General features: G+C 45.9%; 1 protein-coding gene across 2 annotated transcripts; it reads left to right on the forward strand.

Annotated features, from left to right (window-relative positions):
- The first annotated feature begins 38,828 nt into the window (after positions 1 to 38,828).
- On the forward strand, positions 38,829 to 99,847 carry LOC146857103 (transmembrane protein 200A-like). 2 transcript variants are annotated; one of them, XM_085647604.1, is made up of 2 exons: positions 38,829 to 39,292; positions 97,018 to 99,847. In XM_085647604.1, exon 2 carries the CDS (start codon positions 97,035 to 97,037, stop codon positions 98,346 to 98,348), a length of 1,314 nt encoding a protein of 437 aa, XP_085503730.1. In that variant the 5' UTR covers positions 38,829 to 39,292; positions 97,018 to 97,034; the 3' UTR covers positions 98,349 to 99,847. The 2 variants fall into 2 exon arrangements, with proteins under 2 accessions (XP_085503730.1, XP_085503731.1); XM_085647605.1 differs by having other exon boundaries at positions 38,829 to 39,077.
- Positions 99,848 to 144,179: the final 44,332 nt, after the last annotated feature.

Here is a 144,179-nt window from a genome sequence, read left to right on the forward strand (position 1 = left end):
AGATCTCTGCCGCAATCTGCCGCTTTGAGCCGGTCTCTCGTGCCCCCACTTACGGTATTGTGACCCCCAGGCCTCACTACCGGGCGGTGCAGATCCCCACAGCTGCCCGGCTCACCTGGGGTCGTTGTGCAGGGCAATTCTCCTCAATCTCCGTCCTGGAATGCGGGTCCCCAGCAGCAGGACACTCCTCCCTCTTTGAGCCGGTGGCCTGGAGCTCCGCGTCCAAGGGTGCAAGGCAGTCCGATATTGTCCAGCAGGCTCAGGGCAAGAGCCCCCACGGCACCCCCCCCCCCGTCGGGACGCAGGGGGGCACGCGGAGGCCGATAGTCCTCCCGAGCTGTGCCCCAGGGCTCCGCGCTGTGGAGGAGCAGTGCAGGATCGGCTCAGGGCCGCGCCGGCGCCATTTTATCAGCCCAGGCACAGCGGCTTCTCGGGACCTAGATGGGCGCCACAGGAGTCAAGACACCGTTTGAAGTCCTCCTTGAGTGAGGCTGGGGTGTCAGCAACGCCTGAGGATCCAAGGCAAGTGTTCTCCGAGCCTGTATACTGCCGGATTCAGTGTCAGATGGTGCTTTCCACCGGAGCGCAGCAAAAGCGCGTTTTACACGGCCATGTTGTTGGCCACGCCCCCTCGTGTCTGTAATCTTGATGGAACTGCACGGAGTTGTGCACCACACACCTCGTGCCCCACGTTTTCCTAAGGTGGGAGATCTGATAAAGTCAATGAATGCTTTATTACTGAACTTAAGTCCCCCAACTTTGGCCATGAGCGTGTCCTCCTTTTGCATGGATTGCTGGACCCCATAACTTGCTCTGGCGCCGATTGAACTGGAGTAAGCATGCACAGTGCGGGTTTCGGAGACCCGGAAGGGTCTGTAACCTTTTCCTTTATCCCAAAATATACTGTGATTCTGACAGCTGCTTTTTTGCTACTGTATGCACAACCTCCCTTTGGCAGCTCGACAGAGTTAGAAGCCTGTAGGGTCATTGAGGTCGTCCAACTAGCTTGATGCGTTGTGTCCTTATCTCTATTGTGAATCATAGCTTGTTTCCCTGTTCCCATTTTTGGCTGCATCCGTGCCATGCTTTTGAGCATCCCTGCTGCTCTCCTAAATGTGTGAATCTTATGGGATGTCATCCAATGTCGATTTGGAAGGAGCCTTAAAGTCCTCCTGCTGTATTGGCGGTCTGTTTAATTTCTGATGTGTCCGAATAAACGTTTTTGTGTAGGTCGCCCCGGCTTTGCCCTTATTTTTTACTCTTTGTAGCGATGGGCAGGGTTGCTGATGCACTCAGAGGGCTTTTGGATTTGACTTATGGGATCTAATTACTGCACCTTCCTCATGTTCACCAGTATTCTGAGGGTGGGGGTGATTCGGGGACGGCGGGGAGGGGGGCGGGGCGTTGAGGGGGGTGGCCGGGACAGCAAGAGGGGAAGCAGGGCCGAATTTCCCAGGTCTACTCCTACCCTCACCACGTTGGTAGGGGCTGTTGATGGGAAACGTTAGAGGCCTGTGGTTCCCTAGGAGTCCCCGTTTGATGCTGCCTGCACTGCACTGCTTCCTCCTGCTACGAACAGCAGCCTGTGTATGTGACTGTATTTTGTTATGCTTTAACAAAATCCATTCAAAAAATACCTCAGTGGATGCGCACACATCCACAGTCTCTCACCGACCTGAGTGTGATTTTGCCATCAGGGCTGCTGCAATTGTGGGTACCAGAGAATTCAAATTATGGTCAGGCCAGATTGTAAGTGCTGGGATTGCTTTGGGCGAGTTTTCAAAGCTTATTTGCCCCAGTGTGGGATGACGAAGTTAGGCCTGCTCAATCCTCAGGTAGTTACAGTCTTCCATTAGCCCCATATTGATAGGAGCTTGGGGCTGCCTTTCCAATAAAGTCTATGTGGATTCATGATACTCACTGGTTTTCATTGTGTTAGGAACTGTATTACAGTAGTTTCGTTGTACCGATTAAACCGGTGTAAGACCCACAGCTTCCCTCAGTTGGCCTGGTTGTCATGGGACCCTATACATCCTACTCTACAGCAAACCTTTCTCAAGGCGGGGCTTTGCTGCCGCAGTGCCCAATGAGAATCCTTTGGGGCAGTGAGCCTGAGCCACCAGCCCATCATTTTCTTTTGGGCTTATTCGTAGGAAGCCTTGCTTTCAACATACATATCCCACCGTTCTTTGTATGTATAGGAGAAGAGAGGGGTACATGAGAGTGGGATTAGTGTCCCTAGCCCTCATCCAGCGCATTTTACTACCCTATATTCTAAACTAGATGGTGGAAGGCACTGAGGGCACCAGCTGTGGAGCTACTACAGGAAGAGTGTATCCAGCAGCGCAAGGACTACTTTGTACAACTGCATTTCCCAGACATACATAAAAAACTGTTTGATACATTGAATAAATGAATCCCTATCATATGCAATGATGCATTATATAGTACAATATCAAATGTATCAAATGGAATATTCACCATCATAAAAACACACTATACAGTCGACATAAAAAAACGTAATTCTCGCAAAAGGAGACTTGGCTATAATACTATGGTTAATGTGTTCTTAATTATTCTGGTTAATCGTAACCCGCTCTTACACTGCTTCTCTCACACCCATGACCGACAGCCATACTTTACACCAGCCCATATTTTGGAAAAACTATTTCGTGGCACAAATTTGTCCAGTCGATACTACCAAAGAACATCACGTGATAAAATTACTGGGTGAGATTCATAATGCTGCATGCTCAGCTTTGCTGCTGGAGAAGGAGAAGGTGGTAAGCTTTAACAATGCTTGTTATGAATTAGGTAACATTTGCAAATGTTAAATATACAGGCCTGCTGTCATGTAAACGCATATGGGCAATGAACAGTAAGGCACACTAATCTAAAACCGAATTTCTATTTGCAGTTAGATTAGGCACACATAAGAAATGGTAGAAATAATTCACTCGAGTTCAAAGTAACTATTTAATCAGACTGCGAACATTTCAACAGAAGGGTGGAGGGGGTAAACCAGACGAAAGCTCTTACCGAAAAGAAGTGTTCTTTTCCTTCGGCTTTGGTAAGATTATTGGTGGGGCGGTCTGCCCAGCAGCAAAAGCAAACGTACTGAAGATAGACAGGGGATAGCGGAACTTCATTAGCTGTTTCTTAAAAACATCAACCATCTCAGGACTTACTTCACCATCAAAGGCAACCTTGATTAACTGTATTAAAAGGCATCAACGAAGAGAAACATGAGGAAATAATGCAAATAAAAACTAACACAAGTAAATAGGCAAGCAATATTCGTATGGCATTAGAGCGCAATTTAAGACAGCTTTGGAAGACACCATTCCCGAGAGAACATAGAGGAATTTGGAGCAATTGTTTCCGAAACGTTTTTGAGAGGATTACCAATACTAAATGTACATAGTGCGTTCCTCACAAGATGCATTTAGTCAGTCTGTAATTTTATGTAGCACACTCTAGGCCCCAATGAGCATCTTAGTAGACTAAAGGGCTGCAAAAACATATCAATAGTGCTAGCTCCGTGTTGAAATCAAATTACTAACGTCGAGTAGCTATCCTAGTCTTCCAAGGAAGCTTGATCAGCTGGTCACATGACCTCCTTGCAAAGGTGTAAATCAGGGCCTTGGAGAATGGGATTAAGATTAAACAGTTGATGATGATATAAAGATATTTGGGCAGCAGATCCTTTAGCAATGTGAGCATCTGAATTTCATACATAGTGCACAACTATTTACACCCCATAACACCATGGTGCAGTTCTGACATTCTTTTTTGAGCGAGTATAAGAAGAATTTGCGATGTGGAAAGACAGAAAGCAGATTTATCCTCAGTAAAAAGGAGGACTTCAAGGAACACACGAAAAGGTTTTAGTGGTTGCTGTTTGCTAAACCATGACCCACAACTTGCTGCCAAGAGAAATCATACCACAGGAGACAGGAAAGTTGGAATTCATGGCTTTATACATCAAACACACTGTCTGAAACACAACAGGCCTCAATAATAAGCAGGCACAGAAAAAGCAAGACTGTGGTGAAGGTCATAACAATTGACGCTTGAGGCAAGACTGGATGCTACATGTTGAACGAAACCTAGGTGAATGCCAAGATGAATGCTTAAATGCACAGAAGCCCCATATGACCCCTGACTGCCATTACTGATGCACTGTCTCTCCCTAGTTAGTTCTCGAACCCCCAACAACCAATACATTCATTGAGTGACTTCTTAACAACCAGAGGATTCCTTCAAAAATCAATTACTGAGACCGAAGCCTAGTCTCTACGATCTCCACGGTTTTCTCTTAAGTTTTTACTTCCTTTTTATGGGCAGATGACAAGCACAATCTCAAGACCTGCCAAGTGCATTGAGGACGATGATTTGAGATCATGTACTCCACGTGGGGAGGAGGAAGGTGAAGTATTTTGACTGGGGCCTGCACCTGGGTGGTGGGAGCTCATAAGCTCTTTTAGGAACTAATTTCTCTATGGGGCAAGACTGATATACACAGAGAAGCTGCTGTTCCAGGTTGTGGAAGCCTTCCAATCTAACAATCTCCTTAATATCATTGTATTGTGTTGACCTACGGAGTGTAAATTATTCTTTCACCAGGTAGCATGGGATCCTTAATAGGTGATTCAGCAGGTTTTAAATATAATGTGGGCCTTGAGAGGAAGCAAGTGTAAATACACCAGGGTGCAAAAGTGTGTCTGTGTATATACATATATTCACTCCAAAAACAAAGTGTACAGGGGCGTTATAGTTAGGTTCCTATTTTACACGCACAAAACGAAATTCAGCAGTTATAAGTTATACTTATGTTAAGGAATTATAACTCGGTGTCTAAAGTTACTTTAACTATAAGTTCTCGGATAAGTATAACTATAACTGCTGAATTTCGACGTTATTTGTGTGTAAAATGTGAACCTAACTATAACAACCCTGTAACCTTTGGTTTCTTCAGTGAACTTCTATGTTTTTTTGTGTAAAGTAATATTTCATTACCGTACGTTAATCTAACTGCTGGCGCGCACGGCCTTTGCCTGTGCGTAGTGGGGGTTGGCTGCAGGGCCTTGTCTTCGGCCAGGACCTGCGGTCAACCCCCGCATTTCGCGAGCCCCATGCAGCGCATAGCCTCTTGCTGTGCACAATGAGGATTTTGTGTGTGACTGCGTGTATTCAGAGTATCCACCGATTGGCCAGAGACCCCTTCATGTGCCCTATGCTGTCAGGATACCTCTATCTTGACCCATTATGTCAGTTTTTGTTAATCTTTTCTCCTTGGGCCCAGCTGAGAAGCGATCCGCGAACCCCCTGAGAGTAGAGCCACGAAGGAATGGCGTCCCTAGATAGCTATATATTTTTTTCTTTAAGAACTCTGAAATTACTGAACAGATTTACACCAAATTACAAAAAGAGATCTATCTGGACCAAGATCTATCTTCTGGCAAAAGTTGGTGCAATTCGGTTCAGTGGTTCGGGCTGTAGTCATGCAGAAATACTGGGAAATCCCCATAGACATTGCATAGGGACCCCCCTTCATATTGGGCCTGCTAAATAAATCACCCTGAAACTTTCCAGACAGCAGTTGAAGTTAGTGGCAAACTAGCTTTGAAAATGTGGTGAAAATTTGTCAAATAGCACCAAAGTTATTAGAAAAACAAAAATCTCTTTGTCTATGGGAAAAGTTAGTCCTAACTGTAACTAGCTTCTGGCTATTGCCAGTAGGGGAGATATATATATATATATATATATATATATTCCCAAATTCGCCAGCGCTATTTCACCTAGCAACAGGAATCCATGGCACCATAAAGAACAGATCCAGGCAAGTGTCGACTTTTTAAATATTTATTTCACCATTAGTGCGGAGATAAGGACGGTCTACGCGTTTCGCCACTACGCCTTCGACTGGACCATCGAGTCCAGCTCTCTAGATCGCCATTTTAAAGTGACAGGTGCTAATTACAGTCACATTTTTATTTTTACCTTCATGATCATTCTAGACTGCTACCCACTACATTTTCAGGTGGTATTCTTTATCCACCATTTTTACTTTTGCTCTACCACCAAATGTGAAGTACATTAGCGAGCTTTTCCAAAGTATTCTACATTATCATATGCCAAGTATATGCAACCATATCATATCGACAAAAAGTGCAGGTGCAGAGAAAGTGCATTCAGTAATGAGCCAAGAGCTATGTAAACAATACAATATGTAAATATTTATGTTAAGGAGGGGTATTGGAATAGCAGCATTGATATCTAAAGTGTTTCTAAAATTCCTGCAAAAATTGATCATATAGTTCCCTCCGTAAAATCTTCTGACCACAAAACCATTGAAGGTTCAACTACAAAAAGTATATAAAATATACACCTTAAAAGTTAATACTCCAATGATAAAATTATGTATGTAAAGTACAAAAATGGATAAAAACAATTTTAAAAACAACCAATAAGAACATTCATGAGATCAATACAGAGTTAATTTTTCAGTAGGACTACTTCTAAGATAATACATCTTACAATCTCTCTTCATTTGTGATTATGTAATCAGGAGGAGATTAAAAGGTTATAGTCACTATTATCTCATAAATATAAGGTTCACAAAGTATAATCCCTATATCTCAACTTTCTTTCACAAATCTCTATCTCTAAAAACATTTTCACTAGAGAAAGGTATTTCCAAAGATTAATTCTAAACATATATATATACATACTTATATATATATATATTCACTGAAAAAACCATAGGTTTCACACACGTTATAGTTAGGAATTAGCATTTAAAAAACCTTGCAAATTCACTGAAAAAACCATAGGTTTCACACAAGTTATAGTTAGCTGTACATTTCACTCGTAAAAAAACAATGAAATTCCACGTTATAGTTAGTGCAGGCAACTATAACTCACGCGACCGCAATCCTCTGCAGATGACATATGTGTCTTTATGAAAAAAAATTTTTTGTAATATATGTATAGCTAAAATTTAATGGAAGAAGACATGGGCAAATAAGTGTCTAAATACAGTATTAGCATCAGCAGAGGATTGCAGTCGCGTGAGTTATAGTTGCCTGCACTAACTATAACGTGGAATTTCATTGTTTTTTTACGAGTGAAATGTACAGCTAACTATAACTTGTGTGAAACCTATGGTTTTTTCAGTGAATATATATATATATGCATTTATTTATATGTATATGTATATATATATACATACATACATATATAAACATATATATACATCTGCATATCTATATAAATACAAATATAAATGCATGCATACATAGACATATATGCATACATATGCATGTTATGTACATGAAAGTTTGAAAAACACTAATAAAAGCAAAGCTAAAAAGCCACCTAATTACAAACAGGACTTTACATTTGGACGGTGCGTTACTCACTTGCGAAATTTATTTGGGCTCTTTTACCCTTAAGATATAACTTGTTTACACCAATAAAATTAATTTGCAAAGGAAGGAATACTTGTGACTTAGAAAGAAATGTTCGCCATTCTTACGCCTATTAGTTTTGAAAAAAAGCACTGCATTGGCCAAAAACGTTGTTGATTTGGGAGAGGAATCATTTTAGCCAGACATGTTTTTATACTTTCAGTTGGTACTGAAGTCTTGTAATCTAGTAATGCCCACGTTTTCGCACGCCATTAATAAGTATGCCACAGCACTGTGAAAGCCTCCATCAGGGAAGGCACCGAGGAGGCTTAACGCGAGGACAAGCAATAACATGAGTTAGTTTAACCCTTGATGTGTGGCACTTGGCAGGGCTGCAGTTTTAGACTGAGTATCATAAAAGGTTATCAGGGCTGAGCCTGTGAGGGACTCAGTCACGCGCCAGGCGCGCGCACAGAGATAAAGAGTTTGTCCCTTGTTAGCAGCGCTGTTATTTTACTGGGCGGGGGGGGGCTTCGGGGGGGGGGAGGGGGGGGGAGTCGAAGGCAAGGGAGTGGAGTCACAAGGGGGCGGAGTAATAAAAAGCGCGTGGATGATCAACTCGTACATTATTATTTTTAAAACTCAGTGGCAAAGGAATTAGCATCAAAGACGTGCGTGAGAGTAAATCTCTATCTGTTCTGGCGTACTTAATTGGTCAGGAATAGACTGCATTTTAAAACATCTTACTGCAGTTAGGGCACCTTCTGCGGAGGTCTTTCTTTACCCAGCAGTTTTCAGGGGATAATGATGGTGAGATAATCCCGGTGGTTAATGCGCTTGCTAGAGATTTCTGTGTTTTGTCTAATCACAGTTTTCACTCAAAGCAGCGTAGAGGTTCTGCTGCAAAGCACTTCTGTAGCATGCGAATCACAGATTTGCATTTTATGTAGAAAGTGGGGTGCTGCTTTGACAGAGGTCCTTTTGTAAAATTACAATTCACATATTGCAAACCTAATATAGCACAATGAGCGGGTATCAAGGAACCTTATTTTTTTTCTCAATCTGTTATTATTCTAAGGTTGCCTAAAAAGACACCACTCCTTTCTGCAGAAATAAAGTCCTATTAGTTCAGACAAACTCAACGATTGTGTTGCGTTTTAAATTCCGATTGTGTTTCTCCAGACCGTGCACTCTTCACATATAATGCCCACCAGTAAAGACAATATGTAACTCCTACACCTTGTAACCCCTATTGTCTCACGTCACATTTCCTGAACATTAATTTACACATTTGTATCATTTATTGTCTCTGTGTAATGTGTGTTTGATGTAAAATGCTCCTACATCCTACATTGGGATGAGTAGAGTATAAAAGAATGAGATTAAAAAAAGCAATACGTGCTATACAAATCGTTATTTCTTTAATCCATCATACAGACAGAGACAGCTGACATTCTTACAGTACATGTCTATAGCTTACATACACGGGTTGAACACAGTCACACACCTGCCTCTAAAGCTAAGTTTCTCTTTAATAGTTGTGAAGTGATAAGAAGCTGTGAGTGTAAGTGTGAAGCACTGCTGCGTTTGGTACTAGGGACCGATATTACAGGACTGCTGCAAAACCAGCCCCCAGTAACAAAAGAAATGCCCCCCCCCACTGCTGCAAAACCAGCCCCCAGTAACAAAAAAATGCCCCCCCCACTGCTGCAAAACCATCCCCAGTAACAAATAAATGCCCCCCCACTGCTGCAAAACTAGCCCCCAGTAACAAAAGAAATGCCCTCCCCCCCACTGCTGCAAAATCAGCCCCACCCTTCCAGCCTCCTGGAAAAATGCCTGATGCCTGCAATGGCCAGTCCGGCCGTGTCACCCAGGGGTGTTGTAAGTGCTCCACCTAAATCACACGAACCTCAAGAGGAGGCTGGAGAAGAGGGGTGCCTGCACATTGTTTCTCATTTCTCTATGTCCCTTGGGGCACATCTAATTGCTGCTGCTCCCACTGTTCTAGAACATAATGTCTTCTTTAGCCTGTGGTTTTCCAAGGAGTGTTGATGCTAGCCCACTAAGAGTGAGATGCTCGCATTTGCATTTAAAAGACTGTCTTTGCCCTCTCACTCACTGGCCTGTTTAACCTGTGATTGCATCCAAGAAAAAAGTTAGGAGCTACATTTTGATTTGCTTTTCATAAGTCTGGTACTAGGACATATGATACTATCAGCCATTCTTGTATTTTCAGCCTAAGCATTAAACTGTGTGGGTTGTAAAATTGCTTTCAACAATTTCATTATAGGCTCAAACTCCCAGCATGCAAAGTGCTGGGCCTTAAGAAGCCAGAGTTGGTCGGATGTGTTATACATTTAGGGGCAGATTCCGATTTCGGTCGGAGCCCTTCTGACTGATTCGGATCGTGTCGGTCGGATTCCTTTCCGACCGAGCCATTCTGATGGGCTTGGGCGGAAAGGAATCCGACACGGATTTCCGGATTGCGGACGACAGGCTCGGAGAGTCCGTCCGCCGTCCAGAAATCCCTCAGTACTCCCCCGGCCGCCTCTTTGCGACCGAGGGAGTACGATGGCAGATTTTCACTGCCTTTTCGTGCTGGTTTTTCCGGCACGAAAAGGCAGTCGGAAACTGTCTTTGGGGGACCCCAGTAGGGCCCCATGGGTGCGAGGCTGCCGTATGGCGGCCTGGGGGCACCTATGGTGCCCCTCTGTGGATCTCTGCACCCGGTGGCAGGCACCTTGGGGTGCCGCCCACAGGGTGCAGGGATGAACTGCGCCCCTGCTTTCCACGATGCAAGCATGCATTCCGCTCGGAATGCATGCTTGCATTGTGATGTATACGAGTGCGACCGAACCCTGTTCGGTCGCATCGTACTATCATGGCCGTAACCGACGACAGCAGGTCGGTCGGTTACGGCTCCAGACCGATGTCGGACGGACCTGAGTCCGTCCGACATCGGAATCGGCGCCTAAATGGAGCCACTTGTCAGCTACGTTTAAAAATGTTGCAAAGTTCTTGAGTCCATTACAAAAACTGCTTTATTTACTGGTAAAACCAAAAATAAACTCTGCTCACACATTTTGTCAGGATTCACTCTTTCTTTCACTTCATGCATTAAACCTAAAATTGGCAATCATTTTGCCTTTTGTATAGCAGACAGTTTTCACAGCACTATAAAGGTACAACGAGGAAAGTCGCAGTGCAGCCTTCCCTAACACAAAGAATAAGTAAAGGACAAACAGCAGTACCAGATGGAACATCACACACATTTCCCACACATACAGGACAGGTACAATACAGGTAGCTAACACACTAAAGAGGAAGAGAGAAGCTTCAAAGAAAGAAACTTTTGGCAGTGACATCACTACAGGAAAATTATACCACACTGTGAAATTACTCCAGAAAATATTTGCCCAATTGTGGCATCACAAGGAATCTGATATTTGATTGTGCCATCACTAAAATAATAGGAATCATGATGGTAACACCGCTGCAGGAAACTAACACCACATTGTTACATCGCTGCAGAAAACAGGGCCCAGATTTATCAAAGCATTGTGTTGCCCTTGTGTCACGCAGGGAGATGCCAGGGCAATGCAATCCTTGAGTCTGATTTAACAAGCCACTGAAGGCCACCTTGTGTGGCCCTGCGTTGCTTGGTAAATCTGGAGTTATCCAAGGCAGTGCAAGTTATATTATGTTAATATTTTTTATTAAGCGCACGAATACCAAGAGAAATGGCATCTTGCCACTAGTGTTTAGACAGAATTCTGAAACGAAGGACAACTGAGACCTAATAAGTTGCCGGAAGAAAAAAGACAGGTTTTTAATGGTTTTCAGGCACTTAACAGATTGGCCTGCAACCTGAGGTGGTCAGGCAATGCATTCCACCATGAACATGGGGTGTTACAGTAATCTAGCCTCGAAATTACAAAGGCTAAAATTACTGTTTTTCACAGCTCTAAGGGAAAAAACGGGAGAATTTTCTTCGGCAGTCACCTGATTTACGTGGTCGTCAAACACCAGCTTGGAGTCAAAGATAACCCCCAAGTTCCTTGCTTTTTGGACCGGCGATGGAAGTGAACCTAATTGAAGGGCACCATGAGGTATCCAAAAGGGGGTATTGCTACCAAAAAGCAACAGATCAGTCTTCTCTTTATTACGTTTTAGGCAGTTTTTCTGCATCCACTCATCAATATTCCTCACGCATGTGTTAAAGTGCTTAGCTACTTTTAAGGTTTTGAGGAAACTGTCTGGGTGTCATCAGCATAAGAAAGTACTGAAAAGCCATATGATCTAATGGTCTCAATTTGGGGGGTAACATACACCTTAAAAAGAGTAGGACAGAGCGAGGATCCTTGTGGGACCCCGCATGAGAGTGTAAAAGGATCTTAAGTGAAGCTCTATAAGGAGACAACTTGCTCGCTATTCGACAACAAGGAGTCAAGCAGTTCTAATGCTTGGTTCTTGGTGCCTATGTGTTCGAGACGGTTGATCAGTAGAGTGTGATCAACCGTGTCGAACGTGGCTGAGAGATCTAGCAAGATCAGGGCCGCCTTAAGTGATATTACTCTGCGCCAGGAAGATCGAGCAATGTCACTACGCAGGAGGGATGTCACAGTCATGAGTATAGGATTTACAGTCAGACATCAGAGCCCACATTTATCATTATTTGATGCAGCGCAACACAGCAAGAGAACTTAATGTGGTGCGTCAAACGTAGAGGGCAGGAAAGTGCCATATTTACCAAGATATGGCATATTCCTGCTCTCTCACTACGAGGGTGTACTATGTGCTTCCTACCGCCAATGAAGGCACCTGTGCGCCATGGTGCAAGTGTGCCTGCATTGCAGGCAGGATTGTTTTTGTGCAGGAAGGCGCACCCTCCTGCACAAATACAATCCTTAAAGGTTTTTTCCTCTTTCTGAGTGTGCTGCAAAAATACAGCTCACTTAGAAAGAGGGGAAAACGAGGAGATAAAGATATTTCTTCTCGTTGTGCCTCTATTGGAACGCCGCAGCATTTTAACGCTTTCCCAGGCTTGCCTGTCTTAGTAAATGTGGGAATCCGTCAAAATACACGGGTGGATGAATGGAAACACCCGCCTTCCTGGCGCAGAAGAACGCAAGGCAGTGGCTTATCACTTAAGGCGGCCCTGATGTTGGTGCACGAAGCTGATGTGTTTTATGCTGATTTATTTTGTGTTGCTATAGACTGGTAAAGATGCACCAGACTGCAGCAGTTGCTATAGACTGGTTATGATGTTTCACCTCTCCCATGGCCTCTTGCTGTTGATGGCCTGATATTAAGGTATGCTTAGCATGTCTGAGTCTCTTACATTCTCAGTCCAGGTGGGATGCTGGACCAGAGAGCCTGCCTTTGACCCATGAAGGAGCTGAGTCTTGTCTGAATTCAGGCCCTCGAGGAGCAGAGCCTCTGCAGAATGTAACATCCTGGGGATGTCACACGGGGATGTGGCAGCAGCCACACACGAAGGCAACTCCCACAGTATTTATCAGGTGTGGGTCAGTATGTGCCCCAATGCATTCTGGTAGTTGCAGTTCACAAATTTACATCTTATGTCCTTTAAGTCATTATATAGCTTGAAAAGTCTTTTGACACCAGCATGTGTGTCTTTACATCTGATCAGAAGAGCTTCCAAGGATGTGTTGTTTCAGATTTCCCATGAGGAAAGGTGTACCAGCATTGTAGCAGGCTTTGCTCAACCAACAGGGGGGACCGAGTCTAGCAGGACCCAAGGGGATGGGAGACTGGTAGTGTCTGGATTATGGATGATGTATATATTAGTAAGGGTGTCAAGCAGGTATGTAAGGCAATATCACCACGTGTGCACTGTTTTAAACAGAAAAGTATCATTCGAAACTAGCCTTATACTGACTGTCTGTAGTAATTGTGTATTGTGATGCATCAAGGAACTATTTCACATTTCAGACCGACATAGAGGAAGCATCACTTATAAAATTCGTTGTCACACATACAACGTATACAGAAAGCAATGCTTTTCGTTTTTCCACTGCAGGAGATTTTTTAATGCTTTAGCCAAGAAATTCAGACAATATACCCCCACTATCTGGGGAAGCGGTCCTCGCCCTCCGTCTTGGACCATGCCACACCAGAAACCTCCGAAGGGATCCTGCTTTGCCTTTGTAATTGATGCTGTGGGCCAAACCTGAGGATGGACTGCACAAGGCGTCCACTTCAGCATTTTCAAAGTTTGCATTTGTTGGCCAAGGATTTTTTTACATTGCTTCAATCTTTAGGTTACTGCTTCCTTTGAGTGCAGGCTAAAGCTCTGAGCTGGCCTCGCTGGACCGGGGTTAGACTGATTATAGTGCCAAAAGTACATAATATAGCACTATCTCACATGCAAACAATACCCTTTCTTTCAACTGGTTTGCACCCTCGGGTTTGATGATATCTCAAAAAGCACCCTCTATATGCGGCCCTCTACTTAAAGCTTCTGCTTGTCGCCTCGCCTGCTTTACTTAGAATGACCCTCTCCTTTCCATCCATTTTCTGCATGCCCCTCGCTCTGAGCACAACGCAGGCATGTTTACCCTCATCTCTATTATTTTACTTTTGGAATTTGCCTACAGCTCATTTAAAGACAGTCATACTCCTGCAATACACCAATACCTAATGTCCTCTGCCTTCACCCCACCAGCCATCTGCATAAACTCAAACATATCGCCCCACTAATGATCACACATACCTCCTATTAATTTAATCTACTACAAGGAAACTGGAGTAAATGCATGGAAATGTCTGCTTGAGTGCACAAGACTAATCGCAATAACCAATAACAATGGACTAACCACTAACCTTGGGTTCTGGAGTAGTATGAAGCGCTTCAGTGCCTCTCCAGAGGTGGTAAGCATTATATAACCGCATTTACAATACAATACACAGCACATACTCTGTCTGCTGGATGTTCCAAATACACTGATAAACAAGTCTGGCAAAGCCAATAGGTCTAGCTTTACTGTGCTAACAGAGGTATTCAAAAATGCCATTTGCAATCGTACACACATTGAATGCAGACCCCTTTGCTTTGCCAGCTTGTTCACTATTGGTGTGCCAACCAGACCCAGGTGCCTTCTCCTCGAGTGATACATGTTGGCTGCTATGGGTCTGCTTTTTGGCATTAATGTTGTCTACAGTGCTTAATTTGAGCCGGTGGTTGTTGGTTGGGGGGGCACCGGCACATATTTTTCTGCTCAGGCATAAGGGAAAGACGAGGAAGAGAAAGGCAGAGGAAGAGAAAGAAGGAAAAGCGTCACAGATGGAGAAAGCAGAAAGCTGCAAGAGGGAGCTGAAGGAGCAGGGAGTGGCTGTAAATGGATTAAAGAGGCCCAAGATGGTTTTAGGCTTACGCGGCCTATGTATTCTGTACTCGCACACTTAATTGCAGCAACCACGTGTTTCAGAGGAGAGTAGAGCTTTGGGCACCGGCACGTTTTTATTGACAAATTAAGCACTGTTTGTCTGCTCTGGTATATTGATTTGACCAGCGTCAGCATGGGTTTGGCTAAATGGTCTAGGTGGTCCTTGGCAAGTCATTTAATCCTTAGGACTAGCTGTGTGCCCCCAGCCTGGCTGTACAGCACAAAACCTAATGCACCTCTCAGTTTAATCAATGGGAACCGGTGCACATTAAGCACTAAAGGTAAACGCCAAGGCCTGCAGGTCTTTCAGATTTGGGCCATATCTATGACAGCGCCCAGCAAATTTGGTATGTACGAGAAGGAGAGTGACTAAAGTCGGTTTATGAATGGGATTGAGTTTAGGTTTTGGTTAGATCTGGGAGTGAGGTTAGCTTTGGGACTAGAATGTGGGCTGTTGCTGGGTTGCGGTAGTGGGTAGGGTTTGGGTTAAGGTTGGGTCACTGTTAGAAATGGGATTTCTGGTTGGCTAGGGCTTGCGCCAAAGCCAGGCAGAAACCACCACTCTAGTCAGGGCAAGGAAGGTACACGCAAAAGATAACCCCTGCTCACCCCCTTGGTAGCTTGGCACGAGCAGTCAGGCTTATCTCTGAGGCGATGTGTAAAGCGTTTGCGCGCGCACCCAGCAACAACACCCAAGGCCCACCACAAAGGAAACTCCACACAAGGTATTATATAAAAATAACCTTTGTATTATACACAACACATTAGATAAAAACACACACTTTACAATGTGCCAACAGGCACGGGCAGAATTTACAAGGGATTATATGTACAGGGGACAGGGCCACCTGGACCACTGTCTGGAATTAGCACTTTTTAGAACATAAGAATAATACTGTAGTACAAAATAGCAAATGTAGCACACAACCAGTAACTACTGGTGTCAGGTAAGCACCACCTACGCAACCCTAACCACCTTAGGACAATATTGCGCAGGGAATCAGGACCTCACTAGCACCACCTGTACTAGGGAGAAAACAACCACCTAAGTATCACAATACCTGTAGGGGTAATAGAACGTTACACATGATGCATCACATTCAGAGGTGTAGGGAAGGAAAACACATGATGCATAAAAACATTCAGCGGTGTAAGAACAAGGCACATGATGCATCAACACACATTCAGAGGTGCAGGTAGGGACAACAGCGCAAAACTCCACATGAGCCACCCCCTGTGGCAGTCCCTGGGCCAACTGGCCTGGTAGGGGCTAGGACGCCCTGCGTTCAGAAAAGCTGCGCCAGCTGCGCCAGCCAGAATGTAAATTATCCCCACCTAAACGTTGCAGATGCCCACTAAGTGCTGGGCAGCTGTGGAGAATGTTACTGGGGGCAACGTAGGAGCCACGTGGGCTCTGAACACAAGAATGCCCCCAAAAGGTTGAAGTCCCACTCAGGGGACTCTTGAGTAATGCCCCCGTTAGAGCCTCGTGGGCTCGAAATCAAATGTGCCCCGTTGGAGCCTCTGTGGCTCTGAAAACAAATATGCCCCAACCGTTGGAGCGCCACTCGCGCTCGAGAAAATAATGATGGCCCCCTCTGTTTAGAGCCTCTCTTGAACAATTGTCCCCAAACACGTGGGGGCAGCCCGCTGCCTTCCGGGGCCGCCCGATCCTTGGGGGGTCCCGGTGCCTTGTGCTTGCACAAGAGAAATGGTCCCGCAGCAGGAGCCTCTCGGGGCCCCAAATTCCGGCACAGCGCGGAGGAGAGACCGGCGGGGACACCCCCACTTACCGGTTCTCTGCAGCAGCGTCCTCCCACCTCACCGAGACCGGCAGCACTCCGGCCGGCCTGACTCGCTCTCTCTTCTCCTCTCAGGGAAGCGCGGGGTAGGCTCCCGTCCGCTTCCTTCCGTCCCAGCGCCGCTTCCTCCGTGGGTGCCTCGCTCACGTGGCGACACTCCCTCCCGCTGGACCAATCCCAGCGCGGCAGGGAGACGACGAGGCAGGGACTCCGGATTCCCTTCCTCGGGAAGGCAGCGGCGCGGGGTAGGCTCCCGCCTTCGAAAATAACAATGCAACGGGGGCTCCCCCGTTCAAGGCACGCAAAGCGGGGTGGGCACCCGCGAGGAGGGCGCCGCAACAAGGGGTGGGCACCCGTTTTTAGAAATAATTAAATAAGCGGGGTGGGCACCCGCCAACGAACACCACAATGCGGGGTAGGCACCCGCGAGGATCGCCAGCGGGGGAATCCCTACGTCGGGGTTCCCCGGTAAAGGATCGCAGCTCAGCGCTGCTGGGGCCACAGATAGCGCGCTCCTAGCGCTATGGTGAAAGAAAAGCGCTTCCAGGCGCTTTAGGGAGCATACAATAAAAAGCGCAAGTCCAGCAGAGTTCTCCCCTGCAAAGTTTGTAGGAAGATAGGCAGGGGGGCAAGGCTGGGCCAGGGGCCAGCTCACTGGGCCCTCCAGGGCAGGAAGGCAGTCCCAAGTGGCGGTTCCTCCTGGCCTCCAGCAGCAGCAGCCCCCTCCGGTCAGGATCCAAAAGCAGAACACCCTGTAAGGGGACACAGCCCCTTTTTATACAGTAAAAGTCTTTGTCTGAAGGTGCAGGGAAGGGGCGAACCAGTTACATCTGGTTCCTGAGCACTTTGTTTTGCTCAGCCCCTCTCCCTATTCACTGGCAGGGCTAGGGTCATCAGACGCACCACAGGGGCCGGAGCCAGCAGTGTGTGGGGAACGCCCTGTCCTATTCAGGACCCAGGTATACTCCTCCCCAGCCATCAGTATGCTAACTCCCCATTCACCACTGGGTGACTCCTCCTGACTCTGGGGATTTCCCTAGTCCGTCACATGACCTCCACCAGCCAATCGCCAGACAAGCCACACATTTCATACTGCACACTGAAGTGCCCACTTCTAGAAGTGGCACTTCCACACTAGGTACATGCACGCCGCACACATCATCGCGCAGCATTCACTCACACGAGTCCGCACATACCAAACTCGGGCCTGCACACCCCACGCATCAGGAACTACCAGGACGCATACATTCCCCCATGCATTCCTATGGGAGGGCAGGTCAACCTCACAACACGCACGCACTTTACCCTGGGACACAGCGGTAAAGTGCGCAGAAACCAAAAATCATTACACCAAGTCACCAATAAAAAGCAAAAAGTCTCGGGGGTGAACCTGCCAGAAGGGCCAAGTCCAACACAACCCCCTTCCAGCCAAAACGCAGGGTAGACCAATCACCACCGTGATGGTCTTCCCTGCTTGGGGCGATAAAACACGGACGCAGGCCCGCAACGGCAGGGACACTCTCCGGTTTTACGCCACTCTGAACTCGCATGGTTTCCTCTGAAAAAACTCGGCGGACCAGCTGGGCTACCCCCCTGGTACTCCTCAGCTGTCCGTGGCCAGGACCAGGCCCTAGCCCATCTAGGCGCCACTGGTCCTTGCCTAACCACAGAGTGGGGGGTAGTAACCCCTGGCACATAGTGACCATTTTCCACTCTACCCCTCATCAGGGCAGTTCTAAACTGCCACTGATCCTCCAGCATAGGGTCCGTACCCTCAGGCTGACCAAAAGTCACGGGCGAGGCTCTCCTCCCCCTACCTCTTCTCCTAGGGTTCCGCCCTCTCTTCCTCTGAGAGGCGACCCCGTAACATAACTCACCAACCAGCTCAGGACCCTTCCCTGAGAACTGGTCTCCCAACCTAGGGTTTAACCCCTCAGGTTGCACCGGGGTCAGAGGTGGGCTCTCCCACCCTCTGCACCCCCTTCCAGAGTCCTGCTCCCTACCAACTGGGGCGGTACCTCTGGAAGAAGAACCGGTCAGGACACTTGTTACAGTAGTCCTACCCTTCAGGTCAGGCTGATCCTGAACCTGGCCTCCCAACCTCTGGTCTAGAACCTTTGGCGGAATAATTGCCTGGCACTCCAGGACTTCTGGGGACTTACACACCATCCCCCCGAGAGTGACATATTCCTCATATGTTACGTGACAGTCTGCCTGGCGCAGATCTCCCGTCCCCTGTCCACCTGACAGTGCGCGAAGATCCCCCAGGACAGACGTGTGGTCACCATGGTCACCTCTAGGAGACTCAGCCCTCCCGGCTGGTCCCTGACCCACTGGCTCCTCCACCGGGGAACACAGCCCCATGCCACTCCTCTCGCTGGACTTCTGTACCCTCCCTACTGGAGCGGTACTGCCTGACACCAGAACCACTGGAGCTCTATTTACAGAGACTCCAGGTTCGCCATACACTAGGCGATCCTCCTCAAGTGGCCTAACAGGACAGCCTAGGCCCCCAACCTGGTGTTCCCTGAAGGAACCATCCAGGCCCTGAGACTGGGTTTCGGGCCTCTCGGGACTCAAAGTCACCCACTCACTCCTACTCCACTGAGATAGGCCGTGAGTCCCTACACCCCTCTCACTACTCTGGGACCTAGCTGGGCTACTCTGAGCCTCTTCCCCAATACTGGACGGGAAGATACCTGAGCCACTACTATTGGACGTACTCTCCCATGCTTCATCAGAACCTTGGGCACTTTCCCAACAGTCCGCTTCTACTACCAATGGCCATATATCAGAAAACCCACACTTCAACAGATGTTGGCGCAACTCCGGCACACAACAGCTGAGCAGGTGCTCTTTTAGAATCAGATCAAGCATTTCGGAATAATCAGGTTCGGTGTTAACCGTCACCCAATTAGTCAGTGCCTCCTCACATTCTTCTGAAAAATCATCCCAAGTCTGGTGAGACAGTTTCCTACTGCTCCTAAACTTTAACCTGTACTCCTCCTCTCTGGAACAAGGTACCATACTTGGGGAAACGGGAATGGGACGTCCTGCACTGGACTCTATCTCGCTGCCACCACTGGACTCTACCCTCCCTGGGGAATCCAGACAACTACAACTGCGCCCTGGGGACAACTTACCCTCCAGAGCTAATTTCTCCCTGGCGAAGGCCCTCTCAGCCTCCGCCATCCTCTCCTGCGCTAAGACCCTCTCGGCCTCCAGCTTGGCATGCTCTAACCTGAGTTTCTCCATGGCCAGCTGATGCCCCCTTTCTTCCCTCCTATCCACCCACTCCTATGGGGACAGGGAAAGGGATTGGGTGCTGCTCCTGACACTGGACCCAGCAAGGGACTCCCTATCTATGGGGTCTTCACTGTCTACTGGCGTCCCTGTCAGGTAAAATTCTTCCTCCTCTTCAGATTCCTCAGGGCTCCCCTCAGACCCACCACCCTCTTGGCGTGCGGCCCGGGCCCTATCTCCCTCACTGCGCTCACGTTCCCATTCATCCTTCTGCCAATGGATCAAGTTTTCCCTGAGTTTTGACTGGGAGTCTGACACACTCACTGCTATGTCTCTCTCCTCACAAAACTCAACCAACTCCCCCGTACTGTATCTAAACAGACCACAGAAATTAAAAGCAGACTCCATATTGGCAGGACGCTCAGGGACACGTGCAACACAAGGGACCTAGGTATCTGAGCTGAACAGCAGTACACAATTCACAAAGGTTTCAGCAAGCTCTCTATCCCAGAGAACTCACACTCACTTGCCTCGTGCCACACACCACTCATCCACACACAACCCTCCCCTCGGACTGGTAAGGCAGTTTCTACCACCCCTGATTCCTCAACCTGACCACAGGTGACACAGGTACCAACTCTGGGCGCAGGGCGGGGAACAAATGTACAGGACACTATTATGCTGCCACCACTGGATCCCACCCTACTGGTGAATCCAGAAACACATTTCCACAGAAATGACAAAAACAAACTTAGAACAATAATCCCTATACCATGTGATTATCTAAATGCAGAGTTTTGTGGTGCAGCCAGTCGCCGCTGCGGTACAGCGCAAACGCAAGTCCAAATCCCACCGCTGATCACCAATGTTAGAAATGGGATTTCTGGTTGGCTAGGGCTTGCGCCAAAGCCAGGCAGAAACCATCACTCTAGTCAGGGCAAGGAAGGTACACGCAAAAGATAACCCCTGCTCACCCCCTTGGTAGCTTGGCACGAGCAGTCAGGCTTATCTCTGAGGCGATGTGTAAAGCGTTTGCGCGCGCACCCAGCAACAACACCCAAGGCCCACCACAAAGGAAACTCCACACAAGGTATTATATAAAAATAACCTTTGTATTATACACAACACATTAGATAAAAACACACACTTTACAATGTGCCAACAGGCACGGGCAGAATTTACAAGGGATTATATGTACAGGGGACAGGGCCACCTGGACCACTGTCTGGAATTAGCACTTTTTAGAACATAAGAATAATACTGTAGTACAAAATAGCAAATGTAGCACACAACCAGTAACTACTGGTGTCAGGTAAGCACCACCTACGCAACCCTAACCACCTTAGGACAATATTGCGCAGGGAATCAGGACCTCACTAGCACCACCTGTACTAGGGAGAAAACAACCACCTAAGTATCACAATACCTGTAGGGGTAATAGAACGTTACACATGATGCATCACATTCAGAGGTGTAGGGAAGGAAAACACATGATGCATAAAAACATTCAGCGGTGTAAGAACAAGGCACATGATGCATCAACACACATTCAGAGGTGCAGGTAGGGACAACAGCGCAAAACTCCACATGAGCCACCCCCTGTGGCAGTCCCTGGGCCAACTGGCCTGGTAGGGGCTAGGACGCCCTGCGTTCAGAAAAGCTGCGCCAGCTGCGCCGGCCAGAATGTAAATTATCCCCACCTAAACGTTGCAGCTGCCCACTAAGTGCTGGGCAGCTGTGGAGAATGTTACTGGGGGCAACGTAGGAGCCACGTGGGCTCTGAACACAAGAATGCCCCCAAAAGGTTGAAGTCCCACTCAGGGGACTCTTGAGTAATGCCCCCGTTAGAGCCTCGTGGGCTCGAAATCAAATGTGCCCCGTTGGAGTCTCTGTGGCTCTGAAAACAAATATGCCCCAACCGTTGGAGCGCCACTCGCGCTCGAGAAAATAATGATGGCCCCCTCTGTTTAGAGCCTCTCTTGAACAATTGTCCCCAAACAAGTGGGGGCAGCCCGCTGCCTTCCGGGGCCGCCCGATCCTTGGGGGGTCCCGGTGCCTTGTGCTTGCACAAGAGAAATGGTCCCGCAGCAGGAGCCTCTCGGGGCCCCAAATTCCGGCACAGCGCGGAGGAGAGACCGGCGGGGACACCCCCACTTACCGGTTCTCTGCAGCAGCGTCCTCCCACCTCACCGAGACCGGCAGCAGTCCGGCCGGCCTGACTCGCTCTCTCTTCTCCTCTCAGGGAAGCGCGGGGTAGGCTCCCGTCCGCTTCCTTCCGTCCCAGCGCCGCTTCCTCCGTGGGTGCCTCGCTCACGTGGCGACACTCCCTCCCGCTGGACCAATCCCAGCGCGGCAGGGAGACGACGAGGCGGGGACTCCGGATTCCCTTCCTCGGGAAGGCAGCGACGCGGGGTAGGCTCCCGCCTTCGAAAATAACAATGCAAAGGGGGCTCCCCCGTTCAAGGCACGCAAAGCGGGGTGGGCACCCGCGAGGAGGGCGCCGCAACAAGGGGTGGGCACCCGTTTTTAGAAATAATTAAATAAGCGGGGTGGGCACCCGCCAACGAACACCACAATGCGGGGTAGGCACCCGCGAGGATCGCCAGCGGGGGAATCCCTACGTCTGGGTTCCCCGGTAAAGGATCGCAGCTCAGCGCTGCTGGGGCCACAGATAGCGCGCTCCTAGCGCTATGGTGAAAGAAAAGCGCTTCCAGGCGCTTTAGGGAGCATACAATAAAAAGCGCAAGTCCAGCAGAGTTCTCCCCTGCAAAGTTTGTAGGAAGATAGGCAGGGGGGCAAGGCTGGGCCAGGGGCCAGCTCACTGGGCCCTCCAGGGCAGGAAGGCAGTCCCAAGTGGCGGTTCCTCCTGGCCTCCAGCAGCAGCAGCCCCCTCCGGTCAGGATCCAAAAGCAGAACACCCTGTAAGGGGACACAGCCCCTTTTTATACAGTAAAAGTCTTTGTCTGAAGGTGCAGGGAAGGGGCGAACCAGTTACAACAGGTTCCTGAGCACTTTGTTTTGCTCAGCCCCTCTCCCTATTCACTGGCAGGGCTAGGGTCATCAGACGCACCACAGGGGCCGGAGCCAGCAGTGTGTGGGGAACGCCCTGTCCTATTCAGGACCCAGGTATACTCCTCCCCAGCCATTAGTATGCTAACTCCCCATTCACCACTGGGTGACTCCTCCTGACTCTGGGGATTTCCCTAGTCCGTCACATGACCTCCACCAGCCAATCGCCAGACAAGCCACACATTTCATACTGCACACTGAAGTGCCCACTTCTAGAAGTGGCACTTCCACACTAGGTACATGCACGCCGCACACATCATCGCGCAGCATTCAACCACACGAGTCCGCACATACCAAACTCGGGCCTGCACACCCCACGCATCAGGAACTACCAGGACACATACATTCCCCCATGCATTCCTACGGGAGGGCAGGTCAACCTCACAACACGCACGCACTTTACCCTGGGACACAGCGGTAAAGTGCGCAGAAACCAAAAATCATTACACCAAGTCACCAATAAAAAGCAAAAAGTCTCGGGGGTGAACCTGCCAGAAGGGCCAAGTCCAACAGTCACTGTCACTGCCCTTTGCTGTCTTTCCCCTCCATACAACAGCACTCTCCATGTATTTGTAAATTCGATGGAGAGTAACAAAAAAGCTGTACAATATGAAAAGCAAAAGTCACAGAAATGTCAATGAAATAAAATGGAAAATACACTAATGAGCAGTAATAGATCCCTGAATGTAAAACTAGATAACCTCTAAAAATGTTAGATTGGTCCTTTTAATTCCAGCAACCGGAAATGTATGTTATTGAGGAACACATGCCAAATCTGGGAATAGAAATGAGAGGTTTAGTTAAAAATATCTGGGCCGCTCTTGCAGGCTGCCAGTCCTGGAACTGTGCCTTTCTATCAGGCCTGTGAGGGGAAAACAGCTTCAGATTCTGCGAAAAATCTTTCTAGAAGCAGAGCTTCTGATAATGCTGTGAGGAGCACTTGCAGAACTGAAGGTCAATGTAGTACTATAAGGAGCACATAGAACCGGTGCTCATGACACTCTGAGGAGCACTTCTAGAACCGCAGCTCATGATACTGTCAGGAGCACTCCTAGAACCGGAGCTCATGATACTGTGAGGAGCACTCCTAGAATCGAAGCTCATGATACTGTCAGGGGCACTCCTAGAACCGGAGCTCATGATACTGTGAGGAGCACTCCTAGGACCGGAGCTCATGATACTGTGAGGAGCACTCCTAGAACCGGAGCTCATGATACTGTGAGGAGCACTCCTAGAACCGGAGCTTATAATACTGTGAGGAGCACTCCTAGAACCGGAGCTCATGATACTGTGAGGAGCACTCCTAGAATCGAAGCTCATGATACTGTGAGGAGCACTCCTAGAATCGAAGCTCATGATACTGTCAGGGGCACTCCTAGAACCGGAGCTCATGATACTGTGAGGAGCACTCCTAGGACCGGACCTCATGATACTGTGAGGAGCACTCCTAGAACCGGACCTCATGATACTGTCAGGAGCACTCCTAGAATCGGAGCTCATGATACTGTGAGGAGCACTCCTAGAACCGGAGCTCATGATACTGTGAGGAGCACTCCTAGAACCGGAGCTCATGATACTCTGAGGAGCACACCTAGAACCGAAGCTCATGATACTGTGAGGAGCACTCCTAGAACCCGTGCTCATGATACTGTCAGGAGCACTCCTAGAACCGGAGCTCATGATACTGTGAGGAGCACTCCTAGAATCGAAGCTCATGATACTGTCAGGAGCACTCCTAGAACCGAAGCACATGATACTGTGAGGAGCACTCCTAGAACCGGAGCTCATGATACTGTGAGGAGCACTCCTAGAACCGGAGCTCATGTTACTGTGAGGAGCTCTCCTAGAATTGGAGCTCATGATACTGTGAGGAGCACTCCTAGAACTGGTGGTCAATGTAGTACTATGAGGAGCACTCCTAGACCCGAAGGTCAATGTAGTACTTTGAGGAGCATATAGAACTGGAGCTCATGATAGCGTGAGGAGCACTCAGAAAAGATGCTCATGATAATGCTGTGAGAAACGTATGGAACCAGAGTTCATGATACTGTGAGGAACACTCCTAGAACCATAGCTCATGATAATGCTGTGAGGACCACTTATAGAACAAGAGGTCAATCTACTGAGAAGTGTATAGAGCAAGAGCTCATGATACTGTGAAGAGCACTCCTAGAACTCGAGCTCTTGCTACTGTGAGGAATGCACCTAGAACCAGAGCTCATGATACTGTGACGAGAACTGATGGTCAATGTAGTATTTTTATGAGCGCTCCTAGAAACGGAGGTCAATGTAGTAGTATGAGTGGCGCATATACCCGGAGCTCATGATACTGTGAGGTGCACTCCTAGAACTCAAGCTTATGATACTGTGAGGAGCAGTCCTAGAACCAGACTTTCTGATAATGCAGTAAGAGGCCCTCCTAGAATTGGAGTTTAATCTAAGACTTTGATGAAGTCCTTGAACCAGACTTTATGATACGGTGAGAAGAATTGCTAGAATCAGAGGTTTTGATAATGCTGTGAGGAGCACCCCTTGAACCTGAGGTCAAAATTAATGATATGAGAAATTCCTAGAACCAGAGTTCATGATACTGTGAGGAGCACACCTAGAACTGGAGCTGTGAGCATTACAGCTAGAAACAGAGGGCTGTATATTGCTGTGAGGAGCTCTGAGAACTAAACTCTGCATATGAGACTAAATGTGTGTGGTAGACTCAGGTGCAGCAGGTCACAGATGAGGGTAGAATCCAGAGTTTGGTTAGGGTTGAAGTTGAGTGTAGAGTGAGGTTGGGGCTGGGATAACAGTTAGAGTTGAGGTAGGTATGAGAAGGGGGAGATTGGCTAAAGTTGGATTATGAATGGGATTGAGTTTAGGTTTTGGTTAGATCTGGGAGTGAAGTTAGCTTTGGGATTAGAATGTGGTCTGTTGTTGGGCTGCGGTAGTGGTTAAGGTTTTGGTTAAGGTTGGGTCACTGTTGAAGCTGAGGTTTTGGATTATGATTTGTCTTGCATGGAGTTATAGTTATGGCTGCAGGTAGAATTATGTTTGGAGGTAGAGTTATGCTATGGTTAAATTTATGGTTGGGGATTGAGTCAGTTTCACAGTTAGAGTTACACCGAGGTTATAATTATGATTTGGATAGTTTATTTTATTGATATTTGTTAATGGATGAGATAACGGTTTGGTTACATTTGCGGTGGGATAGAGATAATAACTTGTTTTTATATTGTGTGGTACCAGAATATTGTTGTCAGAATATTGTCTGAAATAATTATTCTAAATATCTTCTAAAAGTAAACACCCCATAGGAGTTACTAATAGAAAATCTACAGTTAATAGGACAATATCTTTGTAAATATTACTCAGTATACACCATGCCTTTGCTATGCTCTAAAAACACTGGTGTTGCTTTTTACCAATTTTAATGGCAACTACTTCCTTGACCTCCTTAGGGTGCAAGGTTCAGTTTACCTTGCCGAGATTCACTCTCATGTCTTGATATCTCACCAGATACCAGAGATAAGCAGAGCTTAGGGGCATATTAACAAGGGCTTTATCTTCGCTTTTTTGGCTTTAAAAGCCAAAGAAGCGGAGATAAAAATATTGCCCTATCAACAACAGTGTGCTAACATGCAAAATCGCATGTTAGCACCCTTTTTCACTACGCTTCACTTTGCATCTCTAATGAGATACAAAGTGGGCGTTCCAGAGCAAAATAATAGGAGAAATGTCGCTAAGCGACATTTCTCCTATTATCAAGCTTCACGCTAACCCTGTTAGAGACAAAAAAAGCAGCGCTAACCACGGTTAACGCTGCTTTTTTACGTCTGCTAATTTTCAGATTTAGCCATGTAATCCAATGGGAGGTGGATTACATGGCTAAATCCACCATGGGCTATCAACAAGGATATCCCTATCCTTGTAGATTTATCGCTGCATTACCAGCGATAACCTCCCAAAATGCCGCTATCGCTGGATTTTTTATTGCCTAGGCGGTTAGCGTTGTTAATAATGCGATAACCAGGCGATATTATCCAGCGATAGCGGGCATTAAAAAAATTAACGCTAAGTGCCCTTTGCGTTAATTTTCCCTGTTCCATGTTAATATGCCCCTTAATTTGTAACGCTATAGATGCCATGGCCCAAAAACTTACTCAGACACCTGCGGCTGGTGCTACAGGGACCATACCTACAACAACTGTCTCCAATTAAGTACTGGGGAGAAGTGTTTAACTCATTAAGACATCATGTTGCTTATGTGGTGTTCAGACTTGGGTGTTAGACGTTGGAAATGAGGTACATGGTCAGAATTATGTTTGTGTTTTGAGACTAGAATAGGGTTGGAGTTATGTTAGGTCTGAGGTTCGAAGTTAGATTGAAGTTTGGATTTGATTTAGATTGGTGTTTGGATTGTGACTGGAGCTGGAATTAAGCAAGTGATGATGGGTTTGTGGCTGGCAGATGTGTCTGAATTAAGGCTATAGTTTGCGATTTAGTTATGGTTGGCATTGGGATTATTATTAGAGGTTTTTTGGGAGGATAAATAGTCAAAGTTAGATTTATGCTGGAATAAGGGTAAGGGTTGTGCTAGCATTTGGGTAAGGGGTGAGTTTATGCTCTAGTTAGATTGATGTTGGGGTAGGATTGGGGCTGGGTGTGGACATGTGCATGTGGCAATATGGGGGTGAAGAGCTTTGCTTGTGGTTTAATTACGGTTGAGATTGTTTATTTTGGGGTTAAGGGTATCATTGAGATTAATGTTTGCTTTAAGTGGGATTTTGCTAGGTGTTAGAGTCTGGTTAGGGTTGGTTTACTTTATCTGTTGTGAATTTACAGTTAAGTCTGGGGCTTATAGTTATGGCTAGGCTCAAGTTTCTATTTAGGTTTGCTGGTAGAGTTTGTATTGAGGTTTGAAGTGGGTTAGGCATTGGGGTGTAGTTAGATTTTGAGTCTAAGGTGTTGTGTGGTTAGTGATTGCTTAAAGTTATAGTTGAGGTTAGCTTTAGAGTTTTGGTTGCTGTCAGGGTCATGTTACGATTAGGTTTGTGGTAACAGGTTAAAGTTGTATTTGGGTTTGTAGTGAAGAGCATAAGGTGTAGAGTTCTTGTTAGGGTTATCTTTATGATTGAGGTAAGGTTAGTGGTTGTGGCTTTAAGTTAGGTCAGGACTAGGGTTAAAATTGAGTTGGAGGATTACAATTATATTTGTGGTAACATTACATGTATGATTGTGGTCAGACATTGGTTGTTGTTTGTTTGGGTTAGAGTTGAGCTCGTGGTTAGAGCTTCGATAAATATTATTTTTATATTTGATGTGGGGGTTAGTGTTTAGATTGAAAGTTGAGTTGGGTTTAGATTAAGTGTAGGTTGTTGTAAGTTAATTTTATCTTGATAGGGTATGGGTTAATGTTGGGGTTAGAGTTTTGGTTGAGTCCCAGTTAGGTATCCTTTGAGTGTGGAGTTAGAGTTTATATTAAGGTTAGAATTGGGGTGAGGGTTAATTTTGGGATTGAGCAATAGTGGTAAGGTAGTAGTTAGGATTAAGTCTGGGATTGTGGTCAGAATTTGAATTGCGGTTTATTTGTGTTAGGGTTAAGATTGTGGTTAGAGTTTGGGTCAAGGTTAGGAAGGTAGTCGAGGTTAGTGTTTGCATGGAGGTTTGTGTCATGTTAAGGAAAGGGTTGGCTTATGGCTAGTGCTGGTTGGAGGGTGGAAATAAGGTTCAGATTAAAGTCATGGTCAGGGCAATGGTTCGAAGTGGGATCGGGTAGGGGGTGTGCTAGAGTTTGAAACAGATCATGCTAGGGTGAAACAAAGATAGACAATTCTTCTCTGCCAGTGTAGTACACCTGGCATAACCTAACCTGCCCAGTGGAGTGCGCCAACAGCCCAAGTTTTGAAATAAAGCAACTTGTTGAAGTGGTTACTATTGTATATGTTTGGAGGCATTACTTTGGTATGTTTTTATTATACATAATTTATTAAGGGAATTGCTGTAGGGAGAACTGGGCAGAAAGTTAAGTTACATAATTCATTCCTTAAGTTACATAATTCATTCCTTAAGTTACATAATTCATTGAGCGCAGAATACACTCGTCAGCCCCAGAAAGGAAGACAAGACGGGAGCAGAAATGAGATAGAATGAGTGTAGACAGAAGTGGATTCAGAGAAGAGAGAGAGGGGCCAGAGAAAAGAGAAGTGGGGAGAGACAGAAAAGAAAACACAGAGCCAGGGCAAATAGAAAGAAAAAGAGGAAATGAAAGATAAAAGAGAGGACAAGAGCAGTGAAGTGAGATTTATGGAGTACAGGCGGCCTGAGAATGGAAAGAAAAAGAGAGAAAGAAAAAATAGAAGAGGCAAGGTGTGCAACAAGAGGGAATAGAAACAGAACATGGAATATAGAAAGAAAAGAATGGGCTGGCGTACCCTGCACATAGCAGAGGGTTGCCATTAGTGGCTCCATGGGCATGAGCTGGGGCAGTCGTGTAGCAGTGCAGAGGTGACGTCATCCAAATGCACTGAGGCAGGGGGGCTTAGAAACACAGTGAGTCAGGGTGGGGTCTCTTTTCTCTTGACCACCCTGTAGTGAGCACCTCTTGGAAGAGACAACCCATCCTCCCGCACCTGGAGCAAAAGTGGTTGAAACTTGAGCAGAAAAGAACAGGGCTACCTGAAAAGAATTTGGACTAATCGGCTGGTTTTGTTCCCTTGATGGGGTAATGATCTTAATGGGCACGGACTGACTTGGTGGGGGTCCTGGACATTTCAGCCCTATCCTGGGTTGCTTGGAGTGGAATATGAATGGCGGCCTTCGTCTAGAGGCTGACAGGCCACACATATCCCGACAAGGCCTAGGGGTGTGTTTAGCCAGCTCTTACCTTCTTGCTGGAAAATCAGCCATTATGGATTTGGAAGATTTGATGCACTCTGGGACAAAATAATGCCACACTCTACAGGATGTGGTCATATTTATGAAGAGTTACCCTGCTCCAGTTGGTCAGAAGTGGCCTCCTGCCTGACCCAGAGAACTTGGAATAAGTATCTGAGAGGAGCAGAGCCTCTCAGAGCTGCTGCTCGAAACTACTGAAGCAAGATATGCCCTGCTGAGAAGTTTTGCTGTGCAAAGATTTCTAAGGCCTGACCTCTGAAAAATGCACCATCTGAAACTACAGCCCTGTGGATTATTTTGCTGAAAAAGAATTAAAGAGTGGACTCCCTGAAAGCTACAGGTTAAAAGAGCTCAACTGGAACATCACCAACTAAATCTACACCTTGGATTTGTAAGGGTTTTGTACCAGTGGATTGTGGGAACTGGCGTCCTCAACTTTCGAGGGCCATCTTGGAGCTTCCAGACTCTTGGAGTGAGTTTGAGACACTTTGGGGCCCCTTTAGGAACTTCAGGAAGAAGTTCAAGAAGTTTGGAGAACTTTAGAGCAACTTTGAAAAAAAGCTCCATAGAGGGACCGACTCAACCTGGCCCGCCAGGCCACCTGCCTTCAACTGCGAGCCGGCCAAGCCAACCAGGTTCGTCCCGCTATAAGCTCCATCGCTCCAACTTCCAGAGATTGACCGGGACTAGAAGAAAACTGAAGCCGGCAAACCCTCACCGGATCCGGCTACATGAGGAGCATCGAGAGACCCCGCGAGAAAAAGCTCCAGAAAAGTTTCTACGTCCGCTCGTAGAAAAGGTGACCGGGAGCAACCGCGAGAGCCAAGCCACCTGCCTTCCATCACGTGCTGGCCTGGATTCCTGGGTTGACCCGCTGAAGCAATCTTGAGAGATGTTCTAAGTCCGCTCCAGGGAAGTTGACCGGGACCTCGTCACAAGTCAATCCGGCGAACCCTCACCGAATCCGGACTGGCTGGGAGCTTTGAGGGCCCTCGGGAAAAAAAGCTCCAGAAAAGGTTCTAAGTGTGAAGGTAGAAACTTTGACTTTGGCCCGGTCTATCGCAAGCAGGTATCACAATATGGTGCTATAATCTTCTAAGTTCTATATTTTATTAAATCTTTGAAAATTCATATCTCCGGTTCTCTGAATTTGACTTTTGTCGCTTTGGTGTCATTTTAAAGATAAAAATATTTCCTATTTTTATAAATTGGTGTTGGATTTTTATTATGTGTTGTGTCTTAATTATTTACTGAAATTGTTTTTTAAATGCTTAACATACCTGTCTTTGAAGTTAAACCTGTTGGCTCGCAGCCACGTTACCAAGGGTTGAGCATAGGAATAATTTTCTAAGACCTATGCTGAGTCCTACCATGTGTTAGTAGCCTTATTGCCAGTGGCAGACCTACATTTGCCCCTACCAATAACCCACTTTCCCACACTGGTGTTGTGTGTTCTGTGTCAAACAGTGTGTATTTTCCATCACTCACTTAGGCAGAGGTGATTGCTGGTATAAATGGATGTTTATTTATTTATTTTATTTATTTGAAAAGTTTTATATAGCGCTGGCTAGACCCGGAGGTATCAGAGTGCTTTACAAGAGGATCAGCGAGTTACAGGTTACATAGTTACATCAATTAAATCAAAGAATCACGGAGGGAAGAGGAGTGGGGAGGGAAACACAACGGAGAAACGAGCAAAACAATGTCAGATGACCGGCTGGGCAGGTGACGGCCGAGGGGGTGAAACCAGGGCCAGACTCCTCTATAGCTACATATGACAGCTCCACTGAGCATCAGCGAGGGTTGCTCGTGCACCGAGGTAAGTACAAACAGTTTTGGTATCCGCCCAGGGGGCATCATCAAAAGTCCATCGAAAGTTCCATCAAAGTTCCACCGGGCATGGGCCCTGTTGATCCGGCTCGGTGGAGTGCACAATGCTCAAGGTTTCAGTCCGGGGGGCATCGTCATAGATCAAATTGGTAGCACCCATCCCGGAGTTACAGGGAAGCCCAGACTTACTGTGGGGTTGATATGCACTCGATAGCAATGCTTCCCGTGCCGAGGCAGTCATCACAGGCAGGGATTCATATTCCCTGGGGCGACGAGTTGGTCCTCAAGGGAACTCCTGCTGCATCCAAGGAGAACTAAGAATTGCTTGAGAGAGAGTGATTTATGTTCCTTTCAAGTAGCGTTGCTGGGTACAAAAGTTGGTGGATGGCAGGGTATCGGCGGGATATTTAAATGTTAATGATCCCGGCCCTGGGAGCTTTTTTGTCCAGCTCGGCAGCCATCTTAGTACTGTCTGTCTTAGTACTGATGGTCCTTGGCCTCCAATGGACCAACTCTACGTCAGGCATGCATGTTGCCTACATTGTTAGCCCCAGAACACTAGTGCGGAACATGAATTGCTGGCCCTGGGGCCTGCCCCTGTGAAGGATGCAAACAGAAGGAATTTGCTGGCTCCGATGCATGTGTAAGCTGTTTACCATTGGACTGAGGAATCGTGACTAAAATGTATTTGATTCATATATTTGCAATACTCACTTGCTGTGCAATATATGTGTTATCGTCCTTGTTTGATTTCTCCTCATGTCTCACTTCTATGTAACTGCCATTTCATCCTTTGAAGGATTTTGTGTGATTAAATAACTATGTTGTGGTAAAACCACACACTTTGAGCATGTCTCTCTCGCTCTTCTCAGAGATGAGGCGGTTATGTATACGTAAAGATCAGTGATTTTCATGTTGTGAGTGCACTGAGAAAAAAAGAAAGAAGAGGCAGAACACATGCACAGAGAATGGAATGGAAGTGGAAGGGAAGAGAGGGAAGAAGAGAGAACAGTGAAAAGAGAAGGGAAAATAAATGGGGAAGCGAGAGAAAAGAGACAGAAAGAAGAAACAAGGGCACTAGATGATGAGAGAAGAGAGTGAAATGAGGCAGATCAGAGGAAAGAGAGGGAAAACAAAGAGCAAAGAGACGGACAATGACAAGAGAATGTAAAGTTAAGAGGTGGGAGAATAAGAGAGAGGGGAGAAAAGATGGAACATCGGAAGGGAGATGGAAATGAGAGTCATAAAATGCAGAGGACCGGAGAAAAGAATGGAGGAAACAGGAGGGAGGTGCATGTAGGAAGGTGGATATCTGACTATGGTTACCCCCAACTTTTTGCCTAGTGTCTAGCTGGTTTTTCGACTTAGTTGGCCTGATATCCTGCCATTCAGGGTCTCAGGCTGTCTGCTCTCTCTTTAAAATGGACTCCATGTACCTTAGGTACATACCCAATTGGTAAGGATCACCTTATTGGACCCTGTACAGTGTACCCTAGGTACCCAGGGCATAGGTGTACCCTAGGCCTCCCAGGGGCTGCAGCATGTATTATGCCACCCCTGGTCTGGCCTTCCAATCAGACACAACTGGCTGATCACTCAGCTGGGGCAAGGTCGTGTAATCACCCCTTGCTTAGATATAGTATACCTATATCTACCCTTAAATGGACACATGTGTACCTATCAGCCACTCCTATGGCAGGCCTTAACAATCCTGGAGGCAGAGTGCTTGGTAACATGTGAGATGGTGCTCTAGCATGAGCTGAGCCTGTCTGCAGCTTTCGGAACCATGTCCTTATAGCTGTTCTGTGATATAGCCTACCATATACTCTTAAAGTGCCTTATAATCTAAAACGGTTATGGTAACTATGGTTTGGCTTTATCAAAACATGTCGTGTAAGGTGTCTAACACTTTGGAATAATACCCCCATACCATTTCTGGTGATGAGGACATTATTCCTCCCTTCTAGAGGGAGAGACATGTTAAAATCCTACTTTGCTGTTTAACTCTCACCAAAGCCTCAGCATCACAAAATGGATGCTGCTGCCACAGACACGAGTCTGACCTCCTGCTGCTGGGAGCCCTCCCAGCCAGGGAGGCCTGGACAATAGGTTTCCTGCTTGGGGAGGTGCTAGCACCTCCCCAGACAGACTTTAGTGTATTGGGGCAGGGAGGGCTGAAAGGAATGAGACATGCCTGGGGCACACAAGGTGCTCCATGCATAGTCCAGTTCAAACCGGTGCTGGGGCACTCCAGCCCCAGCTCTGGCGCGAAACTGGACAAAGGAAAAGGGGTGTAGCCACTCCCCTTCCTAATCCCACCCATAGGAGGGACCTTGCAGGTAGCCCAGCCCACTAGCCCAGTATATTAGTAGCTAGTTGGGCCCTGCTAAATTTGGATTATCCTGAACCTGCATCTTGAACAGAAACTCTGGACCTTCGACATTCAACAAAAGAAGAAGACTGAAGAATCTCCCTTGTAGCCAAGTAGTCGCTACCCTGTGCAAACAGGCACCATCAAGAGACTTGCCCTTTGCTTTGCTGAAGTTTTACGAGGGACCGACTGCAGAGCCCGACCAGAGCCTTGACTTCCAGACTTCTCCGACCCCGATCCACATCCACAGCCGAGCTGAGATCCGTGGAGGCGACGAGAGACGTGGGACCGGCTACCTGGGAAAAGTGGCGAGTATCTTCCAGCGCAGCTTCTGAGGCACCCTCGAAGTTATGCACCGGGGATTGAGAAGCCCCAACCCCAAGCACCATCTGCACCGAAGATCAGCCCCTCACACTCCACGAGTCCTGCGTGGGGCCCTTCTGCATTTTCCTGCTTGCCGCGTCTGTCCAGTTGCTTGCCCGTTGGCTAGCGGCCTTTGTGACGACACACCTTTGAACTTCCGCTGCTGGTTTGGCTCCTCCAGACTGGCTCTTGCTCCTCTGCAAAAGAGAAGCACCCCAGACCTTCCTGGTCTGCAACAGAAGCAAGTCCTCCTTGCCAAGGCTTGGTGAGTCCTAGTTCGACTTCGAGGCCGCCGACAGCAAGAGCCTTCGGGGGACAGCTCGCCTCCTGGTCCTGGTCGTCCTCGACGTCTCCTGGTACCCGTGGCTGCTGCGACAAGCTTCACCTTTCGCCTGCAATCTTCACGACATCGCCTGGTTCCTTCCTGGTTCCACGTGGTCACTGGCTAGTGACCCAGACTCTGTCCCTTCTGCTTGCAGGTATCCTTCCTTCTTGATCCCGGCCTTGGGATCCACCGGACACTCTTCACTGACTGCCTGTCAGCACCTTTCCTTCAGGCATCCATAGGAGTCCACGACGAAACCCGACGCAAGTTCACACCTATGCACCCGCAGCCCGTGGGCTAGGTAACTTGGGTACTCCGGTGCTCATCAGGGTATTGACTATCCTAGTGTCTAAGTTTCAAGTCTCGACTTCCTAGCAACTCCAGAAGTGTCCTAAATCTTAATAATTCTAAACTGTACTATTTCTATCGATTATACGCATTACGTGTGAGTGTTTCCACTCTGCACCTGAATCCCGTGGGCCTCCCACTTCCTAACAGTCGGTAGTGTAGTGTAGCCCCAGCGATTCCCTAGGCCTAGGCCTATCCTACTTCCGTGACAGTGGTCCTTATACCACTTCTTTAGTATATGGTTTGCGTGGCCCCTAGGGCCTAACTGTATTACTTACCTGTGTGACTTAATGTATGCTTGAATAAGACTGTGTTGTACTTACCTCGAATCTCAAAGAGTGCTGAGGGTTTGACTAGAATAAATACACTTTATTTTATATATATTTCTGTTGTGGTGTCCTTTCATTTGGTATTCAAGGGATTATATATGGTATCACAGCTGGCTTCACATGCCATTCAGAGTTTAGCCTAAGACTGCTCTTGGCCATGCTACCACTAGGATAGCTGGTCTATAAGGTTGACTTTACAACCAATCACCATAAGGGTTGTTTGGACTGATACAAGGTGTACACTAGAACTAGTGACATCATATATCAGGCCAACTTCTCACAGTGCACAATAGAGAGAAGTGAAGAGGGTGCGGGAAAGAAGAAAAATAAAGCACAGAGAAGAGGTGGAAGAGAAGTCAGAGTAAAAAGATAAGATGGGAGGAGACATCAGAAAGAGATGGGATGGAGAAAGAGTGGAGAGAAGTAGAAACAGGTGGGGCAAGGAAGGAAAGCAAAACAGAGAAGGAAGAAGAGACAGGTTGGAGGAAGGGAGAGCTGCAGAAGAGTTTGTGAGGACAAGGAAGTAAGGAGTGGGAAGCGAGACAGGCAGAGAAGACGAGTGATGGAAGAGGCAGAAGCTGGGGAAGGAGCCTGGAGAGAGGCGGAGAGAGACTGAAATGGGAAAAGAAGGGGAATGAGACCTGGATTATAAAAGAGAAAGAGAAAAGCAGCGGGGCAAGGGGCAAGGCCGTTTCTACCATTAGGCAAGACTAGGCAGCCGCCTAGGGCGGCAAAAGGGGGAGGGCGGCAAAAACACACGAGTTTGTGCTGGCCCTATCCAACATTTCACAAGGCTGGTTCATTTGTAACCAACCACGCGTGTGGCCTGTGCTTGGTAGAGAAAGCGCTTCTGAAAAACGTAACGTAGTTGACAACAACTTAAAAAGGGGTGACACAGGGTGCAGGCACCAAAACGCTGCACGGCAGTTTGCGTGCCTTTTATTTGATAGTTGTTGGGTTTTTTGTACAGTGTCTGTCAATAAGGTGATTATGTATATAAACAAACCGAGATGCCTTTGGAACCGTTGAAAACGAATATATCTAAAGGACAAAACTTATTTAGCTATAGGCAAAAAATGAAGTTTTCTCTTCTATATGGGCAGAGAATAAGAACTGTACAAAAAGTCATGAGCGAGAAAAGACGCGAGGTTTGATAACTATTGAAAGTCCAATTTAGATGTACTTACTGATTTTCCGAGTAGTATGTGTAGTATGTGTATATAGTTGTTGCTGTTTTGTTGTGTACAATGGCAAGTTTTGTCTATGATTTAAGCGCTTACAGGTGGCAAAGATTTGTATTCCAAGATAAGCCCTTGCTTTCGGAGCATGTAAGCCATCTGTCGCAGGTGGGAGTCCCATGGGCTAGATTTCAGACTAGGTCACCCGACGGAAGCGTTTCCTTCAAATTCGGGAGCAAAGACAAGTTTTACATTAACCAACAGGCTCCTTTGGCTGATGCTACAACGGGAAACGCTGTCAGAAGAACAAACATGCAGAAGTGGAAGATTACATACGAGACGTTAGTGCACACTAAAAATTTAATGCGTTACACATCAGAAAAATAGGCACTTTTTTCAGTTTACAGTCTTTGGCAAGGCCCAGTAAACTATGGCATTGTGCATGCTGACTGCGCAGGAGAGATTTATGTGCGGGAAACAGGTTTAACTGAAATATAAATAGAACTATGCGAGATGACAACAAGAAATACTAAACCCATAGATAAGATCTGGGGTGGTCTCATGAAGGCGTGCGTTCCCGCAGGGCACTGATGTCTTCCTGTTTATGCGAGGCACTTTCTAAAGCGCATACAGTAAACTCGGGTTGCTTTCAGGGTTTGAACATGTGCTGCAGAGAGCACCACTTGATAACAGTGGGAGGTGACTGTCTGTCATTCTAGTTATGCTGCTTGCTGCACATCCTCCTAGAAATTCCGAGTTAAGTGTTTGTACTTTTTCCCCCCCCCCCAGTTTATATACCGCGAACTCGACCGGAAGATATCAGTGCACTTTACAGGAGCACCAGTTGCATTACAGAATGACAGATGGACACATTCATTTTTGTTCTTTTCTAGACACTGGAAGATTAATGACACAAGGCCCTGTATTTGTAGTTCAGTGATTGCCCATTCAATAAAATAAAGTTATTGTGGGTGAATTCGGGACACTATATCTGGGCTGCACCACCTGCTTATCAGCATGCTTAGAACCAGAGTGATGTTCCTTGGCACCCATGAGCCTCACCTGTCAATTAATTCTTCTAGCCTGGATGACAGTGCGAGAGAGTGATGGTAGTAAAAGGGAGGGGGCGGCATTTTTCAATTCTCGCCTAGGGCGGCAAAACACCTAGAAACGGCCCTGGCAAGGGGGAGAGATACAGCAGAGAGAAGAAAGAACGAGACAAGACTGAGCAGACAGGAAAAAAAAGACTGAGCAGACAGGAAAAAAAAGACTGAGCAGACAGGAGAAAACCAGAGCAGACAAAAGGCATACGCGAGGAAGAGAATGAGAAACAAGTAGTAAAGAAAAACATGTCAAGGAAGCCAAACAGAAACAAGAGAGGTGAAAGGCGATAGCCGGAGTGAGTGACTAGACTGTAACAAAGGGAGAAGAAAGAGATGAATCTGAGGACAGAAGCAAGCGATAGAACTAATGAAGAGGAAGATACGGGGTGGGAGGCTGAACAGAGGGGAGAACAGGGAGGAGGGAGAAAGATGGCGAGATGAGGAAGTGAACCGAAGGAGCACAGATGAGAAGAGGAGATGCTGCAAACAGGAAGACAGAGCACCGAGGGGGAGAGATGGAGGGGGGAAAGATGGGAGAAGATGTAGGGGCTAATGAAGAAAAAAAAGAGAAGGGCCCAGAATAGGAGAACGTGACAAGGAGAGAAGAGAAACACAGAGGACGAGGGGAGATAGAGAGGCGACAGAAAGAAAGACACGTGGAGGAGAAACCGTAGAGAGAAGTCAGAAGGGAGGAGGGATGAGAACAGTCCGGACAAAATGCCCTCCAGGAAGAGGAGACAAAGGAGAGGCAGAAGAGGAATGAGGCAGAAGAGGAATGGGGCAAATACAAAGGGTAAAAAGAGGAATGCAGAATAGAAGGAGAGAACGGACAACCGAAGGGAAGAGTAAAACCAGAACAGTGAAAGCTAGCAAGAGGGAGACAATGCGAGAAGAGGGAGAACGTGAGAGGGTAGAGTGGGAAAGAGGACACGGAGGAAGATTAGAACAAGGACTGGGGCAGAGGAGGGGGAGAGAAAGGGATGAGAGAAGAGATGGGAAAAGGTTCAAAGAGTAAGAATGAAAAAGAACAATCAGGGGGTGGTAGGACCGAGAGAAGGAGGCGGTGCAGGGGAGGGGGTCCTGGAAAGGGAAGTCCAAAACAGGGGAGGGGGAGAGGAGGATAAGTTGTGGAGGAGGGAAGTGCGGGCCCGGAGAAGGAGGAGGAGCGGAGACCTTCGGGGTCTGGAGCGAGGGATCAGAGAGTGTGCTTGCAGAGGCCGAGGGAGTCCGAGTTCAGGGGAAGAGATCAGACGGCTGCAGCCTCGGACTCCCCGCGAAGAGGAGACCGGAGCGCAGCAGGGAACTCGGAGCCGAAGAGGAGGGGTCGGGGCAGCCCCAAAGGACTCCCCTAACGAGCAGCAGCAAGGAGTACAGGGCTACTCACGCGAAGCCGGGTAGCCGCCGGTAAGAAGTTGAGCTCAGAGGGCAGCGGCGGAGGACTCTCACTCTCCACCAGGGGTCGCCCTGGAGAGCTACGGAGGACAGGGACCCGCAGAGGGGAGATCCGGGCGCGCGCTGCAGCCGAAGACCGGCGGGAAGCAGCTGCGTGTCCGCGCGAGACCCAGAGGAGGGAGAGGGCGCCCGGGCATGGATGGGTGTGAGCGGCGTCTGGAAACAGGGTAAACTGCACCGCGACATGTGAATACAATGAAGGGGCATGCACATCACATTTAAAATGCATCACGGCGTTTATGTGAATAAATGTGTCAATACAGCATACGCTGCACTTTATTAACACTCACAGCACCCAGCACGCACAGCTACATTTGCAAAAATATATTATAATAAATAATATCAATACAGCACAACGCGCATCATGCATCTAAAACTCGTGCAACACATTAGTAATGCAGCGGAGAGCGCGTGTACAGCGATATAATGATAGAGCTCAGTGGGTATGCATAGCGCTATGCAGATAAAGCTCAGAGTGCATGTACAGCGCTACATCGATAGAGCTCATAGAGTGCATGTACAGCGCTACATCAATAGAGCTCAGAGTGCATGTTTAGCGCTACATCGATAGAGCTCAGATAGTGCATGTACAGCACTACATCCATAGGCTTATAGTGCATATACAGCGCTATGATAGAACTCAGAGGGCATGCACAGCGCTGTACAGATAAAGCTCAGAGTACATGTACAGCGCAACATTGATAAAGCACAGAGTGTATGTACAGCGCTACATCGATAAAGCTCAGAGTGCATGTACAGCTACATCGATAAAGCTCAGAGTGCATGTACAGCGCTATGATAGAACTCAGGGTGCATGTACAGCGCTACATCGATAGGCTAAGAGTGCCTGTACAGCGCTACATGGACAAAGCTGTGTCCATGTACAGCACTGAATGCACAATTGACAGTCGTTAAGCGGGGGTGTAGGAATGACTGGCTTTTGACATAAGCAACACTTCCGTCGGTCCAGTCGAGCCTGGACAATACAGCTTTTGTGTGGCACTGCAGCACGCACCCGGGGCTATTTTTCCACCCTGTCTGGGTTTGTGCACCGCGTGTGGCTCCCCGGGAGCCTGGTCTGGACAGAGTGACAACAGGTCTTTTTCCAGCGCTTCGGAGCTTGCTGCAGCTGTGTCCTTGCAAACGCGCAGGACTTCAAGTAAAGGAGTGCAGTGACAGTAGAAAACCATTGTGCAGTTCTAAGTTTAATGATTCGGTGTTAAAACTTAAGATATCGTCACAATCAAAAGGGCGGGTCACTCAAAATTAGATTTCGTCAGCCAAGTAACAACATCTCTCAAAGATGTTCAACAATCAAAGACCACTTTCGCCCTAGTTGCTGGTCGGTGTTGGGTGTTTGACGTGTTTTGATAGTAGTGGACGTTCTGGTGTGGCCAGTAATGACACCATTCCAAGGAAACAATGGTTTAACACCTATTACAATTTTAAAGACAACACCTGTGGTCATCTAGGCACTGAACAGCCCCAGAGTAGCCCTTCATTCGGGGATTTCATTCATAAATCAGGAAACAGTTAGAAGCCCTGGGTATGCAAATTTACTCTAGCAAACTAGCGCAAGTGACGTCGAGCCCACGTTGAGCCTTGTGACATCACACGTTTGCCCACTTATCACAGCCTGACCCCTCGACAACTTCTGACTCCTCACTCCTAAACTAAAAGGCTAGAGAGGGAAATGGGTAGAGCTTAGAGAACTTAAACACAATTCTTAGAAGTTTGTTTACTTCTCTTCCTGACGCTGCCCTCATGATTTCTGGGACCAGGGATAGGGGTAGATAAGTACCAGGACCAACGAGGAAGCTAGGGGTAGCACTAGCAACAACTACCCCTTTCTACTCCAATTTGACTCTCCTGCCCTTTTAGCAGAAGTTCTGATCATTACAACCGTTGGAATAGTGGGAGCTGGACAGCCAATCAGAGTCTTTGAAATGCAAACGCTCTGCGCTTCCTGGTTTCCGGAAGTGCCGACGGGGATGTTCAAGGAGGCAGCATGTGCCAACAACAGTACGGGCCTTCACGCCGCTCATTAAGGCTAAATAACGTTAGTTATTGACTGGTGCTGCTGCTGAGAATACAATAATGTCATAATCTAAAGCCGCCGCCACTTTAAATGGACATTAGAAAAAGACAGATAGCGCTCAATGATCTCTGCAGCTGTGTGCATTGTGCTTGTGCCCATTAGTACAGGAAGATTCACAGCCAGTGCATTCATTAGAGAGCCACTTTGGCATTTTCGGGAGGCTCCTCCAAATTAAAAATATCTATACAATATTACTTCATTGAACCATCTGAAGCTTGAGTGACATGGGGTTGGGCTGGCCGAGCTGATGTCATTTCCTGGAGAAGTAGTCAAGTTAGGCTTTGGGCATATTTACAGGCGCATGGTCAAGTTTCAGTATTAATATCTCTTTAGGTTTTGGTGCAAGTATGAGGCAGTGTAGACGTTTCCAGCTAGTGTGGTCAGTTTCAAATTGTGGTGGATTTTCAGTAGTGTGGTTAATTAAAATATTGTGGACCCTTTCAGTTAGTGTGGGCAGTTCTGGCAACTGTGCTAAGTTCCAGTTTCATGGTCAGTTTCACTATTGTGTTCAGGTTGATGCAGTGTGGTCGGTTTTTGTAGCATGGTCAGGAACTGGCAATCTGGTTAGTTTCAGGCATCGTGTTCTGTTTTAGGGTGTGTGATCAAGTATTATTGTCAGTTTCAGATACAGTAAGACATTGTGATTAGTTACTGGTATTGTGATTGCTCGAGGTATTCTAGTCTGTTGTAACATAACATTGCATTATTTTAAATCAATTTCTTATAATGGAGTTGTTGTCACATGCATAGCTGGTTCCGGTATTGTGGTCAGTGTCATGTACAGAAGTCGCCTGAGGTACTATGGCCAGTTTCAGCCATTGTAGTGAGTTTTGTGTACTTCTGTCGGCTTTGGGCATTATGATCAGGTATAGACAGTATGGTAAGTTTCAGAGCCCATTGTCAGATTTTATGTATTGTAGTCAATTTCAGATATTGTAGTCGGGTTCAGGTACTCTGGTGAGTTTCATGTGTTGCAGTCACATTCAGAAACTGCGTTTTCTTTCCGTTGTAGTGTTTTTTCAAGGGTTGTGGTCAGTTTCAGATATCCTACTCATGTTCAGGCATTGCAGTTAGTTTCACATACTGTGATCAGTTTCAGGTATTGTGGCTGATTTGAAGAACTGTGGTCCGTTTTATGTCGTGTAGTTAGTTTGATGCAGTCAGGTGTGTTTCAGGTATTGTAGCTGGGGTCAGATTTCTAGTCGGTTTCAGGGATTGAAGCCTGGATCAGGCCCTAAGGGAAGAATTAGGTACTGGTGCCAATTTCAAATATAACAGGCCTTTCAGGTATAGATGTCAGTTTCAGATATTGCAATCACCATCATCAATGGGTTTAATGTAGTGTGCTTTATTTCAGGTTTGATGTCAATTTCCTGTATCTCGATGGGTGGCAGGTATTGCTTCATGTCCTGTGGTTGGTTTCTGGTAATACTGCTGATTTCAGGTATACTTTTATCAGTTTCAGGCACAGCCCCTGGTTTCATTTATTGATGTACGTTTCAGGTGTTGTGGTCAGTTTGATGTATCTCTTCCGTCTTTCTGATCAGTTTCATGTATTGTAGTCATGTTGTGGGTTTTACAGTCTCTGGTCTATTTTAGGTACTGTGGTTGGTTAGGAGATGTTGTGGTTGGTTACAGGTGCTGAAGTCCCTTTCGGTTACTGCGTTCAGTTTCAGATACAATGGTGGGCTTCAGGTCTTGTGGTGGGTTTCAGGTGGGTTTAAGGTAATGTTATTGGTTTCAGGTATATTTTTCCCAGCTTAAGGCCCAGTCCTTGGTTTCATCTATTGATGTAAGTTTCTGGTGTGTCAGCTTCAGGTATTGTGGTCAGTTTGATTTATTGCAGTAGATTTAAATTACTCTGATCGGTTTCAGGTAATGTAGTGGGTTTCACAGTCTGTGGTCTGTTTGAGGCACTGTGGTCAAGTCAAGTCAAACACATCTTTATTCGGCCAGAGTCAAAAAAGCACAAAGATCATAAAAGTGGCATAATACAAAAAAAGTTGCCTCATATGTGTCAGAATACACTTTTAAAACACACGGTACATAAACAAAGAACAATATTGCACAAAAACAAAGTTCCTTTTGATAAACACAAGATGTCAAAGCAGACATCAAAACCGAGATGTTTAGCATACAATCACTGAACAACAAATAACTTGTGTGGTCAGATTCAAACTCATCTTTATTCAGTGGCTGTGGGACCATAAAAGCACAGGATAAAATATTTACATCTTCATAACATTTAAATAACACTCTAAAAGCATCATAAAAGAGATAATCATTAAAATGCAGAGTCTTCTTAATATGATAGCAGCAGTGAAATAACTGAGAAGAGCAGTGCAGACATCGTGTGATTCAAAACTTTGCAGATAGATCAAGCCCTCTTTGTAAGAATTAAAGTGCTTATGTAGTAGGGCCGGGCGTAAAAAGGGCAATCTAAGAGAGTCATATAAAGTACAAAAGAACATAAAATGAACAGTTAATTGAAAAGTAATACAGTCACAGGGGCAGCATGAAAGGGAGCCCAGGAGCCCTCTACTGGGAAAGCCACAAGGAAATGAACTATATTTAGTCTAAATCTAGTGAGATCAAATCTGTGCTCTGGTTTTGCTATCCAGTTCAGATAAGGATAACTTGTGTGGTAAATACAGACTTCCATGTAATGTGCTATCTCACAGTTTCGATCTATGGGATTAGAAAAATATTTTAAAATCACGTAGTGTATTATGCACATAGAATATTTATAATCATCCAAAAGTTTCATACCTTTTCCTAATATAAAAAGATGATCTAATAAAATGTAACATCGCATAGCATATTTCCAGGGACCCTAACGTCTGCAGGAATATTAGTCCATTCTTATAGTGCCTTAGATTTGACTTGCACAATAACAGGGCTAAGAAGGAATGTCTCGGACCGGAGTACAAAGTGCAGAATAAAGTAAGGTGGCTAGTGCATTGCGTCAGAATGTTGTCACACCCACAGGGAGGACCCCAGGCATGGGAAAGGCGAGTTTAAAGTCCAATATGCTTAGCCTTCAAATGGTGAGCCAATGGCGATGCGTAGGATTCATAATCCACTGTATGGCTCGATACCCAATGTTGTTGATACTTGGGACGTAGTTAACAATTGTTCCTTTTCCTTGGGCCAGTTCTAGGCGCGTATTCATACAGAGTTCCATGTATCATTCTTTGATGTGGAATTTGAAATCTGGCCTGATTGAGAGAGGGTTTTCATATAGGTCCAAAAGATCCAAACTATTGAGTGAATCCTTCAAGTATAAGAGCCAAGGGATTTGATCAGCCCCATCGAGTGACAGGCAGCGGAAATGGATTCTGGATAGGCCAGCTTCAAGCGTACCCCAAATTGGTAAACGGGCTAGCATGATCAGGTCTTCTAGCATTCCAAGTTCCTCACGGCAAATTAAGGTGGCTGTGCATCTAGGGACTGACAGCAGTTTAGCAGCCTACGCATTAAACGCTTTTCTGCATAGTATATATATATATATATATATATGTATCCCAGATTCACTCGCAATTTCTCTGCCTCTCAATGGCGGCGGGCTCCAGTGAGGTAGCGAACCTCTTTACATAAATCCAATCCTTGTGATTATTTATTTCACAGAAACCGAAGCCCAAATCCATAAGCGTGGTTCAAAAAAAGGTTTATTTGTTACATGGCAAAACGCTTGGCGTTTTGCCATGTAACAAATAAACCTTTTTTTGAACGACGCTTATGGATTTGGGCTTCGGTTTCTATGAAATAAATAATCACAAGGATTGGATTTATATATATATATATATATATATATATATATATATATATATATGTATATATATATATATATAACCTACTGGCGGTCGCCAGTAGGTAGATATAGTTAAGACCTATTTTCCATAGGAAATCCGCAACATTCTATTTGGAATAACATTGGTGCCGATTGACGAATCTACGTGAAATTTTCCAAACTTTTGGCCAGCTCCGGTCCGCTCCTATCCTGAAAATTTCACGGTGATTCGTCAAGAGGGGGCCGAGAAAAAAGGAGGGTCCCAAAACGCGTTTTCCCCATGCATTTTCCCATAGGACCTGTTGACGCAGCTACAGCCCGAACTGCTGAACGGAATTACACCAAATTTGGCAAAGAGGTAGTCCTCAGTTCAGACTCATGCCTTTTGCTTAAATGGTGTAAATCCGTTCAGTAGTTCCTGAGAAAAAGTTAAAAAGATAGATATATCTATGGCCTCGGAGGATCCGCGCACCCTCCCCGCACCCAGCGCGCACCCTGCAGTGCACGAGCTGTATTCTAATTGGCTGTCAATACTCCAGATCAGGAAGTGTTGGCCGCCATCTTGTGCCTCGGTAGAACCGAGGCACAAGTAACCTAAAAAACAAACGTGATAAACGCGACAAATGGGGCAGGGTGGAAACACCGTGACCCCCCAGGCCTGCTCAGGGGGCCGCACAAGGACCCCGAGGGCCAAAAAAAGAATTAAAAAAATTTAAAAAATCATCCAGATTCGCGCACCCAGCGCGAATTTCAGCCAAAAAAAAAAAAAAAATCATCGCGGACTCCCGCGCTGAGTATTCTAATTTGCCCCCGGTGGCCAATAATTTAAAAAAAAGTGTGGGGGGGGTCCCAATCCCCCCCACACTGCCCCGGGGACCGCCACCCCCCGGGGCTCCAAGATTGTATATGCGGGGGGGGGCTCACGGCCCTCCCGCAGCCCCGGGGACCGCCACCCCCGGGGCTTCGTTACCATAGGTGGGGGGCTCTCAGCCCACCCAGCCCCGGGGACCGCTACCCCTCGGGGCAACTTGTACATGTTGGAGGGGGGCCATGCGGCCCCCCTCCTGGAGCTTTGTATTGGCCCTGGGGACGCCACCCCCCAGGGTCGGCTCCTGCAGTGTCCCAGAGTTCCCACCCCCGGGACACTGCTGTTTGCAGGGAAACCTGCTCTCGCTTCAATGAAGCAAAGCAGATTGCTTTTCCACATGGGGAGCAGCATGTTAGCTGCTCCCCATGTGGAAAAGCAATGCCGGCTCCCGCAGGAGGCGGGGAGCCGGCTGGGACCTTGGGGGGGATTGGGGACCCCCCCCACGGTCTCCAACGAGAGGCCAGGCCCCGGGGGATGGGGTCCCGGGCCGGAAGTGGCCCCCCTCCCCCATTAAATAAAATAATAATAATAATAATAATAAAAAAAAAAAACAATGGCCGGCCGGGGAATGGGGTCCCCGGGGCCTTAAAGTGGCCATAAAAAAATAAAAATAAAAGGCCCATGCCCCGGGGGGTGGGGTCCCCGGGGCAAATTATGGCCTCGGGAGGGGGGCCCCTTCCCAATTTCTTTTTTTTCAAATATAAAAATTGGGGTCAGGCCCTGGGGCATGGGGTCCCCAGGGCCAAATAATTGAAAAAGAAGGGGGGCTACACAGCCCCCCTACAAAAAAAAAAGAAGGGAAAAAAACGGGATCAGGCTGGAGGCCACGCCCCCTCCTTACACCACTCTGCAAACGCGCCCCCTGGCGCGTTTGCAGAGGGGGAACTAATTCCTCTTGAATACTGGGGGTCCCGGGGGTCCCTGGGGGCCAACTAGCCCACCAGGAACCTCCAGTATGTGCCAGGGGGCTGCGTTGCAGAGAGGTGTAATGAGGCCACGCCCCTTTTTACACCTCTCTGCAATGCAGCTCCGTGGCGCTTACTGGGTGTTGTAAAAAGGGGCGTGGCCTCTGAACACCTCTCTGCAACGCAGCTCCCTGGCGCATACTGGAGGTACCTGATGGGCAAGTTGGCCGCCAGGGGACCTCAGGATTCAAGGGGACTTAATCCCCCAATTTAAAACACGCCACTGGGCGCGTTTGCACAGTGGTGAAGGTAGGGGGTGGGGCCTGAGGTGATATGTGTGCAAACCCGCCCTGTGGCGCGTTTTAAGTTGGGGAATTCATTCCTCTTCAATCCAGAGATCCCCTAGGGGCCAACTAGCCCACCAGGTACCTCCAGGAAGCGCCACGGAGCTGCGTTGCAGTGTTGTAAAAAGGGGCGTGGCCTCTGAACACCTCTCTGCAATGCAGCTCCCTGACGCATACAGGAGGTACCTGGTGGGCTAGTTGGCCCCCAGGGGACCGCAGGATTGAAGAGGAATTAATTCCCCAACTTAAAACGCGCCACAGGGCATGTTTGCACACGTCACCTCAGGTCCCGCCCCCTTCGTTTACCATTGTACAAATATTCCTCTAAAATCAGCCGAACTACGAATTCCGATTTACTCACCTGTTATCAGGAGAGAACCCAGTGCTGCATCTTTTAGACCAGCACAGACCAAACAGAGCACAGGGTCACATCACCATGTAAGGGCTGTACAAAGTCGAAGAGACTGCTCGACGAGCTCATCCAGATCCAGTACACAGTCACAGAGCTCATACCGCTCTCAGCGGTCAACATCCAGACAGTCGTCCTCCCTTACTCCTATATCACAAGACAGTGATGAATATGTATGTATGGTGGCAGACCCAGATAGACTGAAGAAATACCCACAACTAGACATCCGAATGGGAAGCCACTCCGCCAAGTTCGTTTTAGATACAGGCGCATCACTCAACTACATCTGCGCCACCGAATATCAGAGCATGAATCCGAAGCCGAAATTAGAGCCGGCTGCAGTTAGGGTCTTCACTTGGATGTCCAGAGAACCATTACCATGCTTAGGACAATGTCGCACCACGCTGACCTACAAAGACAGGAAAATCCAAGAACAAATCCACGTCATTGAAGGCCCTGAAGCAGAAGACTGCCTTCTCAGCTTGCCAACAGCGGAACGGCTGAAGCTAGTTGAGATCCTATACAAAGTAGATGACTCGCCAGACATTGTCAACAAGTTCCCAAAGCTGTTCAACGGTCTAGGGAAGCTCGCCCATTTCAAAGTCAAGCTGCACATCAACGAGCAAGTGACGCCAGTGGCACAGCACCACAGGAAAGTACCCTTTCATTTACAATAGGCAGTAGACGATGAACTACAAGACCTATTGAAAGCTGACATCATTGAAAGATCAACTGGACCCACTCCATGGGTGTCTCCGGTAGTGGTCGTACCCAAGAGAGGCCAAGACAACAAAGTACGCCTGTGCGTAGACATGCGATCTCCAAATACAGCCATCAAACGGGAGCGACACCCTGGACCTCACATCAGTGATATGATCACACGCCTGAATGGAGCGACAGTCTTTTCGAAACTAGACCTCAACAAGGGCTATCATCAACTTGAGTTGCATGAACAATCATGCTACATCACTACATTTACCACACACCAAGGACTCTTCCGATATAAACGCCTCAACTTTGGGATCTCCTCCGCTGCTGAGATTTTCCAGAAGGCTGTCAGACGAGTGATACAAGACATTCCGAACGCCTTTAATTACAGCGACGACATCTTGGTGTTTGGAGAGACACAGAAAGATCACGACAAAGCACTGGATCGGGTATGCCACGTCTTACTCAATGCCAACCTCACATTCAATCAGGATAAATGTGAATTTCACAAGTCGACCCTCAAGTTCTACGGCCACATCTTCTCAAAGGAGGGCCTGAGACCTGACCCCGACAAGATATCAGCACTCTTGGACACTCCACAGCCGCGCGACGTCAGTGATGTTCGCTCGTTCCTGGGGATGGCCAGCTACTGCGCCCGTTACATCAAAGATTACGCCACAATCAGCTACCCCCTCCGAGAACTAACTTGACAAGGGCAAAGCTTTCAGTGGTCAGCTGCGTCTGACCGAGCTTTCAACACAATCAAGGCAGCAGTGAGTTCAGCCATCAACCTTGCATATTTCAACCCCAAACGGAAAACCGAAATCACAGTAGACGCCAGCCCCGTTAGGCTAGGAGCGATTCTGGCGCAATATGATGACGAAGCTGACCAACGCCACATCATCGCTTATGCCAGCCGCAGCCTTACTGACACAGAAAAAGCATATTCCCAACCGGAAAAAGAAAGCCTGGCAGTCGTATGGGCGTGTGAACATTTCAACCTCTTCGTGTATGGCAAGCACTTCACACTCATCACCGACCACAAGGCGTTGATCACCATCTTTGGGAACCCCAGAGCGAAGATGCCTCCGCACATTGAAAGATGGGGCATCCGAATACAGGACTATACGTACACCATTATCCACAAACCGGGGAAGGCGGAGAATCCGGTAGATTACATTTCACGGCATCCCCAAGCTCTGATGCGGGTGCGTCACTCGGTGGCTGAAGAATATTTCCATTTCGTCATCGACCGAGCTTGCCCACCGGCTGTTCCACTTGAGGCTATCATCGATGCATCAACAAATGATGTCACAATTCAAAACATCATGCATCGTGTTCGCACTGACTCATGGCAACATCTAGAAGAACGGAATACCAGAGACACCATCAACATGCAAGAACTCGCGGCATTCAAACACATCAAAGATGAACTTTCCATCAGTGACAATGGCCTACTATTAAGATGCCGGAGAATTGTCATCGCCAACCAGCTGCGACAGGGAACTGTAAATCTGGCACACGAAGGACACCAAGGGGTGGTAGCCACGAAGAAAGCACTGCAAGAGCGCGTCTGGTTCCCTTCCCTTGACCAGATGGTGGAGACCACACTCCGAGACTGCCCACACTGTCAACTAGTAGGGCGAGAAGGATCACATGCCCCCCTGCAGATGTCGGAGCTACCTGACAGTGTCTGGCAACACGTAGCTGTAGACTTCTTTGGCCCGCTGAAATCGGGGAAGTACATCATAGTCATCATGGACGAATATTCTCGCTTCCCCATTGCTCATCAGATCTCATCCACCAAAGCGACCACTGTCATACCTGCAATTGATGAAGCATTTGCCGCATGTGGCATCCCCACAGTGGTGAAGACTGACAATGGTCCACCATTTAATGGACAAGAATTTGCAGAATTCGCGAGACACCTCAACTTCAAGCATTAGAAAATCACTCCCTTGTGGCCCCAAGCAAACGGGATGGTGGAGCGATTCATGGCCACCATCAAAAAGACGATGCAGCATGCTGAACTAACCCACTGTGATATTCAGCCAGCACTAAACGAAGTACTACGAGCATCCAGGACCACCCCACACAGCACCACAAACCAATGTCCAGTTACCCTGATGCTTGGGCGGATTCTTCACACACGGATACCAACTGCAGACGCCGTCACACAGTCCAGAATCACGACTTCAGACCACGAGACCCTGGTAAACCTGGACCGGACTAAGAAGGCGAGGATGAAGGAATATGCAGACCACCGCAGACACGCCAAGACGTCCGACATCAGAGAAGGAGACTGGGTGCTGGTAAGACAAGAAAGGAAATCCAATGCAGACAGCCGTTACCACGATCGTCCACTACAAGTAACGAGAAGAAAAGGAACCATGATTACAGCTGAGGCTGAAGGCAAAAGAATGACCAGGAATGTGTCACACTTCAAAAGGGGCAACCCGACAGCCTACACGTGGGCTCGAAGACCTGATTGGGACACAGACGTGTCAAGTCAAAAAGAGAACAGCCACGAATAACCTATACAAATACCGGAGACCTGTGAAGGGAGAAGAGAACGTCCTCCCAGTCAATTACAATCCAGCCGACCAAGAAGGGACATTCGAAAGCCCATTCGACTCATTGAAGAACTCTGAGGAAGACATTGAACTTTCAAAATATAAAAGGGGGGAGATGTCGTGTCACCATTGCCTGTCCCGATCTTGTCCCAGGGTCAGGCGTGGCCGGAAGGGGAGGAGCCGCGGGATGGGAACAGTTAGTTCGCGCCCGGCTATTAAAGAATAAAGAAGGTGTTCCCCAGCACTGCTGGTGTCCGTGTGTTTCTGGGCACGGGACATGAAAGGTAAGTGGAGAGACACAGATGGGAAAGGGGAGAGTGTATGGTGGAAAGTAGCGAGATAAGGAGGGTTTAAGAGGAGGGGAAAGCAGAGACATACAAGGAAGGATGTAGAGATACGGGAGGAATAGGGAAGTGTTGGGGAAATGAAGAGATATAGAGACAAAGTGAAAGGGACCAGAGAGATGCAAGAGAAAAGGAGAAGAAGTGACTTTAGGAATTTTAACCATATGTGGCGAGTGAGGTGGGGAGGGAAGGTGGTAAAAGGCAGCGTGATACAGAAAACAAGAAAGGATGTGCTGGCGATATTCAGGGAATGATGTTTGGGTACTGGGGAATGAAGAGATTGGAGCTGGGCTACAGCTATCTGTGCAGCTTGTGCAGTGGCTCCAGTGCTTGGGGGTGTGAGGGGTCTATTTCAGCTCATTTTCTGCAGTCTTGTATTACTTAACCACTGGGGTGGGGCCAGGTTGCTTAACTTGCATTAGGGTCCATGGCAGCCTTGCTACGCACTGAGGGCCATATGTATCAAATAGTTGCGTCACACTTGCACTTTGCAGCGGGGTGCAAGTGTGACGTAACTACTAAGTGCGATTAATCAAGCCACGCAAGGCCACCTTGTGAAGCCCTGAGTGGCTTGATGAATCTGGAGTAACACAGCGCAAATCGCTGTGTTGCGTTTCTCTGCCCCAAAGGGGCGTTCCATGGATTTTGACGCAGTTTCAGATTTACCTTTACTGGTAGACCTGGGAATGCGCCCAAACTGCTACGCCTCCCAGGTGAGGCATAACAAGGAGAAATATCTTTATTTCTCATTGTTTGTTCCTCTTTCTGTGTGTGCTGCATGCTGTAGCACACATAGAAAGAGGAAAATGTCTCAGGGGATTGGTTTTGTGCATGAAGGTGCTCCTTGCTGCACAAAAACAATCCTGCTTACAGCGCAGGCACCCTTGCAAGGGTGACTGCGATCGCGCTGGGCAGCACATTGTGCGTCAGTGCTGACCATAGAGACGTGTTGAATGCTGGAGGCACTCACACTGACCATAGAGACATGTGTTGAAAGCTAGAGGTACTCTCACTGACCATGGAGACGTGTTGAAAGCTAGAGGCACTCACAATGACTATAGAGACATGTGCTGAAAGCTAGTGGCACTCACACTGACCATAAGGGCATTACAATGACTGTACGAGTGGTGCCTTACTGACCTTAGAAACATACAGACAAAATAGTGGTCCCGTTACTGACCACAGTGGCATGTACACTGACAGCTAGAGTGGCTGCCTCTCTCTGGTCATAGTGATATATGCCCAGGAGGCAAGGGGAGTCTCACCGACCACAGAGACATGTACACGAAAAGGATTGCTTACTGACCATAGAGAATATGCACCGACAGTAAGAGAGCTGCCTCCCACTGACCATATAAAGCAATACACTGATTGCAAGATAGGCATCTCTCTCTGACTATAGACATACACACTAACTACAAGACAGGTGACTCACTGACCTTCGAAACATACATACAGTAAGCAAGATGGGGCCTCCCACTGACTTCAGACATATACACTAACAGCATGAAAGGCCTTGCTACTGACCAGACTGCAATGACAGCTAGAGTGGGGCCTTCCATTGATGATAGAGACAAATACACTGACCTCAAGAGATGAGACACTCACTCACTGAAGCCCATATAATGACAGTAAGCGAGGGGCCTCTTGCTGTCCATGGAGAGATATACAGTGGCACCTAGAAAAGAGCCTCTAGCTGACTATAGGAAGATGCATACTGACCGGGAGATTGACCATAGAGACAAACACTGACAGCTAGGGAAGAGCCTCTACCTGACTGTAGTAATATGCATACTGACAGGGAGCTGCCCCTCAGTGACCACAGAGACATAAACACTGGCAGCTAGAGAAGAGCCCCTAGCTGACTGTAGTAAGATGCATACTGACAGGGAGCTGCCCCTCAGTGACCACAGAGACATAAACACTGGGAGCTAGAGAAGAGCCCCTAGCTGACTATAGGAAGATTCATGCTGACAGGGAGCTGCCCCTCAGTAACCATAGAGACATAAACACAGGCAGCTAGAGAAGAGCCCCTAGCTGACTATAGGAAGATGCATGCTGACAGGAAGCTGCCCCTCACTGACCATAGAGACATAAACACTGGCAGCCAGAGAAGAGCCCATAGTTGACTGTTGGAAGATGTATACTGACAGTGAGTTACCTCTCACTGACCATAGAGAAATAAACACTGGTGGCTAGAGAAGAGCCCCTAGCTGACTGTTGGAAGATGTATACTGATAGGGAGTTACCCCTCATTGACCATAGAGACATAAACATTGGCAGCTAGAGAAGAGCCCCTAGCTGACTATAGGAAGATGCATACTGATAGGGAGCTACCCCTCACTGACCATAATGACATAAACACTGGCAGCTAGAGGGACTCTAGCCACAGAAATGTACACACACAAAGTAATGTTGGGTCTCTGACGGGTCACAGAGTCATACACAGTGACAGAACGGAGGGGTTATCAGTGACCATAGAGTCATGCACTCTACCTGTAAGAGAGATGCCTCTCCCTGACCATAGAGATATACACACTGCAAGCAGGAGTGGGTTCCCTAATAGCCCATGGAGAGATATTAACCGACAGCTATGGTGTGATCTCACTAGTCGCAGAAAATGATACACTTAATAAACATGAAAATATAGAATAATTGTATACAGAATAAACTTTAGCCAGGCGCTCTGGGAGTGGAATTCTAGTTTCATATTTTGTACTGCCGTGGAGGTTTTAAAGCTCTGATTAATTATTTTTTGACACCCCGGGTGTCAGTTCTAATTCGCACCCATCCCGTCCTCTTAAGTTATTTTGCACCTTGCTGCTGCTGCTGGAGAGAAGCTGCGGTGTGAAGTGTCACCCTCAGTCGCACCTCTGAAGGTGAGATGGAGCGGCTCATCACGAGGGGCTGACATGGGCTGGGTTAAAAGGAGACTTGCACATAAATTAATCTCCTCTGCATGAACTGACTATGGGAATGAGGACACTTACCAGAGCAGGGAACAGCTTGTGAGTTCTAAGTGTGGTTGTAGGTTCTTTGGAAGTTATTTTGCCTGCAAGAAAAACTGATTGCAGCTCAGTGTTTCCCTAAAAGTTGTTCTTAAGTTAGGTCTGACAAACAGTAACTCTGAGGTCTGATAACTGGCGGATATGTTAGTTGGTGAGGGATGTGTGCAATGTTGTTGCACTTACTGTACATATTGTGTGTGCTAATGGCACCTGTATACTATCTCTTGTAGTTGTGTGACGTTTACATGCACTGGCCTACACAGTGTTGTAACTGATCCGAGGAAGGGCAGTTTGCATCTCTGCTCCCAGTGAGCTATACATTCTGGGCCTCATTTATGAAAACTGTTGCATCGCTGCGATAAAACAGCGATGCAACAGTTTCCACTGTACCCTCCTTACGACACGATGGATGCACCGTATTTAATGTATGGCGCTCCATGTCGCAAGGAATGAGTGATACTTTAGGAATCCTGACGTATCTGTCGGCACAAAAGTCACACATTGCTGGAGTTGTGTTGCAAGCATGACGCAACTCCAGCAATGCATGTGGTAGGCCTGTACCTATGGCACTGCGTCACCCTTACCTTGCCATGAGGCAGGCGTAAGTCCCAGAAGTGTTGCAGTGAAATCTCATAGATTTCACTGCAACACTTCTATGACCCTTTTTTACGTGGGAACGCCCACCCTGCATACATTATACCTGATGCAGGTATTCCGCTATCCTTCAGAATCCAAATAACTGACTGACCTATCCACCACTCAAATTATTTTCATATTTCACTATACTAATTCAACACTAATCTTTATGGGTTCCGGAGTAGCGTGCTACTCGCCAAACAAGTGCTTCAACGCATCGTCAGAGGTAGTAAGAGCTATATAAATGCAATTACAATAGAATACAATACAATACTGTGGGCCAGGGCTTTACAAGGTGACGCATCTGCCTAGATGCGTCAAATTGTCAGTATGGCGCAAAGTGACGCATTGTTTACGCCGCCGCTGCGTCACGAAAAGTGACACAACGGCAGTGCAAAAGTGTTGCAAGGCCTTCATAAATAAGGCCCCCTGTGTGTGTCTGTGTGTAAGGGAAGTTTGCAATACTGTGCGTGAGGGTGTGTGTGCATGTAGAATGTTTACACAGCTGCACACTGTGCTCTACCTGTTCCATACGTCGGTGAGGGAAACTTGCACTGCTGCTGCCATTGCTATAGATTTTCTTTGTGTGATAGAGATACTTGCACTGTCACCAACAGTGATCTAACTGGTGTGTGTGTGGGAAACTTCCACTGCTGCTGTAAGGTGTCCACTTGTTTTGCATGTGTGTCAGAGAGGCAAACCAGTACTGCAGCTCCCAGTGCTGTGCAGTTTCTGTGTGAGGGAAGCTTGCACCGCCGCTTCCAGAGCTCTACATGGTCAGTAGATAGTGTCTGCATGGTATAAGCTTGCACTGCTCCTCCCGATGCTCTAGCTCATTGTATATGTAAGGGAAGCTTGCACTGATGGTATGTGTGAGTATGAGTGTTTGTATGTGTGTGTGAGAGAGAGGAAGAGAACATGGAGAGCCTTGTAGGCCAACAGCCCCTGCTGTACCTGTTATCTACATTAAGGAAGCTTGTACTACTTTAAAGTACCTGCTTTGTCTGCGAGTGATGCTTGCGCTGATGCCGCCTGCGCTTTAACTGATGTGTGCCCTTGTGTGTGTTGAAAGCTCACATTGCTGCTTCCCTTTGTGCAGTTGATATTCCTAGGGTGCCGTGTGGGAGTAGGTGTATGGTGAGAGAGAGAGCAGAAGGGCTGGAAACCATTTGCTGGCCCTTCTGTACCTGTTTTCTGTATTAATGAAGCTTGCACTACTGTTAAAGTACCTGCTCTGTTCGGAGTGATGCTTGCACTGTTTGTGCTTTATCTGACGCTTGTCCTTGTATTCGATGACTGCTCGCATTGCTGCCACCCTTTGTGCACTTGTTATCCTTAGGGTGTTGTGTGTGTGAGTGTGAATGAGTGCGATGCCTTTTCTGTACCTTGTTTTTTAGAGGAAAGGTCCCTATGCTGCTGACCAAGTGTTGTACCTCTTGTCTCTGTCTGGAATGCTCGCACTGCTGCTTATTTATTTATTTATTCAATTTGTAGGGCGCAACAGCTACCCAAAAAGGGTTTCCCGGCGCCTAGACACAGCTAGTTAGAAGACAGGAGAAAGGGAATTGGCTATTGAGATTTATTGTTCAAATAGCCAGGTCTTAACATGCTTTCTAAACCTGGCATAATTTTCCTCCTTTCGGATGAAGGGAGGGAGCGTGTTCCAGAGGGATGGTCCCAGATGCTGCTTCATGTGCTTTACATTTTTCTGCGTGTGATGGAAGCTTGCACTGTTGCTGTATGTGTGCTGCACATGCTCTGTGCTGTGCCTGTTCCTTGCGCTAGGTAAGCATTCCCTGCTGCTGTGCTGTTCCTGTTCTATGGGCCAGAGAAGCTTACCCTGCTGCTGTTCTGTGCATGGCCTGTGTGTCAGAGAACCTTCCACTGATGCTGCCTGTTGAGGATGATGAAGAATTGGAATTCCACGTTTTGTAATAACTACTGCTTCTGATGGATACTTCTAAGCTCAGATTCCTCGCCTTGTGCATTTCCCCCAGGCACCAGACTGGATCTGGAAAACTCAAAAGCAGTGCTCCTACGCACCAGTAGGTGGGGCTGTGTGGCTCTGCATCGCAGTGCTTAATTGGTGAAAAATAAGTGCCAGGGCCTTTGTCAGGAGGCTACTGCAGTATGCACCTCCCATTCTCCCTGCCAGTGACAGCACCAACAAAACTACTATGCACCACACTTCTCCAAGTGTGACATTTCAGTCTATTCCAGGTCCCCACAGCTATAAGAATGGTGTAGGAGGCAGGTATTAGTCCTTGTTAATGTATTTTGAATCAACAAACAACTGTTGTTGTGCTTCCCTCTAAATTATGTAAATAGCGCCACCATGTGCCAGACTATCATAAAAGCCGATGTTGAAAATTTAGTGCCGGTGCCAAGCACCGGAACCCACTGGTTCACATTAAGGACTGCTGTAGCAACAGCATTCCATTCTGTAAGTGACGCAGCATATAAGTGCCATCCATGCATGCTGATATCAGTTTTTTAGGTCTCGGCTCGAAGGCTGCGCTTGCGCAGTCTCGCTCCGAGATTTAATTTTAGGAGTGGGGCTTTAACCCACCCCTTTTTGTTACCTCTTCTCCATTGGCTGGCCTCTTAAATGCTGGCCAGCCATTGGAGAAGAGCTTTGTCTCCCCAAACAAGCCCCGTCTTTTTTCGGATTCGGGGGCGTGTTTTTTACTCTCTTTCTCTCCTCTGGAATGTAAACATTCCAGCCAATGGCAACCTGAGAGAAAGAAAAACACGCCCCCGAATCCGAAAACGCCGCTGCGTTTCTCCGAGGCATTTCTGCTTGACCTCGGAGAAAGGCGGCGGTGTTCATGGCTTAGCTTTGGACCACAGAAAGTGACCCTGGTTAATGCAGTGGACAAAGTGAAGGTACGATGGATGCCACAGTTCCAGATTGCCACAGCATTCAGTGGACAGCCCGCGAAAAGTGGGGGAAAAACATCACAGCACCATTGTAGCGCTTCACGATGAGCATTAAATGTACTTCTCTACATGTGAAGGCACAAGCACTTTACACATTGTTTTGCATTATGACATTGCAGCCCCCTCCTGCATTTACTTTTTTTTTTTTTTTAATATGTGTGACGTCAAGTACAAAAACAAATCCGAAAGCAAGCCGCCATTGTGTGGCTGGCAGCCTCTGAAGTGGTGAGCTCTGTTGGTAAACAATGGGCACATTTAGCAGCACAGCTCTGCTCGCCACCCAGGGTGGCACGGATTACACTAATGCTTTCCTGTCCCTTTAACAATTCATTGATTCAGAAGCCAGCCTGCATCCTGGCCACTAAGACTGCACGAGGCGTCAGAGGCGGGATGAAGGGCCTGAAATGTCTTTTACAGAAGGATCACTGGGATATTTCTTTTTTTAATTCAGCCACATACCAGCGGTATTATTTGCTGCCAGAGAAAGTTTGGCAACGTAACACAGTACAAAGAACGGACAGGAAGAGCACATTTTAAAGTGGGAGGGGTGACTGGCTTCATGATGCAGAGGGGCAGTGACAAGTCCATCACACCACAGATGTCAGCCGCATGTCATGAGGGCCCGTCGGGGTGCATCAGCTAGCAGTCCTAACACTTATGTTTACCTTATGTTCACCGTCATTGCTAGGACCGTAGCAATCCCGGCATGCTTAGTGCTGCTTGTCGAAAAACCAGGACTGGATGGAAGTGGGGAGAGGATGTGGTCCGTCGGCTGTGCTGCCGACTTTGGTGCTGCTGGAAACCAATGTTCGAGCCTCGCGGTCGCGTCCACATCCTGTGATTCTGGGCAAATCACTTAATCTCCCCGTGCCTGAATGTGTAATGTAAATACGGTGCTCATGTAAAGCGCTCCAGTACCTTCGGGTCGAGTTTGCGCTATATAAATATCGCCCCCCTCCCACCCCACCCCCCCAAAAAAAAGTCACAGCGTAGGACGGAGCTAGTGAACACCAGTGTGACATGAAATACACAATGTGCCGTCAGCAATCAGAAGAACAGCTTTATATAACCACGATGATTGCGAGAATGAAAGATCCAATGGGCATGAAAGGGCGAAAAGTAATCCATTTCTTTAGAAATCGACAAATTGCTGCCTGCTACTCCTTACAACGTGATTTGTGCATCACAACAACCGACCATATCAAGAAGGGTCGAGAAAATGACCGCATCCCGCAGTACGCAAAGACAAGTGTTACAGGTTTTTCCATGCCTATTCTATTAACGCGGCCTTTTACCGTTATAATAGTGTGCCGTCTTGCCCGATTCAAAGTCCAGTTAACTGCAGTTGTATTTAATTAATATTTAGATCATGAAAGCTGTTCTACAATGTTGAATGCGAAAAAGATGTTCTCCAAATAACATGCAAACGTCAGCCTGCGAATATGGCTGAATGAGATGCTGTCAGCATTACTTAATAAGGTGGGAAATTTGTGAGTCTGGCACATTTCATGTTCCAGTTTGCAAAATATTTAATCCTGAATCGAAGAGCACTCACTAGCTTGTGTCGTGGAGCTCTTGTTGCACTCGTGCCACCTATAGCGGCCCTGGTCCGGATGCGAGTTTACACTGCAACCCGTCCACGCATCTCGTGAGAACCGCTCTTCCTGTCGCTGAGTGCTGTAGGCTGCCCGCACAGCTCTCGCGAGATCAGCCCGGACCCATCATGGCGGAAGGTATTGCTTGCTTGCTCAGTGTGCGCCAGAGCCGGGTTTCAGGGGGGTGGTGAGAGGGTGCCTGTGGTCCTGTACATGCACCCAACCTCCTGGGGTCACCCACGTACCATTCCACGGGTGAGCGGCTGGGTTAAAAGCCAACTATTTTACGTGTACTGGTCCACGCCCTGCTGAGGCTGGAGCCGGCTAAGCTGTCATCTCATAAATAGTGCTGCTGAAATTAGTTATCGATATGTCTCTCTCCCAACTTTTACACTTGTACTTGCATCCTCTCTCCCAGCAAAATACAATTACTTTGCCTTCAGCAAAACCTGAACTTGCCAGTTACAAACTCTGTAGTCTCAGGAGATGATAGTATGGCTTTATTCTTCGTGGTCCGCATTCCGATATTACTATATTTTTGTAAAATCCAAGAGGCATGTTTTGCCTCTGGCAGAATAAACATTGCAGTGTCTCTCACAACAGACTTGTGCACAATGTTTCAGTTGTTTTCGCGTGGCCTTTATTACCTAGGAGGATCACTAAGTGTATTTTTCTAAAACTGTATACTTATGATGTTTAATGTTCTTCCTAGAGAGAGATCGGAGTTTTGTCTAATGGAAGTTTTGACTCCTGGAAAGGTAGCACATAGGGTTAATGTGCCTACAGCAAAGCACATGTACCATGCAGATCACAAAGTGCACATAATGTAAATAGGTCAGTGGGCTACTGCGTGTGTGTGTGTAGGTGGCTCTATTTGTGTGTGGGTTGCTCTCTGTGGGTGGCTCTGTGTGTGTGGGTGGCTTTGTGTGTGTGGGTGCAAATGCAATAGGTCTCGCATTTGAGAGTGATTTAGCTATTGACATTGTAAATAACAATGCCGTTTCTTTAAATGTTTTAAAAACATAATCAAAAATAATGTCATGAGCAATGCCACTAGCTCTAACTTTAACAATGCCGAGACCGTTGCATTGTAAATGCTTGTCTTTCTATGCCTGGAGACGCAAATCTGGAACTCTGCTCCTTCTTTCTTCACTCTGTGATGAGAGGTTTATTCAAAAAATGTTCTAGTGTGCAAAGGATGTCGCCCCATAAAACGACAGGATACAAATCTTGTAGGGACTGTCTGTGACAGATCACCACGAGGTGTGCCTTTGGTGTCTAGGTTCTTCACATGTCTCCAAGGCCTGCGATGACTGCACTCAGAGGCAACCTAAGGCCATCGCAAGCAGGGGGCAAAGCTTTACGCGATTAAACATTGGAAGGCTCCATGCTGGTCTCTTTCCAGGTTGAAGGCGAGGACCCACTCCCACACTTGTACATTACACTTTTCAGGAGGCAACTCTTCCTTGCAATCAAAGTCTTTAGGTAAGTCGAAGAAGAGACACAAGAATTCCAAACAGGACACTGCCCCCTCCTGAAACTCGCGGTCTAAAGAGAAGGCGCAAGGGCATCATTGTGCCTCCAGGCCGTGCTCCCTTCCATCCAGGAGCCAATTCCATTTCTGGCACTCGATGCACCCCGAGTTCCCAAGTCCATTGGCGCCGTCACAGCAGGTATAGGCCTTTCATGAAGCCATGCGTGCATCTTTGCCACGCTTTTGGGTCCCTCTGGTGTGCCTTTTGGCAACAAGGTTTAGCAGGGACTCCCACTCGGGTTACCCCCAGCGTTTCCACCCTTAGTGCTGGCAGGGCCTCTTGAATCTGTTTTGGATTTTGTACTGGTACCTAAATTGGCATCCGGTCTTTGAACGCCTACACTGGAACCAATGCCACTGGACGAAGACCTGCAGCCCATCGTAGTGTCCACCTCCAAGCAAGCATCATATCGACCTTCACAGCAGCCTCGTCCAGATATTAATGGTTTGCTGTCCCTTATGACTCAGACACACTTCCCCTGTTGTGCTGTCATGCACAGGCATTACACCAGCTTTTTGGCTTAGACTCTCCTCTGTCCGAGGCCAGCTGTATGGAGAGGGCAATGGTGGGGAAAGGGAAGAATTTGTCCCATCCCATGATGATGATGACAGCTGGCATACGGAGCTACGGGATGTCATTGGACTGGGTACCTCACCCAATACTGGGCAGGTTTTCTCTTAAGGGGCACCATCTGAAAATGCACTTCATTTGCCACAGTAATAAGGAGGGCTGCTGAGGTCCTCGACCTTCTCCCCACTATTTAGATAAAAACGAACGTGTTGACAGAGGTCCTGCAGCCTGGCCCAGCACTGATCGAACCCCTGTTGCCCTTCTAAGCAGCCCTCGTTCACACACTGCAGGCACTTAGGCTAAACCATGCTCTTCCCCCCCCCCCCCCCAGTCAACGTACAAGTCACCTGCCCTCATAGATCTGTGTCAAGATAACCAGATCTCCTGAAAGTATGGTGGTCCAGGTGTCCACGAATAGAGGCAACCCTGACATTTTTTCTACCATTCCCCCAGACAGAGAGTCAAAACGATGGACACATTCAGAAAGTATATGTTCTCCTTAGCCTGCCTTGCTTTGAGATCCAGCTGTTTATTAGGCTGCTTTGCTCACACACTATGGGACATGGTGGGTGAGATTTTACCTGCAGTCCCAGAAGAAGTATGGGCTTTCATAGCTAAAACTATTCAGGATGGGCAGATTTTTTATCTTTTCAGGCCTGGTCACTATGGATTTTCTAGGTAGGACTGACGGAACCAGCGTGGTGCATTGACTGCATGCTTGGATGAGGTCCACTGGCTTCTTGGGAGACTTATATGTGTCTTTGATCAACATGCCTTTTGACGGCTGCCACCTGTTTGGTGAGAAGGTGCATTAGACCCTAAAGCATTTTAAGCATAGCCGGGCCACGACACGGTCCTTTGGATGCTTAGTTCCAGCCAGGCAGTACCCCCAACAATTTAATCCTTTTTGGGGATATGCCAGCAGCTTTGAGTATTGGCAACGCCAAGCAGTTCTGCCCACACGAAAAGCTTCCCAGACCTTTCGAGGTCGGGTCGTGGGCCCACCCGACGACAGCCTGGCCACCAGGGGCCACATTCATCTCAATTTTCCACTCCTTCAGCCAAAACCACTAGCCCCTTTAGTGTACCCTTACACTTACCAAGAAGGAGGCAGGATCAGCCACTTCCTGATGGGAAGGCAACAAATCACATTTGGCAACCACGTCATGCAGATTTTCCAACGGTGCTACACCCTACCATTCCTTTTCAACCCATGGCACCTGCCACCTACTCAGTAGCGGCTGCTACCAGATGGGGGTGGTGGGCAAGGAGATGAAAAAAATGTGTTTTACAAACCCTCTTACCTGGCTACGGTCGGCTGCCGCCTTGCGTCCGATGCCCATCCTCTTAATTTTCTTATCTTCTTCTTGTCTGGAGTCCCGGCAACGCAGCAGGAAGCACCCGGGCTCCCCATAGCCAATCACAACGCTAAAATGCAGCATTGTGATTGGTCTGAGTGCCATGGTTCGGCGCTTAGACAGGCAGTGGGAGCCTGTGTATGTTCTACACCCAGGCTGTAATGTAGCCTGGGTGGAGAACATGCTAAGTGCACATGACGGTTTAGCCGAACGAGACGGTTGGCCAAACCTTCATGAGCACTTACAGAGTGCCCACCACTCCTCCCCCTCCAGTGCTCTGGCGTCAGGGAGGCCAGCTTTGCCCGCATATAACAAACTGAGGCACTGCAGTAGGAAAAATAAAATTATAATAATGCTGCGTTACTATCATTTTATTTTTCCTTTTTGAACGGCTCGGAGAGCAGTGGGGCGACACTCCTCCACCTTAGCGGAGGAGCCGCAGCTGCACCTACTTCAGGCCACTTCTCAGTGACCAAATGTCTATACTAGGAAGTGCAGGTTCTTTTGGCTAAAAGAGCCCTAGAGAAGCTATGTACCTTCCTAGCTCTTTGCCCTCTAGATGTTTTATGTACAAGGACAAATTCAAATGTTCACCCTGGCGCAGATTCTCCTTGCCCAAGATCCTGAAGATTGGAGGGTGGAATTAGACCTGCAGGACTCTTGTGGTTCATAGTGGGCCACAAGTACTTTCAGTTTGCTGTGGTCTCTTTCAGCCTCGCCAGTGTCCCTCGAGTGTTCACAAAGGTGATGGTCGCTGCCCCTCTTAGAAGGTCGGGGGTATCATTCTTCCCCAACCTCGATAATTGTTTTTTTGAGGTGGGCTCTCCACAGTTAGTCACAGACCACTTCCTAATGATGACAAACCTCTTTACATCTTTGGGGTTCTCAGTCAACCTGCCGAAGTCACACCTGACTCATTTGAAGAGGTTCTCCTTCATCTGAGCCATCCTGGATACAGCGCACTTACGAGACTTTCCTCCGGACTAATGAATCCAGGAAATCCAGGCTATGATCCTGATGTTTCAACCTCTGTTCTGGGTTTCTTTTTGGCCTACTTGCATCTTGCTCACCAACCTTACCAGGTGGCACGTGAAATCTTTCCAGTGGGATGTGAAATCTATGTGGTGTCAGTACCAAAGAATCCTTTCAGATTCTATCCAGGTGTCAGAGAAGAATACAAAAGACCCACTATGGTGGCTGCTGGAGTGCAATTGGGCCAGTAGCTGCCCCTCTCCCTGCCCCACTCAGAGTTGATGATGGTGACGGATGTGTCGCTACTGGGTTTGAGGTCATATGGGAGAAGTGAACAGAGGACTCTGGTCTCCCACATTGACGCATCCACATCTGTTTACTGAAGTTGCGGGTGATTCCCTTGGCCTTGAAGACCTTCCTTACCTCAATCAATTAATGACTGGTGCAGGTTCTCACAGACAATACCACTGCCATGTGGTAATGCAACAAGCAGGACAGGCTAGGGTCCTGGGTCCTGTGCCATGAGGCTCTTCATATGTGAAGCTGGATGAATCCTCAGATGATCTCTCTGCCGGTCCCCACTTGGAGGTACCTTTGAAAGCCAGAGTGGACAAATGCAGCAGCTGGGGCCTAGCCGATCATGAATGGCAGTTACAGCCAGATTTGGCATAGGGCATCATACAACAAAAGATGGAACCCTGCCTCGTTCTCTTCGCCACTGCCAAGAACAAGAACTGTCATCACTTTTGTGTGCTGGAGTTTCCAAAAAGGCACTCTCTCTGAGACACAAGAGTGAAGCGCAGGACTCCTTCCTGTATGTTTTGCCACTACTTCTCCTACCCCGAGTTCTGAAGAAGATCAGGAACAACACAGCCCAAATCAATTTAGTGTCTCTGTATTGGGTCAGGAGAGTGTGGTATACAGAGCTTCTGGGCTTCAGCTTCCATCCTCCCATCCGGCTGCCAATTTGGGATGATCTGTCACACCGGTAGGATAGAATTCTGCACCCGAGCCTGCTCAACTGGCACCTCCATGTGTGGAGATTGAGCGGCGACAGTTGATCCCCTTTCGCCTTCCTCCAGAGGTAGTTGATGTCATCTTGGCAGCCCGGCATCCTTCAATACAGTTTGTGTATGCTGAATGCTGGGACAAGTTTGTGGGTTGGTGCAGTGCCCGTCAGTTGGATCTGTTGCAGGAAAAACTGTCAGATATGTTCTTTTTTACATTGTCTTTTGCCCCGCAAGGACTTGATCTGTACACAGTTAAAGGTTACTTGTCGGACCGTTCTGCCTTTTTACATTTGCTGGACAAACCATCCTTTTGGAAATCACTGGCTGTGATGCATTTTCAAAAAAGTTTACAACACTTTTCCACCTACAACCTGTATGGTGCCCTCAGTGGATCTTAAATGTATTCTCATGTTTCTAATTTTGTGCCCCTCTTGAACCAATGCACAGTTGTCCATTATGCCAAGACACCCTTAAAACGGTCTTCATGGCTGCAATTACATCTGCACAGCAGATGAATGAACTGCATACCCTTTCAGTTTAGCCACCCTATACCACTCTTTTTGCAGACAATCTGGTGGTAAGGGCTCAAGCTGCGCACCTTTTCATGTTGGACATGTCACCATGCTTCTGACCTACTTCTCTCTGTCTCATCCCTTGAAAAAGAAAAGGAGACTCCATCATTTCGACCCTAAAAAGGCACTCAGTTTTTACATTGATTGTACCAGAGAACATCAGGTGGACAGTCAGCTCTGTGAGATTCTCTGAGACAAAGAAGGGCAAAGCAGTGCAGAAACGGACCATCTCTCGATGAGCAGTCCTCTGCATTAACATCTGCTGTGCATTGTTTAAGAAGTAGCCTCTAGAAGACTTAAGGGCCCATTCCACTAGGCCAAGACTGCTACCACTGCATCGGCACGTGGAGTGCCTGTCTTGGATATTTGTCAAGCAGCTACATGGGCATCAGTGCATATGTTATTAGGTACTACTGCCTCAACAGACAGGTAGTTGAGATGGGCTTTCACCCCCTCTGTCCTGCAGAACTTTTTAGTTTGAGCCACTCCAGAGAACCACCGCCATGGGAGGTACTGCTTCAGTATCTATTCAGAAGGCGAGGAATCTGGGTTTAAAAGTATCCATCAGAAGAACAAGTTACTTACCTTCGGTAACGCTCTTTCTTGTGGATACTCTCTCTAACAGCAGATTCCTCATCTCACCTCCCAGATCTGCATTCTGTGGTATGATCTCTTCCATCTAAAAAGATCCCAATCCAGGAATCTGCACACGGGATCGTTCAGTATCACGATGTGCTACGCATTTAAGGGCGCAGAATAGTTTGTGAAAAAAACTGAGGTCAACATGCATGGGTGGCACTAATATGCAGCACTATTCCTCAATTCTGGAGTGGAAAGGTGTTGACACAGAGTCGCACACACCACCTACCAACGCACAGAGATAAAACCTTTGAGTTTTCTTGATCTAGTCTGGCACTTGGGGGAAATAACGAGGTGAGGAATATCCACCAGAAAAAGCGTTTCCGAAGGTAAGTAACTTATTCATCATTGTAAAATTGTGATAGGTCAAACATGCCAAAATTAATTAGGAGAAGAAATTGCAGAAAAACTATAAGATATATATATATATATATACATATATATATATATATATATGATAAGAAGTTCTCCTCACTTCTCCTCCAAATATAGAAGGTGCGTCGTAGGTAAGAATCACAGCACCACAAAGTTCAATCCGTTGATATTTATTCGTCAATGGAACAGGGCATACGCAAAAGACGGTCTACGCGTTTCGGCACTCGGCCTTCGACTGGACCATAGAGTCTCGAGGCCCAGAGTGTCAATTTAAGGTGTTGATACAAATTAACAAATAGAAAGTGAAGACATACTGGGCATGGTCGACAATACGTTTTTTTGAAGTAAACAATAATTTGATTGCTACAATTCATCCACAATTACAATTGGTTGATTGGAAAATTAATGAATAATGGCATTTTGCTCACGGTCTATAAGATAACAGAAAATCAAGATAAAGTACCTTATTAAAAGGAAGGGGGAACATAATTGGTGAAAAAGAGTGATTCCGATTTCATATTAACTTCAACTTTGGCAATGAGTAATATACATATATACAAGGTATTTACAATAATTCCTATGGTATCTACATGTAGTATCATAATGAATGTTAATTCTTGTGAAAAGAAATATATGTATATTCTAATTCATGTATACGTAAAGTACTGAGTGGTCAAGGTTGACACGAAAAAATAATGATAGAAATCACATCGAATAATACGTTCCCACCTTTCCAAATAAACCACTTGCAAAAAGTTTTTTTGATTAATCTAGTCTGTTACAGAGAAAATGAAAGGAAAGCAGCAGTGTGCAGTTGCGTGATATGTATAACAAGAATTAAGGATCAACTAGTTTAATGAAAAAAAGTCAGTTAATTCTATCTTCTTTGAAGAGGGAATGTCCATGTTCTTTTTTCTTTTTATTCTGATTTATAAGTGTACATGTAGTTCAGCATCCAAATTATGGCCCCATGGTTTTTCGGTGCCAATTGACAATATTGTTCTTGACTCTGTTCTTCTTAGTTCAAGGATTCTGTTACCACCCCTCTCTTTCTGTTTAATGATTTTAATGCCAAAATACTTTAAAAGAGTACTGTCACCAGTATGAAATTCAGAAAAGTGTTTGGCCATGGGGTAGGAAAAATCTTGATTTTTGATGGCGCGGAGGTGTTGAAGGATGCGGAGTTTGAGTTTATTGATCGTACTCCCTACATATAGTTTCTTACATGGACATTCTAGAATGTAAATGGCAAATTTAGATTCACAAGTGATGTGGTCCTTGATTAGTTCCTCACGACCATTTTGTAGTAGATATGAGGTTGTATTCTTTCCATGTTCACATGCTTTGCACTTTGAGCACTTCCAAAAACCCGGGGTGTTCAACCAGGATGTTGTAGTTATTGGTTTAATCTCAAAGTGGCTGTGTGTCAATAGATCACCCAGAGACGCAGTTTTCCTGTAGGTGATCTGTGGTCTCGAGGATAAGATGTTTTTGACAGTTTCATCCAATAACAATATTTCCCAGTGTTTTCTTACAATTTTGCGTAGGTTATCACTTTGATTGTTAAAATCAAGGATTAACCTGGAAGTTGTTTCAGTTTCCTTCACCAGCTTAGTTTGAAGAAGATCAGATCGTTTTTTCGTGCTGACTCTGTCTTTAGCCGTGTTGATGACTTCCATGGGGTATCCTCGTTGTAGGAAACGTTGACTCATTTCTTGGAGTTGGAAATTAAGGTCAGAGGGTTCTGAGCAATTTCTTTTTGCTCTCAACATTTCCCCGTAGGGTATGCTCCATTTGAGTTTTTTTGGATGTCCACTGTTGGCATGAAGAATGCTGTTGCTGGCAGTCGGTTTCCTATGCATTTTTGTGCAAATTTTGCCATTTGAGATATAAACTTCGACATCCAAAAATACAATGTTAGTAGTGCTTGTGGTGGAGGTGAAGGTCAGCTTGTATTTGTTGGTATTGAGAGAGTCAAGGAAATTCCTGAGGCCATCAATGTCGCCTTCCCATATGATGAAAAGGTCATCGATATATCTAGACCAAGATCTTATATTCCTCGCTTTCTCCTCTTTTAGAACCTCCGTCTCCCATACAGCCATCAGGAGATTGGCATACGTTGGAGCAAATGAAGTCCCCATCGCGGTCCCTTGTCTTTGCAAAAATAGATCTCCTTTAAAAAGGAAAATATTGTGTGTCAAGCAGAACGTGAGCATGTGTATTAACATATTTTTTTTTTATTTTTTTTTTTAAAAACCTTTATTTGTGCATATTAAAAGAACAAATACGGGCCTACAACCATCAGGCCGGCCACAAAACGGTTAAGCACTGAGACAAACATTACATCCCCTGTGCATCAATGGTCAAGATTAGCAACGATTCAGGAGTTATACACTGGAGAGATCCTTGACACCAGGGGAGGGAAGGAGGAGTGAAGGTTAATTTTAAGGTTTTCAAAATAATTTTATCGAGGAAAAAGTCAGTAGAGGATAGAAGCAAGGAGATTCGAGTCCGCAAGATGGCTTCAGCACACGGGAGAGCAGCAGCATCATTAAAAACGGCCATAGAAAATCTCAGACAGTGAGGCGATGCAGTTATATAACAGGATAGTCACATGAGTAAATACGCACCCCTCCAAAGCCGCCCCCACTCAATCCACCCCACACCCGGACCCCGAATCGGAAACAAGGATAGCGCAGAGACAGAGAAGAAAAAGGCCCATAGAACTAAAAAGAAACAGTAAATTACCCCCCCACCCTACACCAATGCGGAGGCTACGGCCTGCCCCCCCCCCAGCATAGTGCCTGTCGCCCAATGAACCCGAAATATAGACAAGAGAGAAAGTAGGAATAAAGGAAAGAAAAGAAGAAAACAAAGAAGAAAGCGGGGAGGAGCCCACGTAACCTCGGAGCGCCCGAAACCACCGGCCAACTACGTCTCCACACACTGAGAACCCACTACACCCAAAGGCGGGCGTGTGAAGATAACGTGTCACAACAATATAATGAAGGCAGACAAATCGCGACGAGTGCGCACAACATATGCAGACAGTTCCAGTCCCAGTCCAGCCCATCCGTGAAACCATGGTGATAGAAATCAATCTAGCCCTGGCCCGATCGCGGGCGTAAGATTAGACTAGCCCCCACATGAAGGCCCCGCAGCCCGTGCAGACAAAGACAATATGGCCGCTTGGGAGAAGATGGAGAAGTAGAGTCACAAAATGGCCGCCGATCATCTATTGAGGTCCCCTTGTGCACCATATAAAATCCAGACCTGGCCTGTAAAGTACAGGAGTTCCACATAAAAGAAGCCGTAGGCCACCGTGAACGGTTCCTCGAGGACGTCAGATGTCGCTCAGCTGGATACTCTTGCGGGCGCGGTGAGGCAGGCAACAACAAAGCAGGCAGCAATGAACGGGGAAACAAAGTGTCCACAATTGAGCAGGAGATCGATTGATCCTGGGTGCCGGGAAAGCCAGATGCAGACACCAGTGTAGCACGGTTATACCCAGTCGTTGCGTCCCCGCAAGAGGACAGAAGCACTGGCAGACCCACGTCTTGTTGAGAACAAACAGGGCGCTCACGACCCGCAGCCGACAGTATGGAGTCGATCCGCTCACTCAGCGTTTGCAAGCCAGCAAACAATTGCAGACGAAAGTCCCGCAGGGCAGCCAGAACGGAGCCGCATGTCAGCGGAAGCTGCGCCCCCACATCGGCAGCAATCCGGGACGGCACTGTGGAGCTGGAGTCTGGTAGAGGGAGGGCTGTATTAACATATTTGAATGTTCTAAGTAACAAATTGGTCGGGTGTCAAGAAACTGTTTCACCGCTGCTATTCCGTCTGAATGATGAATGGATGTATACAGGGATGATACATCAATGGAAGCCATGATATAATTTTCTTTCCATTCCAATTTTTCAATTTTTTGTAAAAAGTCCATAGTGTCTCTTAGATAAGATGGTAAGGCTGTGACGTAGTTCATCAGGAAGATGTCAATGAAACGAGATGTAGATTCCAACAGAGAGCCGATGGAACTGACAATGGGCCTGCCTGGTGGATTGATGATGGATTTGTGGATCTTTGGAAGAAAGTAAATGGTTGCCGTTATAGGATGGTTTGTTTTCAAGTATGAATATTCTTCTGAGTCAATGAGGTCTCTTTCTTTCCAGATCAGAAGATTTCCATGGTATTCCTTGGTCCAGTCCTTAATCGGGTTTGCCGTGAGCTTCTCATAATGTTCCTCAACGTTCAATTGTCTGTAGGCTTCTTTAACATAGTCCTCACACGATTGGATGACTATGTTACCGCCTTTGTCTGAGGCTTTGATGATTATACTTGAATCTTCCCGTAATTCTTGTAATGCCTTATGTTCAGTGGGTGTGAGATTCCATGTCTTTTTCCTCTTGATTTTTTTCTCCTTTTTTGAATGTGACATCGGATGATTGATGGACATTTTGTTGATTTCCTCTACCATGATTTCTTGGAAAAGGTCTATTTTGTTTCCTGGAGGGAGTTGTGGACAAAAAGTTGATCGTGTTTTGAGGCCACTGTTGCCACCTCTGTTAGTTTCATGACCCATTGATTGGCAGTATTGTAAATCAGATACTTGGGAGGATTCGCTCATTGTAACTTGTGTACTTGACTCAGTTTGTAGTGAGGTTACTATTCTAAGTGCTGGAATATCCTTTATGCTCAACGGTGGAATACTTTGGCTTATGGGTATAGGTGATGGTTGAGACTTCCTTTCTTCGAAGTATTTCTTGAGTTTAATTTTTCGGCAAAATTTGTAAAGATCAATGCGTATATTTGCCAGATCCATGTCTTTATTGGGACAAAAAGATAAACCTTTGTTTAGCAGCGAGGATTGTGCTGTACTTAGAGTTTTGTTAGAGATGTTAACAATCAAATTGGTTTTTTGTAAGGCTTTCTTCAATTTTGCTTTGTTCTTCCTCTTCCTTTCTTGGGTCTTGCCACCTCTTCGTGTTCTTCGTTTTGGGGCTGTGATCGTCCTCTTCCCCATGTTGATCCTCGACCTCGTCCTCTTTGTCGCGTTATCATCTGCATGAGGCGCATTTCCCCGGAAAAATCCAAATTTGAAGTAGTTTGATCCTCATCTGCTGAGCTCAATTCAGAGCTTTCTGGTGTTCCTGGTGTTTCATAGCCGCTGTGTTTGTCCATCACGACACGATTTCTGTATGTGTCGTACTTTCTGGCAAAGGTGTATATCCGCCCATTGAGATAATCCAGCCTATCCCTGTTGAATTTGCTTGCTTTACGTTTTTCAATGTCATCTTCATGTTTATTAATTTTCTTTTCCATGGATTCAATGAGTTTTCCTGTTTCTTCTTCTGAAGAATATTGATTTAATTCCTCCTCTAAATCCTTAATGAGTGTAGTGATGGTGGTTAATTTTCTTTCTGCATGTGATATCAGAGTGGTCATTAATCTGAAAGAACATTCATTGGTGTCTATCTGCCATTGTTTAATTAAATCAGCATCTAAATCATTGAGAGTTGGCATGATGAGGATTCTCAAGCCTCTGGGAATCCTTTTAAATTCGATGTATTTCTCCAATGTTGTCTTTTCCCACCATTTGTTCACCTCTTGGATACGTGCTTGTTGTAATTCTCTGATAATGCAGGTAACAGTTCTTTTCTTTCTTTCCCCACTACTTTCATTAATGCTAGCCTTGCTCGAGGGATTAACATCATCATTCAGTAAATCACTTGCTCTCTGTGTACGGTTTTTGTTCCTTTCAGCCATGGTGAATTGTGGGTATTGTAGTCTTGGCTCACAATGTCGACGTTAACATAAACTGAATGCGTATATGCCACAGCAGTTCCAACTTAGTTAATTTATTCGGAGAGTGTCTTTGTTACTTGACCAGCAAATGGTGGTGGCCAATTCTGAAAATATGATCGTGGTTTGAAATACGTGGTAAGATCGCAAAGATGGGACAGCGTGAGAACGGGTCAGAATGTAATCAGTTGCATGTCTCTTTAAATCAGACCCGTAACGCCAGAGTAATAACAACAAAGCGGGGTTTTTCAAGAGTTGAGTACGTGGTCACAGAGACTCGGATGCCGCTTCCGCGGAACCACGAGGCACCGATAAACCGTTTCCCCGCGTCTCTACTCACCCGTGGCTTTCAGGTTGCTCTCCCGCATTCACGTGATTCTGAAGCGGAGTCCCGGACACCAACACCACGATCAGAGCTCTCGGCGTTTCTCCTCCTTCCGGTTCGATATGGCTGAAAACAACGCGCCGAGAAAGCTTCACTTTTCAGGTGCACGTGAGGTACAGAACAGCCGCTGCACAACAAACGATAAGAAGTTCTCCTCACTTCTCCTCCAAATATAGAAGGTGCGTCGTAGGTAAGAATCACAGCACCACAAAGTTCAATCCGTTGATATTTATTCGTCAATGGAACAGGGCATACGCAAAAGACGGTCTACGCGTTTCGGCACTCGGCCTTCGACTGGACCATAGAGTCTCGAGGCCCAGAGTGTCAATTTAAGGTGTTGATACAAATTAACAAATAGAAAGTGAAGACATACTGGGCATGGTCGACAATACGTTTTTTTTAAGTAAACAATAATTTGATTGCTACAATTCATCCACAATTACAATTGGTTGATTGGAAAATTAATGAATAATGGCATTTTGCTCACGGTCTATAAGATAACAGAAAATCAAGGTAAAGTACCTTATATATATATATATATATATATATATATATATATATATATATATATATATATATATATATATATAGCATTGGCAATGTGTGCTGTAAACATCTTTTTCTATAAATTTGTAATCTGATGTTTTTTCAATGCTCACGAAATACCACACCCCGACATCACTTTTACGCCATGCTATAAATACCCTTTAAAGTTTCATAATTCTCAATAAGTGTAAAATGCTGCTAGATTGTACAGTCATAAGTGAGACAGGAAGGGAGTTTCAGGCACCGGATATGATCAGAGAGGAGGGCCCGCCTCTGAAACAGGATTCATTTGCACGAAATGTACAGAGCACATTGGCTGACGCCGAACAAAGTACTCGGTGACTTATTTACAAGCCCCTTGCGCCGCTGGTATGTCACTTTATCCAATATTGAAAGTGACGCACCGGCGGCGCAAGGGGCTGTAAATAAGCCCCTCGGTTTGGAAAGTGTTCCAAGTAGCAGTGAGGAAGAAAGCTAGGTCCTAAACCAGGAACGACGCTGAACCAGAGTAAAAGACAATGAAAAAGGAGCACTTTCTGATGGGCAGCCAGGGAAGGGCCACCAGATGTGAGGACATTTGAGCTGTGCCTTTTCGGTGTGACAGAAATGTGTACTTTGGTGGAAAGGTGTGTGTGTGTGCGTGCGTGTACGAGAGAGAGAGCCTTGCCCTACTGCTGAGGGGTTCAACCTATTCCTTGTGAAAGGGAAGCTTGCACTGCAACTCCTGGTACTGTACTAACATTGTATGTGAGGGATGCAGGAAGGTGGCGGCTGATGCAGGGTTGGACTAGCCTCTAATCTAAGTAAATCAGGCAGTGCCCAATGGGCTGGTCTCATAGGAGAGCATGGGTGTGTTTTTTTGTAGTTTGTGGGCCTTTTATGGTCTGGTGGGTTGGTTTTTACTGTTGATTTCACAGATATTTTACCACAAACATTGTCTGAAGCAAACTTAAATACATGTAGTCTCCCATGCAATGAAAAATAGTCATCGAGTGTGCCTTAAGTTCAAAACTGGCCTGAGTTGCAAACGCGCCCTATGTTTTTAAAGCTATCTGGTTCGGGGGCCACTTTTATTTTGATGCCCGGGCCTATTTTCTGTCCCAGTCCAACCCTGGGCTGATGTAAGACGCTGCCCGGATCCAATTTATTGTTTCAGCGTGACTCCATTTTGATGTTAGCCGAGGGCGGGCCTGGGTTGGAGCCATAGTACCCCCAGGGGCACCCCGCTTTCCCCCCTCCCCCAAATTAGGTTACCCAAAGAAGACACAAGAGACAGTTGTAAATGGGTAACAAATGCTGCAGGATTTATTACATAATTCCAGGATATGTAATAGGTGGGTTATCTTACGGGCGATCAAGGGGCAGGCGGCCATCTACTTCACCTGCCCCGCCTGATGAGCCGGGCAGCACGGGAACAACCCGCAAGTGCTGCCCCCCAAGTGATTCTTTTTTCGATCACGTGCCGTTGAGATTCTACTCACACCCCCCCTCTCGGGGCGGAGCGTCGCATAGCAAGCCCCCGGTTGTTCAGGCCCACAACCGCCCACAGGCCTAGCGGGGCGCCGACCGGCTTCCGGGACCTCTCTGGAGGCTCCTCGTTTTGGCTCAGGCACCACGTGGTGCCGCGCAGAGGTACCCTTTGTACCGGCCTGCTTCCAGATCGCCCTGTAACTCCGCCTGCAACGAAAAGAAAAACATTAAAACGTTCACCAAAAACCCCCACCCCACCACACCACGCCGGGTAAGCGGTAGGGAGGGTAAAAGGCGAGGTGGGCGACAAAGAGGACGCCAGTGAGGGTGGGGGAAGGCTAAATAGCCTTCCCCTCACCCCTGGGCCCGGAAGTGACGCGCCTTTCGCGTCACTTCCGGCCCCCGACGCGGAGGGGGGCAACAATCAGGATCCCCGCCCCCGCCCCCCCCCGAAGGAGGGAGTGGGGAGGGGTGACCGGGGCCCCGGGGCCACTAAGGCGCCGACCGCCGAGTGGCCCCCTGCGGGGGCCGCGGTCAGCGGCATAGTACCCCCAGGGGCACCCCGCTTTCCCCCCTCCCCCAAATTAGGTTACCCAAAGAAGACACAAGAGACAGTTGTAAATGGGTAACAAATGCTGCAGGATTTATTACATAATTCCAGGATATGTAATAGGTGGGTTATCTTACGGGCGATCAAGGGGCAGGCGGCCATCTACTTCACCTGCCCCGCCTGATGAGCCGGGCAGCACGGGAACAACCCGCAAGTGCTGCCCCCCAAGTGATTCTTTTTTCGATCACGTGCCGTTGAGATTCTACTCACACCCCCCCTCTCGGGGCGGAGCGTCGCATAGCAAGCCCCCGGTTGTTCAGGCCCACAACCGCCCACAGGCCTAGCGGGGCGCCGACCGGCTTCCGGGACCTCTCTGGAGGCTCCTCGTTTTGGCTCAGGCACCACGTGGTGCCGCGCAGAGGTACCCTTTGTACCGGCCTGCTTCCAGATCGCCCTGTAACTCCGCCACAGCCCTGGAGGCGGCTAACCGTCGCAGCCAGGGCCCCCCACCAACCTAGCTCTTTACCTGCACCCTCTATTCACCAATGCTTCGCTTAGATCCAATAAAACAGGTCCATGCCTATTTGGGAGAGGTGTACTCCATCCAAGTCGAAGTACCCCTTAACATTCCCCCGAATCATCTCATGGCGAATAAAGCCCAAACCCCTTTGGGCTGTGAACTTAAGCATTGCTCCATTAATGCGCCTCCTGGAGTGCTCTACCGCTTCTAAGGATTTAGCTCCCCGCCAAGACCTGCGGGGGATGATCTCTGACCACACGATCTCACACTCGCCCAGACGTTTGCAGATTTCCCCTAAGTCTCTTTTCATGGCTAATAACAGCAAACGTCTCCCTAGGGTAACGAGGTCGTTACCACCCAGGTGAATCACCAACAGGTGGGGCAAGGTGGACCCGTGTGCTCTTAGTTTCTGCTCGATCTTATTCCTGAGTTCGAACCATCTCATCCCCGGCACCCCCATCCATTCCACTTCGGTCTGAGGGAAGTGTCGCATCCAATTTCGGTGCAATGCCCATTGGGCCGCCCGGGCGACAAATGAATGCCCGATCACCCACACCACTCGTCCTAATAAAGAGGAGACATGGTGTACACACAAGTTATTTAATCAGAAAGGGTGATTCCAACGATACCCGCTGACACCCCAATTATTGGGACCGCAGCACCCTATGTTGGCTGGCGGCGCCCCTAGTGCGGTAAACGTGTCCGTAAACCCGGATCCCAGTCTCCCAGCGGCCGCCGTACGCGACCAGTGAATCCGGTGTGGGATACCCCCAACCGCAATGGTCCCCTAGACATCCAGAAAAGGCCCCATTTTACCTGGGCCTATCTCCAAATGATGGTGGTCTCAAGCAATGAGGCCAGAGGCCCGCCTATGGGCCCATTTACTTGTTTTGCTACTCGGCCCCTTTATGGGTAGGCCTCAGAATTATGGCAACGCGAGTGCTCCCAGGGCACGGAGCTGCTGGAGAGCAGATGCCTGTTACCCACACGCTGATACTTTATAGTGCGAAATCAACCCGATGTATTGGAGCGCTTTATACGAGCACCGTATTTTCCTTACGCATTCAGGCATGGGGAGCTTAAATGATTTGGCCGGGATCACAGGATGTGGACGCGACCCGAGATGATTGAGCACTGGTACCAGCACGTCGGGTTCACAAATAGCGTTTATTTTATGAAAGGGGCACTTCTTCCTCCTGGCAGAGGGTTAGCTGGTCCCAGGCAGCATAGGGCCCGGGTGAGCTGTGGTGCCCCAAGGGGCCCCAGTGCTAGACACACACTCATGTCACTGGCATCAGACTTTCCACCGAGGGACGGGTGTTATCTCCATAGCCAGACATGGAACCGCTTGAATACGAAAGCGTCCCGCGGTATTGGAGCACCTTACATGAGCGTCGTATTCCCTTACAAAGGGCACTGGGAGAGCGCCTTCATGTGCATTGCATTCCCATTGCCCCAGGCCTTGGGAGCTCAGTGCCGCGTCCGAACGCGAAATCGACACACAGGGCACTGGTGCTCGATCTCATATTACCCGAGCTCTGACCCGCGAATGCGAACGCGGCCCCGCGGCTCGATTCCACCGACCCGCGACCGCTCACGGCCGCTAGTTCCGCGCAAAACACCTAATCATGCAGCCGCATGGGTCACCGTTGCCTCGATGGCGCTAACTCGGCCCGTGATGGCAATAACATCTTCGTTATTGGAGATTGAGGTTAAGGTATTGATGGCCTTCACATGAGTGCCGCATTTTCTCTCCCGTGTAGGCACTGGGCGCTTCGCCCCAAGGCAATCTTGTGAACTGGAGTTTCTTGGAGCAACAACCCGCGAGCAATGCCCGCACTGGCATCGTGACACGCATATATGGGGGCAGCCACGATTACCTATTGGCATATGGATGTAGCGCGCCATCGGCCCACAGGTATTGGAGCGCTTTACCTGAGTGCCCTATTTTCCTACCCCATGCAGGCACTAAGCGCGTCATTCGGAATACAATAGAATGAGAGCACATACATTTTGTTAGGCCCGGACAAATTAAGTGATTTGCACAGAATCAAAGGCTGTTCCAACGTCATTGCCGAGACTCGAACGCCGGTTAGGCTAACTCTCCTCCCCTGGGAACCGGACGCGATCCCGCGGGCCGGAACGGATTACCCTAGATCCGCCCCCAACTATCAGGTAGCCACGGCTACCCCTTGGCCCCGCCCACCTCAGCCCCCACACAACAACGTACGGGGGGTGCGCCCACTACACGCGCCCCCCTCCCGACCTCGTAGCCGTTGGGAAGTGGGGCCCTGTCGCATGAAGCTGGGAGGTGTCACGTAAGACAGTAGTCGAGAATTCCTGGTACCGGGCCTGTTGCCGCTCATCTCGTGAACTCGACCCGAGGGCATTGGAGGCTTTACATGAGCCCCGTATTTACATTGCACATTCCGGCTTTACATGGGTCCCGTATTTGCATTGCACATTCAGGCACAGTCCATATGCACATAGCGGGAACTCGACCCGAGGGTATTGGAGGCTTTACATGAGCCCCGTATTTACATTGTACATTCCGGCTTTACATGAGCCCCGTATTTACATAGCACATTCCGGCTTTACATGAGCCCCGTATTTACATAGCACATTCAGGCACAAGTCGGCAGTTTAAGCCGACGGACCACATCCTCTCCCCTCTCTAAGCGGGGTGTCGTAAAGCATCCGGACCACATCCCTAACGCGGCCCTGAGCCCTCTTGGCCCAACTTGCGCCCTCCCCGCCCATGGCCAACCGGGCCACAGGGCCCCGGGCGACCTGGTACTGCCCAGGGCCGGGGCCGGGGCGGGAAGGGTAGAGCAAGACTCACCGTTGTTCGAGATGGTGTTAGGGCCGGCGACGAACGAAGGAGCCGGAGACTGCGACCGAGAAAGGCGAGGTGGGCGACAAAGAGGACGCCAGTGAGGGTGGGGGAAGGCTAAATAGCCTTCCCCTCACCCCTGGGCCCGGAAGTGACGCGCCTTTCGCGTCACTTCCGGCCCCCGACGCGGAGGGGGGCAACAATCAGGATCCCCGCCCCCGCCCCCCCCCGAAGGAGGGAGTGGGGAGGGGTGACCGGGGCCCCGGGGCCACTAAGGCGCCGACCGCCGAGTGGCCCCCTGCGGGGGCCGCGGTCAGCGGCAGGGATGTAATTAGCAATCAGCGCAGCCTGCAAACCTCGGGAGAGATATTCATGGAGAACAGACGCAGCGTAAAACAGGAGCCCCTCCGGTACTGCGCACTCACCTTTCCTTCTCACTCACAAATATTTAATGCCAGACATGTACGGTACACTCGGTCCTGTTCCTCTGCCCCGCCCTGTTTCATGGTGTGAGCTTCACATGTGACTTTCCAAGGCGCCACCCTGTCACGGACTCTCCATTAACCCGCCCCGCTTCTGAGGGTTTAGAAAACCACTGTTCAAATTAAAAACACGCGCCTTATGCTTGGCAGCGGCCGGGTTGCCTCTCTCCTTCCAATGTCCCCGTGCGCTCTCTTACTCCTTTTCATCGACTGTTCAAGTCTCCTCATGGTTCTTAGTCATTCTCAATCCTCTCAATTTCTTCCTCGTCTCTCCTATTTTCGTGCTTATTATGATTCACGGTCCAGACCCTTTATTTCCTTTTAAAGTCCTTTTCAATTTTAGAAAAAAGTGTGCCTCCTGAGTAATGAATGTGCCCCTTCCCCTATCCCCTATCCCCTTTAATCTTCTGTTGCCCCGCCCATGTTCTTCCAAAATCTCCCCGGCTCAATTTATATCAACATGTTTCAGTGAGTCACTCAACTCTGTGGCTCCAAAGTCCTTCTAAGGGTTTATTATATTTTGATGTTGTTTTACTTTTTTTGGAAAATGTTAAAAATCTTTTCTCATTAACCAAGTATCCATGATTGCTCGCGGCTGTCAGTACTGTTCTTCTGGAGGATACTATCGTCGGGCGACTACTCTTTCCAGTTCATGCTTTGTATGGACGTAGCGCATTAAAACAAAAAGCTCTTCCTGCTGATTTTAAGGAGACTTTGGCCAATAAGAATGGAGCAATGCTCGTAGTGCCTGGTCTTGGATTTGCGCAATGCTGTGGTCCTTTGCAAGCTCCAGAGTAAACCCTCTTGGACCAAACAATCTTCCGTTGTGTCTGCCATCGCCCCACTGGCTAGGGTGACCAGACGTCCCGGTTCTCCCCGACAGTCCCTGTTTTCAGAGGTCTGTCCCGGTTTACCGACACAGGCTGCAGGTTTTGTCCCGCGAGGGCCGCCAGTACATCGCACAGATCCTGTATGGTCTCTAGATTGACCCCTTTTCCTTCACTGTTCTTCCAGCCCTCTGCCTGACTGAAGACCTACTGAACTAATGTCCACTTGTTGCATCCACCTTGAGCTTGGAAGTCATCTCATGCGTTCACAAGCTGTTCGGTGACAGCAACAGTACAAGCTTCCTTCACATAGAAAAGCCCAGGCGCAGGTCTGGCCTTGGGCATGGGCAAGCTGGGCCAAGGCCCCGGACATCAATATTCCTAGGGGCTTAATGTTAATGTCTAGCTAGTCCATCCCACTTGGTCTCAATCGGGTCCCGTTAAAGACTTTGGGGCTTATTTACAAGCCCTTTACTCCACCAGTAAGTCACATTGTGTGACACACCGGCGGCGCAACCTGCTACCCAATATTTACAAGGACACGTAAAGCCACCCTGCGTGGCTTTACGTGTGCTTGTAAATTCTCCCCTTCTCACGCAACATTTTGTGTGTAAGGGGCGTGATATGGATGTTGCTGTGGGTGTTCCCACGCAACACCCATGTATTCTGATCCATTTCCAGGTTTACGAGAAATCGAAGGTGTCCCTTCCTGCACAAAACAATCTCCCCACGATGCAGCCATCATCGCACCATGGTGGCAGGGGAAATCACAGGGATGCTACATGTTGTTGTATATATGTCCCATCCCTGGGCTTTGAAAGCGAAATGGCTTGCGGCTCACACTGAGTCAATTTCATTGTAAATATGGCCCTGTGTAATCAGCCCTTAATGTACCTCAGCATAACTGTTAGACCCCATCAACCCCCTGCCCTCCTCCCATCTTCCTCACACCTCCTGCCGTCACGCCGCAACCCCAATGGTCAATTTATTTACCATTATAAGAGCCTCATCGTGCAAATCTGCTGCACGTGCCCCTGTGTAATCCTTAGTAAATAATAAGCCTTCTGAGCCTCACTCCTTTCCAGCCCTACATTGTGCCCTCAGGTTCTAGGAGCACTACTCCAACGGAAAGTCCAGCATACGTGGAGTGCCGGGGGGTATGTACAGTTCCATGTCGCATACATAGCCAAGAAGACTGACGGGGTGGGACTGTGGAGTCACCGAAAAGGGTTCGGCTACTGTTGATGCTTCTCAGTGAATCAGGTGCACCTTTAAGAGGTATTCTGCCTTTTGGTACGGGGGAGGTGATTTGCTGACCCTTCCAGCTTTGTATGTGAGGCAGCAGGTACTGAAAATGGTGAGGGCCGGAAGTGACAGTCAGAGTCAGTCTCTCAGGATGGGCGGTGTGGGTTGGTTTCCATTCAGTCCTTTGATGAAAAGTGCAGCAGCGTGAGCAATGTCGTTCATAGAGGATACGCAGGGTTCTGAGGCCAATATCTAGACAGGTCCATTCAATGCTTGTTCATCTGGAAAATTGTCCTCTAGAACCGTACTCAGTGCTCTAGAACCATACTCAGTGCCCTAGAGCCATACTCAGTGCTCTAGATTCATACCCAGTGCTCCAGAACCATACTCAGTGCTCTAGAGCCATACTCAGTACTCTAGAGCCCTATTCAGTGCTTTAGAACCATACTCAGTGCTCTAGTTGACACCTCTGGGATTGGATATAAAACTCCAGATGGAAACTTCAAACTGGACATAGTATGACTGAAGTAGATGCTGTATTCTACTAGAATATTGAGTTAATAATAAATAATGACTATCACAATCTCATGAAGATGAGTATGTACAGGTAAGTATAGATTATTCTTAATCCCACATATATGCATCTAGATAATACATATATTTTCAAGGTACATAGGCCCACATGCATCAAAGCAAAAACCGGTCGCAAACGGGCAGATTCTCAGAATCTGCACCTTTGCGACCGGTATTTTTGCATTTGGGATGCATCATCCCAAATGCAAAAATCGCAATTTAAGTAATCTCTAAATTGCGATTACTTAAATTGCGATTGCATTTAAGGAATCTCAAATTGAGATTCCTTAAATGCAATGCATGAAAGTAAAAATATTAGCGATTTCGCTAATAGGGGGAGCAAATTACCATGAAGTTGAACTTCATGGTAATTTGCAAAGACTTTGAAAAATGCACTAAAGTGCATTTTTCAAAGTTCGATTTTACACACACACATGCCCTTGGGGTATGTGTGTGTGCAAGATGTACTCATATGCAGATTTCAGGGGTGCAACAGGGTGTCCTTTTGACACCCTGGCACCCTTGAAATTGCATGAGCAATTTGCGATTCTCTAATTGAGAATCGCAAATTGAGAATATCTTCCCATTCATTCCTATGGGCCTCTAGGCCCATAGGAATGAATGGGGAGGTATTCCTTAATTGCGACTTGCAATTTGCGAGTCGCAATTAAGGTATGTTTAGAAATCGCTATTTTGTAAGCGATTTCTACATGCATAGCCTTTTGCTATTCCTTATTAGCGAATCCTTATTTTTCCATTTCAAGCACTGAGCAGCACTGCAGTTTTCTCCTCCATGTTCTGACATACAACTGCTAGATACAATGTATGTTCCAGGTAAAGTGACCACAGCTGGATACAGTGAAACACATGAGGATTTATGAACTAGACAGGATCCTCCTGATGAGAGTAGTAATACTCCAGGTGATGACTCCAGAACGGCTTACTGTGCTCCAGCGAAGACCACCAAATTTGTTCAAAATACCTCAGGGTCGGTTTCCAGAACTGGACACAATACTCAAGGTGAGAACTCTAGAATTATTCATAATACTTGAGCCTAGGTCTCCATAATTGCATATTTTCCACCACATGTGGTATGAAGACCTGAATACTCCTTCCACATGTGGCCTAAACACTGGATACAAAATTCCAGATGTGGTCTCAAGAACTTGGTATAGTTCCCTCCAAGGCCTCTCCAGAACACCGTTTTTCAGAACCAGGCACAATATTTCCCATGATGCCTGAAGAACTGAGCACAATTATCCCAATATTGGCCCACATGCATCAAAGCAAAATCCAGTCGCAAACGGGCAGATTCTCAGAATCTGCCCCTTTGCAACTGGGATTTTTGCATTTGGGATGCATGATCCCAAATGCAAAAATCGCAATTTAAGGAATCTCTAAATTGCGATTCCTTAAATTGCTATTGCCTTTAAGGAATCCCAAATTGAGATTCCTTAAATGCAATGCATGAAAGTTTAAAAATTAGCGATTTCGCTAATAGGGGGAGCAAATTACCATGAAGTTGAACTTCATGGTAATTTGCAAAAACTTTGAAAAATGCACTAAAGTGCATTTTTCAAAGTTCGATTTTACACACATACATGCCCTTGGGGCATGTGTGTGTGCAAGATGTATTCATATGCAGATTTCAGGGGTGCAACAGGGTGTCTTTTTTGACGCCCTGGGACCCTTGAAATAGCATGAGCAATTTGCGATTCTCTAATTGAGATTAGCAAATTGAGAAAGTCTTCCCATTCATTCCTATGGGCCCCTAGGCCCATAGGAATCAATGGGGAGGTATTCCTTAATTGCGACTCGCAATTTGCGAGTAGCAATTAAGGAATGTTTAGAAATCGCTATTTTGTAAGCGATTTCTACATGCATAGCCTTTTGCTATTCCTTATTAGCGAATCCTTATTTTTCGCTATTAAGGAATCGCAAATGGCATTGTTGATGCATGTGCCAGATTGTCTACAGAATTAGAAATAGACGATCAGAGGCAAGTACAATACTCCAGAGTGACATACAACTTGAAAATCGAGCTTTAAATATTACGATACCAGAATTTTGCAACCAGAATATCAACTAACCCCATATATATGCACTGGCTCTATAAATAAATAGACACATGTGTGTGTGTGTATATATATATATATATGTATGTATATATATATATTACCTACTGGCGGTCGCCAGTAGGTAGTTATAGTTAGGACCACGTTTCCATAGGAAAACCTCAACATTCTATTTTGAATAACTTTGGCGCCGGTCGACGAATCCTCGCGAATTTCTCAAAATAGGTGGGGCGCTACGCTCCGCTCCTACCCTGAAAGTCTCGGGGGGATCCGGCAAGCGGGGGCTGAGATAAAAGGGGGGTCCCAAAACGCGTTTTTCCCATGCATTTTTCCATAGGACCTTTAGAACGAGCTACAGCCCGAACGGCTGAACAGAATTACTCAAAATTTGGCAGAGAGGTAGTCCCTAGGTCAAGGAAGTGCCTTTTGTAGGTTTGGTGTAAATCTGTTCAGTAGATTCTGAGAAAATAGCCTTTAAATCAATATATATATCTGAGCCCGCTTACGGTACGCTTACCGTACGCTTACGGTAAGCGTACGGTGGCGTGCGCGAGCGCGATTCTGATTGGCTCTTAGATCTTAGTAAACATTCGAATCGGCCGAAACCAGGAAGCGGCGGCCGCCATTTTGTGTATTTCACTCTGAAAAAAAAGAGTGAAAACAAGGAAAGGGGGCAATGAGGAGAGTTACAGACCCCCTAACATTTGTAAGGGGGTCAAAGAAGGACAGAAAAGTACAAAAAAAACATTTATTGATTTTAAAAAAAATCACGGGGTACGCGTACGGTAAGCTTACGGTAAGCGTACGGTAGTAAAAAAAAAAAAAAAAAAATGAAAATCGGATTTAAGTGTTTAGATATTAGGGGGCTCTAAAAAGAGCCGTTGTGTTTATGAAATGATTTTTTAGTGGTACCTACAAGTAAGTACCGATGCAGAGTCTAAGGTTCAAGAGGAAGACTCTGTTCCCTTCATCATTGAAGTGCACACCATCTCCTCTATAAATGTCTTGCATGTCATAACGCAAGTTGTTGTGGTAAATGGCACCCATACCATAGTCACGGAGGAAAGCAGAAACAGATTTGTTGACGTGCTTTCTTGCTTTGTCATCGCACCGCGTGCCCACCGTGCGCGCACGGCACTAACTGCGTAAAGTGGGCGCGCGGTGCGCGAAACGCACCGCGTGCTCACTGTGCGCGCACGGTGCGCGAAGCGCACCGTGCGCGCACGGAACGAACTGCGTTAACTGGGCGCGCACGCCACGAATGGCGTAAAGTAAGTTAGCATTTAAAAAACCGTACAAATTCACTGAAAAAACCATAGGTTTCACACACGTTATAGTTAGGAATTAGCATTTAAAAAACCTTGCAAATTCACTGAAAAAACCATAGGTTTCACACATGTTATAGTTAGCGGAAATTTTACTGATAAAAAACCAATGAAATTGCCCCGTTATAGTTAGTGCTGGCAACTATAACTCACGCGACCGCAATCTTCTGCTGATGACATATGTGTCTTTATGAAAAAAAAATATTTGTAATATATGTATAGCTAAAAATGTATGGAAGAAGACATGGGCAAATAAGTGTCTAAATACAGTATTAGCATCAGCAGAGGATTGCGGTCGCGTGAGTTATAGTTGCCAGCACTAACTATAACGGGGCAATTTCATTGGTTTTTTATCAGTAAAATTTCCGCTAACTATAACATGTGTGAAACCTATGGTTTTTTCAGTGAATTTGCAAGGTTTTTTAAATGCTAATTCCTAACTATAACGTGTGTGAAACCTATGGTTTTTTCAGTGAATATATATATATATATATATATATATATATATATATATATATATATATATATATATATATATATATATATATATATATATATATATATATATATATATATATATATATGAATGAAACAACAGTCCCGTGCACTCATACAGATATCGGTTCCACAGAGTCTGTGTGTCATTGGTTTGACGTGGAAAATGTTGAAGCTGCACAGCTTTTGTATATCCTTTAATAGGTCATCAGGCGAGAACACAAAAGGCCAGCCGACACGTGTTTCGTCAGAGAGAAAGTCACACTCTGACTCTTCAGGGCTAAAAGACCGGAAGTAATCTCAAGTTTCAAGAAATATGTAATGCTCATGTGTCCCAACGAAACACGGATAATCGTTCAATCCGCCTTTTTTAGATAAAAGACTTCATATGAAGCTATGGTCTACAATCCTACAGAGAAAGAATAATGATCCCCGCGGGTCGTGTCCATGCAGACTATGTAGTTTATAGATCCTTCGACAGTATCTAAATCTATTTTCAGCAATCACAAGGTTCTTAGTACCGCTGGAGGACACGTGTGCGTATCCACCCCAACGTCTCTCCGACACGGGTGCGTGTCCTGTTGCTTCTCACCCCTCCCTGTTAGCACCATACCTTACTGTCTTTTGTATTAATATTGCGTCAACGAGGAAGACGCCGTCGTATCGATCACTCCGTAAAGGTTACTGCCGCCCTGATGAAGTTCCCGTTGAGGGAATGAAACGCGTTGGCTGACCAACTTTTTACCTACAAAACTTAAATGAAAATTAAAAAGGACACTTAGTTTAAAGAATCCTTTTCGGACTTTTCTTTTTCGTGCACCCCCGTTTCTCATTTTCTATTGACGTTTGATCTGGAGCACAGTAGCGCCACACAGCGGCTGGCGTTTTGGGGTAGCTTGCACGATAATCATTACAATTATTGTAGGAACTGGTGTGAGGTGCGGCAAGAAGGGCCCGCCGCTGTTTTCAGTTGGAGTAATATTGCGTATATTCATGTGTGCGCCATTTTCTTCCTGTACATAAAACCCTTGCTTTGTAGTATTATATATATATATATATTCACTGAAAAAACCATAGGTTTCACACAAGTTATAGTTAGCTGTACATTTCACTCGTAAAAAACCAATGAAATTCCCCCGTTATAGTTAGTGCAGGCAACTATAACTCACGCGACCGCAATCCTCTGCTGATGCTAATACTGTATTTAGACACTTATTTGCCCATGTCTTCTTCCATTAAATTTTAGCTATACATATATTACAAATATTTTTTTTTCATAAAGACACATATGTCATCAGCAGAGGATTGCGGTCGCGTGAGTTATAGTTGCCTGCACTAACTATAATATATATATATATATATATATATATATATATATCAACGAAACTTCCCAGATTATGCCGTCACGCACAACAACAGGAACGGACAACTTCAGTCGCCAATGCTGGAAAAAGGTATTTATTTAGATTTGAATTTCGTGCCTAGTCCATGACGCGTTTCGAGCCACTTGGCCCTTGCTCACATGACTGCGTTACGTGCATAACAGTGCATATAAATAGAGAACAACACCCTGCACCTGTAAACAATTAGCCGTCATGACAACAGAAATAGAAATAGAAAAAATACTATTACGTGCACACTCAAAATATATACATTTAAATATCACAATCCCACTCGAATCATAAAGACTAATATTGTGGCATCTCAAAATGGAAATTAGATTACCAAAAACATCATTGTACATAAATAATGGGCTCAATGATCATCTACTGAATGAAAGATATATGTGCAAAATACAAAGATTTAATCAGTCAGTAGGTATAAAGCACCATAAAACTTTTATGGTTGGTGTAAAGACACTATGGAAAAATGAAAAAATTGAAAAAACTTTTTCTAGTCATGCTGGCAAAGACTGAAAAACTAAAATGCTGGGTACAAATACCCCATTATCCAACTATGAGTCGGTCTCTACACAAAGCTGCTATATACCCCAAGTATAGTACATATGGAATAATTGGCAAAATTGATATAATACACGTAATTTCAGACTGGTACTACAATTCATGTGTGGGAAAATATGTCCTTGAGAGACATGCAAAATATGTCGTCATCAAACAGGTGCTCGGTGCTGGAGTGAAAAAAAGTGTAGAAAGTGCAGGTAATAAAATTGCAAATTCAACATATCAGCCACAAAGTCACTCACTCCAAAATGGAGGTGGACAAAAGAGTACTAAATCAAATTAATAATGTACATATCTATGGCTGATATTGAACCACAGGGATCCCCCTTAAAAACAAACCCCAAAGGTTATTGATGAAAACAGACAATGACTGTGCTATTTATATTGTAATAAGCATACCATGACATATGCTGAGAAAGACAATTCAATGATGACTCAACATCCTGATATAATCAGATAGTGGATAATGTAGATGTTTGACTGACAGGATGACCACAGAAATACAGCAAAAATACACAGATGTCGATAGATCAGAGATATGTATTGTTAGCCAAAGAATAAATATGTGTAGTGGGGCGGAGCAAATACCTGAACGTTTGACCTCATGTATTGTACTAGAATAGTAATTAAAGAAAGTGATGCATATCTTCACCTATATTGAGACCTTGAGGGTTCTTGGTATCGATCTCTATAATGTAGCGGGATTCTAATTGGCGTAATCGCTTTTCGCGATTACCTCCCCTTTTCTGGCATGGTATAGAGTCAAGGACACAGTATTTAAGACAATTAAGATTGTTTGCATGGACCTTTTTGAAATGTCGGGCCACCGGATAAGCGGGATCCGAATTCACGATAGCTCGCAAGTGCTGGAGAATGCGGGCATAGACCGGCAACTTCGTGCTGCCGATGTATTTCAAACCGCAGGTACATTCTAACATATATACCGCATATTCGGTTCTGCAGGTGTAATGTCCTTTAATTGGAATACTTTCCGTAGAAAAGGCAGTGGTATAGCTGTTAGTATTAATCCCAAATTTACAGGCGCGGCAAGAGCTGCACTTGTAAAATCCCAATTTGGGAGATAGCCAACTGCCTTTAGATGTTAATTCTGGGCTAGATTTAACTAAGTCATTATGCATAGAATATGCTTTGCGGAAATTGACGGTGGGCCTGCTGGGAAGTACCTGCTTAAGGGTGGAATCCGTCAAAACAATAGGCCATTGTTTGTTGATAATGGTCTTGATTTCTTTGGCCTGTTTGCTGTATGTGGTAATGAGCCTGCAAGGAACTTGGTTAAACTGTGAATCATCTGTAGAAGTAGATGTAGTGGTATTTGTAAGGTCAGTATTGTGGCTTAGTAAAGATAGTCTGTTTTTACTATTGGCCTTGTCTTTAGCAGATTGAAGTTTGTGTGGGTTATACCCTCTCTCTAAGAACCTAATTGTGGCCTCATTTTGATGGCGAACCAACTCATTGGAGTCACTACATGCTCGGCGTATGCGTAAATATTCGCCGTACGGGAGACTAGTGATGGTGTGAATTGGGTGGAAACTATTCGCATGTAGGATGCTGTTGCCTGCTGAGGGTTTGCGATATAGACATGTCTCTATGTGATTGTTCTTAATGTATACTGAAATATCAAGAAAATTGCAAACTGAGTCATCAATATTAGCTGTGAAATGCAGATTAACAGTGTTATTGTTAATTCTATTGACAAAATCCTCAGCTTCCTCATGCGTACCATTCCAAATGACGAAAATATCGTCAATATAACGCCACCATCGGATGACATGTTTACTCCACAGTGCCCCATGTTCGCGCTGTAGGACATGCTCCTCCCACCAGCCCACGTGCAAACACGCGTAGCTGGGGGAGAAGCATGCCCCCATCGCTACTCCCTGTAGCTGTTGAAACAATATGCCATCAAAAGTGAATATGTTGTTGAAAAGGCACCAACGGATCATTGAAATTAACATCTTGTTGTGTGAATGGAATTCAATGGGTCTTTTGCTAAGAAAGAATTCAATAGCCCGGATTCCATCGGTGTGCCGAATACTGGTGTACAGTGAAGAAATGTCCAACGTTATAAAACAATAATCTGAAGACCAATTTTGATTGTTCAATTTACACAAAAAGTCTTTGCTATCACGTAGATATGTGGGCAGCTTGGTTACAAAGTCCTGTAAGTAGTAATCTATGTACCGGGAGGTATTTTCAAAAGTGCTCTTGTTGGCAGAGATGATGGGTCTGCCCTGTACAGGATTTGTACCTTTATGGACTTTAGGTATAAAATAAATGGTAGGAAGAACAGGGTAAAGATTGTAAAGGAAATTAAATTCATCTTTGCTGATCAGGTTGTCTCTTTTCCACATCGCAATATATATATATATGCATATTACCTACTGGCAGTCGCCAGTAGGTAGTTATAGTTAGGACCCTGTTTCCATAGGAAAACCGCAACATTCTATTTTGAATAACTTTGGCGCCGGTCGACGAATCCTCGCAAAATTTTCAAAACTAATGGGGCGCTACGCTCCGCTCCTACCCTGAAAGTCTCGGGGGGATTCGTCAAGCGGGGGCTGAGATAAAAGGGGGGTCCCAAAACGCGTTTTTCCCATACATTTTTCCATAGGACCTTTAGACACAGCTACAGCCCGAACGGCTGAACAGAGTTCCTTGAAATTTGGCAGAGAGGTAGTCTACAGGTCAAGGAAGTGCCTTTTGTAGGTTTGGTGTAAATCTGTTCAGTAGATTCTGAGAAAATAGCCTTTAAATCAATATATATATCTGAGCCAGCTTACGGTGCGCTTACGGTGCGCTTACCGTACGCGTACGGTGACGTGCGCGAGCGCGATTCTGATTGGCTGTTAGATCTTAGTAAACATTCGAATCGGTCGAAACCAGGAAGTGGCGGCCGCCATTTTCTCTCTCGCACTCTGAGAGGGGGTTAAAAAACAAAGAGCAAAAACATGTAAAGGGGCTGTTTAGACAGCTCCTAAGCACCTAGCCATGTTGAGGGAGTCCCCAAAGTTCCCCTAAAGCCAAAAACGGAATTTTCATTTTTTCGATAATTTCGCCGTTTACGCTTACCGTACGCGTACGTTAAAATTTTTTTTTTAAAAAAAATATCCACTCTCTCCCCACCCCATGTGCAAATGGTGCCCGAAGGGCACCATTTGTGCATGGATTATATATTGAAGTGAAAAAGTAAAATATTACCTTTCACAACGAAGCGCATCATATGTCCTACATGTGCGCACGGTGCGCGAAGCGCATCGTGCGTACATGGCCCATCTAGCGTAACGTGGGCACGCGCACCGCGTGCCCACCGTGCGTGCACGGCACTAACTGCGTAAAGTGGGCGCGCGGTGCGCGAAGCGCACCGCGTGCTCACTGTGCGCGCACGGTGCGCGAAGCGCACCGTGCGCGCACGGAACGAACTGCGTTAAGTGGGCGCGCACGCCACGAATGGCGTAAAGTAACTTAGCATTTAAAAAAACGTACAAATTCACTGAAAAAACCATAGGTTTCACACACGTTATAGTTAGGAATTAGCATTTAAAAAACCTTGCAAATTCACTGAAAAAACCATAGGTTTCACACATGTTATAGTTAGCGGAAATTTTACTGATAAAAAACCAATGAAATTCCCCCGTTATAGTTAGTGCAGGCAACTATAACTCACGCGACCGCAATCCTCTGCTGATGCTAATACTGTATTTAGACACTTATTTGCCCATGTCTTCTTCCATAAATTTTTAGCTATACATATATTACAAATATTTTTTTTTCATAAAGACACATATGTCATCAGCAGAGGATTGCGGTCGCGTGAGTTATAGTTGCCTGCACTAACTATAACGGGGGAATTTCATTGGTTTTTTATCAGTAAAATTTCCGCTAACTATAACATGTGTGAAATCTATGGTTTTTTAAGTGAATATATATATGTATGTGTATATATATACGCCACAGTGGCGGTTGCATCATTATATGCCCTGCGGGACCGCAGATACTATGTCGGGTGGTTCCCATCCCTGTTAGGGTCAGCCCCTGAGTTCTTGGCCATGTTTCCAGAGCCTTTGAAGGACTCAGTGATTATTCTGCATCTTTTCAACAGGGTGGTATTCCCAAATCTAGAAAGATGTAGTACTCATACTAAACACAGCACTTCCTGTTAATACCACCATGCTTCCGGCCTCGCTTCCTGTGATGGTCCATCTTTCCTGATAAGAACACTCATGATCAGCTGCCCTGCTCAGGAGAATGCAGGGGCGGCCATTTTGCTTCAGATTAAGCTCCTGTTAAGACAAGGCGGTCCAGCATAGGTTCCATGGAGCTGCAGCCATGCTAGAGTTTCAATATATACACTTCAGATAAATTGGGAGTAATTTACATAGTCAGATGTTATTCTGGAAGTATAGTTTGGCTCTGGGTATCATGGAATAATGGTGGGCATGCTTGAAGGAAGGGGGTCTGCACAAGGAGGGTCTAGAATTTCTTTATCTTCCAAAATAGTCTGAATTAGTGCTGACATAAAAGAAATAGTATGCTTTAAATAACCTTTGAAGGTTAAGATGCACAACAGCATGTACACCCATTGTGTGCAATATGCTGTCTGCTACAGTAGAGAGGCATATTGAGGCAATTCAGAAAAATAAACAATAAACAAGTATTTGTTCAAGGCCCACCGTACAGAACTATTCACGCATATCGAGATTAGGCACTTACATACATGGCCACTGGAATAATGCAATTCTATGGCCCCAGCATTTTACGCATAGTTATAGATTTGCTACATTTGCTACACAATCCATCATCTGCTGCATAATATGCAAAGTTAAAAATAATACATTTCTTTTTCAAATGTATCCAAAGTTATAAAACACTTGGTGACACGTGCTTTCCGCACAGTGGAAGGCCCTTCACAAAGATTCAGGGGTCACCTAACAGTTAGTTATTGCTGAATTTGTTAAACTTAATGAGGTGAAGCCATTGTCCAGTGTTAGCATGTGTAAAAATTACAAAATGATGAAGTAATACTATCACAAAATGAGCCACATTACACTGCATAATTTGCCTTTTCTTGCCACATAGTTTAGTTAATCTTACCGTATAATTTGGTCCTCCCTTGTTGCATATCTCCAATGGCTACAGGGATACTGTGCGTATATACATACATAGATATATATATATATATATATATATATATATATATATATATATATATATATATATATTAAGAGCTGCTCCTCGCTTTTCCCTTCGTTTCAGCAAAGCAGACGCTTTAAGATGATGATTTATCGTCGGCCATAATGCATTTCCTTCCAGCCGGACCTTGATCACATGATAACGCTGCTACGTGTTCACGGCCTATTTAAAGTGCTACATGCTTAAGGTGATTAGTGGTAAATCATAGACATAGAAGACTCATTTTGTATGGTACTGAAATAGCATTTGGAACATATGATCCAGATCTATAATAGACGTATATATACTCAAAATAATTTGACATATGGAAATGATGCATTAACAATGTTTACATTTATATTGTTAAAAGGGTAAAGCCAATAAATACATTTCATAAAATGAATTCAATAGATATATAAGTATTTCTAGTATAAAAGGCATTTGCAATTGAATAATCATGTCCATAAAAACATAACTTGGATCAATCCCTTGTATATTTGCAAAATCAAATTGTAGCTTAAATGCTTCCATAAAATTCTCTCCATTTGATCTATTAGTTCTCTACAGGGTCTGTAAGGTCTATTCTTTAATAAAGTGCTCGTGCTACTAACTATAAAGGTTATAATCTCCTATCTAATCGCCCCCATGACCTCTTGTGCATGAAGTTGCTAAAACCTTTGGGCTTTAAATATAGTGCATGTATTTAAAAAACCATGATGTTTAATGGTTAAGGTAAGACGGCGGCTTCACTGCACTGTATCCACCGTGGTACATATAATTTTGTTCCTAATCATCTTTCTAATAAAGTGAATCCGCGATTCTTAGACATATAAGTATTTTAAAAAACATATAAGTATCTAAGTATATAAATATATAACTATATATATATATACACAAACACACACACACACACACACACACACATATATATAGAGAGACTAATAATCTATTCTGAGACTAGGGGCTGATACCAACAGCATGTGTCTACATTGAGACTACATCGACCTTGATTCCATGATTCTGTTCTGAGATACTTCACTTATACTGGGCCTGTGCCCCTGAAATGTGAATGTTGTGTTTTATTGAAACGGTAAATTGCACTAAGGTGTGCAGCTAAACTTGTACTACAGGGCAGTCCATGACTATGCACGTTTACTAAGTGTATTATCTAATATTGAGACAATACACTGATGCGGAGACTGTGTACATACATTAAGATCGTGTGCCTATTGGAAGACTACCCCTATGCAATGGTTCACCACCTATACTAGATTTTGATACATAACACAGCTGTTATCCTAAACTGAAAATATACACTTGTATTGAGAATTCATTATAATGCGCATATGCTTTTGCACTGCTACTGCTCACCTATTGAAAGGCTACGCGTCTGTGCTGTACATATCATCTTATACAGAGTGGCTATTCTTTCATACATGGATTCTGCACAAGTATAGAGATTATGTACTAGTACCAAAATTATAGTTATGCACTAAGGTTATGCACCAAAGTACATATTGTGTATCTATTGTCAACATGTGGTTCTCTGCTGTGACTGTGCACCTATCCCAAGCCCATGTGTCCTTACTGATTCTGTGCACCCACTGCAACAGTGGAAAGGCTGTTCTACTATGCAGACTGTGGGCCTACACTGATGCTATGCCTCAATACCTATGTTGATCAACTAGACTGTGACTATGCACCTATAATAAGAATATGCCCCTATATCTAGACAATGCGTTTATCGTGAAGCTATGCATCTTTATTGACAGTATGTCTGCATTGTCCTACATCGGATCTCTGACTGGGAGAAGGTGCTTATCATTAATTTTGATTAATTGTCAACAACAGGGGCAGCCCTGAAAACCTGAACCAGGGGCAAACAATACTGGAATCCTATCAAGGGTTCAAAATTGACACAATACGTGCATCAAATTTTTAAAGGCCTAAAAAACATTCTAATGTGAGAAATATGAAAAGATATAAGAGAAAAAAAAAATTCATTGAAGAAACAGAAGAGAAAGGAGAAAAAGAGAAAACCCCATTTGTGAATGTATACAATTCATAGAAAAAGTTTTTATTAACAATAATAAATAGTTCAATCTGTAAACATATACGACAAAAAGGCGCTCAACATAATACACAAAACAAGACCTATAAACAGTGCAAGGTGTAGACAAACAAGTGGCTGAGGAAAAAGGTTTACAAAAATTAGAAGTTTAGGACAAAACTGAAACAACACAAAGCAAGCAATGCCTATGCACCTATAATAAGAATATGCCCCTATATCTAGACAATGCTTTTATCGTGAGGCTATGCATCTTTATCGACAGTATGTCTGCATTGTCTTACATCGGATCTCTGACTGGGAGAAGGTGCTTACCATTAATTTTAGGCAGGCCATAATTGAAGCATCACTGCTATTTTTCCTTATGTCCTGGGATTACGGCTGAGCTACTGGACCCGATTCAGAATTTAGCCAACGAACAATAGGTGCCCTTCTGAGCACCTTTTCAACCACACAGGACCGCCTTAGTCCGGCCTGTATTGGCTACAGCATATCATGGTCCAAGTTCCGTGCTGACCAATCCTTGGTCTTCATTTAATGATATAGACCACGCTCAGCGCCACAACCATCCCCCAGGTCTGTCTTTCAGTCCTGATGAGACCTTAGTATTCGGTCAAAGGGTCGAAATGCCTTTGACAAAAACAAAGAGACCTACCACAGTCATTTTCACAGGACACATTGTTTACCCCTTGTGTATTGCTACATAAAATAGTACTGGCTGTCTCCTCAGAAAAAACAATTTACCGTTTATTCTCACATAATTGGTCACTTTGTTCTTTTTCTGTTTTTGTTTTTTTCCACTTGGGGTGCTTCTTAAAATCTCCTCACCACTCAGAATATGGCAAATGTTATAATTTATATAATGTGTGGCTCAAAATAAAACTTTGATTCGTCTGAATTGAATTGGATAATTAGATACTGGTTGTTTGTCACTTGAATTTGAACAAAGATCAAGTCTTTACAGAAAAATTGCCGGTTTCATCATAAATTATTTTATGTAGGTTAAGTCTGCACAGAAATCTGCGTTATCAGACTGTGTTTATAAATGTGATCCATGTGAACACTTGTTTCAGTTGCAGCACGATGAAGTGGGCACATAGATGCTAACACTGTAGCAACCCTGAGACTATGAACCCATTCCGTGACTATCCACCTATGTCAAGAGCACACCGAGACCATTTGTTTGAACTGAGACTCTGTACCCATACTGAGGTTATGACTCTTTATTCATTCCGCATACCCTCGTCATCCTCAGTTGACTCCCTCTCCCCCACCTCACCGCTCTTACCTGCACCGGCCGTCACTGACTTACAGTAAGACTCTGTGCTTATAAAGGGACTATAGTCATATCCTAACTCTGTGACTGTGTGCTAAGATGCTGCACCTGTATTAAGACTAATGGCTTCATCATGAGGAGGGTGAAATAAGGACCTCTGCCACAAATCCGACCACCTCTCGATTATCACCTTATTAAGAGATTTGGCAGATGTGGTCTTCTGCATGGCAGAGCCACTGCTAGCATTAGGAAGACCCAACATCTGCATAAATAGTGTCGGAGGGATGTACCTATTTAGGATACCTCCTGCAACGTCACTTCCGATTACGTTTTTCCTGTTTGTGTCCACCATGCAAACCAAGGCAGTCCAGGAAAGAAAAATCCCAATAATATTCATCACATGTTGTGAAAAACAGTGTAGACAAGACATTAGTTGACACTTTTTTCCAAGACAGACCTCCGTGTTTGGGGTCTGCCTTTGGAAAAACACACGTACCGGCTAGGTCAGCTATGCCATGGCAAGTAGTGTGTGCTGTCACCAATTTGTTTTTTTCAGAAGCGGACACTCCCATGCGCCTAAGAGATGCTTTGGAGAAATAGGTCCAGAGAAAGTGCAGACACTTTTTTCCGTGGATCAGCTACATGCTAAAGAGGTCTTTTGCACCCCAACTCTTGAGTATTGACCAATTTGCAAACTGCACACTTAAATTGCATCGATGCACATGTAATGTGGCTGGTCGCTTGTAGTAAGATAGTGGACATGTACTAATATTGGTTCTGAAAATGCAAACTTTATGGAGGAAGTACCAGAAATAGCTTTCTATGTGCCTGTATGGACATTCTTCTTAACATACCAAAAGGCACATACCCAATGTGTACATGTCTTCATCTGATTTCATGTGATGTTGCTTTGGCTGGCGTGACGTCATTCATTTGTACATTTGAACATTAGCCTGAGAGGACTCTTCTCTCTGTTCAGGCACTTTCTTCCAGAGCTAATACTTCTTTTTTTTCTCTTTCTAGAATGAACCCATAGCACCATGGCTGTTGTCGAGCCTAGTCCTACTGAGCCTGTGAAAAATCAAGATTCTTCAAAGCCGATCTCCACACGCCTGAGTCCCCGTTTCCTGAACCACCTTCGACGGCTAAGGCCCCCTCCAGCTGCTGATGCTCCCCTCAAGGGAAAGCTCAGAATGAGGTCTACTGCAGGAGCTTTTGTTGTTTTCGGGATCTCCGTGGTATTATTGGGCATGACAATTGCGGTCATTGGCTACTGGCCTCAGCGTGCTCACAGTCTAACACCTAGTGATGTTCCTACGAACTCCAGCCAAGTTCCAGAAGCGAAGTCATCCGCCACGGTTCAGTCCCGTAGCACCCCACACACCGACAGGCTCAAGCTAATTGGCCCAGTCATCATGGGGGTGGGGTTGTTTATTTTCATCTGCGCCAACACCATGTTGTATGAGAACAGGGACATGGAGACCAGGCTATTAGTGCAGAAGAATTTGTATTCCATGGCGGTTGGCCTTCCTTGCGACTCCAGTGGGGACCTCAAATACTGTCAGCAGAAGACTGACCTGCCTCAACTTCAGTCTGGGCCTGAGGAAGTCATTCATGACATTGACTTGCCTTCTTGCGTCCCTCAGTCCTGCACAAGTCCCATACATAAGTGGGCAGAGTGCTGCGGTTCATATGGACTTCAAACAACAGCACTGCTGCTTCACCGCAATAGTATCTCACCATCCATTTCTCTCCGTAGCGTTTACTCGGACTCCAGCAACTCCCTCCATGGGAATATCTGTCTTCCTCCCATGCATGGAGCTGTAGCGAGGCGCGTCTCATCTTCAGCGAACCTCGTAACTCTTCCAGTCATTAAGGTCAACAACTGCGTCGTTGAGAGTCCAGATGTTGCTCAATTGGCCAGCAAAGGAGAACCAAACAACTCCAAATCGACAGAGCAGACCCCAAGCCACTCCTGGAATATTCTTCCCAAGACAAGCCATTCTCCAAAAGATGATGAGCTTGATGGAAGTCACGTTGTTATCGATGTGGACAATGTTACATCCTCCAAACCACTGGGAGCACGGTTTCTTTCCTCGGAATGTGCTAAAAGGGAATACAGCTCCGACATGCATCTGAATAACGTGGGTCATTCCAAGTCGTTTGACTTGAGCCGTCAGGGTATGAGACTAGGGGCTACTCCGCAGCAACGGAGGAACCGCAGTTGGCCGCGACTGGACAACATTAACCTCATTGGGTACAACAGACTGGATAACAGAAACGAGGTAGAGGAAACTTGCATGAAACAGTCTGAACCAACAATACGCAAAGGCGCCATTGAGCACATGGTTTAGGAAGACAACCTGGCCGGGATGAGCAGCCCAAGTCCTCTACGAGGCCCCGGGGCCTGCTACTGGTCAATGTTTGGATGCTCAATGACCGATTTCCACAGACCCAATGGTGCTCAGCCTAGATCTTTGCTGCTAAAGTCTCCTTTCACTACGAACCTCCTTGTAAGGGAACTTTGTACTCTGCGACTTTTACCTGCTCTTCTATCGTTATAATTTCTGAAGGGATGCAACACTGCACTCTGTGCTGTACACCTAAGATAGCCATGGAATAGAGTGAGATGTCAGGCACATAGGCGGGCATCCAGTACCAGTATTTGCAACGTTCAAGGGTCCCCGCCATTGAGTGGTTCCAAGTTAGAGTCAAATTCAGGAACGAGAAAATAATAGGTAGTTCTGACACTACTGTGTGCTGATCAGGTGGCAGAGTGGTCTGTAAAGAAGTACTTCAAGCTAGGCCATCACAGGAATTCAGTGATGGGAAAAGTAGAGATGATGGAGGCGGGTTTGCAAGAGAGTCTGACATTGCTGTTGCTTGGCAGGTAAACACCTACCTAGATGCAGGTTTCCGAACTGTCAGGGCAACAGAGTTCCAAGGTTTTGAAACATCCTTTGAGCCAGGTCATGCCTCCCTTTGTGCAATCTAATACATCCTAACCGTGTGATCTATCCTCCTCACAAGCCAGAGCTAGAAGTCACAGAGTGCAATAAATGACAAAAGAAAAGCCTACAAATGACTCACGTGATGCAAAATATCCCTCAGGTCTAGCGCAAGAAAGCATCCTCACCCAAAGTGCAGGGTGAACACAAACTTTACTGCCTTTAATCTCCCAGTTCACACTGGGCGCTGATGTTGTGGAGAAGTTCTGATGCAAAAGTCCAGAGGCACCACCAATCACTTAGCACTCTGTGTGCCGGCAGCTTCAGGGTGGAAGGCCAAATGTATGGATAATGTGCTCCAGGGGCAAGAAATGCAGATTGTATTTTATTTTTTTGAATATATGTTTTTTATTCAATAAAACAAAAAAGTAACATGCGATGTTCTGCAAATTATTTTTTTCGCAGTATTTTTATGATGGACCCACAAAGTCTGGCATACGCAGGCACTGAGACATGAACTGTCCAATGGGATGTTGAGATACCTCCTGTCAGGTAAGGCAGAGTTAAGATGCAATCGGACACATAGCCACAGGCTTATGGCTGAGACTGCCACATCCCTGCTAAGAATCCTCCCTGTCCCTATCTCAGTCAGCCTGTATTTGCAAAGAACTCTTGAATTCCATCTTCATCTTGCTTTTCAAATGATATTTGCTTATGGTCCAGCCGCATCCACATCATTGAATAATGCTGGACCAAACACCTGAGTGTCTGTGCTGTAATAATACTGAAGCCAGCTATAGGGGCGTCGTCCAAATATACTCAAAACTGGGGGCGTCGAACAGCAAATAAGGATCTCCAGTGGAATATAGACCTCAGCACAGAAAAGCATATCCAGCATTTTAGTACCGCATTCTGTCTAAAATGAACTCTGGCATTATTAATAAAACAACACTAATGGTGAAATCTATTAAGCTGTTCAAACATACATTTAGTCCAGTGCTCATCATTTCATGTGTTTTTTCCTAATATGCTTATTGGCATTATTTTTTTTTAATTAACAAAAAGTATAATCTACAAATATAAAACTATAAATTACTTAAACGAAAAAAAAAGTTCAATTTTCTACATTTTAAAATGCAAAATCAATAACGTATTCTACTGTGTAATCCTAATTTGGGTGTTAATAGGAGTTACCATTCGAATTGGGATCTGCATACCAAATGGAATGATGGCTTAACTGTTTCCTATGAAGTATATCTTTGAAGAGTCTTTTCCTTCACGTTAAAAAAGAATATAGACAATCAAGATGCTAAAGTCTCAGGAGCAAATTTACGAGCCCCTATTGTCAACACAGCGTTACTTTTCATGATGTTGTGGTGGTGATAGGGGCTTCGCCTTATTTACAAGGCGGTGTTAAGCAACTTAACGTGGCTTAACACCGCCTTGTAAATAAGATACCCTTTCACTCTATACTTTGAGTGAAAGGGTAGGACAATGAGTGCAACACCCATTGATTTTGACACTGCCCCCTATTTACAAGGGTGGCGTAAATATGGGGTAGCGCCAAAATTAACCCGTTCGATGCGCCCGTCGGCCAACGGCCGTCGCGAGCACTACCCCGACCGCGCAAGAATTTACCCACACCGCAGTGGATTTTACGCCGCAGTTAACGGGTTAAGACCAGGGAAAACCTGGTCTTACCCTGGCGCAACAAGGAGAAATGTTTAATTTCTCCTTGTTTTTGTTGTTCCATGTGTGCTGCGTTGTGCAGCATACAAGAACCAGCCAAACTCCATGTATGATTGTTTATGTGCAGAAAGGTGTCCCTTCCTGCACATAAACAATCATAAAAAAAAGGTTTTGCAGCTTCTATTTGTGCTGAATTAAGAGGTACACATAGAAGTAACAAAATGCCATTTAAAGATGGTTTATGTGCAGGAAGGGTTCCTTCTTGCACATAAACAATCTTCCCCTGCAACGCAGACACCCTCGCACTATGGTGCAAGGGTGCCAGATTTGGTGCTAGGCAGCTAAATTTATCACCAGCGCAGGGGGAAACACAGGGCTGCACCATATTGCTGTAAATATGGTGCAGCCCTGTGTTTAAGAAGTGGCGGAGTGTGGCGTTAAGCCAAGGAGGCTAACACTGGGCTCCACCACCTCCATTGTAAATATGCCCCTCAGTTTTCATGTGGATGCTCGAAAGTGAAAAACTTTGCAAACATCGCAAAGGTAAGTTTAAAAAAAATGCTGTAACTTTGAACCCCCCCAGCAATTTCAATTCAAAACTAGTGGTATACAGCGCACCTAACATGGCAGCTCTGCTGCCAAACGAACTGCAACTAGTACCCAAAATTCCTTGGTCCTTCTACACCAAACGCTGTCATTGTTAGGCCAGTCTTTCTACACGTATAACTTTAAACTTGGTGTAAGGGGGAGGAGCTTCGCGCGCATCCAAGATGGTTGCGTGAGCACAGGGCTCCACGGACCCTTGCCGCTCCTCGCAACTTATCCGGACACTATCCTGGATTTGTGGACAGATTCTGGAAGATGAACCTTGGCTGAATCCATAACTCTTCTCAGAACGAAAATCGGACCGGGGCGACCTGAAATACAGCGTCTTGTATTTTGGAGGCCCACCTGGAAGCTGTGCCCGGTGCTTTGGTGAACCGTGGGGCCGGGGAGTAGTTGAACAACAACGGCATCGGAGCCTTGCCAATGACCGCGCACCCACTTTCAGTTTCGCTTTTGCACTTCTGCTTGTCCTGATCGAGGAGCTACTTTGCACGGCTGGGGCGTCCTCCGGCCTTGGTACCGGACTGATTTGTGCCCCCTTTTTCTCAACTCTCCCGAGCGGGCTCCCGGACAGTCTGTGTCTGATCTGCTGGTGCCCATTTGCTATCGGTCCGGGCGGACCCCACCGGTGAGCATCGCCCAACATGGGAGGCAAGGGGGATCCCGAGAAACGGAAGACCAAGACATCCCTGCGTGGAGGACCAGTCCAGAGTAACATCATGGATCGCTATACCCAGGGTAAAGGGACCCCTGGGCCGGCGGGTGCCGTCACGGAGGACTCAGGTGGGGGTCCGTCCGTCTCCACGGAATTGTCGCTGCAGGACGTTATGGGCGCCATCAACGGCATAAGGGAGACCATCGCCCAGCAGTACGAGGCTCTGGCCCGTAAAATTGACACGGTTGCCATTGATGTTACGTTAATCCGGGCGGATCTCTCTAAGACTAACGAGAGGGTTCAATCGTTGGACTTGAGGACGTCCACTCTTGTCACGGATGTATCAGACCTCCAGGCAACTCTTGGCGATCTAAAGTCTGCAAACGACGCGATGTCCCGGCGGCTGGAGGATTTCGAAGGACGGGCACGACGCAATAATATCCGTGTCATAGGTGTACCGGAGACTTCCAACAATCGTCCGGTGGACCTTATGGTCGAGGATCTCATCCTCAATCATCTTGCTCCTTCAGGCCTGAGCAAATTCTTCGCCGTGGAGCGTGCCCATCGTGTCCCGGGCGGTAGGCCTCGACCAGGCGCTCCCCCGAGGCCTATCATTGCAAAACTTTTTCATTACAGAGACCGGGATGCGATCTTGCAGGCCTCGAGGGTGCACGGCCCAGTTAAGTATGAGAATTCCTCCGTCAACCTCTTCCCGGACTTCACCCAACTCGTTCAGAAACAGAGAATGAGCTTTCAGGGGGTGAAGCGCCGTCTTCGAGATCTGGACATCAAATACTCTATGCTTTTCCCTGCCAGGCTTCGTGTGGAATTTGAAGATCGGACTCTCTTTTTTGAACGCCCCGACACAGTGAGTGACTGGTTGGATTCCCTGCCGGAACCGGGAGACCGAACTGGGCGTACTGGCGGTGCCGAGGGCGGTGGGCCTCTGCAGGAATAATTCTTCGCCCTTTACTTTGACATTTCCTTCTGTGCTCAGCCAGGTTCTACTTCAATTTTTATTTTGCCTATTAATGATTCGTCTGGGTGCGGGTGGGGACGGGTCCCTTTCCTCCTCTAGGGTCTTCTTGTAGCATGGGGTTGTTAGGGCGACAGGCACACTGCAAGTTGGGGGGGCTGTATAGTCCGCAGGGGTGCAGGGTGGGGGGGGTGGCAATGGTGTGGGGGTGGGAGGGTGGCAGTGGTGGATGGGTTGTGTGTTTTTTCTTTTCAAGGCGGTGTTATTGTTTTCTTTCAGTTTCAGGTGTCTGGCTGCGTGCCCGGGGACTCCAGCTTCTTGTGTTGGGATGGGGGGGGACGGGTTGAAACTGATGTCTTGGAGCGTCAACGGATTGGGGGACCGTATCAAACGTGGGGTTGTGTTGCAATATCTGCGTCGATTGGCCCCTGATGTGGTATTTCTTCAGGAGACGCACTTGGTGGGAAATGTATGTCATGCTATGAACAGGGGGGGCTACCGACTGGTCGCACACTCTGGCTTCACCACTGGCTCCAGAGGGGTGGGCATCTTGCTGCGCTCCTCCCTCCCGCTTGAGATTGACAAAGTTACTCTTGATGATAGAGGGCGCTATGCCTCTTTGACTGGGCGGTGGGAGGGGCAAACTCTTTCATTGGTTTCGGTCTATGTTCCCCCGGGCCTCCAGACCTCCACTTTCTCTGATGTGGGTCGCATGTTACTTGAACTTCCTGATAGTCTCCTGATTGTGGGTGGGGATTTTAACTCCGTCATTTCTGGCGAGTTGGATCGTTACCCTCCCAGGGCCCTCTCGGCCGCCCAGGCGTGGCTCGGCGGGTTCTTGGACACTTTCGGTCTGGTGGACTGCTGGAGGTTGATACATCCGACACAGAGTCAGTACACATTCCACTCCGGGGCCCACGGGAGTCTCTCCAGACTAGATTATTTTCTAATGCCCGCAGCCCAGACCACCCGGGTCCGGGAGGTTAAGCACCTGGCCCGGGGCATTTCCGATCATTCCCCATTGTGGCTCCTCTTCGATACCGGGATGCGATCCGCCGGGCGGATCGCCCCCATTAACCCCTGGTACTTGCGTGACCCCAAGATTCGCAAGGGTCTCATTAAGTCGCTTGATCAGTATTTTCTGGAGAATGAGGGGTCCGTCTTGTCCTCGGTGTCCCTGTGGGAGGCCTTCAAAACGGTCCTCCGAGGTCATGCCCTATCCCTGATCGTGGAGGCCAAGAAAGCTAAGAACGGGGAGGTGGTTGCGTTGGAGGCTGAGATATCGGGGTTGGAGGCTGCCTTGAAGACGGGTGTCACTCAGGACGGGCTCCACGCCCTCAACCTGAAGCAGTTCGAATATAAGTCCCTTGTTACGGATGCTGCTCGGACAATGTATAGGGAGCAGCAGGGTAGACTGTATGAGGCTGGGGATAAGGCAGGTAAATTGATTGCTTGGCTTGATAAGAAGGAGAGAGTGAATCGAGTGGTCCCCGTGCTTCAGACGTCGGAGGGAGTGAGTGTGACTGATCCTGGTGAGATTGTGGAGTGTTTTGCGGACTACTTCTGTGCTGTGTACTCCCCGGTGTCTACTAGTGATGAGGCTGACTCTCGCCACTTGTTGAAGGATATTGCTTTGCCCTGCTTGTCGGTGGAGGAGCGTGAGCAGATGGATGCCCCGCTCTCGGTTGACGAGATTGCAACCGCGATCCGTTCCCTTCGCTCAGGCAAGGCTATGGGCCCCAACGGACTCCCGATTGAACTCTATAAACTGCAACCGGATAAACTTGCGCCATTTCTCCGTCGTATGTTCTCGGAGTCGCTTGAAATCAGCTCTCTCCCTGATGACCAACGCCTGGCCACTATATACGTGATTGCCAAGGACGGTAAACCTCGGGACCGTTGCGCCTCGTATAGGCCTATTTCCCTGCTGAACGCGGAGCCGAAAATCCTCGCCAAGGTTCTTGCGAACCGCCTGCTTACTGTTATTTGCGATCTGGTGCATCCGGACCAATCCGGTTTTATCCCGCACCGGAATACGGCCCTTAACTTGCGGCGCCTACATGGCGTACTTGCAAGGGCGGAGTATCTTTCAGAGCCGGCTATCTTGGTTTCCTTGGACGCCACGATGGCCTTTGATACGATAGAATGGCCGTATCTTTGGGCTGCCCTGGCAAAGTTTGGCTTCGGGGCGGGATTTATTAATTGGGTTAAACTCTTATACGCTGCCCCGCTGGCACAGGTGGTCGTTAACGGGAGGGTTTCCCGGCCCTTCGTTCTTGGGAGGGGCACTAGGCAGGGGTGTCCGTTGTCTCCCCTGCTCTTCGCGTTAGCTTTGGAACCGCTCGCTGCTTGGCTCCGTTGGGAACCGTCGATAAGAGGGATCCAGTGGGCCCCTGGCTTCGAGGATCGTGTTTCGTTGTACGCGGACGACATTCTCTTGTACCTCACCTCACCACGTAGGTCACTCAATGTGCTCTTTGACATCCTCACTTCCTTCGGCAAGAACTCTGGTTTGATCATTAACTGGTCCAAATCTTGTGTCTATGCTATATCCGGTGGCTTTCCTCTCTTGCCCTCTCGTTTTCCCATTAAGGCGTCCAGCTCCGGCTTTACGTACCTGGGGGTGTACGTCTCATTGGATCCTGCTGTCCGCTACGAGCATAATCTCCTCTCCACTTCGGAGATTGAGGTTAGACGTGGCCCGCTGGCGTAAGCTTCCCTTGTCTCCCCTCGGTCGTGCGGCACTTTTTAAAATGATGTCCCTTCATAACTCCTTTGATATTATTCCGGCGGCCTACTTCCGGGAAGTAGAGAGCTTACAGAGGAGACTTGTCTGGGGCGGTCGTGCACGTATTGCTCTTGCAAAACTGACTCTCCCCTGGTACGACGGGGGCATCGCGCTCCCGGACATCAGGAGGTACTACTGGGCTTCCCAGCTATCTGCTGTTAACCATGCAACGTACTCACCTGGTCCGAATCCGGCTTTCGACATGGATAGATTTTTGTTGCCTGGCGGCAACTTTAACAGAGCGCTTTACTCTCGATCGGCTGGGAGGACCTTAACCGGTCCCACTAAGATTGCAGTACGCTTGTGGAAGGCTGCGAACCTGGCCATGGGCTGGAATGATCGCTTGACGGGCGCGACCCCTTTGTTTGCGTCTGAAAGATTGGGAAGCCTCTGGACGACGAAGGGATTCGAGCGTTGGGACACGATTGGCATCAGCAGAGTGGGTGACCTTTGGCTGAAGGGTGCGGTTAAATCCTTTGCTGCGCTGCAGAGTGAGTACGAATTGAGTGAGAGGGAGTTCTTTCGCTACGTTCAGGTTCGCCACGCTTTGCTCTCGGCCATCGGGGCGGGGACTGCAGTCCCCGTGTCTTCGCCACTCGAGGACCGCATACTCGACGGTCACTTGCCCGACAGTACTATTTCCCTTATCTATAAAAAACTAATAAACATTCGGGCGGATCTCCTCGTGCGTCTGTGGGAGGCGTGGATCGGGGATGGGGTGGAACTGGACGACGAGGACTGGCAGTCTGCGCTGTCCTCCCCTAAGGAGGTGGCCATACCCGCGCGTCTCCGTCTTGTCCAGCTTAAAATTCTCCATCGTGTCTACGTGACGGGCCCTCGTTTAGTTCTGATGGGTTTCTCTGAAGACGGGCTCTGTAGGCGCGGCTGTGGGCTCAGCGCCACTTTTCTCCATGTTCTCTGGGAGTGCCGTAAGGTTGCGGAGTATTGGCGCCGGGTGCATGCTGTCATGGAATGTGTCACTGGGGTCGCCCTGTTGCCTGAGGTTCGCCGATGTGTGCTGAATGTGTGGGAGCCTAACGATTATAATGCGGCTCAGACTCGGTGGGCGGCCCTTGGGAACATGGTTGCTAAGAGGGACATCGCACAGCTTTGGGGTTCCCGGCGGCCTCCCACTGTGTCAGTATGGAAGAAGAACATGGACTGGTGCATGTGCAGAGAGAAGACTGTGTATGTGGCCCGGGGTAAGCCAGGGGCATGGGGTAGAATTTGGGGCTAGTGGAACGCGTACCGTGGGAACATCTGCACACCCCCCCTCGTGGACTCATCTGATGCTGCCTTGTCCCCCTGATCCTGAGGTTCCCGGACTATTGCATTTCACCTGTAGATGGTTATGGCTCTCCTGTCCCCCCCACCTCCCCCTTGATCATCCTCATTGACCACCCGAGGGTGGAGTTGGTACTGTGTGGTCCCCCAGCCGTGGTTAGACGCCTCTTTTTCGATGGTTTCCGCCTTGTCTTTTGGTGTTATTATTTTTCCTTTTTGTTTGTATGTCTAAAATTTATGTATCCGGATAACTTCTGAGGTGCACCCAATATTTTGTCAATTCGGCTGAGCCCCAGGGGGCCCATTGTTTCCTTGATGTTGTTGACCATGTACATATTAGCGGCCGGCCCTGGTGGTTGTAGGCCCATGTTTGTATTGATTTTTATGGGCAATAAAGGTTTTTAAAAAAAAAACAACAAAAAAAAAACTTGGTGTAAATATAACACCAGAGATCTATAATTAATTACCCAAAATAAACATTGCTTCACGCCAACAAAGAAGTGAGTATTATGATGTAATACCGATGTAAATATTACTATAAATAGGAGTAAATATTATAACAAATTAGTTTTAAATATAGTTCCACAATATGTGAAAATATTATTGGCAATGTCTGTAGCTAAAGCCAACACAGTAAGTATGAGTCCTGGATAGACATAAATATCACCCCAAAGTTACTTAAGAATATAGACCCAATTGTTATATACACATATACATGTTTGAGTACTTTTGCACAAAAATTAGTGGTTGAAACCACAGGCAAGGGATGTTATTTCATCAGCTTGATATCATTACTGTGAATTAAAGCAATGGGCAGTATAGATTGAGTCTGCTTTCCTTCTATACAGCTACTTAGCCTTGCATTTAGATAAAGACAGTGCCAACGCACTCTATAGAGTTCCACCATTGGCCATTGCTTAACTGGAAATCTCTTCCTAGAAGTTAAGCAACATCTGAACATTCTAATTACAATCAGGGCCCATTGTAATAAAGGTCATCATTTTTAAAAAATATATAATAAATACTTTAATGTAAAATAACATTGAAAATGAATTTAAATAATTATTATTAACCTAGACCTAATAAAATAAAATGTTACAGCACATTAACTGTTTACTAAATATATTCGTATTTTATCAATATTAATTGCTAAACGAAAATTTAAAAAGTTCCACTCACACTGGCATGATAATATGTAATTCATATTTACTAAATATAATTAAATGCTGTTTGTTTAATTAATTCAAATTATTTTAAATTTTGTAATACATTTTAAAGTTTGTTTGAAAAATTTAACATTTTAAACATTTTAATTTCTGTATTTTTTAATTAAATATCATGTTTAACAATAACAAAAAGTATATAAGTTCAAAATAATTTTATTAATTTACCATTATTTTCTATGCAGTTTTATTTTGAACCCCTCGCTCCACTATCTTCTACGGTAGTATGTTGCAGTACCTGTGAGTGACCATGCGTAGTGATAGACTGGGATGGGGCAAATTTACCACTGTTTTGTGGCCTTTTGGGCTGTAGTAACATTAGAAGTGTAGTTTGTTAATACCAATGGGCTTACTTTTTATGGGTCGGTGTCTCTATTGCCACCCCCCATCAAATCCCTCCTTACTCCTCCTTACTCTTCCCTAAATCACTTCTAGAATTTAGTAAGGTTTCCCCATTTTTAAACCACTCCCCCATTCCCTCCTACATTTACTACTAAAGATTATGCACTGAGACTGCAGCCTAACCTTCTATCCTTCAGGAAAGCCTTGAAATCCCGGCTGTTTACCCCTAAGTAGATCTAGCTCAGTCCCTGCCCTGCGTACACACACCAGCGCCAAGACGCCTCGGCATTCGAGCGCTTAATAAGCTTTATATCATCATCATACTTACGTGTGTGGAGATATCTGCCACTTTAATGGAGATCGGGCCATATAAAATCTTTGAGAGGCAGAGATCTCCATCCGTAGGTTACCGAATAGCATTTTGCAGTACATGAGTAGTACTACTCTGCTACTACTTCACATAATATGAAATACAGTAACAGGCACATGCATCAAGCACAAAACCGGTCGCAAACGGGCAGATTCTCAGAATCTGCCCCTTTGCGACCTGTATTTTTGCATTTGGGATGCATCATCCCAAATGCAAAAATCGCTATTTAAGGAATCTCAAAATAGCGATTCCTTAAATAGCGATTGCATTTAAGGAATCCCTAATTGAGATTCCTTATATGCAATGCATTACAGTTTAAAAAATAGCGATTTCGCTATTAGCGTGAGCAAATTACCATGAAGCTGGACTTCATGGTAATTTGCTAAAACTTAGAAAAATGCACTTATTTGCATTTTTCTAAGTTTCATGTTGCCCACACACATGCCCTTAGAGCATGTGTGTATGCAACATTTGTGCAGAGTGAACATACATGGGTGCAATAGGGTGTCATTTTGACACCCTTGCACCATCGAAATTGCGGGAGCAATTTGCGAGTACCTACTGGTACTCGCAAATTGCTCCCGCAATCTCCAATTCATTCCTATGGGCCTGGAGGCCCATAGGAATGAATGGGAAGACATTCCTTAATTGCGACTCGAAATTTGCTAGTCGCAATTAAGGAATTTGTGGGAATCGCTATTTCTTTAGCGATTCCTGCATGCATAGGGTTTTGCTATTCCTTAATTGCGATTCCTTAATAATCGCTATTGAGGAATCGCAAAACCCTATGATGATGCATGTGCCTGTTAGTGAATAGGCCCCATAACAGTTAACAAATTTGGGGGCATATTTGCAACAGGCAGCGATAATTATCGCTGAACTTGTATACCGCATTTTTTTCTATGGCTGGAATATTTCACCAGGCTAGCGTTGTATTAACAACGCTTAGCGCCATGGCGATGTATATTCCAGCGATAGCGCCCTTTTCCATGGAACATCGCTGGTCTTCCAGCGATGTTCCATGTAAAACGGCGATATGCTTGATGATACGACCCTGTGGTCGTATCACATGAATCCACCTCCCATGTTAGGTATGCCTTAGTCAGGAATTTAACAGACGTTAAATTCCTGCGTTAAGGCATACTTAGCGTGATTAAAATAATCGCTTCCCCGCATTGTAAATATCGCAAAGCTGCCTTCGCGATATTTACCCATGTTGTTTCCACAGACACTCCTACTTTGCATCTCATTAGCGATGCGAAGTTAGGCGTGCTGGAAATGGGAGCAAAATCAGCAAAACATGCGATAGCGTGTCTTTGCTGATAAGGCGATAAAATTATCGCCGCTTTTTGGCCGAAAACAGCCGCAAAAGCGGCGATAATTTTTATCGCCTCATTGTTAATATGCCCCGTAATAAGTTCCTATATTTCACAGTTACCTGTAATGGAACCTCTATATTTTTTGTGAGTTTGTGTGTTAATAAAATTTCAGTACTTTCAGTACCTGTAACGTTAAACTATGTGTAAAATGACCCGCAGGGCCTATAAATAGAACACTGTGGGGCTTATTTACAAACCCCTTGCACCACCCTTTCGTCAATTTTCCCATGTTAAAAATGACGCAAAAGTGGTGCAAGGGGCTTGTAAATCTGCCCCAAAATGTGTCTCAGACATGACACCAAAATAACTGTTGATTTAATTCCAGGACCGAGAACAGTAAAAATGCACGAAAAAGTAGCTGTAAGTAGCACACCAAAATAGGATTAAAAAACAAGGACTGAGTGGTGCACCCACAAAAATAATCAATAGATCTTCAAGAATATTCTTTAGGAAAAAGTATTTTTTTATTTCCTTCCACTTTAAAAATATATATATGCTCCAGCAACCAAAACATACAGCCAACGCATTTCGTTCAGTATACATTGAACTTAATCAGGGCTTTTATGATCTTTATTCTGTAGTGGTAACTAATTATTCAGTTAATGTTGGTATTACGTATCCAATCACGTACGGTTTCTTATTCCTCAATTGTCCGTAGTGTTTATGCCAACTCGTATAGGCCCAACAAGTAAAATTCAATGCAAGCAAGGGGGCACTGGTATGCCCCTACCGATACCGGGATTCGCATCGCAGTGCTCCTGTAGCGTTCCTTCGTTCACACCAAAATAGTTTTAAATATAGCTCCTAAAAGCTACAAATATTGATGCAAGAATGTTGATAATGTGACGCACGAATAGCTGGAAGAAGCGGTAAGCATAACCCTGAAATAGATGGCATATTAACTAATAAAGTAGCACGGATAACAGCAAACGTTACGTTTCTGTAAGTTTGGAGCAGGTTCCTGTGCCACGGAATGTCACAAAAAGTGACGTGCCAGCGGTGCCCTGGTCTTAACATGGTGCAACAAGGAGAAATGCTTTATTTCTCCTTGTGTTTGCTGTTTCTATGCGTGCTGCTTTATGCAAAAACATGCATGATGCAAAACATCATGCCTGATTGTTTATGTGCGGGAAGGGACTCCTTCCTGCACATAAACAATCATGCATGACATTTTGCTGTTTCTATGTGTTATCATTTTAAAAAGGACGAGTTGCAACTTCTATGTGTGCTGCACAAAGCAGCACACATAGAAGTTACAAATCTCCATTTAAGATGGTTTATGTGAAGGAAGGGACTCCTATTGTAGAAGGGGGTATCCAGGTGCGATTTGTCTCAAGGGTTAGTGAATGGCCACAAAGCCATAAGACTGTGGCCATTCACACACTCTCCTTCAAACCATTCCCACCTTCCCACTCTGGAAATAGCTGGAAATTCGTTGACGCAAATCACTTTACGGAATGAGATGGGAATGGAACATTCCAAGTATATGGGGATGCAAGGGAAGGGGTTTCGCTTCATGATGAAAAAAACACCCATGTAGAACGCCACCTTGAAGACAACACAAAATAGGAAATGAGAGTCCATGTGAAACAGCTGGAAAGATTCTACTGGTGTATTCTAGACGGAGCGCTGGGAATGTTGTGAATTCCCAAAACTCAGAAATCTACCCCTGTGCATAGGAGGAGTACATGTAAGGGTGTGGACTGTGTTGTTTGTGAATTGGGCCCTTTGTATTTCTGAAACTTTAATGCGACCATGTGTTAATAGAACATACCCTTTGAATATTTATCCTTCCTCTGTCTCCACCATCTTTAGTTGTGAGCTGAACGAGACACCATCAGTAATGAAAAAATGCTCTTTGACTAAGCAAATTGACAAGCATTACTTTTCATATGCACTCATTTCAACACAACTTTCTCCCCGAACCCTCCATTTAATTTATATTAAAATATTCTTTTTATTAGGATTTTCCTTTGAACAAAAAGAACAAGCATTGGCATAGCCAATAGGTCTCGCTTTGGGACCTTATAAGTGTTTAGTTATCTAGCACAATATCCTTGGTGCAACAACATCAACTGTTGCATGGCTAAGCACTTATAAGGTCCCAAAGGCGAGATCTATTGGCTATGCCAATGCTTGTTATGTCTGGCTTATCAGCACAATTGTTGCCAAACCTTATGTGACCAACAGAAAAAAGAGCTTTCAGAAGTTATTCTTTCCCCTCTTTTTCGGACAATATTTATCAGCGTTAGACATTGTATCAAGGACTCCAGTATAGTTGGTCTGAGTGGATAGTTTTTGTTCATCACTTTGCTATCCTCCAGTGTCCCTCTTCGCTGTCTAAGAGAGTTCAGCAGAGCAAAAATGGTTGCTCCTCCCCACCATTGTTTTTTATCTGGGAGACCATTGTGTGTGTCCCCAAGTCCTAAGGATCTTGTGATCTGACTTATTGCTTGAATTTGAGGTGTAATATAAATGTATCATGATATATTGCACTTATAGCAGTTAAGCCAAATAATGTACGCGGAAAGGGAAAGCAGTCACTGCGGGTGTATGTGAGTGCCCGCCACAGCGTGCATGCGGATTTATATGAGTCTAAACAAATAAAAACAGTGAGCTATGAAACGAAGGACACACGGCGAAGGCCGCCATTTTGTTCTTGTTGCACATTCCAGCTTCCCGGCATATTGCTGATAAACTGAGGTCAAGGAGGCACAACGGCGTTTTATCTTGGAAGTTAATGTTGTGATAAAACCATGAAATCTGCTTGGGAGCTCTGGCAACATGGGTCGCCCTTGGGTTACTGTTACAATTGATTAAAGAGCTGCTGAATTGTTGAAACTGCAAGCCAGCAAGACATCCTGGAGCTGGGAGAGGCTGGATTATTAACGCGAGACTCAAACACACACAACTGTGGCACACACAGCTTGCACTAGGGCAGGCCCAACTCACTCCCATCAAATTAACAGAGTTTGAATGTTGCATGTCTGGCCGAGCGTCGGCGCTTTCAAAGGCACGCTAATGAGGACTGGAATACAATTATAAGAAGAATCTGCCCTGTAATTAGTATAATTAGGAAATTGTGTGGTCCGTGAATTACAATTTCTGCACTACCCAAGACAGTCTTTATGGAATTACAAGGTTTTGTGTGGATCTTGAAGTTTTGTGCCAGCAGTGCAAATCTCTGAACACAACAGACTCACGCAAACAAGCTGCACCAAAAAAGAGGGCAGATGACTACTCATTGTGAAACATGTTACCCGAGGGAAAGGAGAAACACCAAGCAGAGATGAAGAGTCAGACATCTGGCCAGTTGTAAGTGGGACTCGAAGGTAGTGATCACACATCCCCTGGAGCAGTAGGAAATATGTATGGCACCCGGTAAGTTCGGTTACCCGGCCACTTGTAAAGAGGAGCATCGTGATTGGTGAGGTAAACTGCCAATAACAGATAGCTCAAGGTCCCAGGCGGCCGCTGCAACTGACGGCGACTGCAGGGCGACTGCAGAGGAGGCCGTCTGTTTCTCAGTGATCGCATTAGGTTGTTATGGTAATGCGGGTTTTATCCGTGATTGAAAGGAGCAGACGTCACGGGAAGAGCTGGGTGATTAGAGGAGATGGAGGGCAGAAAGAAAGACAGCCGTGCCTGGGAACAGGTCTGGAATAGCAATATACAACGGAGTCAAAGATGGAGAAATGGAGCAAACAGCAAACAAGTGGAAGAAGCCTTGGGCAAAGGGAAGGAAATCCAGGGCAGGAGGAGAGTGTTATGGAAGTTAGTGAAAGATGGATAGAAGGAAGGAACGAAGGACAGAATAAAAAGAAGGGGGGAGGAAAGAGACGAAGACAAAGAAATGTAGGCAATATAGGCATCAGAAATAAGTCAGGAAGGAAGGAAATGCAGAATGAATGAGCAGTGGGAGGAAGAAAGGAACTGAGAAAAGAAGTTAGGACAGTAGAGAGCGAAAGTAAACAAGCGCGCGCCGAGCGAGTGGGGCGCGCGCGCGACGAGTAGGCTGGTTTAACAAGCGCGCGCGCCGCGCGAGTAGTACGCGCATGCATGCAATGGCAAAAGTAGGCTGGCGAGTGGTGTGCGATGCGGTGCGGGGCTGAAAGCTGGCGGATGCACGCGTGCACGCTCGCGTGAACGCAAGCGCTAGGCCAGCCAGCAGCACTTAGAAAACTCACCTACAAAATGTCTCTCCGAGCAGCGCATGCGCGCTGACTCAGCGAGACCTGAAAACAGTACCACATAATTTGCTCATAAATGAGGTCAAAGGGAAATACATCATGTGATGCGGACAGTTATGAGCGGTGGAGGCAGTAGGGTGGGGCAGGGTATGGGAATTAGGAATTTGCAGGTAGAGTCAGAGCCATCGCGTAGTAAGCTAATGTTTTGCATGGAAAAGGGAGACATGGGATGTTACTTATGTGGAATCGTGTAAGGGGGAGAGGAGAGTGTGCAATAATATCTCAAATAGAGGGAGTCAGTAAGGTGGAGTCCGGGTTGGGGGGTCCTCTGGGGTGGTGAGGTGTATGAACTGTGATAGGCGATAGGGGTGTGTCCCATTCAGGAGAGATGGGATGTCTGTGAATACGGCACGCTTCGTGTTAGAGAGCGGTACCCTCCGCGGTTTCCCATTTCTGCAGTGCACCATTCCTCCAAAGGAGGTGCGATGGTTGCCTTCCAATGTAGTGTGAGCATTCTTTTGGCTAGTAGGAGAGCTAGGCTAGCGGTGCGTGTGCGGACAATGTGACGTTTCCTATGTTTAAATATACAGAAGATGCAAGCCTCCCAGGTGTGAAGGTCAGTGAGTCCAGTGACTTCGGGCAGTGTGGAATGTGTAGCCAGCCAAAAGGTGTGGAGAGCGGGACAAGACCATAGAATGAGCCGGAGATCACCATCCTCCGACCGACAGTGGGGACAACTTAGATTTGCTGCAGGGAAATGCCTGTTGAGTTCCGCAGGGGTTACGTACACACGTGTAACATGTGAAACTGTATACTCTTGAGTCTCGTGTTCCACGAGACGGATGTATGACGTTACAACGCACACTTTTACAACGCATGCACTTACAACGCATTTTTTACAACGCATAATCCATTACAACGCATGATATTACAACGCAGGACACTACAACGCATTTTTAAAAAATACCTTTACAACGCATTACCATTACAACGCATACTACCTTTACAACGCATACCATTACAACGCATAATATTAAATTACATTTAAGGTAAGTATTAGATAGTATAGGGGTAAAAATTACTATTCTAACTCCAGGGGGTGCAACAGTAGGGTAAGTGTTGGATAGTGTAGGGGTAAAAATTACTATTCTAACTCCAGGGGGTGCAACAGTAGGGTAAGTGTTGGATAGTGTAGGGGTAAAAATTACTATTCTAACTCCAGGGGGTGCAACAGTAGGGTAAGTGTTGGATAGTGTAGGGGTAAAAATTACTATTCTAACTCCAGGGGGTGCATCAGTAGGGTAAGTGTTGGATAGTATAGGGGTAAAAATTACTATTCTAACTCCAGGGGGTGCATCAGTAGGGTAAGTGTTGGATAGTATAGGGGTAAAAATTACTATTCTAACTCCAGGGGGTGCATCAGTAGGGTAAGTGTTGGATAGTATAGGGGTAAAAATTACTATTCTAACTCCAGGGGGTGCAACAGTAGGGTAAGTGTTGGATAGTGTAGGGGTAAAAATTACTATTCTAACTCCAGGGGGTGCAACAGTAGGGTAAGTGTTGGATAGTGTAGGGGTAAAAATTACTATTCTAACTCCAGGGGGTGCAACAGTAGGGGGGTGCAACAGTAGGGTAAGTGTTGGATAGTGTAGGGGTAAAAATTACTATTCTAACTCCAGGGGGTGCAACAGTAGGGTAAGTGTTGGGTAGTGTAGGGGTAAAAATTACTATTCTAACTCCAGGGGGTGCAACAGTAGGGTAAGTGTTGGATAGTGTAGGGGTAAAAATTACTATTCTAACTCCAGGGGGTGCATCAGTAGGGTAAGTGTTGGATAGTATAGTGTAATATTATGCGTTGTAATGGTATGCGTTGTAATGGTAGTATGCGTTGTAATGGAATGCGTTGTAAAGGTAGTTTTTAAAAATGCGTTGTAGTGTCATGCGTTGTAATGTCATGCGTTGTAATGGATTATGCGTTGTAAAAAATGCGTTGTAATGGTAGTGCGTTGTAAAAGTTGCGTTGTAAAGGTTGTTCCCCCCACGAGACACTGCGTGGGAAGGACGGAGCCTGAGCCCATTCCTTTCCATGAAACACCCTTTCAATGTCGCCCTACCATTTGGCAAGGAGTGGGCTCAATGAGATACCAGGGTGAGTAGTGATTGCTTTGTGTAGCCAGGTGATCAAGTGCTGTCCATCTCCTATGGTAAGTATCATTTGTAACCCAGCATGGGTGGGGGTTTCTTCTTCCTTAGTCCATCTGGCTTGGCAGTTTGGGCTGGACTGTTCCCATGGGGATCAGTGTCAAGACTGATTTGGATATGGCCGGGCCCATACTGGGATGACATGGCGTGCATTAAAACGATTAATTTAGACCCAGATCTCTGTACTGGGGGTGAATGTTTGCCATTGGTCAGCATTCCGTCCATCAATTGTTCTTTTAACTTGTGAGGAGGGCCTATTTGGTGCACTTGTGAGATATACCTCTAATGTTTATAAGGGGATACAGTGTTTGAGGTCAAACAAACATTACCGGGCAGAATTGCCACACAATTAATATGCCTTTTAGAGATTTTGGGCTATGACTGGGCAGTAACAGAAATACCTCATCTTTACCGGCATGTTTGTCCGGATTAATGTGCCCTTTCCTAATCACAGACTGTATTGTATCCACTTTTATCAGGTGGATATATGTGCAGAGATACTAAGACACTTGTAATCTCATTATTACTGAAATCGAGAATACCAGCTCACTTGTTATGGGGGACAAAGTGAGCATGAAGACACATGTAATGGACAACCCATTTTTATCATTTTCAATATGTTTTTTGTTTAATCGTCCTATTCGTTGTTGTATAACACTTAAGATAAGACATATTTCCTTCACTCATGAAGATTTTTTGAAGGTTTCTAAGCTCTATTATCGTAACTACACCTCAGTGCCTTGTTGTCAGCAATTATGGTGAATAATGGCATCTAATATAGTAGCTTTTATTAAACATTTCTTTGTCTAGTGTGAGGGGGTTTGAGCAGCCAGATCACAAGTAAAAAGTCAGGGCTCTCTGTTTAGGGCGACAGGAAGTATGTTTTCTGAAGACATATCGTCAGGGTCTAACATGTATGTTTGTATGTATGTGGTATTTGTATAGAGCGGACTGCAGATCACTGTACATGTTTCAAAGCAAAGGTACAGTGTGATGACTGGAGTTTTGCCTAGAGCCACAGGAGATGATGAGCTTGTCTGACAGACATAAAGACAGACAGGCATGTCAGTAAGGATGACTTGTAGATGACCCAACTGGTTTTGAAGTTGGTGCGGGCTTGCGAGGGGAGCCATTGGAATTTCTTTGGGGGACGGTGGGTGATGTTGCCATATTTATTCCTTGGTGAAGTATGCTCAGCATGTAGAATGCCCTTAAGGGGACTGTGTGGAGTCTGAATTGCCGTAGAGCAGGACATTATCTGCATCCATACGAGCTTGAACGCCAGTTCTGAAGATGCTTTCTAGGGAGAATGGTATGACTTTAGCAGAAACAGCTGGTACGAGAGCTATATGTTTTTTAGAATATACTCCTTGGGGTCTCAAGAATTAACACGATTGATCTGGCATTGGATCAAATGTCAAATATGTCCGGTTTCCTGTCAATGAGCAAGGTTTGAACTAGTTGTTGATTGCTGTTCTAGGAAGGAATCCTGTTTTGATAGTGTTCTGCGTGAGGTAGGTGATGGACACCCAAGTCTGAATGAAGTGCACACAGTGTTTGAGGCATTTAATGTCTGCAGCAGAGGAGACTTTCTAGTAGAGTTATGCCGGCTTATTGGTGGATTGTGATTCTGTTATTGCTGATTAGAGTCCCAAGCCGCTCTATGTAAAGGTTGAGGACAATGGGAGATAAGTTGTATCCTGGAGGACTTCACAGGTGATAGACCGCTCTAGGGTCTCAGAAGGACCCAGGACAATAAACCGGTGTTGTTGGCATAGGTAGAGGAGATCCAGCCCAGAAAGAGGCCATTAAATCCCATTTAAGACTTCGGGGCGAGGATGAGGAAGGGATGGTTGAAGAATTGAAGGAGGCTGAGAGTTTTCAGCAATATCAGAATTCCGGGGTCCTCTTTAGTAATCTTAATAGTGTGGATGGTATCATTGTATACAGTTAAGTATCTAGGTTATAGTCTCTGTGGAAGCTCTATATATGTCTTACTATTGACTACAGAGCCCTTGTTGAATGTTTATATTGGAGCAAGGAGTGATGCTGCCTGCAGCTTCAGGAACGTGTTTTATTTTAATTATTAACATCCCCCGCAGACCTCCCCTCACGCTCCCGCCCGCCCCACCACCTGTTCATTGTGTCAACCATAACTGCTTTAACTGTTATTTCAGTGAATTTGTGTTTTTTTAGCCTAATTTATGATCTTATTACAATACCTAATTACATTTGTTGTTTTTAGTGAATTTCAGTGTTTTTGTGATCATATACAAAGTTCAGCATACATCCAACCCTCAGGGGTAGCCTGCATCCAACCTCCCCGCTGGGCACGACCTTTAGCCGTGCACATCAGTGGGTTGGCTGTAGGGCCTAGCTGTGCCTCGGAACTGATACAGACCCCCCCACCGCCAATAGTTGAAATATTTCCAAAAGACCCGTACACATTGGCTTCAATTATGGGGCACCAAACAGTTGCAATTATAGCACAAAATTACAATGTTTTAGAGGATGATGGCAAAATTGACTGAATGAGAGCTGAAAACACCTCAAGGCAGCCATAGATATTAGTCCCCAGGAAGAGTAAAATGACCCAAGAACTTTGTCACTATTTCTCTAAAATAGCTGTAGCTAAATTTCCCAATTAGCTGTTAGATATTTACCTCAGAATTGCTGTGATTGACCATTAGCTCAAAAAAATACAGCTGAGTAATCGTAAAACATTTGTGAAGTTCACCACAAATGTGCTGATAAAATATCAGCGACTTAGCTATAGTATGGCTGCAATATAGCTGGATATATGGCTCTGAGCTGCCTTGAGAGGAGCCTGTGCTCAGGGCGTGCATGAGATGTAAAGTGATGAAAGACACCCAGCTTTTCCACTGCTTTGCCCTCTATTACGCATATGACATTGATAGCTAAATAACAGATAGGTGTGCCACTACCCCCCACTGGTCAGGTGACCCCAGTTCATACTATGTACTGCTATTGTTGGTGCAATGATTCTATTCTGGGATACATGTGAGCATATCAAGTTATTTTGGTAATATGTTTATGGATACGTTGGTTACCGACACACACACACACTTACTTAAATTACCTGTGGCCCAATTTATTTTTTACTTAGAACTGTTCCAATAAACACACATTCAAATATATATTTGCACAGTGCAGTGAGGTTGATGTGAGAATAGCACTGTTTACTACATCAGAGTTTGCATGTTACAATGAATTTTACAGGGAATAAGCCTTTCCAGTTCTCACCAGACAGCTTCAGTGCGATTTTGCCTCAATGCACAAATTGAACCCTATGCATTCCGGTTTTGGTTAGATTCCTTTTTAAACAAACAAATATGAAAAACCTCTGACAGTGCTAGTGGGTCTAGTGTTAGCTGAAAGCATTTTAGCATTGTCAATGCTTGTTTCGTTTTGTCATGGTTTTTGTAAAACTTTATTACTGAAGGTACTGGCAGGCTCTCACAAACATAAACATAAATGACTAAAAAGCTACATTTTTGCTGTTCTCTAAAAGCACATATTGCCATAGAAGTGCCTGGCAATGAAGGGAACTACCTTGTGTCACGATGTGCTTTGTGAAAGGGAAGAATGCTGTCACTCACAGTAAAGTTAGCTAATGACTGAAGTTGGCTGACCATTGTCTAACACTGTATGCTGTAGTGGGTGGGAACTAAATATGAATGACACAACAACAGACCGATGGATGAAGGTGTGTGGCTTAAAGCTCCTATAACAGTTTTATATTAAATATATTTATTATTTTAGTAAAATCAAATGGTCTTGCTTAGTGTCAGACCTAATCAAAAACACCATAGCATAAACCATACCTGCAGATGCTCAGAGTACAATATTCTATTTTTTGCCATTATTGAGGGGGGACATCTCATGAGTCATGGCCTTTGCCTAAACTCAATAATTGCAATAAATGCATATCACACTCTGTATTCACAATATATCCTATGCTATGGAAAATAAAACTACCCGATAAGATTTTATTTTAAGCAACTATACTAATAAACGTAGAGTCGTGAATTAATTGCTGCAATTTAAATGCGGAATTTAATATTACTACCATAGTGGAGCAAAAAATACATGACAAAAGCACTGTTTACTGGCCTACAAACTGCATGTTACATTAACTTTTCTGGGCCAATAAGTCTGCTAATAGTTCACCTGGCAGCTTTACGCTATTTTAGCTCAGTGAAGGCGGCCCGTTTGGTTAAATGTTTTTTTCAATAAATACATTTTTTTAAAACACTGAGGCATAAATTATATATGTGAAAAATGCTATTCACTGCCATTGCTGAGGGAAGGGAATCTTTTCTTTTTTTGCAGTTTTATATAACGCGAACTCAACCCGAAGGTATCAAAGCGCTTCACATGAGCACCAGTTCCATTACAGAAGGACACATTCATTTTTAGGCACGGTGAGATTGAGTAATTTGCCCAGAATCACAGGATGTTTAGGCCTCTGGCCAGGCTCGAACCTGGTTCTCCACCTTGAAGGTAGGCCGCGCTGGCCGATGGGCACGAGCTATAGGATCCCTCGCCACATTCAGCAGTAAATAGCATACCATACGCACTTACGCACATATACTGTTTCTCTCTGCATATCCAGTTATTTAGCTATCCAAGACTAATAAATTCATAGGGCTCTGAATTTTGCAATAAGCTGGACGAGTATTTAGTTTAGCCTGGCTCTGGTAGCACTAAACGTGCATTTCTTACCTGCACAAACGTTAACTGTAATGTTCTAAATGTGCAGTATTTCAAGGCATGTAATTCACTTAAATGCCATACCGAAAGTCTGTCTACTCTGTCTGTTGCCTTAGCAATTGTTGACGGACTTGGTAGTCGGTCCCAAGGTGTGAAACGCGGCAGAGATGAGCTCCCATCTCCCTTGGCCCTTCGCGTACAGTGGTTTAATTGCTGTTAGTGAGTCAGCCTCTAAGGAGGAAGTGATACATCACTGCTGGACAGTTTTATGACCGCAAGTACCAGCTAATACATTTAATCACAGAGTAGAGCAGAGCGTGTCCTTTCATTCCTGCTCAAGGCATTGCTTAGTTTTTAAAAGAATAAGGGGCATATTTATCAAGGGTTTGTGTCGTGTTTACACCACGCAACGTGGGTGCATGCACGATGCGAACCCTAGCATGCGATTTATCAAGCCAAGCAAGGCCACTTTTTATGGCCCTAAATGGCTTGATAAATCAGGAATAACGCAAGGCAGCGTAAATCACAGTGTTGTTACTCTGCTCCAGGGAGGTATTCCCTGGGCGTTGTGTGGGTGTTCCCACGCAATTCCCATGGATTTTGATGCATTCCCAGATTTACCATTGCTGGTAGACCTGAGAATGCACGAAAATTCTGCACCGCCAAAGGGAAGCATGACAAGGAGAAATATCTTTATTTTGCCTCGTTACTTCCTCTTTCTAGGTGCGCTGCATTCTGCAGGATGCATAGAAAGAGGAATATGCCTCAGCGTGTTGTTTTTGTGCAGGAAGGTGCCCCTTCCTGCACAAAAACAATCCTGCATACAACACAGTCACCCTTACACCATGGTGCAAGGGTGCCTGCAAGGGTGCTAGGCAGCCCATTGTGTGCCAGCGCAGAAAAAAAGACATGAATGTGCCATATTGTGTTAAATTAGTTGCATTCCTGCCGTCACTGTAACACAACGCAGTGCAGCAAGGTGACTTGCTGTGTTACTTTTTCATAAATACGTCCCTAAATACGTGGGCCCAAAGTTGGGCTCAGAAGCCTGCGTCCAGGGTGCTATGTAAGGTTGGGATGCGGAATATCAAGGCTACGTAGCCTTACAGTTTATAAGAGTTGTCCTGAGCAACAGGTAATATCATGTAGGGCACTTAGTAAATTCGGGTCCTGATTGTAAAATCATCCAAAATATATTGTGCAAGTTTGACACCATTTAGTGCTTTTGATATATATTTAATTAAATATATGATAGCAGAGAGCTGCTTCATAAACAGGTCAGCCAATACGTGTTTCGCCCCTTCTGGCCTGCAAGCCGGGGCTTTCTCAGGGCTGAATTATTAAAAGTATCATTTCAAAAAAGCCAAATAACCGAGTGGTGAAATGTGAATACCAAAATTAACCAATATACACCGGTGTCAAGGAAAAGCATTGATAAACGAAAAACAAAGAGAAAACGTGTGAGGAGGGAAGTCATGAGGAATACAAAAACCGACAAAGAAGAAACATATGTAAACATAACATACAATAACATACATTTGAGAAAAGGAGTCAGAAAATAGGAGCCAGTAAAAGTACGGAAAACGATGAGCAAGAAACATATGTATCCATAACATACAGTGACATTCAGATATGCTTTTTGTGCACATTGATCATCAAAACGTGTCATTTTCATAAGTCCAATCGTTTTTTTACAAAAAAATCATCATAGATTCAGCAGTAACGTTAGATTTATACATAAGTGTGTAGATCATATGCCAAATTGTTGAGGAAATCAGTTAGCCATATAACAGAGTAGAAAAGACAGATATAACATAAGCACAATTTAATCTGAGATTTTTGGAAGTTAATTAGTAGAGTTTTTTTTTTATTTCAACCCTACATCAACCATCTCCTTTTAAGTGCAAGTGCATTTGTGATATAAGTAGCTTATTCTGGATATGTCAGTTATTCTATGCTGGTTAGGTGATTTTATCTAATAGACTCTTGAAAAAATAACCTTTGCAGTATTTCATTTAGTGTCTGCTTGTGGGTATCTTAGCCGATGAAATGTGTTGGTTCACATGAAGCTTTAATTTAGTCAAAATATGGCGCTTTTCTAGTCGCTATTGCACCATGTGAGCTGCTCATCCTTCTAACAGTAAACTTGTGAATAGTTTGTCCTATTACCGTGAGTATACTAATATATGTCTTACCTTAAAGGGTAAAAAACTTTCTTTTTATTCCTAGTTACCTGTACTTCCAGTGAGAAGGTAGTCCTTTCGTAGTGCTATAATTATTAAAGCATTTAGGCAGTGGTTATGGTTACGAAGCGTATATTGTGCCTTTTAATTACTGTCCCCTTAAAGTGAGTCTATTATTCCCCACGGATTCGGTATTATTGTCTTTCTACCTCTCAGTGCTAGAATATATTACCATCCGTCTGTCTTCCGTTAAGTCCTCTTGTGATCTAGAATTAAAGAGGGTTTTAAAGCAACGGAATCAGTAACGACAACCTGCCGAATTTAGGCACTCAAGGAAATATGCTAAGCGATCCCTGGTCGGTTCTACTCACCGCGTAGTGGTCTGTTATCGTATTAGTCTAGGTAGGAAAAAAAAAAATCTCTACTAATTAACTTCCAAAAATCTCAGATTAAATTGTTCTTATGCTATATCTCTCTTGTCTATTCCGTTATATGGCTAACCGATTTCCTCAACCATTTGGCATATGATCTACACATTTATGTATAAATCTAACGTTATTGCTGAATCTATGATGATTTTTTGGTAAAAAAACGATTGGACTTATGAAAATAACACCTTTTAATGATCAATTTTTTTTAAATATCTTTTTTATTGGCATTTATATTTCAAATCAAGAATATACTCAACACATTTACACTTCCATGTGAGGAGGAGCACCATGCGCATTAATCACATATGGTAGGCATCCTGTTACAATAATCAGAAATGTGGGATATTATTCTCCTATATTCATTCCAACTCCTGATCATAGCCAATATCTCCAAAATAAAGTCACCTTCCAGATTTGTACATCAACAATAATAATAAGTTGGGGGAGTTCCCTCTCCATGGTATGGTCATCTATAGGGAGTATTCGGGTTGGTTATCCACATTGCCCACTGTAGCTGTACATAGTCCCAAAAATACAATTTTACCACCTATTAGACTAGCCGGGCGTGCTGTAGAGGAAAATAAGAGCCATATAAGAAAGTAAAAGAAAACAACACAAGAAAACTCACTCCGTGTTACTATAAAATTAAACATACTACTATAACTTGTAACAAACTCCCAGGGGTCTTTAGTCTGTGCAATCTTCCATAAGTTATGGGCCCATGTAGTTTTGGGATGGCGGGACCGGGGTGATCCAGGAAGGGGGGAGGGGCATTAACGTTCATTCCAATTGTGGTGCTCCACCAAGGAACTAATCATCTCCCCTTCCACCCCTCAGGGGCCACAAGCTACGCAGTCAGTCTTCATCCATCCCTCATCTGTTAACTTGTAGGAGTGTGTGCGTCCCCCGAGTCATCTTTTTTTTTTTTTTTTAACAATTTTTTTTATTATTTTCAAATTCCTTCATAACTTCAGCCTCTCCACATTTGGTACATGCAATTCACAGTAACACATTGCTCTTCTTAGTTCACATACAATATTATTATGCGACATATCCATAAGAGTGTACGTTATTATCCGAGTTCCTGTGCCCTGTCTCTCACTGACTGCTAACAGTCTCCACATTCTGATATCTATTACCCTCAACTTTCCCCACCAACCAAACTACTACCCCCATCCCTCCCCCCAGTGTGCTCCCCCAACAGTTTCCAATCTCAATGTGTCTTGACGTATAGGTGTATGCCTACTTTGTGCCTCTACTATTACCCGGCTCCTATCCCCATGTCACCCCGTGCCCTCTCCTTCTACCGCGTTTTCAGTTCCCGCCGTTGTGTGCGTTCCCCGAGTCATCAGAGTCATTCGAGTTCGTATCTGAGGACTGTGCAGGTGAATGTCGAGTTTCCCATGCCTTCACAATGTCAGCCCAGGGCTCTGCTAGTGGTTTACGCCTTTTCGTGATTTTGTCCTCCTTAATTAAAGCCCTTTCCTCACTCTCGCCCATCAAGATACATCGTCTTCCCATTGTGTTACTAAAGGAGCCTGCTGTGCCTTCCATTTAAGAGCTATTCTCCTCCTAGCCAGGAGCAAAGCTAGATCCACGAATTTAAGCCCCAGTCGTTTGGATTGGGTCTTGGGAATAAACCTAGGAGACAAGTCTCCGGAATGCATGCCAGGTTCTGGGACATTACCCTATTGATCATGTCTACAACCTTATTCCAATAATCATTAAGCCCCGGGCAGAACCAAACCATATGGTCAAAATCTGCATCTCTTTGTGAGCATCTGGCACAGGCCTGATCATCCCCCCTATACACTACGTTCAGCCAATGTGGGGTGGGATAAGATCTGTGGAGCATATTAAACTGTAGAAATTTAAAACCCGCGTTTCTGGACACCTTTTTTGGGCCGCCCAGAAGCTTCTTCCAGTCCTTTTCTGTCAACTGCTTATTCAGCGTACCTTTCCATCTCTCCTGTAGGTGACGTAACGGATAGGACGTCAATTCCATGATCGCCAGGTAGAGCCACTTTTCTAAATGTCTGGCCGAGCCCAGAGTCACCATTGCCTGTAGGCTCGCATGTGTGTGTGGTTCTTTCACTTCCTTCCCCCATAGGTCAGTCAGTGCCCTCCGTATTTTATGGTATTTCAAAAATTGTCCCCGTGGCAGCTCATGGTATTCTAGGAAGTCTTCCAGTGGAAGCAGTTCACCATCTCTATAACAGTCCCCAACCATCTGTACTCCTGCATCTTCCCAACCCTGTAGTTGCCGTCCCGTGAGAGCAGGGCCCCTTCCTGTCTGGGGGAGTCCTACAAGGGGAATGCTAGGTGCATAAAGCGGTGCATCTTTGGATCGTGGCGTGCATCTATCCCAGCATGTCATTGCAACGGAGAGAAACACTCCCATATGATTGATCTTCTGACGAAGATTAAACATCCTAGGAAGCAAAACCGCCTGTGGTGCACCAGTGATCAGGGATAGTGCATCTAGTCCCCTCCCATCCAGCCACCGGTAAAGCCATTGCAGGTGGGCTGCCAAATAATAAGCCTCAAAATCAGGTGTCCCCAATACACCGCTTGCAAACGGGAGCCTCAAGGTCTGTAAAGACACTCTGTTTCGTCCGCCATCCCACACCAAGTCCCTCAAAATCGCGTCCAGTGTCTTGAACCAGCTCTTAGGTATTATCTCTGGTAAGTTGACAAAATAATAGAGGAGACGGGGTAATATTACCATCTTGGATAGTGCCACTCTAGCCATGACTTGTAATTTAAGTGTACGCCAAAAGGCCACATTCGTCAGAATTACCCTTAGTGCGCCTCCGAGGTTCCCTTCCAACAGATCTCCCTGAGTGTGGTAAATCCGAATTCCCAAGTACCTAAAGGAGATCGGTGCCCATACCAGGTCCGGCGGTAGGGTGGGGTGCACGGGAACACATGGGTCTTCCTCTTAATAAGTAGCAAGCCCGAGAGATCAGCAAATTCTTCTAGTATACGTAGCACTACTTGGATCCCGCTAGACCCATCTCGTAAATATAAAAGTACATCATTAGCATATAATAATATTATATGACGGAACCCATCAAGTGTCACCCCCAATCTCTAGCCTTCTTGTCGGATTCGTGCTGCCAAAGGCTCCATCACTAGAGCAAAACGCAGTGGCGCTAGGGGACAACCCTGTTGGCTCCTCCTATAAATGGTATAAGGTGCAGACACTGTATTACCTGTATGCACCCGTGCTCTGGGATCCTCATACAGGAGGCGGACCCAGTTTAACCACCCAGCTCCCATCTGCATCCTCTCCATCGCTATCAGTAAGAAGTCCCAGTGCAGGGAGTCGAAAGCCTTCTCTAGGTCTATCGCCATTACAACTGCGTCAGGGTAATTACCCAGATCCCTGTGGAACAGGACATGATATAGTCTCCTCAAATTATTAGACCTGGAGCATGAGGGGATAAAACCATTTTGGTCAGTGTGGACCAACGCCTGCATGTGCACATTTTGATGATTAATGTGCACAAAACGCATATCTGTATGTTACTGTATGCTATGGCTACATATGTTTCTTGTTCATCGTTTTCCATACTTTTCTTGGGTCCTGTTTTCTGACTCCTTCTCTCAAATGTATGTGATTGTCTGTTATGGTTACATATGTTTCTTCTTTATCAGTTTCTGTATTCTTCATGACTGTCCTTCTCACACGTTTTCTCTTTGTTTTCGTTTATCAATGCTTTTCCTTGACACCGGTGTATATTGGTTCATTTTGGTATTCACATTTCGCTACTGGGTTATTTACCAATTTTGAAATAATACTTTTAATAATTCAGCCTTGAGAAAGTCCCGGCTTGCCGGCCACATGGGGCGAAATACATGTTAGCTGACCTGTTGTGAAGTAGCTCTCTACTATCATATATTTAATTAAACATATATGAAAGGCACTAAACCGTGTCAAACTTGCACAATATCTTTTGGATGATTTTACAATCAAGAACCGAATTTACTAAGTAGCCTACATGATATTACCTGTTGCTCAGGACAACTCTTATAAACGTTTAAAGATAAGTGGGTCAGGGGTTCTTCCCATTTCGTAGAGCAACTGGAAGCTGATTCATAATTAAAAAGGCAAGGCACCAACTGGACCCAAATATCCCTTGAACTTTCTTGCTACATAGTCTTACAGGTAGGGGACCACACCGATGGCAGTGGTAGTAGCAAATGCCCCCAAAGCCCAGTTCGGGCCATAATTGACGAAGACAAAGGATTGTCTTAAGACAACTCTATTTTGCGTTTGAGAAAACAATTCTAAGGTGGTGTTTATTGTTAAACTCATTTCATTAAAACAAATTGTTCAACAAAATTCATTAAAACATATATTGATTACCATTACACATTGTACATATTTAACATGAAACGAGTTGAAAACTGATATACAATTGTAATCGGCTAACCCACCTTGTTGGATTCATGATTGACCACCCCGCTGGCAGTTAGAACACTGGCTAATCGGCTTGGGAGCCCGAGTTCAAGCCACCAAGCCCCCTTATATATTTTTTACAAGCCAAACTCCCCTGCTTCCTCACAAGGAAAGAAGCCAAGGCCAGCAAGCCAGCTGACACCTTATTCACCCATGCCACAGAAAAACAAATGGTATGCTCCCATCACTCTTTGTAAGCGCAAGCTCCAACTCCCAACAATCCCAGAGCAGTGCCATAAAGTACTCAGCGGGCCAAGGACAATTGCTGTAATGCACACTTCTGGCCCTGCCTTACAGACCATAGTACTTCTGCCCCGATTTGATCACAGATTTAAAGCCAAATATATCCACAATTCGTCTGTCTTCTCTTTTGAGATGCCAAGGTGTCTACTAGTTTTGTAGCCTAACCTTAGTCCGTCCCTGCAATAAATGTGACAAATCGTTGCCAGGGGCAGCAGGGCGCATTAATGATCTGCAGGGGCACCATAAACAAGGAAGTGATAATAGTATTCCAACATCCCGGGATTAAATTTCCCTTCCCGTGCTCCTGCCCACCGCCCAGGTGACCCCACTGACCCTTGGCAACCAATAGGTGTGGGCCACAGTTTCCTAGGTATCCTAGGAAAGCGTGTGAAATACAAATGTAAACAACCAACAAGAAAATGCCATTGGTATCCCCTTCCCCAGGTCAGGTATCGGCCCCACCTGTGGCTGGGGCCCATCATTATGGCGTTGGCCCTCTATCCACAGGTAGGGGACCATGTTGATGCTTATGGTAGTAGCAGAAGACCCCGCAAAGCCCAGTTTGAGCCATCATCAATAGATAAAGACAAAGGATTGGCCTGTGGGAACTCTATATTGCATTTGAGAAAATAATGCTCAGGTCGTATTTATTGTTCAAACAAATTTCATTAAAACAAATTGTTCAACAGTATTCTTTAAAACATATGTTGATTACCATCACACATTGTGTATATTTAACATGAAACAAGTTGAAAACCAATGTGTTTGGCCACCACGCTGACACTTAGAGCATCGGCTAATTGACTTGGGAGCCTGACTGCAAGCCACCACCCCACCTCGATACAATCTTTACAAGGCAAACTCCCCTGCTTCCTCACAACGAGAGTTGCCAAGGCCAGCAAGCCAGCTGAGCCCTTAAGAACCCATGCCACAGTAACCCAAGAGGGATCTCCCCCTCCTCCCCCGGCACCCTTTGTGAGCACAAGCTCCGAACTCCCAATAATCCCAGGACAGTGCCATAAAGTACCCCAGGGGTCAAGGACAATAGATGTAGCGCATACCTGTTTTGCTTCGCTTATCAGATAATACAGAACCTGCCACACGGTGGCTCAACCCAATGAAGCAAGAGACATTTAACACAACTAACACCTTTAGAAAAGGGTTTTATTTTATAAAATGCAAAGACTCTCTTTCTAGAATAAGGCTTGGGGTTTTATTTTACACAATGCTCTCTAACAGAAAAGGCTTTCCCAGATGCCAAATGCAGAACATTAAAATACACAAAGAGATATATATATGTTTATATGCAAGCAATAATAACACACTTGCTAAATGTAACAGTTAAATGCATGCATAATACCATGAATAAACAACCAGCAAATAATATGAGATAACACTGAAGAAAATATAATATGCTGGACATCCTGCAAGAGATCAGAAAGATATCTGCACACTAGATGCATCAAATGATTACTTTGGATGTGCACCTCAACTCACTGACACATCACAAAGAAAACACCTCAAATGATCAGAGCCACTGTCCAAACATCACAATGGCAATAATCAATGCACAAGCACCTCAAATGACCATAGCCACTGGAACCACGCATCACAATGGCACTAGTCAGAAACAAATCACCTCACCCGATCGTTCACTCGACATCCTTGCCAATTCTCGCTGGGGGGCCCGTTCACAGTTGGCTTGGACTCTCGACTGGGACTCAAGTTCCATTTGTCTTACAGCAATATGTCTATTCTGTAAGTGAGTGCCCAGTTCAACTGTCAACAAACACCAGCTTTATAGTCTCAAAACTTGCAATAGAAGGTTCAAGAAAACTTCCCCCCCCGGGCCATAGGAATCTTACCAGAATTGGCCAGCTTCCAAGCAAGCCATCCAATGGCAGGAAGGAGTTCCCATGTTCTCTCTCCAATCTCGCATGTTCCAGCCTTTATCTTGAGGAAGCTCACGAAAGCCTTTCAGAGTACATTAAACAATCTCTCACAAAACAATACTTGAACGTGATTAACCCAAACAACTTGCAAGCGCTGCTGTGCATGCAGAAAAGCTGAAGCAAAGCAGACTCAGAAAACAGGATGACATGAGGCCATGTCAAAAGCCAATAGTAAGAACTTTATAATACTCATCAATGTACAACACAATGCACATTTGTGCACTACTGCTTATAGATTCACATACATCATCTCTCAATGTCCTATAGCATCACATGCGTCATCTCTCAATGTACACCACCAAGCACATTTGTGCATCACTGCTCACAGCACTGCAATTCGAGACCAAAAAGTACATTCCACATCTCTCTCTCCCTTTCATGCTTTCAAATGCACATCCCACACGTTCTGTTCTTGGAAAGGCTGTTCTATTCCGTGACAGCTCCCACTGAAAGACTGCAAGATTACAAGAAAGAAACGTTTAAGAGAAGCCAGGCATATGCAGGACATCGTACATTCAGGCTAGAGTAAAATAACACACCAAAGTCAGTTAAAAGAATGGTAGTCAAAGGTTATCACAGAGTGTCAGACCACAAGAGTGCCTCTAGCACTACAATACCCCTGGCCCTGCCTAGCAAACCATAGTACTTCTGCCCTAACTTGATCAAAGACATAAAGCCAAATGCCCCATGCATTTGTCTGCCTTCTCTTTGAGATGCCAAGGTGTCCACTAGCTTTGTGGCCGCATCGCAGTCTGTCCCTGCCACTGGCTGGGTTGGATAACTGACCGGCCGGGCCTCCCCAAACAGCTCCTTGTTGTACTGCAAAGGCCAACAATGAGTCCACAAACATTTTGATGCCCTGGGCAGATAGGAGTATACCATATTTGTGAAAAAGAGTGTCGCCTTTAGAGCAACCATGAGGAAATATCTTTAATATGGCTATAATCAGCAGGCGCTATTCTCGACTGTTCAGATTCGTACTGACACGGGCAGTCCTGTGGAGGGAAGACCCACACACCATACAAAACAAGGAATAATATGATACCAAGCAACCACCCATCCCGGGAACCGTTTTGCTCGCTGTGATATTCCCACCAACAACTACCCAAATAAGGCTCTCCTCCCTAAAAGCAGAAGATCAGTTTCAAGTATGTGTAGTATGAAAAGTGCAGGTGGCTGCAGCCTCCTGTCCTCGACCTCCTCCACCAATCATTGCAGTCCGTCATGCTGAAGATCCCTTTTTCCAACCCAAAAAAAATCCAGACATGCATCCGCTGCTTGTCTGCTAAACCAACGCCATTCAAAGACTTCTCCAGCTTGCCACACAGAAAATGGCCTAGAATCCACACACTGGCGGTAGCCATGTGAACTAATACACAGACAGGAAAGACAATGCAATTTATCAATCACTTTCAGTGAACCATAGCGCTTGTAGCAATTAGACCCCCCACCTACCTGTTCTCTTGACCATCTCTGCGTTGAGACCTGCCCCCACCGCTGATGTTGCTGCCACTATTCTAAATGATTGGGAGCTGTAGTTGATGTCACCTATGCCTGCCTCATGCAGTGCTGCCCGTATCATGTAGTTAAACTGATATTTCATGAGCGGTATGCATGTCTCATGGACTAACAAAGATGTAGAATTTGGCTAGGGCGGATGAGCAGAAAAGCAGACACGGAGGTCACTGGGCACCCTAAGACTCCCTCAAAATCACTTGCTCATCCTTTCCCTTCTGTGTAGTTTTTGAGCGATGCACTGTGACAATATGGTCCCCCTCCTGCCAGGAGATGCGACTGGGCAAAAGCCCTCCATGAATGTTCTTCTTGGAAGCATCTACAAGCTCCGACACCCTGAATGTGCCAGAAAAGGCTAGACTTAAAGCTGCCAGATACAGTGTGGTCTTGTAATTTGAGGAGCAGACCACCTACACAACTCTCAAAATTTTTCCCAGTTTGTCAATGTCTATGGGATGTTTGTTCTAGTCTCTCCCAACCCCTCAAAGCCTCCTTAACTAAGAAAGACTACCAATGATCTGTGCCTTGTGATGTTGGCGACAAAGGCTACTGGTGATATATGTCGCCCTGGCGAATGCTGCAGACCTGCCCTCCACCCTCATGTGCTCAATAAAGTCCAACCAGCTACTCAGGGAAAAACGCTCTGCTTGCGTGTGTACTGTAGTGCATGAAAGTAAGGACTGGAAGGCCAGCTCATAGGATCTCCTAGTTTTTGAGCTGAGACTGGTAGTAATTAGCTGTGGTAAGCTAGGGCACCAGGAGTCCATAGAGATGCTGAGAAATAAAGGAGCTCTGCTTCTGCCTTCCGATGGAAACACCGAAAGTCCAGCATGATTCAAGGCTGTGTTATTGAAGGTACCAGGATCATGTTGAGCTCTGAATAAAATGCAATTCTTTAAAGAGATCAGTAGAAATTGCCTCAATAGACCTATGACTCCTTTATATAAGACCAGAACGCTACTGATTGGTTGTGAAACGGATCCGTTCATAAGTGTTAGGCAACCCCTATGGTGAAGAGCTCCAAGAAGGTCACATTTCGTACCAAGCCACAGTCAACACAATGCTGTGACCAGACTTGAGCACACCCATTACAGCCTAATATGGCATCGAAACCCACACTACCAGCATCACTGAATAGGCCGAAATCCTACCCAGAATGCAAAGGTGCCAGCCAGACCACAGCCCCACTGAAAAATAAGAAATCATAGAGGAATGGATCCAGAGACCTGTGTGAACACCCAATCTAAAAAGGTACTGAAATGCACCTGAAACATAAAAGAATAAGTGATGGGACCAAACGTTTAGCTCAGAAGCCTGGGGTCAGCGCTATGGAAGGGCGGAGTGTTGCATACCAAGGCTGCATAGTCCTTATTTCACCTCACGCCTCTTTAATCCACCACCGGACACACCCCGCCCCTTTATCTCACTCTTTGCTGGGTTTTTTTTTCACCCCACTTTCTCCCTTTGCCACTGTTTTCCAATCTTTCTCTTCCTGGTTCTTTCTCTCCTTTGTGTTAAAGTCCCTCTTGCTCTGGCTCAAAGTATGTTGAGGAAAAATGTGTACGGGTCCCCAACAATGCGTGCCGATGGGCCCCACCTACAACCACCGGATCAAATCAAGCATTGTTTATCTCTTCCCTCCATCACTAGTTATGATGTGTTATGAAATCTTACAGAAAAGCCTAGTATTTCTGGTTTAGGACTGATGCATTAAGTCGTAATTGCTAGGATTCAAGACTTCTATCCAATTTCTAACATTTTTGTAGTGCATTTTAAATGCAGAAAATGTCGAAAATAATTTCTAAATGACGGTAGTATCAATAGCATTGTCATTTAGAACGTAGATGACAACTTTCAAATGTCACTTTTTGCAGAACGCCTGATATAAATACAAACCCAGTGAATGATCTGGAGGTCTCCAAGCAGCAGCCCACTGGATTAAAATACACCCTGAAGACATTTTGAAGATTCAGATATCATGGGCTTTCCAAAAAGGCCCTCAGTACATTTGCACTGGAATTCCAGGTACAATAATTTCTCACCCACAATTACCGATGCAGCAGGTACAGTAATTTCAGGATGCAAAATTATTTTAGAATATCTGAGTTATTCCCCATGCAACGAGGAATAGCTGTGGAAATCTATGTAACCCCACCGATCTCCATGTGTGACTGTGATTTTATATTACAGACCGTTTTCCAGTGACAAATTTGCAAAGCTGCGACCTGGCAACTCTTTCCTCTGTAAACACTGAGGTATTACTGCATGTGGTAATACCACATGCATTTTTACCCCATCACTCAGGATTATCCTATTTTGAATAACTTTATTCGGCAAAAAAAATGCCATAAAAGTACATGGTAAAACGAATATAAAATAATATACATAATTACACACAAAAATTCAATGTCATCATTAAAATAGACATAAAAAACCAATTCATTTAAAATCAGATAGATTAAATCATTTGGCCATCTACAGTGGAACATATTCACAAGCCCCTATCACCACCACAGATAGGTGCCTTGCCTTATAAGGCAGCTAATGCTGCGTTGTAAATAAGGCCCCCTTTCACGCTGTGTTTAGAGTGAAAGGGGAGGGCAACACCCATTGATTTTGAAGCTACCCCCTATTTACAAGGGCGGCGTAAATTGGAGGCAGCACCAAAATTAAGATCAGGGAAAACCTGGTATTAAACAGGCAAAACTAGGAGAAATGCTTTATTTCTCCTTGCTTTTGCTGTTTCCATGTGTGCTGCCTTGTGCAAATTGCCTATGATTGTTTATGTGCAGAAAGGACCCCCTTCCTGCACATAAAAAATCGTTTGAAAAAATGCTGTTTTGCAGCTTCTATGTGTGCTGCATTAAGCTGCACACATAGAAGTTACAAAACACATTTAAAGATTGTTTATGTGCAGGAAGAGGGAATTTCCTGCACATAAAACAATCTTCCCCTCAACACAGACATCCTTGCACTATGGTGCAAAAATGCCTGCGTTGGCGCTAGACAGCTAAAGTTAGCGCCAGTGCAGTGGTAAACGCACAGCTTCACCATATTCTAGTAAATATGGTGCAGCCCTGCGTTTCTAAAATGACAGAGAGTGTTGTTAGCCTTTTTGGCTTAACGACACGTTTTGCCACTTTATTGTAAATATGCCCCCTGGTATATATATATTTAAGACTTATAAATAACATCAGCATAAGATCAAAATTACCTACATACCGGGAACAGGGATTGTCCTGTCCTGTACTACCCGCAGCCTTAGTCTCCACATTAACAGTAACAAGCATTGGCATAGCCAATAGGTCTCGCTTTTGGGACCTTCTAAGCATTTAGTTATGCAGCACAATATCCTTGGTGCAACCACAACAACTGTTGCGTGGCTAAACACTTATAAGGTCCCAAAGGCGAGACCTTTTGGCTATGCCAATGCTTGTTACGTTAGCTAGTGTCACCGTATTGTCTGTCCTGACCATCACATAACACCCCAACAGGACATCCTGAAAATGCAACAGAGCTCGCTTGACTGCCATCAAATCCCTCCAGTTGGAAGACTGCCGGCTCTCCTCCAGAGACCGAGATTGTGTGGAGGACATCTCCAGAGTTGCACCTCATCCAAAAGAGCTGCTGTCCATCATCAGAATCGTAGGGAGGTCTGGTTGTGGCTCTATCCCCCTAAACAATGACTCCAGCAGAAGCCACCAAGACAGATATTCCTTAATCTCAGGAGACAGAGGGAAAATCATGTCATAGTCCCCTGAAGAAAGAACCCATAAATGCATGAAGGTGGCTCCAAAGAGGAAGAAGATGGAATCTGGCCTAAGGGACTGTAAAGACAGAAGCTGCAATATGACCCTGAGGATGCAGCCGATGACGAACAGATAGAGGCTGAATTTGAATAGCCTTGGACACCAAAGGGCATATTTACTAGTAAAGTGGAGAAGTGTGCCTTATAATCCGGGGTACTTAAAAAGACCTAATATCCAAACGTACATCATACAACATATTTGGAATTTAATTATTGTCCATACTGGAGTAAGCCACTAAGTGAGGTGCTATAATTTCTTTTCGTTTACTGGCTATTTCAACATCACTCGCTTGGCTATGAAAAATCAGTATCGCACTGACTTGTTGGGCACTCTGGCACTGGCAGATGGCCCAGCTTTAAAGGGCCAGTGTTTATTTGTTGGTCCTATCACAGCCCTCGGAACTAGAAAAATACTTTCGCACTTGCCCTGCTGGTAGTACCAGAATTCTAGAATGCCCAGTGCTTTAGGAAATATACCACGGTAGTTCAGTGGAATGTGGAAATCAGAGGATTCGACACAGCAGTGTCTGTCTGGCATAGAGAGACTAGGGGGGTCATTGCTGAATATATACTGTACCTCCACATAGGCACACAAATGATCAGTTTGCTTGTTTGTAATGGAATCCTGCTTTTGTATAGTGCGAACATGTTCTAACTCAGCAGCAGTACAGGTTAGAGCATGGTCTGCACAAAGCACAGCGCCTTTATGTTCAGGAGCGAGACACACCTACTCATGGAAAAAAGCGCCGTGATTTGGGCTCAGTGCGCTTTCCCAGTGCTTAAAGAAGCTTTTCGAGATTTCTGACTCTAGTGGGAAATTCGCGTCAATAATTTCAAACAATATTCATGCAGTGTAAGCATTCTTTAAACTCGACTGAATCTGATGTATTGACCACTTGCGTAGCAAGAGTTCAGTGGGCCCTGGTGCCAGCCAACAAATAACAGGCCCCTTTTATTGCTGTTGGGGTAGTAACATGTAGCAATGTTCAAGGTTCAATGGTTCACGGTGCCACTGCACCTGCTACACAAATGTTAGCTGCACTCCTGATGATGACGGCAACCATGGAAGGTGAGTTCTGTATTTTCTTATTTAAACACACCGGCCATTGCGCATGCGCCCGCTTTCCCTGACATTCAGATCGGAGGCCAGTACAAGGGACCGCGCTACTCCTAGGTTGAACGCAACACAGCCGAAGCTTCGCGCCGCCAAGAAATGATGAACGGTGACAAACAGGAGAGAGGGACATTGATAAATGACCCGAATAATGTTTTTGGATACAAACTACCCACTCACAAATAATACGAATGGATAGATGCCACTTAACTAAATGATAGCCATTCTCATTACACTGATGCGCCTGAAAAGTAGTCACACATGATCACCGTAAAGCGAAAGTCATCGCGATCACTCGGAAAGCGATAGTGATCGCGATCACGATGGGATGTGCGCCATCGTGCACTGACGCTTGTAGCCAGCACAAAAATGTGGGTAGCACTTTCCAAACCCACATACTAAATGTCTCGCCAGACCAGCACATGCGCTGGGTCAGGCGAGAACTAAAAAACGGGATACACCGGACCCCAATATTCGAAGAGCATCTCAGGATTATAAATTCCACAAGTAACTCCTGGTAGCTTTCGAACTGGGAATTCATCTCAATTTAGAATGAGGGACCATGCGTGATCCAAAGTACCATTCTGTCCTACTTCACAGTCTCTGTAAAAAAAGCCACACATAGTTGAAATTATAAAGAATAATGAGGGCCACGAAGGTGGCACCAGTTCAAGTTTGATGGACTGTAAATTTTACCTCAAACTTGTAAAAATGTTACCAAGCGTTTGTAAATACGACTGCAAATATCTGGAAATATTTCTCAAAAGGAACTTTAACTAGGACTCAAGAATAGCTGTGAATGTGACGCCAGGGAGGGGCCTGTATTTCCCACAGAATGACATTCATGACTGAAAAATGTCTGCAAACATTCCCACAAAATGTTTGATGGTAGTGAACTTCCTGTATTTGTTACTTGAAATTGCTGAAAGCACATTCCCACTATATCCGTTCATATTACCTCAAATAAACTGTATATGTTTCACAAATAGCTGCAAACTAGATGCCAAAGTGTGACATTGCTGCTGCTCTGCGGCACGCGGGTTCTCTGTTAGGTGAGTGCAATGGGAGGGTGAGAGGAGGGCACTGTGGGAGGGAAAGGCGTGCATGGATTCCAAGCCCTTTCTGGGAAGGCCTCTGTCCTGTTCCTTCTAATTCAAGATGGCTGCCCAGAGTATAGGCCTGTCCTAAACTGCCTGATTATTTGAGGTGGATGCTGGTATGTCTTCCTATTCCTCATTCATGTGCTAGGGGACGTATGGGGCCTGGATGTTCAAACCTCAAACCCTGGTTGCTCAAAACTCTGAAATACACAAGGACTATTTGGGATATTCCCCATTTCAAGATGGGTAACACAAAATGGGGATATGGTCTGGGCTGCCAGCTGGGTGAGGGAGGTAGAGAGGATGTCTACCTACTTCTGCTTGTTCTAGTGAACAGGCCAGAGGGGCTGGGTGCTTTTCTCTGCAGGGTCGTTAGCAGTGCTCCCTTCCAGCAGTATAAAATACATGTGGACACCTGGGTGCTCTGGCTTTTAGGGACTCATATCCCTGTCCCAGTGGCAGATGTCCTGTTCCTGCCTATGATTGACCTAATTTAAGATGATCATCTGGACAAGAGCAGTTGGTGTGGGATATGTGCAGGCTGTGGATGCCAGTCATTCCTGCTTATTCTTGTTTTACAGTGAGTGGGCCAGGGGACCCATGTGTACCACCCTGGGAGACTTTGGCTGAGGTGATGACAGTACTGCTGTTCTGGGTCCACAAGGTCTATGTAGCCTGGAGCGCCAGGCTGCAGTACAGATAGTCTGGGAGATGGCTTTCTGGGACACCAGTCCGTTGCCTGACTGGTCACATGCTGTTCCTTCCATTAGTGGTCTTCAGCTCAACAGGGCACCTCAGGACAGTTTGGTGCAGCCAAGTTTTCTTCCACATAAGACTTCATGGGAGCAATGCTTATGCTGACCCTCCCTGGCACGCATGGTCAAGTAGCCAATAAGGTAGTGGGTGGGAGTAGGGCTTGTGTTGAGGCTATAAGGGCCACTCGAAACTTTGGAGTTTCTCATGAAATTCCGCTGTCCTTGTCCTAATCCTCATCCCAAATAATGAATTCTGCCATCCATTACCTTCCCTTTCACTCAGCCATCCACTCTTTCACCTGCTTATCCATCTATTCATTCTCTCATCATCCATCCACCTTTTCACTCATTCATCCTTTATTCAATCCTTTCACCATCTCTTTCACTCATTCATCCATTCTTTCACTCATCCATCCATCCTTTCATCTACCCATCATCCATTTCACTTATCGATCCATTCTTTCACTCATCCATCCATCCTTTCACTCAGACATCCATCCACACTTTCACTCACACATACAACCATCACTTTTTTCACACACTCATTTAAGTTTGTCTGCCAAGTTACAGACAGATGAGGCCCATCAAGAACTCTACCCCCGCTATAACTGCTACAGTTGAGGGTTCATGACAACCCAGCTCCATCCTTCCACTCATCCATCCATCCTTTTGCTCATCCATCCACCCACCCTTTTTTTCTGTCAATCCATCCACACTTTCACTCCAACCATCTATCCATCCATCCATCCTTTCACTCATCATCCAACTTCATCATCCATCCACCCTTTCACTCACACATCCATTCACATTTTGATCCATGAATCCACTCTCCCTTTGGTTCATCCATCTATTCTTTCACTTATCCATCCAACCTTTCATCTATTCTTCCACCCTCCCTTTCACTAATCTATCAATTTTTGCACTCATCCACCCTTACATCTATCCGGCCATCCATCTACACATCCACCCTTTCACTCACACACCCCTCCATCCGTCCTGTCACTTAATCAACCATTTCATGTTTATGAGTTTTCGTCTGTCGAGTTTGCAGACAGAAGAGGCTCATCCAGAACTCCACACCCACTGTAGCTGCTAAAGCGAGTGGTTGACGATGCCCCTGGCAGGCGGGGCCACGTCTAAGACACAATCAATCACCATGATCCAAATAAATGACTCCCACTCACACAGGGGGATATGTACTAGGAAGTGGGGGAGCGTGTCGTTAGCCTCCTTGGCTTAACAACACGCTCCGCCACTTCTGAAACGCAAGGCTGCACCATATTTACAAGAATGTGGTGCAGGCTTGCGCTTCCCCCTGCAATGGCGCTAAGTTTAACAACTTAGCGCCAACGCAGGCACCCTTGCACCAGAGTGCAAGGGTGTCTGTGTGCAGGGGAGGATTGCTTATGTGTAGGAAGGTGTCCCTTCCTGCACATAAACAATCCAAAAACGAGGATAAATAATGCATGTCTCCTCGTTTTGCCATTTTAAGACAAGGATTTTCCTAGTCTTAATTTTGGCGTTGCCTCCTATGTACATCACCCTTGTACTTAGGGGGCAGCATCAAATACAATGGGTGTTGCGGTGGAACGCCCACCACAACACCCACTACACGCCCCTTTCACGCTAACCATAGCGTGAAAGGGTGCCTTATGTACAAGGCAGCGTTAAGCCACGTTAAGTGGCTTAACGCTGTCTTGTACATAAGGCGCAGCCCCTATCGCCACCACAACGTCTGTAAAAGTGACGTTGTGGTGACGATAGGGGCTTGTACATATGCCCCATAATGTCTTCATCCCTGCCCCTAGAGGTCACTAGTAAGGGGCCTTGAGTCTTCCATGAACAAAGAGCGAGAGTAGACAAGCAGTGTCTGCCTCGCCGGAAGTCGGACTCAGAATCCTGTTAGCTGGAATCTGGGGATTCCAAAGTCTACCCTAAATCCTAAAGGAAATTCTCTCTTAGGAAGGCTCTGGTCTGGACTGCCCCATGGTAACCCAAGCTGAAACCTCCATGGTTATGCTGAAACATTACTGCACACTCCCATTTATACCCTGACAATCACACTTGCTGATTCCTGCATTCAGCCATTCATCCATACATTCCTGTTTTGGGGAGCTGGAGCTTTGTGCCTTGTGTATGTTTGTGACTCTTGGGTCCTCTGTAGGCACATTCGCTCCTGAGAGATTGTAGTCCCAATGAGACTTTTGACTGTTTCCAGGACAATCCACAGATGCTGCTGGTGCCACGGTATACGTGGCATGTATACAGGGCTTCTTAGCCCCTACCAGGAGGTAAGCTTGAAACTGTAATTTATCCCAGGAACAACGATTTCGCAGACCACTTCACACAAAGGGGCAGATTTACAAGCCCCTTGCGCTGCCATTGCATCACGTTTTTTGACGCAACGGCGGGGCAAACAATGCCGCCAATTTGCAACATGACGCACCTAGGGAGATGCATCACGTTGTACAGCTCTGCGTCACATTGTACCTGCATCAGGTATAATGTATGCAGGGTGGGCGTTTGCATGTAAAAAGTCATGTAGAACTGACGCAGTGAAATTTACATTTCACTGCATCACTCTATGGCTTCACTCTGTCAAAATCCCTTCGCCTGCTCAGACCAGGCGCAGGGAATGACACAGGGCTTTTTGTATGGGACTCACCTATCTGTTGTGGCACGTTGATAGAGTTGCGTCACCTTCATGAGTAACTCCAGCAATGCATCACTTTTGGGCCAACAGCTGCGTCAGAATTTCTGACGCATCTGTTAATCTTTGCGCCATGGAGCACTGTATTGTAAAGACAGCGCATCCATGGTGGCGCAAGGAAACCCACGCATCTATGCAGATGAGTCAGTTCCTTGTAAATTTGCCCCAAAATCTTTCAGCATGTTCACTGCTTGGTAGGCCTTTGTGGTAATTTAATTTTGCCAGGGAGATGTCTTTTTTTATTTTAAATAAATTGATTTTTCCTGGGTTGTCTTTTCATCAGTTTCGTGATTACGCTCTTGTTTTACTTTGTTATATACTTGGTTAAGCACATCTTGACACTCAGGGGCAGATTTACAATAAACTAACACAGCTCGGTGCAGCAAGTCATTTCGCTGCGCCACGCTGCTTTCGTTTGGAAGCACAGGGATGCGACATATTTACAATTTGTTGCATCTCTGTGCTTCCCCCTGCGCTGGCGCACAAACTGCTGCCATGCACCAACGCAGGCACCCTTGCACCACGGTGCATGGATGCCTGCGTCACGGGCATGAATGTTTCTGTACAGGAAGGGTTCCCTTCCTGCACATAAACATTCAGAAATGGCGTTTTCCAACTTCTATGTTTGCTGCATTAGCACACATAGAACTTTTAAAACGTCATTTATTTAAAGGATTGTTTATGTGCAGGAAGAGACACCTTCCTGTACATGAACAATAATTAGAGGTTATTTCCTCGTTCTACGTGTGCGGCAGAATTCAGCACGCATAGAAAGAGGAAAACAACAAAGAGAAATTAATACATTTCTCCTTGTTGCGCCTACCTACGCCTCCCCTGGGGTGGCGTAGCATTCACATGCATTTCCAGATTTACAATTCCTCGTAAATCTGAAAATGTCTCTGGTTCCATGGGTGTTGCGTGGGAACACCCACATCAACACCCATGGAACGCCCCTTTCACGCAAAGTGCTGCGTGTAAAGGGGCCGTATTCACAAGGACAGGAAGAGTCACGCAGGGTGGCTTTTCCTGTCCTTGTAAATATGGGGCAGAAAAATGCGCTGCCAGTGAGTCACAAAAAGTGAGGCACCGGCGGTGCAAAAGGCTTGTAAATCTGCGCCAATATCTTTTAGTATGAGCAGGCCTATGATGGCCATTTCTGTGGGGTTTAAATGGACCCAGTAATTAATAATCTTACAGACTGGGGGCTCAGTCGTGCCACTGGAGATACACTGTTAAAAGTCGGTCAAACCTAATGCATTTCTGTTAGAGTAACCATAAAAACATGCATAAAGCACAATAATAAAAAACAAAATGTCAAATCAATAAAACCCTAGATAAACAAAAATATAATCATATAAAATCAACGCATCAACAGTCGTTGAAAGTCCCTGATTTTAAAAGCAGCAGTTAAAACCAGACTGATTTAATATAGCCTTATAGCCCGCCGTAGCGGGCTATACCGGCTGTTAATGGCCCGCTGCAGCATTAAAGGCCCGAGCCGAAGGCGAGGGACTTTAACAACAGCAGCGGGACATTAACAGCGGTATAGCCCTGCTACGAAGGGCTATAAGGCTATTAGAACATTCTGCCACTAGAGGGCAGAATGTTCTAACAAAACGAAGCCCTTCAGGGAGCGCGAGGGGATTCAAATCCCCTCCGGCTCCCTGAAGTCTTAGTTCACAGCCAGAGCTGTGAACAAAGACAATCATTGGAATGTTGGAGCTCCGGGCTTATACCAGCCAGTATTAGCCCGGAGCGCTCCATTGTCTTCAATGGAGCTGCCAACGTTCCAATGTTCTAATAACAAGTATAGGCAGACTCCATCATTTGTGAAAACATGATCGCTGGCCTACAGCCTGTAAAAGCAGCGGCTCGGAGTATTAGCCCTAAATGCTTCTTTCGGGCCTTTACATAAAACTGCAGAAAATTGAAAAGTGCATGTTTATTTGAGTTGATTCATGGTCACAAGGACACAGATGAGTGTGATCAAATAAAGACAACCCTTCAGGAAAATGTACCTTGTACAGAATGTTCTCTCGGCGAAGCTGAGTCAGTGAATAACAACCGGAAGTATTCATAAAGTATATAAAATATGGCCCCAAGTGTTTACGCTTTTTGTAAAGATGGGATTTTATTCCATGATGCTCCCTTTTCAAATGTATTAGCTGCGCCAAAGCCACCCTAGCTTGGGTGAGATCTTGGGAAGTCATCCTCTAGGTGAAAATATCTGGCCTCCCCATACCTGGCCACCATCTGCGAATGTAGCTTAGCCTTGGTATTTTAATGCAACCACTCAGCTGCCTACAATCTTATGATTCAGCTCAGCAGCTGAATTAGTCCAAATTGCTATCCGAATAGTGAAGGTGCAATCTTATGGTCCTCCAGCTATCTCCCATCCAACTTAACTCCTCATGACTTATAAAACTTGGAGTACTATGAGAAACCCCTAATTGACGTCTGCATAACATGTTCTCTACTGCCTGAAGAATGGAAACCTCAGAGTGACCCCAGCCCAAACACATT

This window comes from Triturus cristatus, chromosome 3_2, assembly GCF_964204655.1.
Source record: "Triturus cristatus chromosome 3_2, aTriCri1.1, whole genome shotgun sequence".
NCBI classification, from domain to species: domain Eukaryota; kingdom Metazoa; phylum Chordata; class Amphibia; order Caudata; family Salamandridae; genus Triturus; species Triturus cristatus.

Excerpts from the sequence above, each read along its gene's own strand:
- LOC146857103 (XM_085647604.1), top strand. The coding sequence starts at position 97,035 with ATGGCTGTTGTCGAGCCTAGTCCTACTGAGCCTGTGAAAAATCAAGAT.